Source organism: Mustelus asterias, chromosome 24 (assembly GCF_964213995.1).
Source record: "Mustelus asterias chromosome 24, sMusAst1.hap1.1, whole genome shotgun sequence".
In the NCBI taxonomy this organism is placed as follows: Eukaryota; Metazoa; Chordata; class Chondrichthyes; order Carcharhiniformes; family Triakidae; genus Mustelus; species Mustelus asterias.
This window is the reverse complement of record NC_135824.1, coordinates 3,723,086-3,843,037: the sequence shown is the minus strand read 5'-3', so window position 1 is coordinate 3,843,037 and position 119,952 is coordinate 3,723,086. Positions and strand designations below refer to the sequence as shown.

Below are 119,952 nucleotides of genomic sequence, written 5' to 3'. Positions count from 1 at the left end.
ATTTACAGGTCATTGTATCCAACTGGGCTGTGCCGATGTTTACACTCCACATGAACCATCTCCCAGTCCTCTTCATCAAACCCTAGCAACAAAATCTTCTATTTCTTTCCCATCCGTGTGTGTCTAGCTTCCCCTTAAATGCACCGATGCAATTAGTCTGAATCACTCAATGTGGCAGCAAGTTTCAATTCCCTCATTCCTCAGGAGCTTCACCTGAATTCCTTATTAGATTTAGCTTACATTTTAATAACTCTTTTTGATGACGGACACCAGTTTACTCTTTTTCTGAAATTCAGTCTGAGAGTAAATATACTTTGGCACTGTGGTTAGCACTGCTGCCTCATAGCGCCAGGGACCTGGGTTCAATTCCTGGCTTGGGTCATTGTCTGTGTGGAGTTTGCACATTCTCCCCATGTCTGCGTGGGTTTCCTCCAGGTGCTCCGGTTTCCTCCCACAGTCTGAAAGACATGTTGGTTAGGTGCATTGACCCGAACAGGTGCCGGAATGTGGCGACTAGGGGAATTTCACAGTAACTTCATTGCAGTGTTAATGTAAGCCTTACTTGTGACTAATAAATAAACTTTTAAAAGTTTATAATTAGCATCATTATACTGTCATTGACCAGAAACATGAACTGTTTCTCTCTCCACAGTTGCTGCCAGGCCTACTGAATATTTCCAGCGCTTTTTTAAACTTTTATTTCAGATTTCCAGCTTCCGCTGTATTTCGCTTTTGACAAGTCTTGCGCACTTTCTTCCCATTTTCTACTCTTCATGAACTTGGGCTCATTCCAAACTTTGCCGTGCGTCTCCTAACTCGAGCCATGTCTCATTCACCCTCAGTGACATGGATGTCATGCAAGCAGAGGGCATCGGAACTTACCAGGGGCAACGGCACTTCAACTGGCAGATCCCGGAAAAATCGTAGGAGTTTCAGGAACGTAGTGGGTGTCACAAGATGTTTCAGAGTCAGACAATCCACACCATGTGCGACAAATCCAAGAGAACTGAAGGATACACAAGATGTTAAAATTATCAACTTCTGCCAAGCTTATGTGTAAAACCAACACTGTAAACATAAAGTACTTACATCCAGACATTTACAGCATATGTATCTATAGAGAAAATGCTGAGGAGTTCCTCAATCGCTTAGTGTGTAAATAATGTTCCTGACCAGTTTAGTCTCTGTACCCTGCACCAAGCAGTTAGAGATCTGCAACTGCCCCTGACAGCCACAGCCTCTGGACGGGAAGAAACTGCTAAAGTCCCCACTTCCATAGAATCCCTACAGTGCAGAAAGAGGCCATTCGGCCTATCAACTTGTTGGAAGAGCATCTTACCCAGACTCCCTCCCCCCCATCCTATCCCTGTAACCTTGTGCATTTACCATTGTTATAATTCAGGTCAGAAACTCCACAATGTTCTATGAAGTCCGCCTGGATCATGAGTTTTGCACTTTGAATTTGGCTCGGGTGAGCATGAGATATTTTACTTCAGGTATGATTCAAATGACCCACTAGGGGGAGCTTTAATCAAACAACGTTTATTTAAGAATACAGTTAAGGATATAGAAAGAAATTTAGCTTTTACCAATTACAAATAAGAATAGAAACGATGATGTTATATAAACCTCAACAGCTAAACACCGTTCCAACGAAACAAATCCCTTGCCACAGGTTTAACACAGCAAAAATTAACGTTCACATGATTCTGGAATTTACTCCTTTGGTTGAATGCTGTAGTTCTCTTGAGGCGCACAGACAAGCTTGGAGTCAGAACTGCTTCAGTCCTTTGGTTGGAGAATTGAAACCCTGGCTTCCCAGTCTTGTAACTTCTAGCAGCCCTCTGGATAGACATCCAGAACGGTTTGAAGTCAAAACAGCTTCCCAGAACACCAGGGACAGAAAGCTCCAGGTAAGCTAACCACTAACAGCAGATTTTCCAGGAACCTTACTTACAGCTAACAGCAGGCTCTATAATACCAGGGAAAGAGAGAGAAACATTGCTCTCGATCCAATGCCCACCAGTTTCTAAACCAAAACTGAAAATGGATCCTTAGGAACCACCTGACTTTGACTTGTCAATCAATCTTCCCCCTCACAATGGTCAAAGGTCAAAAAAGATCCCAGAGTAAAAATAAACAAAACCCCATTTAACAGTAGCAATAAAAGGACTTCTACCAGGTGGCCCGGCAACTATGAGAAAAAACTGAAAAGGTCTGCTTATAACTGCAGAGAACATGATTTTTAAAAAAACATTTTTTAGAGGTACACTTGCATCACAGCATGGCGAATCCCCCTAACCTACATATCTATGGACATTAAGGGGTAATTTACCACTGCTAAGCCCCCGAACCTACACATCTTTGGACTGTGAGAGAAAACCCACGCAGACAGAGGGAGAGTACGCAAACTCCACACAGACAGTCATCCAAGGCCGGAATTGAACCCAGGTCCCTGGCATTGTTTGACAGCAGTGCTAACCATTGAGCCACTGGTTAGCGCAGTAAAGACTTTTGAGGAGTGTGGATATTAGGATCAGAGTTAGCCACAATATATTCAGCAGAACAATCTAATAACTGCGACCATTTCTAAGCTCAGACATGTAGCACAGTGGTTAGCACTGCTGCTTCACAGGGACCTGGGTTCGATTCCCAGTTTGGGCCACTGTGTGTGTGGAGTTTGCACATTCTCCTCGTGTCTGCATGGGTTTCCTCCCACAGTCCAAAGATGTGCAGGTTAGGTTGATTGGCCATGCTAAAATTGCCTCTTAGTGTCCTGAGATACGTAGGTCAGAGGGATTAGTGGGTAAATATGTAGGGATATGGGGGTAGGGCCTGGGTGGGATTGTGGTCGGTGCAGACTCGATGGGCCAAATGGCCTCTTTCTGCACTGTAAGGTTTCTATGATTCTATGATCCTATGACACGGTGTCAGGTCTTTGATAAGCTCTGTGGCCGAGTGTGTTGTACATTTCACCTTTGGAAAAACAAACTCAGAACTCACCTGAAAAGATCTTCAGTCATATTGTGGTCATTCGCTTCTAAAATTTTCCCAAAGAGCATCTGTGCCTGTAATAGGGGAAGAAATCTCTTGAAGCTTCAGATAATAACAGCAATAACTTCTCTTAGTTTCCATGTACACTTTATAAACAAACTAAGCTTTATTTAAAAAAAAAACAATTTTTATCACCTCCTAAAGTAGAACTTTTCAGAAGGCATTGCCAATATCTTGCACTTCCCCCAAATGTTCAATCTTCACGAGTGAATCCAGATAGTGAAGGCCATGGAACTGTAGAATCCCTACAGTGCAGGAGGAGGACATTTGGCCCATCGACTCTGCACTGACTCGCTGAAAGAGCATCTCACCCAGGCCCATCTCCCCGCCCTCACCCTATCCCCCCTGCATTTATCACGGCCAATCCACATAACCTGCACATCTTTGGACTAGCTATTCCACTGCAGGTGGCATCACCACTAATCCAATCTTGTCCACATCCACAATGTAGAGGTGCCCATTTGCAGCACAGGCTTCCAGACAGGACTCAGGAAGCAGGAACCCCACCCAGTTTCTGCCCCCTCAAGCCAGATACTTCCTGCCTTAACCAACTGGGCTACGAGAGAGACATTCATTTATAATTTTTAACAGGGTTTTAGAGAGGGTTAGTCTAAAGATGATTGCCAAATTGAAGATATTACCTGCTGCACAGACCATTTCATCTGGGTTGTGTCATTCGCGTTGGACAACAGCATGTTGGCCTTTGACCTCAAAGATATTAGAGGAATGTCTTTTATCAGAGAATCTAATCCTTTGATCCATTTCATATTGTCAGAATTCTACAAAAAGTAACATTACAAATTAAAATGTGTTATTTTAAAAATGAAATCAGTTTTCTTAGCACCATTCTAAAATTTACACGTCTGGACTTGATAAAATGGTTCTGGTGTTACAGGGGTGGAAAACTTATAGTATGACTGCAGTCTAACTTGGCATTAGGTCACCATCGTGATCAGGTGTGGAATCACCTGAAGGACTCTCACTCTGCCTGGTTTTAGCTGTTGGGACAATGGTAAAGGGGCTTCAACATTACTAGGTAAAGTGTAGGCTTTGCTTTTATCCAAAGTCTACAGTTAGTGTTCCTGATTACTATCCAGTGAGCCACACTATGAATGTCATATGAGGATAACAATGGCTTCAACTGTGAAGAGTTGAGGAGAAACTACTTCTTGCAAAGGATTGTGAATCTGTGGAATTCCCTACCCCAAAGTGCGGTGGATGCTGGGACAGTGAGTAAATTTAAGGAGGAGTTAGACAGATTTTTAATTGGTAATGGGTTGAATGGTTATGGGGTGAAGGCAGGAAAATGGGATGAGGAGCACATCAGCCATGATCGAAAGGCGGAGCAGACCCGATGGGCCGAATGGTCTAATTCTGCTCCTGTACCTTATGAACTTATGATGTTGCCCAAGGTCAAACAGCTGGTCAGCAATCACTGCCTCAGTTTGTAGATGAAGAACTGATAATTGGAAGAGTTGAACGAAGAGAAAGTTGCTGGAACCTGTGAAACCATGAGGTAAAGACAGAAGACTTGTATTTCCACAAGCCTTTGACAACCTTACCATGTTCCAAAGTGCTTTACAGCCAATGAAATGCTCCTGAATTGTAGTTACTGTTGTAATGTATGAAGTGCAGCAGCCAATTTATGCACAGAAAGCTCCCACAAACAGCAAGATGATAATGTCAGATAGCTAGGGTTTTTTTCAGTGATGCTGATTGAAGGAGAGGTATTGGCCAGGACACCGAGGATGACTTGCCAGTTCTTCCTCAAAATAGTCCCATGGGATCTATATCCACCTGGAAGGATGGACAAGGCTTTAGTTTAACGTCTCATTCAAAAAATGGCATTTCCAACAGTGTAGCACTCCCTGGGGTGCTGCACTCGGGTATTAGCCTAGATGTTTGTGTTCAAGACTCTGGAGTGGCACTTGAGGTAATGATCTCCTGACTCAAGAGGTGAGAGTGCCACACACGGAGCCGTAACTCCTCTGTCCCAATGAGAAACTACACTTGAAGGAAGGGTGAGTCAAAACTTCTGGTTGTGCAGTGCTCTCTGAACGTCACTCCCTTCAAGGATGAATGTTCCTGGGAGTGCAACACTGCTGAGTAAACTCACCCATCCAGGGAGTAAGCAGCTTCAGGATAGGAAGGGTGAAAATTGGAGGAAAGGAGGGGGGGGGGGGAGCAGAATAACATTCTAAATTAAATGGTTATTTGAGGGCTAACATCAGTAAAGCAGTATCAAAATAATTAAATTATATAATTTAATATAATTAAGAAAATGACTGATCAGCCTGATTTAGGAGACTGATTTCTATGGTCAGATTACGAAACAGTCTACCATTACTGAACTTGGACAAATGCATGGTTCAGGTTGCTGTCTTCCCGTACACTCAAACTTGTTCTTGGCTGAGATCCACGCAAGGTGTCGGAATAGCTTAACCAATCATTCATCGCTATCAGTTTCAGATATCATTCCTTAATGAAACTTCACACTGCCAAAATCCTCTTACAAACTACACACTTATCTATTATTCAGGGTCCATTCAGCCTTATAGTCCTTTGCTCTGCTACACATTCATCAACCAATGCTGCTTGATAATATGATCGAATATTTAAATTACCATCAAGTGTTAATGCCCCAGTGTGACTGACATCTTGTCCAAATTTTTGCCTTCTCATGGAAGACTAGAATTGAGAAGGAGGAGTTTTCAGAGGCAAAGATTAATACTCAGTTTCCTGTGGGCAACTGGAGACTGCAGAATCTGGGATTGTTCTTTTTCACATTTATGGGATGTGGGCGTCACTGGCTTGGCCTGTGCTAAATTGCCCTTGAGAAGGTGGTGGTGAGCCAACCTTTTGAACCATCACAGTCCAGATGGTGTCTGGATGCTGTTAGATAGGAAGTTCCTGGATTTGGATCCAGCAACAGTGAAGGATGAATGAGATAGTTCAAGTCAGGGTGGAGTGTGGCTTGGAGGTGGTGGTGTTCCTAAGCAATACATCTGATTCCCTTGTCCTTCTAGGTGGTAGAGATTAGAGGTTTGGAAGGTGCTGTTCAAAGTGGCAGGTAGTGACTAGTGGGGTACCACAGGGTTCAGTGCTGGGACCCCAGCTGTTCACAATATACGTTAATGATTTGGACGATAGGAATTGAATGCAATATCTCCAAATTTGCAGACGACACTAAGCTGGGTGACAGTGTGTGCTGTGAGGAAGATGCCAAGAAGCTGCAGGGTGACTTGAGAAGGCGGAGTGGGAAAATACAACATAATGTGGATAAATCGAAGGTTATTGACATTGATGGCAAAAGCAGGAAGGAAGATTATTATGTGAATGGTGGCAGTTTAGGAAAAGGGGAAGTGCAACGTGACCTGGGTGTCATGGTGGAACAGTCGCTGAAGATTGGATGTAGGTACAGCAGGCGGTGAGGAAAGCTAATGGCATGTTGGCCTTCATAATATGAGGGTTTGAGTATAGGAGTAGAGATGTCTTGATGCAGTTATACAGGGCCTTGGTGAGGCCACATCTTGAGTATTGTGTGCAGTTTTGGTCTCCTAGTCTGAGGAAGGACATTCTAGATATTGAGGAAATCCAGCAAAAGTTCACCAGGCTGATTCCTGGAATGGCAGGACTGAAATATGAAGAGAGACTGGATCGACTGGGCTTGTACTCACTGGAATTTAGAAGATTGAGAGGGGATCTCATAGAAACATATAAAATCCTGATGGGACTGGACAGGCTAAATGTGGGAAGAATGTTCCTGATGTTGGGGAAGTCCAGAACTAGGGATCACAGTCTAAGAATAAGGGATAAGCCATTCAAGACTGTGGAAGAAAGCTGTTGGGGCCAGTTTGTTCGATCTGTTCAAGAGGGAGCTGGACATGGTCCTTGTGGCTAAAGGGATTAAGGGGAATGGAGAGAAAGTGGGAGTGGGATACTGAAAGTGCATGATCAGCCATGATCAAATTGAATGGTGGTGCAGGCTCAAAGGGCCGAATGGCCTCCTCCTGGAGCTAATTTCTATGTTAATGAGCCTTGGTGAGTTGCAGCAGTGCATCTTGTGCTGCCACTGTGCGTTGGTGGTGGAGGGAATCGGTGTTGAAGGTGGTGGATGGGGCCTGCTTTTTCCTGGCTGTCGTCAAGCTCCTTGAGTATCTTTGGAGCTGCCTTCATTCTGACAGCTGGAGAGTATTCCATCACACTCCTGACTTGAGAGTGACTCTCCTTGGGGCAGAGAAAATTAATAGGAGATTTGACAGAGGTGTCCAAAATCAAGAACGGTTTTGATCGAGTAATGAAGGAGAAACCGCTTCCAGTGGCAAAAGAGCGAGTCAGCAGAGATTTAAGGTCAGTGGCAAAAGAACCAGAGGAGACTTCTTTAGGCACCCATTTGGTGACTCTGGAATGTGCTGCCTGAAAAGGTGGTGGAAGAAGAAATAACAGTAACTTTGGAAAGGGAATTCAATAAATACTTGAAGGGAAAAGAAATGACAGGGCTATGGGGGAAGGTTAAGTGAATGGAGTTAATTGAAAAGCTCTACCAAGGAGCTGATTCAGGCTAGATGGGCTGAATGGTCCTATGTTTCCAAATCTTATTTTGTTTCGTTTACTATTGGATCCAACGGTTCACAGTGCTGTGGGGTTGCTACTTACTTTAAAACAGCATATTTCTCTTCAGCCTTTTCCACACTTTTAGAAACATTAGTTTGACTTAGTGGTGGCACACTTGTCTCTAGATCAGGTCATGAGTACAAGCCCTATTTCACAACTTGAGCAGAGAATCATAGAACCCTACAATGCTGGCCATTCGGCCCATCGAGCCTGCACCGACAACGATCCCGCCCAGGCCCTATCCCCGTAGCCCCACATATTTACCCTACTAATCCCCAACATCCCTCGAACACGAAGGAGCAATTTAGCATGGCCAATCCACCTAACCCACACATTTTTGGACTGTGGGAGGAAACCGGAGCACCCAGAGGAAACCCACGCAGACACGGGGAGAACATGCAAACTCCACACAGAGAGTGACCCAAGCCGGGAATCGAACCCGGGTCCCTGGTGCTGTGAGGCAGCAGTGCTAACCGCAGCATGTCACATTGCTGTGCAGTAAAGAGGGGAGGATTATTTACTAAATGAAACATTGACCTAGATTCCAGCCTACTTTTTCAGGAGAATGTAAAAGTAAACTGTTGATTGAAGAAAAGGAGTGGCTCTGCCATGGTTGCCAGTCCTCCCTGTAACTAGCACCACCAAAACAGATGGACTGGTTACTTTTTCAAAAGAGAGCACTGATCCATCTACAACCTGGAACCCGGTATCACAGCTGACATCAATTATATCAGCCAAATGTGGACCTGTTGCTTGGGGTTAGAATGAAGTCTCTTCCATCACGGAATGAAATGTGATAAATAATTGAATACCGAAACTGGGATTGCAACCATCTAACTTGATGGGGAATTCATTGAAGGAAAGAAGTAAAACAGTTAGAGAAAATGTTTCAGTACCAACCCATAGCTTATTTACAATGATCAGCTTCTGAACAGGGCTCAGTTTATGTTCATACTTTGCCAAACTCGGCAAGGCGTGTACGAGTAAAGCTGTTGGAATGACTTGGAGAATCGATGGGCTGAAACCAATTACTAATGATCCCAGGCTGCTTAGCAACTCCTCTGTAATCTACAACAGAGAGAAATGAACTGTGAGCAAAGTTTCAAATCAAATCCACCAAACGATACACATGGCATGTGCCAAAGTAATTCAAATCATGCAATACTTACAAATACATCCTGAAGTAACTTGTCAATTATTTCCCTTGCCTGAAATAAATGTGATAAATATTAATGCTTTAAATTCTAAGACATCATTTCATTGGAGTTGTGCTGGAAGCGTTGAATCTCATAGAATTTTACAGACAATAAAGAGAGGGGATCTTGCATCAAATCAGTCTGAACTAATCCCTCACATACCTTTGTTTCAAAATAATTTTAGTCACTTAAGTGGTGACACAGTGGTTAGCACTGCTGCCTCACAGCTCCAGGGACCCGGGTTCAATTCCGGCCTCGGGTCACTGTCTGTGTGGAGTTTGTACATTCTCTCCGCGTCTGCGTGGGTTTCCTCCAGGTGCTCCAGTTTCCTCCCACAGTCCAAAGATGTGCGGGTTAGGTTGATTGGCCGTGCTAAATTGACCCTAGTGTCAGGGGGAGGTTAGCAGGGTAAATTTGTGGGTTTATGGAAAAGGGCCGGGGTGGGATTCTGGTCAGTGCAGACATGATGAGCTGAATGGCCTCCTTCTGCACTGTAGGGATTCCACCCAAGCTGGTGCCCAGAAAATCTCAGCAGTGATCTATCTCACCAGAACCAAAAAGCCGATTCTGTTTCTGTGTAAAAAGAATCACACCATTACCACACTCCCTACTTCTAAAAATGCACTACGATACTTAACTAAAGCAAACCTACCAGTATCATTAACAAATCTAGGTGCTTCCTAATAACTTGATTTCCAGTTTAAAAAAAAGTTACCTCCACAAGGTGCAGCACTACTAAGTCTATCTTGCCCAAACTAACAAGAGCCAAATGGATTTCAAGTGACATACCACCATATTGAAGTTGCTGCCCAATCTCTCCCAACTCACTGGCTGATGGTAAAAATAATGCACTCTTCTGTATCGGCCCTTCCCAACAACTCCACAGTACCTCTCTTTATCTTTACCTTTTCCTACCTCTACTTCCCAAGTGAAGAAGTTCCCTTTATCTCTTGTCCTCTGCCTAGTCACAGATTTGGGAGCAACAGTTAAAAACAAGAATACTGAAGTGTATCTTACCTGGACTGGAGAGAAACCCATTGTCCGGAGCTCCGGGAGCATTGCTTGTATTTGTACAGGTTGAAGCTGTTTTATGAAGGATATCCCTAGGATTGGGAGAAGCCCAGCCATACTTGGTAACTCATTTGGCAAGATTCCTTGGTTAATTACGCTGGATTTTCCAACCAAAAACTCTGTGAGCTGTATATAAGGAAAAAGGAAAAACTCCTGACATTAGCCAGGGTTCCAATGCAATCTACTTCAGACTTTTCAAAAATATTCTCATACATTGTTAAATCTCCTGTGGCATTGCTCACACTAGTCAGAGTGGAAGCTGTTTGGTAACAAAGCACAAATGGAAATGTGTGACAAGGAAAGTGTAACAGGAAGTAAGTCTGATGCTTATTATTCACAAGTCTTTTCAGTAACTCTCTAGAAGTGATCACTTTGTGATCAGGTAGATATGCCCTCTGTTACAGGTGTCACGGTGGGAAGCACACTAACGTGAAAGTTAATAAAACTAAGGAGGTGATTCTCCCAAAAAAGTTCTAGTGCTAAGTTCTAAGAGATTCGCGGGAAAACGGATATAAATCATGATTGTTTTTGCAGTGGGAGTTCACTCTCGAATCTCCCACACTCTGTGCACTGCAGAAGTCACAATTGTGATTATCAGTAAAAGCTCGGCCGGGGGGCGGGGAGAGATTCCCCCCCCCCCGCGAGGTGTGACCCAATCTCCAGAGCAACCCCCCCCCCCCCCCCCCCCCCGCAATCACTGGCCTTCCTTCAGCCCTGACCAATCCTGGCTGTAGAATGGCAGTGGGACTCCCCACTCACCCCTAGGCCCTGCCCCCAGCCGCCCCCGCCCCCGAGGCCCCATCCCCGTGGCACTGCCTCATGCCTGATGGGCAGTGCCAATGCACCTCCTGGGCATGGGCATTTTGCCCCTTGGGCAGTGCCAGGATGCCCATGCCCAGGGGGCACTAGCACCCAACCCCCCTGGTGGGCCCCAGAATTCAGCTCCGGGCCTGATAATTACATTTAAATAACATTAAAATTACTTACTTGCTGGTCCTACCGGTTTCCAGCGTGGTCCCGACTGCGCCAGATATCCGTCGCTGGGAGATGTGCGCACATCGGGAACGCACGCTCAAACTGGCAGGAACAGCAGGTAAGTAATTTTAATCTTATTTTAGCACACTGGGACGGGTCACTGTCTGTGTGGAATTTGCATGTTCTCCCCGTGTCTGTGTGGGTTTCCTCCCAGGTGCTCCGGTTTCCTCCCACACTCTAAAAGACGTGCTGGTTAGGTACATTGCCCATGCTAAATTCTCCCTCAGTGTACCTGAACAAGCACTGGAGTCTGGCAATGAGGGGATTTACACAATAACGTAATTGCAGTGTTAATGGAAACCTACTTGTGACGATAGTAAATAACTTAAACATACAAGGGTGATTTAAAAAAGGCTTTTAATTAGTTAATGATGCACTTGGATATTAATGTGTAAAGGAATGAAGAGTTACTCCATGCACTGCAAATCCCCAGAACCTATTGGTTGATTTATGCCATTCGGATGATAGCTTTGCATATCTCGCGCTTAACCTTTTTATTATTTTCAAGAGCTTCTGGATCTGCTCATTAACCACACATTAAAAGCTTACTGCAGAAAGTGCTTACAGCATAAGCATTCTTATAGCAACATGATAGATGGTTGTAACTTCTTCAGCGCGGCAATCAGCACTGGATTGCTACTCTCTGCCCAGTTGCTTCCCTGATTTTTCTTTCGATCCTGTCTTGCCTGACCTTCCTACTCAGTAAGAGTTTTAACTACACCAGGTTAAAGTCCAACAGGTTCATCTGGTAGCAAATGCCATTAGCTTTCGGAGCGCTGCTCCTTTGTCAGATGGAGTGGATATCTGCCCTCAAACAGGGCATGCAGAGACACAAAATCAAGTTACAAAATACTGATTAGAATGCGAATCTCTACAGCCAACCAGGTCTTAAAGATACAGACAATGTGAGTGGAGGGAGCATTAAGCACAGGTTAAAGAGATGTGTATTGTCTCCAGACAGGACAGCCAGATTCGCAATCTAATCAGTATTCTGTAACTTGATTTTGTGTCTCTGTGTGCCCTGTTTGAGAGCAGATATTCACTCCATCTGACGAAGGAGCAGCGCTCCGAAAGCTAATGGCATTTGCTACCAAATAAACCTGTTGGACTTTAATCTGGTGTTGTTAAAACTGATGTGGAGATGCCGGCGTTGGACTGGGGTAAGCACAGTAAGAAGTCTCACAACACCTTATGGTATTTGCTACCAAATAAACCTGTTGGACTTTAACCTGGTGTTGTGAGACTTCTTACTGTTGTTAAAACTCTTACTGTGTTTACCCCAGTCCAACGCCGGTATCTCCACATCACTTCCTACTCAGGCCAGGGGAGAGGGAAGTGTCTAAGGTAAGTGGATAGGATTCGGGGGCATAAGGTGAATCGAAGGTCCTGGAGCAGGGACCTCGGGAAGAATGGGGGTCGGACTTCAGAAGGCATAATGAAGGACATGCCACTGTCTACATCAACGGGGACGAAGTGGAAATGGTCGAGATCATCAAGTTTCTCGGTGTCCAGGTCACCAACAACCTGTCCTGGGTCCCTCCATGCCGATGCTAGTTAAGAAAGCCCAACACCGCTACTTTCTCAGGAGGCTAAAGAAATTTGGCAGCTACGACTCTCACCAACTTTTACAGGTGTACCAGAAAGCATTCTTTCTGGTTGTATCACAGCTTGGTATATCTCCTGCTCTGCCCAAGACCGCAAGGAACTACAAAGGGTCATGAACGAAGCCCAGTCTATCACACAAACCAGCTTCCCATCCCTTAACTCTGTCTACACTTTCCGCTGCCTCGGAAACGCAGCCAGCCATAATCAAGGACCCCACACACCCCGGACATTCTCTCTTCCACCTTCTTCCGTCAGGAAAATGATACAAAAGTCGAAGGACATGTACCAACCGACTCATAAACAGCTTCTACCTCATATTAAGTTGATCTTTCTCTACACCCTAGCTATGTCTGTAACATTACATTCTGCACTCTCCCCTTTCCTTCTCTATGAATGGTATGCTCTGTCTGTATAGCACGCAAGAAGCAAGACTTTTCACTGTATGCTAATTCATGTGATAATAAATCAAATCAAAATATGAGGAAGGATGTCGGTTCAGGTCGTGGCGTGGTGGTGGGGGGTGGATTGGGTCTCAAGAGCAGGGTGACAGTGAGAAGGTTGGGGCCCCTGGTTGTATGGGTGGGGGTGGTGTGTGGGAAGGAGTCACGTCTAGATGGGAGGGAATCCCATGTTGGGGATTTAATCACAGGGGTGGGGTGCCCCCTTGACGGTCAGGGATGTGAGGGGAGTCCCATGGGGCACTGGGGGCAGTCAGTCTGGGTCTTTACAATAGTTACCCAGAAGAAGAGGTTTTAATTCTTCTATAATTTTGTGAGTAACCTTTGGTGTGACCCTGTTGGAACCATCTGGAGTTTGCGATTTAAATCGCAGTTTTGAATACTTCCTAGGACAGCACAATTACCCAGAGGAAGTTTGCTTCTTTGGACAATTGCTGTGCAAATGTCTACCTGTGAAGTTCCGAGAGGGGTTCCCCAGTGTGTTTTTGGGATTACACCCCAATCTGATGCTGGGGAGCTTGGAAGTCATGGGCCATTGTTAATGTAATGCCACTCAATCTCAGAAAAGGAACAACTTAATTTATTTATTAATTTAAATATTTATCAATTTAAAGAAACAATTTAAATCAAATCGAAATTTAAACTGAGTCTCAATTCCTGCAGGTAGTAAGATGTTAGAAATTTTTAGAAAGTCAAATTTTATATTTTTTTCTACTTTTCTGTTTTCTCTCCCTCCTGATCTTGTCTTTCCCTCTCTTTAGTTCTGCTTCTGATTTAACTAATTAACCAGATTCCCACAGATAAAAGCAAATTACTGCGGATGCTAAAAATCTGAAACGAAAGCAGAAAGTGCTGGAAAATCTCAGCAGTTTCTGTGAAGAGAGAATTGAGCCAACGTTTCGGGTCTGATTTCCATCTCTGGTGTTTCTGTTTATTTCTCAATCCTTAAATCTCATGAGTTAAGGAGAAAGACTGCTGGCTCGATCGTTCTCTAACACCCCCTTTGCAGCACAATTATCAGCTCACACTTTTGGCAAGAATGTTACCCGTATAAAGCTAACTCACCAATTCATTAGGAACAAAGATTTGATCTCCGATACAGTTCAGCAGCTGTTTCTTGATAATATCAAAGACTTGCAGATTCTGTCTGTAGGGTAATAGGTCCCGAGTGATTGCAGAACATATCATTCTGCCCAATCTAGAAATGGTAAAAAACACCAGTAAGAGACCTGGACAATTAGGAAGAGAAGAATTTGCATCTGCTTTCCAATTGCATTCACCCGGCTTGGGTCACTGTCTGTGCTGAGTCTGCACATTCTCCCTGTGTCTGCATGGATTTCCTCCGGGTGCTCTGGTTTGCTCCCACAGTCTGAAAGACATGCTGGTTAGGTGCATTGGCCGTGCTAAATTCCTCCTCAGTGTACCCGAACAGGCGCCGGAGCGTGGTGACTAGGGGATTTTCACAGTAACTTCATTGCCGTGTTAATGTAAGCCTACTTGCGGCACTAATAAATAAATTTAAAAAAAACAATACTTATTTTCTCTCCACTCAAAAATGGAGAATAATTGTGCAGGAAGAAATTTAAGAAAAATCAAGGGTGATGAAAGATTATATTTTCTATTGAAGCTGGTGTGTCTGATACTTTGAAGTTCTGCATCTGTACCAACCGCTAGTGGCTTTTGCTACCAAATAAACCTGTTGGACTTTAACCTGGTGTTGTGAGACTTCTTACTCTGTTTACCCCAGTCCAACGCCGGCATCTCCACATCATGACCACCCGTTATACCCAGGCCAATCAATCTATACCTGATGGCATTCCTTCCAGCACCCAATTCAAATTTAGTTTTATTAACCTCTGGTCCAATTATCCTCATTTATTTTCAAGTAATACTTAGAATTTATCTAATCTATTTATACATTTCAACAAGTTTCCTCTCTAGCCTGGAGAGACCGAGGTTTTTAACCTTTCCTCCTTGCTCAATCTCTGTATTCTTGGGAACTTACCGCTCTGTGACATTTCCAATGCTGTGCATCCAATTTGTATATCACTTCCAGTTAAAAATCGATAAGTCTCTTGGGAAACTGCACTCACCTCTCAAAGTCAGAAGCTGTCAATGCTTTTCCGTCTTTTAAGATGTTGTGTATGACAAACCTTTCCTGGACTGTGGTTAAATTATTCGCCAAAAGCACATCCAGTGACCTAAGCATCTGGAAACATGTTGGTAAAAGAGAGAGAAAGGAAGGCAGTTGGCTCACTCAGTTCTAGCAGATCAGAGATTTGTACCCGGTGCAAACACTATGTACCACAAATATGCTTCAACAGTTTGCTCATTCATAAACCTTGGGATTTTACATCAAATTCAACCCCAAAGATGTGTGGGTTGGGTTGATTGGCCGTGCTATATTGCCCTGAGGGACTAACAAGGTAGATGTGTGGGGTTACAGAGACAGGGCCTGGGTGGGATTGTTGTCAGTGCAGACTCAATGGGGTGAATGGCCTCCTGCTGCACTGTAGGGATTCTATGATTCCTTTATATCTGTGCTCTGAAGCAGCACTTGCACAAGGGAAGTAGTTGCATTTTGGTAGGGAGGAGTATTTGTACAGTGGAGAAAGCATTTCTACAGAGAAAGTCATCTGTTCTTCCTAAGCAGTGCTACAACTCACAACATGCAATATCTCAGATTACACACAAGATATATCACAGATGTTATTTTCCAAAATAAATCCATCTTGTCTGCATCTGAATGTTCCTGAGGTGCCTGTTCCATTGGTTGGCCATTCTCACTGAATAATTGGCCAGAATCTCTTCCCAGCCCCTTGGAGGTAACTTTGGAGGCGGGATAGGAGACAGGAAAACGCTGGAAAATCCTGCTAGGGCCACAGTTCAGTGGGACCACCCCTGCCTTCAGAAGGTTGTTGGTTCAAGTCTCACTCCTGAGACCTGAGCACAAAATCTCAGCTGATACTCCAGTGCAGTGCTGAGGGAGTGCTTCCCACTCAGAGATGCCGAATTTCAGATATGATTTTAAACCAAAGCCTCATCTGCCCTCTCAGCTGGATGTAAAAGATCCCATGTCAGTGCTCTTTGATTTGACTTATTATTGTCACATATATTAGTATACAATGAAAAGTATTGTTTCTTGCGTGCTATACAGACAAAGCATACCGTACATAGGGAAGGAAAGGAGACAGTGCAGAATGTAGTGTTACAGTCATAGCGAGGGTGTAGAGAAAGATCAACTTAGTGCGAGGGAAGTCCATTCTGAAGAAGTGTGAGGGAACTTTCCATGTGTTGTGGCCTATATCTATCCCTCAACCAAGATCAAAGAAAGGTGATATGCTCGTTAACATGTTGCTGTTTGTGGGATCCTCTTGTTTGCAAAAATGTACTTTGGGATTTCCTAAACTTGTGAAAATTGCTGTAGAAATTCACATTCCCTCTCTTCCGTCGAGTAGTGCAATACCTGTAAACGGGACAGAAGCTGGAACTTTTCAAACGGTAGGTATACCAGCAGGCTACCAACTTGATGCAAGAAAGTCAAAGGCCACGCAGTGACATTGCTATACCCCCCAGAATCCACTGCCCATCGGGCAAAGGCTCCTCTCTGGTCATCGGACAGTTTCCCAAAGCCAAGATTAACCATGGACAATCTGGAATTTTAAAAAAAAACAGAATTGTGAGTGTGGAGGGTATTGTAAGGTAGGCTGTTGTTGGTGATAATCAGTAACTCAGCAACAATTTACAAAGACTGATATTACCAAAACAAGTAACTGCACTCGGTACAAATTCACAGTACATTTCTTTGTTAATTGTCACTAAACTGCAAAGAGACATAGATAGGATGCAAAGCTGGGCTGAAAAATGGCAAATGGAGTTTAACCCTGATAAATGTGAGGTGATTCATTTTGGTAGGACTAATTTAAATGTGGATTACAGGGTCAAAGGTAGGGTTCTGAAGACTGTGGAGGAACAGAGAGATCTTGGGGTCATATCCACAGATCTCTGAAGGTTGCCACTCAAGTGGATAGAGCTGTGAAGAAGGCCTATAGTGTGTTAGCTTTTATGAACGGGGGTTGGAGTTTAAGAGCCGTGGGGTTATGCTGCAACTGTACAGGACCTTGGTGAGACCACATTTGGAATATTGTGTGCAGTTCTGGTCACCTCACTATAAGAAGGATGTGGAAGCACTGGAAAGAGTGCAGAGGAGATTTACCAGGATGCTGCCTGGTTTGGAGGGTAGGTCTTATGAGGAAAGGTTGAGGGAGCTAGGGCTGTTCTCTCTGGAGCGGAGGAGGCTGAGGGGAGACTTAATAGAGGTTTATAAAATGATGAAGGGGATAGATAGAGTGAACGTTCAAAGACTATTTCCTCGGGTGGATGGAGCTATTACAAGGGGGCATAACTATAGGGTTCGTGGTGGGAGATACAGGAAGGATATCAGAGGTAGGTTCTTTACGCAGAGAGTGGTTGGGGTGTGGAATGGACTGCCTGCAGTGATAGTGGAGTCAGACACTTTAGGAACATTTAAGCGGTTATTGGATAGGCACATGGAGCACACCAGGATGATAGGGAGTGGGATAGCTTGATCTTGGTTTCAGATAAAGCTCAGCACAACATCGTGGGCCGAAGGGCCTGTTCTGTGCTGTACTGTTCTATGTTCTAAACTGGCCATCTGATACAAAAAGTCAGAAAAACTACAATTGTTGGATGTGGTAGGAAGGGCATACCTGAGTTTGGGTTCAGGCACCTTCACTTCATGTTCTGATATGAAGATTAGCAATCCCACCTCTGTGAAACTGATAACACAGTAGGCCCATGACATTCATGGGTCCCTGTCCCCATCTCCATTAACTAGAGCTCATCCAGACGCTGCTGCCCGTATCCTAACCTGCACCAAGCACCCTTCACCCATCCCCCTTGCGATCACTGACCTACGGATCCCATTTCAGCAATGCCTCAGTTTTAAAATTCCCCACTTCATTGCCAAATCCCTCCATGGCCTTGCTTTGCCCTATCCCTGCAACCTCCTCCAGCCCCACAACCCTTCAAGATACCTGCGCTCCTTTAATTTTAGACTCTTGCACATCCCCAATTTGAAATGTATTCACAAATATATTGATCCAGTATCACAAAAGTATTTATGATTTTGGCAGGTCTATGGGCCAAAGGAAATCCTTGTGCACACATTGATGGCGTCATTACGCAAGAGAAATGGGACAAATTTTCTACAATTGGAAAACGCAAGCAGCAAAATAGTCAAACAAAGGCATTAAGTGTAAATCTTTAAGTGTTGAACGTATGTGCGACGCACACTTGCTCCATGTCCAAGCTTGCTGGAAGAGCCCGGATCTCAGACACTGACAGGAGAGGTAAGAAGTGAACAAACTCTAGAAACATATTTGGGTCGATGAGCAGGATTCTGTTGAAGAAAAGTGATGCCATGACTCTCTTTAAATCATCCCGAATCTGAAATTAAAACAAGAACTGTTAAACCAGAAATCATTGCTTCAGAATCAGAAAAAACAAACATGCCTTAGAATGAAAACCAATATTTATTTAAAGGATAACATTTTTATTTTTGGATGAGAGGTTTTACGATTCCTTTGTGTGATTCTAATAGGCCTCTTTCACTTGCTCAGGATTACTCTGCCTTCAAACAACTTTCCTTGACTTCCTTTGCTGGATAACATCAAATCTTTTTTCAGTCAACACCGTGACAAGTAACCCGTCAAGAGAGTTGCACAAATAAGGAGCAACAAGGTGGCCAGAGTCACGTGTACTGAAAAGACAGGTCATCAATAGCTACTGTACTAAATGTACCATTGCTTCAGAATATTCAGGATTAAAAACGATTCCAATTACTTGGTTTCACTTCAATGGAAGAAATTCTCCATGGTTGATGAGGTGGCACAGACCAGGTAGATACACATCAATCAGAGGGAGGGTTGGGATTGTGCAGTTGCAACTGACGCCTCAAGTTGGTCTGCTTATTCAATATTATCACCTGATTCTTTTGTGCAAGTGTTTTATATTACCTAATGCTCATCAAAATTTCTAGATGTGCAGGTTTCAGGCTCAATTAGGTAGGCAGCATTTAGTATGGTGCCCTGTAACATGTAGGGGCCTCTGAACCTTTGCACAAGGACCCCTTACAAAGTTCCCTGCTCTCAGTGAAGCTGTTAAGGGAAGAAGCCAAGAAGGGATAGTGCACAAGCCAGGGAAAGAAGGAAAGTCAGTGAGGGAGTCACCGCTAAAGCACGCGAGCATTTACTTTGGTTCGGTGGGGAACACGCCCATCTCTGAATCAGAAGGTCCTGAGGCATGACACTCTGCAATCAGTAAGGACAGGTAACAACACCTCTTCCATGATCATCATGGAAGTGCCCCACAAGGCTGTGTCCTCAGCCCCTTGCTTTTCTCCTTATACACTTACATGACTGTATGGCCAAATACTCCTCCAACTCAATTTTCAAGTTTGCTGATGACACCACCAAAGTGGGTCGGATCTCAAACAATGACGAGATGGAGTACAGAACAGGAAAGAGATAGAGAATCTGGTGAACTGGTGTGACGACAATAATCTCTCCCTCAATGTCAACAAAACGAAGGAGATTGTCATCAACTTCAGAAAGCGTAAAGGAGAACTTGCCCCTGTCTACATCAACAGGGATGAAGTAGAAAGGGTCGAGAGCTTCAGGTTTTTAGGTGTCCAAATCACCAACAATCTGTCCTGGTCCCCCCCATGCCGACACTATAGTTAAGAAAGCCCACCAATGCCTCTACTTTCTCAGGAGGCTAAGAAAATTTGGCATGTCCACTACGACTTCACCAACTTTGACAGATGCACCATAGAAAGCATTCTTTCTGGTTGTATCACAGCTTGGTATGGCTCCTGCTCTGCCCAAGACCGCAAGAAACTACAAAGGGTCGGGAATGAAGCCCAGTCCATCACACAAACCAGCCTCCCATCCATTGACTCTGTCTACACTTCCCGCTGCCTCGGTAAAGCAGCCAGCATAATTAAGGACCCAACGCACCCCGGACATTCTCTCGTCCGCCTTCATCAATTGGGAAAAAGATAGAAAAGTCTGAGGTCACGCACCAACCGACTCAAGAACAGCTTCTTCCCTGCTGCCATCAGACTTTTGAATGGACCTACCTTGCATTAAGTTGATCTTTCTCTACACCCTGGCTATGACTCTAACACTACATTCTGCACTCTCTCGTTTCCTTCTCTATGTACGGTATTCTTTGTCTGTATAGTGTACAAGAAACAATACTTTTCACTGTATGCTAATACATGTAACAATAAAAAATCAAATCAAATCAGTGCAATACTGAGGTGCTGTGTCAGAGGTGCTATCGTTCTGATAACATATCCTTAGATAGGGGTTAAAGATCCCACTGTACTATTATGAAGAGGAAGGGAGTTATCCCAAGTGCCATGGGCAATATTTATCCCTCTACCAACGTCACCAGAGCAGATTAGCAGCTCATTATCACTTTGCTGGCTCTGTTTTAGTTTATTAGTCACAAGTAAGCTTAACACTGCAATGAAGTTACTGTGAAAATCCCCTAGTCGCCACATTCCGGCGCCTGTTCGGGTACACTGAGGGAGAATTTAGCACGGCCAATGCATCTAACCAGCATAGCTTTCAGACTGTGGAAACCGGAACACCCGGAGGAAACCCATGCAGACATGGGGAGAACGTGCGGACTCCACACAGACAGTGACCCAAGCCTCGGAATTGAACCCGGGTCCCTAGCTCTGTGAGGCAGCAGCGCTAACCACTGTGCCACCGTGCCGCCCCTGTTCACACATTGGTTACATTTCCTACATTGCAACAGTGACTACACTTCAAAGATTCAATGACTATTATACACTTCAGGATATCCTAAGATTGTGAAAAGTGCTGCAGAAATGCAAATTTTCCCATTTTAAGATTATATTGCCATTTTGGCTGAACACCATGCTACACAATGGAGTCTAGAGGGGGGAACCACTAACTAATTACATTAAATGGATAATGAAAATTCACTTATTGTACGATTCTATTTAGCTGTTAGATTGGAGGAGAGTTTGTTAGTTAATGGAATTCTAAAGTGTGTTGAGTGTTTAATGCTAAACTGTATTGGACAGTTTACCTGCAATTCATTCCAGTTTGTATTTAGGAGCTGGAGTAGTTGCTTTGCAGTTTGAATGTCAATTGTTAATAGTAACCCTCGAAGATCGACTGCAGAAAGTTTCAGGTATTCCTGTTTTGTAAAGAGGGGAAGAAAGAGCTTTCTGAGGAAAACATTTAACAAAAGCACAGAGTTATCAACTGGATATGAACACACAATTGTATCTCCCACCAATGGTCTATGACAGAGGAATCCTGGGTTTTAGCTTCACTGGACAATACAAGTGGCAGCATAGAGGCCTGCACGCTACACATAAAGTTTAAATCAATGCTCCACTGGAAACTTCCAAGCACGTCTGTTTGCCCATGCAAACAGATCATAGAATCTTCAAAACCCTACAGTGCAGAAGGAGGCCATCCGGCCCATCGAGTCTGCATCAACAACAATCCCACCCAGGACCTACCTCCGTAACCCCACGTATTTACCCTACTAATCCCCCTGACACTAAGGGGCAATTTAGTATGGCCAATCAACCTAACCTGCACATCTTTGGACTGTGGGAGGAAACTGGAACATCCGGAGGAAACCCACGCAGACATGGGGAGAATGTGCAAACTCCACACAGACAGTCACCCGAGGCAGGAATTGAACCTGGGTCCCTGGACCTGTGAGGCAGCAGTGCTAGCCACCGTGCCACTCTTGGTTCCAATTTAGAATTTGTCCACCATTGAGGCAACAGCCCTTTTTAAACCTCAAGGTGCTCAAAAATACAACAGGACAAAGTCCAAAAAAAACACGTGGAGGTAGAACTGGCTTCAGGGCTGGACTGGAAAGGCCGAGGGGGTCACAGTTTGATCTCTCCTGCTCTACGGTGTCCCTTATACGACATGGATTGATTTATCCCAATGTACGCTGGAGGTTAAGTGCACACCAGAAGCTCACAAACACACCAATGGAAGGTGAAATTCCTGGTCTTGTGGGATCCACTCTCTGTCCCCGGGATGTTCCTTTGGCTTCACAATAAACCCTTTTCACCCCAGCACCTGAACAATTACCTAGATACTGGAAACACTAAGAAAACTCAACAGTTCACACATTCTCTTCTGCACTTTAATAGAAGTCCTATTTACCCAATGCCCTAATGAGTAAATGTACTGCTCAGTATGGAATATATATCGAACATACAGCTCAGAAACAGGCCATTCAGCCCTACTGACCCATGCTAGTGTTTCTGTTCCACATAAACATTCTCCCAAACTATTACATCTCACCATATTAGTACTTCATATTCTTTCTCCTTCGTGTTTATTCAACTTCCACTTAAATACACCTATGCATCTAAATGCAAGATTCCCTCTCTCATGTTATAACAGTGCTATCCCCATGATAAGAGTTCTGTTAAGTTTGTTTAGGACTGATACAATACCTTTATTAGGTCCACAACAGATGATCCTCCTTCCTTCTGCACCAGGTCCAATAGGAGAGACTAAGGAAATAGACAAGAAACAAATGCAGTAAAAGATGACCTAATGGGGGTGGCACAGTGGTTAGCACAGCTGCCTTACAGCACCACGGACCCAGGTTCAATTCCGGGCTGGGGTCACTGTGCGGAGGCTGCACGTTTTCCCCGTGTCTGTGTGGGTTTCCTCCGGGTGCTCCGGTTTTCTCCCACATTCCGAAAGATGTGCCGGTTAGGTGCATTGACCTAAACGGGTGCCGGAATGAGGCGACTGGGGAATTTCACAGTAACTTCATTGCAATGTTAATGTAAGCCTTACTTGTGACTAATAAATAAACTTTATATCAACTGTTGATTGACATCACTATCAGTCAAAGAGCTGGGGTGGGGCCTCACGTCAGGACTCACCAGAAAGAGTCCATTTTAAAGCAGACAGGATCTACGTAGGTTACAGCAAAGTCTATAGAATTTATTTAAAGTGTCCCTTTGATCTACAGCAACACACATCATTTATATGATCTAACTATCCTTCACTCACTGTATTTTGTGGAGAGATATTCCTGCTTTTGTGCTGCATTTCAACAACAAAATGCAGTCAGTGGAGGACAGTTACATCATAAAAATGGTGTGTGTAAAACTCATTCCAATTATTTACAGCATTGTAATCCCCAGGCAAGATTGAGGATGGAATTACCCAATCATTCCCATTCGGGCTGGATTAACAAGGTCACTATTGGTGGCACTGCAGAGAATTCTCTTTCTCCGAATGGTGCCCTGGGACCATTTACGATAATTGAGAGGGTAGATGGGACTCAGTTTATCAACTCATCTGAAATCTGAAACTGAAAAGTTTGATACTTTTGTGGTAATTTGGTAGAGTGCAATAAAGGAGCTTTGTTGTACAATAGTTCGAGAGTTTGAGTGTTTTTGTCCATGGTGCCAGGTGACCCGAGTTTAAGAGCAAGAACCCGAGTTAACAGTGCAGCATTCCCTCAGTACTGCACTGGGAGACAGACCAGATTTTGTGTGCATGTCATTGGAGAGTGGCTTAAAAATGTAACCAATTAACTCAAAGGCAAAAGCATTACCCACTGCCCAAATTCCTCAGTTTATTCTTTTAAAAGAGTCTCTAACCTGACAGACAAATAAAGGAATTACTTGTGACTGTATTAATGCACTTGCTTTAACTGGGATTGGGGTTCTTGCACTAATATTAGTTGAGCCAATGTTTTGAGGCATATGACCATAACTTGCTACAAGAGGTTATAACAAGGGAGGTGTCAGAGAATCTGACGCATGTGGAGCAGTGCAACTGAGTTCCCACAATATAATGAGCATTAGTTATCATGCCTTACCCCAAAACACTGGAGCAACTCTTTCTTGATGCTGTAGCTGTTCTCATATTGCAGGTAGTTTACAATAGTGTGCAGGACACTATGTTTTGCATTCTGAACAACTTGAAGGAATGAGATTCGGTTATCTTCCAAGCTCAATAAGACCATGATGATCTTATTTATTGCTTCAGTAAGGGCCATTGTTAGGTCCTCAATAAATGTGCTTTGTAGAGTCAGGCCAGTGTTTTCCAAACCACATATAATTAGAGGAGGAATATCTCCCAGTTGGAATTGTTCATGCAGGCATATCTCTAATGCACTCAGACTGCATGTCCACTGGAGTTGTGAGATGAGATCTTGCACTGGGCAGAGCTTGACCTCTGGAGAATTGGTAGAGTTACTGATGGACATGCAGTCAGCCTCAACCCAAGTGTTCTCTGGATCACTGCTCAATACACGAAGCATTGCAGGATCTTGGCAGACATATTTATTGAAATTGCTCTGATCGTAGTCAAAGCAGAGTGCCACAGTGGTTGAATCCACTCGTTGCTCTGTCCAGAAATTGTAAATACACATGGTAGCAGGATCGAGTCCTTCAGATTCAACATAAGAGCAGTAGCCAGAGAGCCAGCTACTGCTCTTGCTGATAAGTAACTCCCACAATCGTGTTGAATTGTCACACGCAGCTTGTACAAAATTGTCCAAGTCATACTGACTACAGAACTCGACAGCAGCAAGGTCTATAGAGGAGGAAGCTGTCCACTCTTCATATCTGCAGGTTTGATTCTTATCATTTGCGTGAGGATTGTCCTGGATGTTGCAGTGCGATTTTAACCAAGTATTTTCAGGATACAGCAACAGTTCACTAACCAGTGCTTCATTGTGACAAACAAATAGAGTGAAATTTGCCTGGTCATTCCTCCAACAAAAGTCTACGAGGTAAGGATCAACAGGCTCGTCTTCCCACTGGCTATACTGACAGTACATGGCCACATCAGTATCGTGACCCTCCAGGATTGGAGGACTATCGCAAACGTCAATTAGCCAAAGATTGAACTCATTCTTTAGTAACTCCTCAAGAATTGCTGGGTTCTGGCAAATGCTGATGTTGAACTGCTGACTGTCAATATGGAAACACATCACCAACACACTGCTATCCACTGCAGCGGGGGATGTCCAAGTTTCATAGCGGCAAAGGTTTCCCACAGCTGTCATTAGATGATCTTGAGTTGTTGGGTTGGCAGTGGGACCCAATGACATGCTGCCAGTGCCCTCCTCTGGAATGACCGTGGAGACCTCAGTAGAAGCTGAATTGCCAACACAGAAGTTATTCAGCCAGGAGTTCTCTGGATTATTCAGCAGACTCTGTAAGAGTGGTCCAGTGGTGCAGACTGTCTGGTTGAAAGCAGCTTCATCAGTCTCCTTGCAGAACACAACCACTTCAGGGGTTATAGAAAGAGCATCCAGCCACTCTTCATAGTTGCACCCATTCTGAGTATTGCAGGCAGATGGTAGCCAAGCATTGCTAGGATCCTGTTTCAGTTTATTAAAGAGAATCCCATCATTGCAAACAGATTTATTGAAGTTTGATTGGTCACTGCTCCAACACAACGAGACTATTGACGGATCTACCAGACCCTCTTTCCACTCGCTGTACCTGCAGAATTCACTATTGCCATTTAATATGGAGTAGTTATTGCAAAAATCAGCCAGCCAGAAGTTGCCCTTGATGAAATGCTCGAGCGCAGAGAGATCGTTACAAATCACACTGGTGAAACGTTCACCATCGTGACTGGCACAGAATGTGATCACTTCATCATCTATCGAGGAAAAGTCTACCCACTCTTCATAATGACAATGGATGGCCACTCCATTCACTGGCGGTTGAGTGGTGCTGTCACTAACTACATCAGTCAGAAGCGTCGGGGTAAACATAGTATTCGGACTGCTGGCACAGAAGATCTGCAGCCAGAAGTGAGCTGGGTTTTTCAAGATCATTTCCAGCAGTGAGGTATTGGTGCAGATAGTCTTTCTAAACCCAACTTCATCCATGATGGCACAGTAACCAAAATCTGTAGAGTTGAAAAAGTCTTCAGCAACCCAAGTGTCGTAGTTACAAGTCAGATCTTCAATTTGTCGGGTGTCGCTTGAAAGAGAAGAAGTCCCTTCTTTTGGGCTTCTTTTCCCACAGTAATTGACATAGGAGTTTAATCCTTCAGCGAGATACGTGTATACGAAATTCATTTTAGTGCAAACTCGGTCAACCAGGGGTCCTGTACCATTTCCTGCCAAGCCTCTGATGATACTGCAAAACACAGGAAGCCACACCAGGTTGAATTGCTGCTGGGAGTCTTTGTTGCAAAAGGTTCTGTTCAGGAAAATGAAAACCTGCTGATTGCAGCTTGAGGGAGATTGAGAGAAATCAGAAATGACCTGGAAAGTTTTCGCAGTTCTGTCGAGTTCCGTGGGAGACTGATCGCTGAAGAAATGCCGGGTCTCCATTGTAACAGCTTCAAAATTCCAGGTCAGGTTGTGAAGAAGGCCCCTGTGTAGCATAAATATATATTTTTTAAAGTAAATAAAGTGTAATCTAATCGTTTAGCTAGCACTGAAGCTCAGAGAACTTGTTCCTACCATTTGTGTGCTCATAACCCAAGAAAGATTTCTATTTCCATCTCAGATTTCACAACCTCAGGATATCTCAAAGCCAATAAGGTTTTTTCTGAAGTCTAGTCGCTGTTGTGATGTAAGACCAGCAGCAACAGCAGCTAATTTTCACAGCAATCTTCACAAACAGCAATGAAATGATCTGTTTTTAGGGATCCTGGTTGAGGAATAAGCATGGACTCCTGGACGCCAGGGAGACCTCCACTACTCATCTTCAAAACAGTGCCTTTTACATCCCCTGCAAGGGTAGGTGGGGGTGACTGTCTAACATCTCATCTACAACCAGTTCATTCCCTCAGTACTATGCTACTAACAGAACTGTAGCTGAAATCAGAAGGGTACAAGAGTCAGCAGGCCTGATAAAGGGTGAATATTTGTAGGTCCATGGGGATAAAGTTGGGGGAGGATTAATTAGACAGCTCTTTGGGTGAATATTTGTAGGTCCATGGGGATAGAGTTGGGGGAGGATTAATTAGACAGCTCTTTGGGTGAATATTTGTAGGTCCATGGGGATAGAGTTGGGGGAGGATTAATTAGACAGCTCTTTGGGTGAATATTTGTAGGTCCATGGGGATAGAGTTGGGGGAGGATTAATTAGACAGCTCTTTGGGTGAATATTTGTAGGTCCATGGGGATAGAGTGGGGGGGGGATTAATTAGACAGCTCTTTGGGTGAATATTTGTAGGTCCATGGGGATAGAGTTGGGGGGGGGGGGGAGATTAATTAGACAGCTCTTTCAAACAGTTGACAAAGGTGTGATGGACTGAACGGCCTCCTTCTGTACATTATAACATTCAATATTGATAAACTTGGAAAAGATCATGCAATTCTCTTGTGTTGCATCCCTCAAATATTATCACCAAACAAACCAGACACACACTTTATTCACCTCAATGTTAACCGAAGGATCTTACTATGCAGGAAATGGCTGCTGTGTTTACAAACAGCAACAGTAGCTTCACAATGCCGAGTGCTTTGGGGTGTCTGAAATGTGATCAAGTGCTGTATAAGTGCAAGATTGTTTGTTCTTTATTTACTCAGAATCATGCAGCCTAGTCTGTCACTGAACACCCTGATCCTTGTTCAAACATAATAGCACAAGGGAATAACTATTCCAATTACAACCACACAGATCCTTCTCATTCATTTTTCTGTTTAATGCAATCTTGCAACACTATCTTCGGTAATTCATCCAGCTCACACACGCATCACACAATGCCTGGAGAATAATGGGCTGAGCCGCAAAACTGTAATTTGACCAACTGGTCTGATCAATATCGCAACCTGCAAGAGTGAAACTTGAACAGTTGCTGATAGTCAGGATTCTAGCTTCAATCTCACACCGTGGTGTTTTTAAGTAACATAGGAACAGTTTGCATTTTCATACTTTTATTCATACAGAAAAAATAGACCTTCTCCTATTCCCCAAGAATCTCCAATCCTCTCATCCATTATTATAAGCAACAGGAGAGATAGAATAGCAGAATACTACTTTTAATTCGAGAGACAGCATAACTCTATGGTATAGAGGGATCTAGATGCCCTGGCGCATGAATCACAAAGTCAGTGTGCAGGTACAGCAAGTAATTCGAAAGATAAAAGGAACGTTGGCCTTTATTGTAAGAGGATGGAGTATAAAAGTAGAGTGATCTTGCTGCAATCGTACAGGGCATTGGTGAGAATGAATGTCGAGAATGGTGAACAGTTTTGGTCTCCTGATTTAAGAAGCGATATACTTACATTGGAATCCGTTCATAGAATCCCTACAGTACAAAAGGAGGTCATTCGGCCCATCAAGTCTGTACCGACCACAATCCTACCCAGGCCCTTTTCCTGCAACCCCTCACATGTACGCTGCTAATCCCCCTGACACTGGGGTCAATTTAGCATGGCCAATCAACCTAATGAACAAGTTGGGCTCATATTCATTGGAGTTTAGAAGACCAGGAGGTGATATTATCGAAACATAAAAGGGGGCTTGATAGGGTAGATCTGAAAGAGTGCTTCCCCTTGTAGGGGAATCTAGAATTAGGGGGACACGGTTTAATTAGGCGTCTCCTATTTAAGATGAAGACGAAGAGGAATTTCTTCTCTCAGAAGGGGAGTACAGTGGCACAGCGGTTAGCAGGGGCGGCATGGTGGCACAGTGGTTAGGACTGCTGACTTTCAGCGCCGGGGACCTGGGTTCAATTCCAGTCTTGGAGTGACTGTGTGGAGTTTGCAAGTTCTCCCAGTGTCTGTGTGTGGGTTTCTTCCAGGTGCTCCGGTTTCCTCCCACAGTCCAAAGATGAGTGGGTTAGGTGGACCTGCCATGCTAAATTGCCATGTTAAGTGTGCACAGATATGCAAGATCAGCAGGATAAATATGTGGGGTTACAGGAATGGTCAGTGCAGACTCAATGGGCTGAATGGCCTCCTTCTGCACTGTAGGGATTCTATGATTGATTTAAGGTCTTTTGAATTCTCTTCCCCAGAGAGCAGTGGAAAATGGTTATTGAATATATTCGAGGCAGAATTAGACAGATATTTGAGCTACAAGGGAGTCAATGATTATGAGGGAATTAGACAGGAAAGTGGAGTTTAGGCCGCAATCAGATCAGATCTTATTCAATAGCAGAGCAGGCTCAATAGGCCAAATGGTCTACTCCTGTGTCTTTTTCTAACAATCTTTTAACATGGATTGGCATTAACATGGGCTTAAGAAAGGCTACCTCTTATGTAGAACAAAGATACTGCTTGCTATTGCAACAAGATATGCACTCCAGAAGGTTCAAGTCCCTCTTGATCAAAACGAGGCATCACTTCGTCTTACACAATTGGCTTTCGCAACCGTGGCCTCTGAAGCAAGGAGCACTGGCGGCAGGAATGGCAAAATTACAATGGAACTGTGACCCAGTGTGGACCAATGTTCACTCTGGGGTCATGCACCAACTAACTCAAGAACAGCGTCTTCCCTGCTGCCATCAGACTTTTGAATAGACCTACCATATATTAAATTGATCTTTCTCTACACCCTAGCTATGACTGTAACACTACATTCTCCACTCTCTCCTTCTCCCCTATGTACTTTACGAGCGGTATGCTTAGTCTGTATAGTGTGCAAGAAACAATATTTTTCACTGTATCCCAACACATGTGACAATAATAACTCAAGTCAAAAACTCTGACCTGCACCGAAAGAAAATTTAAAAGAAAGGCTCTGGTGCAAGTGAAAATTCTTTACATGCCATAGAATATAAGGAGAAAGATAGAATAAAGTCATATTTATATTTGCACATATGTATAGACACACAAAGTGTGAGAAATTGGAAACTCATACTACAAAATTCAAATAATTAATGCAGACTGCTTTGTAACTCACCAGATGAGGAGCTGGTTCATATTCCCTGTAAAAGAGTGAATCAAGTGTTAAATTGAACACACAAGTAGGTGTAAAGTATCAAACTGTAATGGAATTTCCACTTTTATTGAATAAGATGCGAACAAAGGTGTAGATTGGATAACAAGAAAATTCAGGCAAAGGACAGAAGGAGTTAATTAAAGAAACTGCCAAATGAAAGTGAGGGAAGAAGTTTAATAGAGGCGAGATTACAATGTCGGGGGGGGGGGGGGGGGGGAAAGAGAGAGCAGAGGTAATGTTATAATGGGGGAAGAAAGAGGGGCAAATTATCTTGGCCTGCTGCTAGGCACAGCTCAGAGGGCAATCGAGCAGGTAAAAGGAGCACTGGAATTTCTATAGTTCCTTTCATTTGACCTTAGATTGTCCAAAACACTTCATAACCAATTCAATATTTTGAGATGTGGTCACTGTTGTAATCTAGGAAAGACAACAGCCAATTTGCACGCAGCAAGCTCCCACAGACATCACTGTGATAATGACAAGATAATTTTTTTTAGTGATGGTGGTTGAGGAATAAATATTGGTCCAGACAGTGGGGAGAATTCCTCTCTGCTCTGCCTTCAATACTGGCCATGGATTTTTTTTTACAACCACCTAAGAGGGCAGACAGGCCTCGGTTTAATGTCTCATCTGAATGGCAGCACCTCCGACAGTGCAGTACTCCCTCAGTGCTGCACTTGGGATTGTCAGCCCAGGTTGTGTGCTCAAGATCCTGGAGTGGGACTTGAACCCTCAGGGGCAGGAGTCCACAGAGTTACAGCTAACCCCTGTTAGGATCATGTTCCTCATGGGATCCATTCCGATTTCACTTCCCGTGACTCATTGGACAGAAGGAAGTACCAGGATTGGGAAGTGATCCTTCCTGCAGGGTTTTTCCTTTTGGGACTGGACCCAGTTTATCCAAAACTACCCTGCTTTATGGTGAATGAAGGATGTACACTTGGGTATTGCCCAAATCTGCCAATCAGGGCATCAGATTCTCTCCAAACCTGGACAAGACCATTCAACCTCTACTCATGCAGGCTTCCGGCAGCCAACAGAGGGGGAAGAAGATCATTCCAAAATTAATTTAAAATATCGTGGATATTGGATATGTGAAATAAAAATAAAGGGCACTGGAAATATTCAGCAGGTCTGGCAGAGAAACAGAGGTAATGTTTCCAGTTGAATATGACCCTTCTTCTTATTTGGTTGTATCGTTAACTGTTTCTCTCTCCAAGGTACTGCCAAACCTGCAGAGTATTCCCAACACTTTATTTCCATTTAAAAACATCATTCCATTCTATCTCTGGTCTAGGAGCTGAGTTAGTTACTCTCTCCCATGGGTGGCAATGGAGGATCAATGTCAGATTTAGTGCCCCAGGACTAGGGAGGGACCGGAGGTCACCTGAAGTCACCATCCTTAATATTCAGTGGTTCTTCAGAGAGGCGGGGGGAGAGAAAGAGGGAGAGTGAGTTGTGGAAGGGGAGACAGAGAGAGAATACGAGGGAACATGAGTGCATGAGAGAGGGTACAATAGCGAGAGAAAGCAAAAAGAATTGTGTGTGTCTCTATGGATACCGAGGGTAGGCACAAGTGTGGCCTGAGTTTGAGCGATGTCTATTTTGAAATATAATTTAGTCGTTCATGGCATGTGGGCATCACTGGCTAGGCAAGCATTTGTTGCCCACCCTGAATTGCCCTCGAGACGGTGGTAGTGAGCAGCCTTCTTGAACCACCACAGTTAATGTGATGTGGGTACATGCACAGTGCTGTTGGGAGGGATTTTGACCCAGTGACAGTGAAGGAAAGGCGATATATTTCCAAGTGAAGATGGTGTGTGGCTGGAAGTGGCAGTTGCAGGTGGTGGTGTTCCCGTGCATCTGCTGCGCTTGTCCTTTTAAGTGGTGGGTTTGGGAGCTGCCGTCAAAAATCACCCACCAATCACTCAGGATCCATCATATGAGGCCAGAGAGTCAGTTCCAGCAAGGGAGAAAATTGGCAGAAGAAAAGTGAAATAAGATATTACAGCTTACCTTGGGAACACTGTCCTTTCTCATCCAGTTTAATTACATTGTTCAACAGTAACATTTGGTCCAAGACAAAATCTGTTATCTTAAAAATGATCTGTTTTGAAACATGACCAATATAAGATTCAAACAATGGGAACACATTCTGACCAAAGAAACGCCAAATAGGCTTTAATCCATAGGAAAGGACTTGATTCAACTTCCCAATTAAACTCAACAGCAGATTTTGAATATTGAAGCCATCAGTCTCCATTATTGACCTATTTGACTTCATTCTGAGTGCAAGAAGCACGCGGACAAAATCATTGAAGGGTCTTCCATTCATAATTGAAGCAACATAACAGGCGTCATCTTGCATAGAGCTCAGGAGAACTTTCCAGTCGATTCCCAATGGAGTCAACAACTCTTCAACAAGTGTAAAGAAAGGTCCAAAGTCTTTGATTTTCTGAAAAAGATAGAAAAGAAGTTGGGGCAGCTGTTGATGCAGCTCTGAACTTGTCCCTCCAACCTGACTGCTGGCCAGAGCCCGCAAGATCATGTAATAAAATTCCCACTTGTCCTCTGGAGTAACTCTGGTCATGACCATTCGAATGATCTCTAGAATTACATCATCTCCCTGGGATGCCCTTGCATTAAGAGCAGGATTCGAAAGCGTCCAAAGAGACCTGCTGAACCGGTGATAACTGATTTCAGGAGATAAGCGAGACTTGTTTAAGATCTTCCCCTCTGCTTCTCTCTGTACCGACTGTGTTGAAGCGTCTGTGTTGGTGCCTTTCCTGATTACAGAGTTCACAGATCGTGGCTTGGTTTCAGGGTTTTGTGGTTTGCCAGCTCCTGAACACAATGAAGGGAAAATAATAACACGCTGTAAAAGTCGCATTAGTTTCTGAAGACCTGAATCATTGGTTTTTGTTACATTTTCAAATATCTCTCAATACAGAGGTGAATTGAACAATCTTCAACAATTATCATGTTCTCTGCCCTTGAACATAGAAGATATATTCAAGGGCAGGGAACGGGGGGCGGGGGGGGGTCGTATTTCCTCTGGTGGGGGAAGTTCAAAACAAATCAGAGCCTCATCATTCAGGGGTGAATTCAGGAAGTCACTCAAAGGACAATAGAAATATCATAGAATCCCTACAGTGCAGGAGATCATTTGACCCATCAAGTCTGTACCGACCACAATCCCACCCAGGCCTACTCCTGTAACTCAACATATTTACCCTGCTGGTTCCCCTGATACTAAGGGGCAATTTAGCATTGCCAATCAACCTAACCAGCACATCTTTGGATAAAAGCAACTTACTGTGGATACTGGAATCTGAAGCCAAAAGAGAAAATGCTGGAAAATCTCAGCAGGTCTGGCAGCATCTGTAAGGAGAGAAAAGAACTGACATTTTGAGAGCAGATGGGCCCTTTGTCAAAGCTACTTTGTCAAAGCTACAAAGATGGCCCTTTGTCATGCTTTGACAAAGGGTCATCTGATCTCGAAACGTCAGCTCTTTTCTCTCCTTACAGATGCTGCCAGACTTGCTGAGATTTTCCGGCATTTTCTCTTTTGGCAGTACATCTTTGGACTGTGGGAGGAAACTGGAGCACCGGGAGGAAACCCACGCACAGGGAGAATGTACAAACTCCACACAGATAGTCACCTGAGGCTGGAATTGAACCTGGCTCCTTGGCGCTGTGATGCAGCAGTGCTGACCACTGTGCTGCCTCTTCTTCCCCAGAAAGCTGTTGAGGCTGGGGTTGGGTCAGGTGTCAGCTGAACATTTAAAATTGACTGATACATTTTTGTTAGGCAAGGGAATTAAGGATGATGGAACTGTGCCATGAGTTAAGATCAGCTACATCTAACCAAATAGCACAACAAACTCAAGGGAATCAATTACCTCCTTTATCCTCATCATCCCATTGATTTTTGTCCCACAGTATCACAATAGCTTTTACATTTTGTGTGGATATTTTATCATGACTTTTGGAATTTTTTCTTATCCTCTGATGAAGGTGGGTTAGATTTCTCAGATATCTCACCCAATAGGTCAGTTATCATGTACGAGTCCTGGTAGTAAATGTCTGCAGGATGGTTAACCATGGACAAGCCCATTCAGATCCAGTCCTCAACAGATGAGGAGCTACTGACCCTTACAATGAATGACCAGAAGAAGAAGCCCTTGCTAATGTCCTGCTCATGCATCCACCCATGGCCTGAGGCATGGAGACTAGATAAGACAGCGTGGATCAGGAATCAGAACTGGTCCATGTGGCTCAGTATCATGTCAAGAGTTTCAGTTCCCACATGCACAACATGAAAGCCACCACTGATGCCACCCAAAAAAACAAGAGGTTACGAAACACTTGTGCACAAAACCTAGGTTGACATTCGCAGAGCAGTACTGAGAGAGCATAACACCGTTGGAGATGCTAAGGGGAATCTTGCCAAAATTTCTCTAAATGTCAGGCTCAGACAGAAAACTAGCATGAGGCTCTCCAGCTACACAGACCAGCTTTCAATCCCGATTTTGAACCTCTTAGTCAAAATAAAATGAGTGGGTGTAGCTTACGCCGTCGCTCTGGTGGGGTGGAGCCTCATAGAGCCACCAAGACCCATTCCACAGAGATCAGGGTGCCTCAAGGTTGTTAGAATGTAACCAGTGACAACTTTGTAATGGATGTAATGCGACCAATGGTCAGCTGACCCGTAAATCATGGAACCAATTACAGAGTGATGTAATAGTCAGCTGACCAGCTGATTCACTATAAGTAAGGAACTACGTAGAATTGTGGGAAGCTTGGAGTGGCCCAGGGCGAGGCCCCAAGTTTGGAGTAATGATGTCTCTTTATTAAACCCTTTCTTTGGTTTATAAGTTGGAGTAAGTTTTGTAGTATTTTCATTAGCTGCATTTTGAAGAGTTCCTTCTGAAGAAACAAAGGTTGCCTTTATTGGAACAAAAATCCACCCCCCCCCCCCCCCCCCGCCCCCCCATATAAATGAACTCTTTCCTCAATAAGGGTCCCACTAGGATCCAGCCCTGGCACAGGTTGGCAGCATCAACCTGGCAGTGCCAACCTGTGCCAGGGGGCAGTGAACAGCCATGGCCCTCTTCCCCAGGGACTATACTTAACTTGCACCTAGTATTCTGAAGAGCATGGGAGTCCACCCCAGGGTCCTGGGCCAATATTTATCCTCACCCAACATCACTAAAACACAAGATTCATTATCATGTTGTGGATTGTGGGAGCTTGCTGTGCATGAATTGGCTGCTGCATTTTCTATATTATGTCAGTGACACTTCAAAAGTACTTCACTGGCTGTGAAGTGCTTTGGCACATCCGGAAGCTGTGAAAGGTGCGATGGAAGTACAAGTTCTTTATTTCTTTACCTGTGAATATGCACAAAAGGAGAGCAAGAATGACTGTCTTCATTTTAGTGAATGCTCCCACTGCTCTGCAACTTGTAACTCGGGCCTCCTTCTGCTGCTGCTGCTGCTGTTGCAGAAAGGTGATTGGATCAATGGCTCCTGGGCTTGAGAAAAGACCGGAAACAATCATGAAGCACTCTTTCAAACTTATTATAAACCTACGGCAGTGAAGCACACCTGAACATTCAGCCAGCATTAGGTTGGCATTTTTGCAATTCTCTAAGTAATTACCAGAATTCTCTCAATGTGGTATTGAGAAATACAGGACAATAGGCCACAATTTGATCCCCCTGGCCTCGGAATTAGTTTCAACCGTCAGGAGCAGAGAGGGGAAAGAGTCAGACAACGTTGCCACTCCTCACTTTGGTACGCCCAGTGAAGCTTGCACGTGTGTTTGGATGACAAGCAAAAGCAAATCAGACTCGGTTATGATGAGTCACACATGTAAAGAGTCTGTTAAGACTCAAAGCGTAGACTAACGCATGAAGAATGAGTTCACAAAGAACTATATCCTAGTCAGAACCACAGCTTCAGAAGAGAAAACTGAAAGAATTGATGTGCATTCCATTATGCATCAACCATATATTTGCTGCCAAAAGGAAAATATATTGCACAACATCATAATTGCTAGACCCCTCTCAGCTGGATGCAAGATCCTAGGCAATATTTCAGAGGACAGCAGGGGAGTTCTCTTCAATGCTGTTGCTAGTATTTATCCCTCAGCCAACATCTGATTATCTGGTCATTATTGCATTACTATTTGTGGGAGCTTGCTGTGTACAAATTGGCTGCTGCATTTCCGACATTACAACATTATTTGCACTTCAAAGCTGCTTCATTGGTTTGAGTGCTTTCAGACATCCCAAGATCAAGATTCTTCCCTCATCCTCAGATACAGGACAGAGTGCGACATTGCAGTGCATGATGACGTCATTACATGCAAGCGCAAGGGTGCGGCTGTGCTAATGATGTTAGTGTTTGGTGCCCTTACACTTTGCAGTGTTGGAAGGAGTTACAAAGTACTAATAAATCTTTTCTGCACCTTCTCCAAAGTCTTCACAGCCTTCCTATAGCACAGTGCCCAGCATTATACACAATATTCCAGATGGGGCTGAACTACTGTTTCTTGTGCAGGTTTAGCCCAACTTCCTGGCTTCTTATTCTATGCCTCTAGTCATAAAGCCCAAATTCCAAATACCATATTAACTGGTATCTTAATCTGTCCTTCCACCAACAAAGATTTGTACATAAACTCCTCCAGGTGTCTTTGTTTTTACACCCCCTTGAACATTATCAAATTCCTTCTTCATTTTAAACATTTTGATTAGGTATTAATGTTCCAAATTTAACTGAATATAAGCAAAGTTTACAAAACCTGTCCTCAGAATTAACTCTTTTAAGCCCTGGTCTCATTCTGGTGAATTGCCACTTATCAATACTGAACGGGTCCACTTCACTGGAATATCTGGCACCTCTTTCAGGTTCATTAATTTGAGAGTTTTACACAATAAAAGGCAAGGGAAAATTAGCTCAACTCACCCAAAGATTTAGCATGCTGTAGATACTCAGGGTGCAAATGGTGATTATCGTTGAATGAAAGATGGTTTGTTCAGGGTTACGCCAGTTCAGCACTGCAGACTCACAGCTGGCCTGCCCCAGTCTGTGCCCTCTGCTTCCACCGTCCAGTTCCATTCACATTCTCTGAGTGCCATTGTCTGAAAATTATTTCCGTCAACATGTGATCCAGCATTAAGGATCAAGTCCGGCAGCAAGCGGAAAAACGCTTACCCCATTTAGTATGGATTCAAAGTGGAAATTGGAAAAGAAAGAAACAATTAATGACTTTACATAAAAGTAATTTTATACATGGCGTAATTCTAACCTCAGCTAATTAAACCCAGAGGTGAGCTGTAAAGATTCTTTGAATGGGCAAGGCAGTTACAAAACGCGATGTGTGAATAATACATAGACTAGCTTCTGACCCCATTCTCAATAGCATCTCTTCCAGGGCTAATGGGAAAGATATCATGTTAAACTGTAACCCAGTCGGTTTGCAGGATGATTAAAACATAAAAGGAGCCAAACATCAAGTTCAAGCCAAGAGTCCCACCTTTGTGTTAAAGAGTACAGCGCAGTATAAATGTGAAGCACCATGAAGCATGCAATAATTAGCCTGTGGCGTTTTGAAGGATGATTAAGATACATCTACCTGCAGAACATACTATCTCCCCATCAAAGGCTCAGTTTCAATCGCAATTAAATGCCATTCATTACTTGTGTATTGGCAGATATGTATGCGCAGGTATAGGTAGCATTTTAGATCACCAATATATTTTACTGGCCTTCCTAAGTCAGTTCTGACAAAGGGTCATCTAGACTCGAGACGTTGGCTCTATTCTCTCCCCACAGATGCTATCAGATCTGCTGAGATTTTCCAGCATTTTCTGTTTTTGTTTCAGATCCCAGCATCCGCAGTATTTTGCTTTTAACAGGGTTCTTCTTCTTGAGATGGTTGGTCCTGGGTTGTTGCTGCCAGTGTTGTTTGCCAGTATATTTATAGCTTACTTCTCAAGGTGGGTGACTTGGTACCTGCATGTAGCAAGCCATCAAATCCTATCATTTTAGAAGGAATAATCACATTATTCCAGTTAACCAGTTTATCTCCCAGTGTTTCGCTTATCAGACAAGATCTCGTTACTTCAGTTAATTAAGTTATCTTCTGCTGTTGAGCCTGCAGCTTGTATTGCCCATATTTCATTAGAGACACTCGACTCCTCAGAGTCGGCCACTTTTACCAGCATGCAATTCGGTCCGGCTATATTGGTGTCTAGAGTATTATTGATCCTATGTATAACATCGTAGTAATTTGTTGTCATGATCACAGAAGTGAAGGGGAGTTATATATTTAAGTGGTTGCATGATTGCTTTAAGGGCCAGTCACATGATTTGATGGTGCTGTCATTGGAGTGTTTCACCTGTTTTAGTTTCATTTCCTACTCTGCACAGGCAAAATCTCTGACAATAAACCTGCTGTTACTTTGAATCTACAAACCACAACTTTTTATTTTTGTTTAAAACCAACAGCCCCTAACAAAGGTAGGATATTACACAAGGCAGGTAGCGGCATGGTAGCACAGTGGTTAGAACTGCTGCTTCACAGCATCAGGGACCCGAGTTTGATTCCCGGTCTTGGGTCACTGTCTGTGTGGAGTTTGCACGTTCTCCCCGTGTCTGCGTGGGTTTCCTCCGGGTGCTCCGGTTTCCTCCCACATTCTGAAAGACGTGTTGATTAGGTGCATTGACCCGAACAGGTGCCGGACTGTGGTGACTAGGGAAATTTCACAGTAACTTCATTGCAGTGTTAATGTAAGCTTTACTTGTGACTAATAAATAAACCTTAAACTAAAATTTAACTTCGAGAAGCAATAAATTTTGTATGAAGAGATGGTGTGAGCTAAATGGTAGTTTTAAAAGGGGTGCAGAAGCAGAGAACCCTGGGGGTGCAGAGACACAAATCTTTGAAGCTGGCAGGACAGGTTTGAGATGGTTGTTATAAAAGCACATAGAATCCTTGGTTTTATTAATATAGCAAGAGTGAAAAAAAGCAATGCTAAACCTTTGTAAAACACTGGTTAGGTCTCAGGTGGAGTTTTATGTTCAATTATGGGCACCATGATTTAGGAAGTGAGCCCAGGTCTTGAGGACAGAACAGAGATTTATTGTAATGGTACCAGGGATGAGGGACTTTGGTTGTGTGGAGACTGGAGAAATTGGGATTGTTCTCTTTAGATCACACAAAAGTTGAGTGGAGATCTCACCGAGGTGTTCAAAATAATGAATAGTTTTGATAGAGCAAATAAGGAGAAACTATTTCAATTAGCAGAAGGACCAAAGGATACCAATTGAAGGCATTAGCAAAAGAAAAAGAGGCGACACCAGAAACCATTTTATTTTGTTACACAAATAATGGTGTAATAATGTTCTAGACACTGTTGTAATCTGGAATGTACAACCTGAAAGAATGGTGGAAGCAGATTCAACAGTAACAATTAGAAGAGAATTGTATAAATACTTAAAGGGAGAAAATGCACAGAGATATGAGGAAATGGGATTGATTGGATACCTCTCTGAAAGACCAGGACAGGTATGATGGATCGAATAGCCTGCTTCATCATTGTACGAATGTGCAATTCTAGTTTTTGCACATGATAAGCAATTTATTGAAAATATAAACTTAGGAACTCATTAGTTGACCAAAACTACACCTTACTATAAATCTTGCTTAGAGCATACATTGAAAATCACTAGGTGAACATGTCTGATGTGGATTATGTTAAGTGCCAACACTGATGTGTTATGATCCACTCACATCAGCTGGGGCTGCGTTACCTTTTCCATAAAAATCACTCCGATTATTTAGTAACTGAAAATTCAAAATAAGAGACAATAATACAAAAAAATTTTTTACAACACCATGGTTACTTTTATCCACTGAATTGTCGTTTGTATATACATAAAAATTCTGAGAATTGTGACAAATTATTACAAACTTGAGTGCTTCTGACCTTCAGGTGTCTTAATTGCAAGAGCTTTATAAAAAAAGCTATCAGGTGACAGGACAAAAAAGACGGAGGAACGGTGTTAAATATTAAACAGTGATTTCTAAGGAAGGATGTGCTGGCCTTGGAAAGGGTCCAGAGGTTCACAAGAATGATCCCTGGAATGAAGAGCTTTTCCTATGAGGAACAGTTGAGGACTCTGGGTCTGTACTCGTTGGAGTTTAGAAAGTTTGGGGGGGGGGGGATCTTATTGAAACTTACAGGATACTGCAAGGCCTGGATAGAGTGGACATGGAGAGGATGTTTCCACTAGTAGGAGAAACTAGAACCAGAGGGCACAACCTCAGGCTAACGGGACGATCCTTTAAAACAGAGATATGGAGGAATTTCTTCAGCCAGAGAGTGGTGAATCTGTGGAACTGTTTTCCGCAGAAGGCTGTGAAGGCCAGGTCATTGAGTGTCTTTAAGACAGAGATAGATATGTTCTTGATTAATAAGGGGATCAGGGGTTATGGGGAAAGGCAGGAGAATGCGGATGAGAAAAATATCAGTCATGATTGAATGGCAGAGCAGACTCGATGGGCCGAGTGGCCTAATTATGCTCCTATGTCTTATGGTCTTATTTCTCATATTTGAGATGTAATTCCATGAGCAGGAAGGAAGGTTGAGAAACGATATAATTAAATTTAACTTCACATCTTGCACTTGTGAGCTGCTTCTGTCCCATAGTAAGCAATCACTAACTGAAACAGGTAGAAACAAGCCGCTGTGCAGTGATAAAGGACTAAATGATGCCCAAATCCAGCTGAGAGCATAACAGAGAATTAGTGCTGCAATTGAACTGCAGGAGGAAGATCAACTTTATTGCAGTGTTAAAGTAAGCTTACTTGCGACTCTAATAAATAAACATTAGGTAAAGTATCACCTAGGATATCCCCTTTACCAAGATTTGCTGTCTTGACCAGCTGCATCCCTGAACATTATCCTTCAACCAACCAGTGGGTCACTGAGGAAACTTAAAACATAACAAATAATCAAGACTTGTATAGCATACAGGGACTAGAAACTCTATCTTTCACTCTTGACAGTTTTCATTAAGAGCTGGTAGGACTTGTTTGGAAACTGCCTTTGCAGATCTATCACTCTGTCTGTAAGCATTGGATAACAAAAAGAAATTAAATGTCACCATCAATAATTCTTTCAAACAGGTACAGAGGACCTCGTAGGCTTTTATCCTTTTATTTTCCAATAAGTTTCCTTGTGGCAAACGTGAGACATCAACTTGTCACTACTGAAGTATTCAATTCCTACCATTAGATGGTGCCACATCTCCGAAGAAAGAATAGAAGTAAACAGAATAAAACAGTTACCAGAAACGCAACAGCAAATCACATGGACTAGTTCTTAACTTCAATTACCCTTTTTAACTAGCCCCTCCAAGTATCATTCACCTTGGAACTGAAGTAAAAGGGAAAAAACCTTGCATTGCTGTAGAGCATTTAACACACCCAGGATGTGTTTTTAGTGTAGTCACTGTGGTGATCTAGAATACACAGCTGTTAATTTGTGCACAGCAAGGTTCCACAAATAGCAGTGACATAATGAGCAGATTACATGTTTTAGTGATGTTGGCTATGGGATGTTATTGCCCAGGACACTGGAGAATTCCAAAGTTTTCCTTCTAAAGTGTCAGTCATTTGTGTTTACCGAGCAGGATGGGTCTTGGTTTAACATCACACCCAAAAGACAGCATTTCAAGGCAAACATTAGCCTAGATTATGTGTTCAACATTCTGGAACTTCCGGGTCAGAGGTGAGAGGGCTACCCACTTAACCAAGGTTCTTCAAATCTGAGGATGTCATACCAAAAATGGACAAGAATAAAACAAGACTTAGCGAGGAAGCAGGAGACTTTCATTAAAAAAATTTATTGATTGTATATATTTTACAATAGTAACAAAAGCAAACATTGTTTTTCATGGACTTTGTTCGATTTACTCCATGGAGACAGCATTGTTTATAAAGCTCGGAGGTTTGCTTGTGGTTATTCACCCATTGTTGGATAAAGTTGCAGAATCCACATTGATGCAAAGCACAGTTTCTTGGAAGGATGGAATTGATTATCTTTTCCTTAATCCAGGTTTTATATTCAACCATGCCAGTGTTGCAGAGTCAAGTTACGGCCCAACAGTCCTCCGAAACAGCCAGCACAAAGTATACAACTGGCACCAAGTTTGGAGGTCCTAGCCAAGTTTAAAGGGCGTGGAAGGTTAATGGGTTTTAATATTAATTAGATGCTAGTTTGTAAAGATGGATTTGGAGAAATGTGGAGCAGTAAATAATTCTTAAAAGAAAGTAGCTAAAGCAAAGCATCAGAATCAGCAAATATAAAAAGACAAAAAGTTAAAAATCCTCTCAACTAGTCTTAAGAGTGGTAAAGAAAAACGACGACCTCTGAATGAAGGGTTTCACTCGTGTTTTTCTTTTAACTTCAACAACATTCTTCTCAACAACTCTCAAGATCTTAACTCCATGACGAGCTACAGTTCCACAGCACCTTGCCCAAGTGAATATTAATGTGAGCTTGAAGGTCAGTGTGCTATGGTCATCAGACATCCACACATGCATTATAGAGATTAGAGCAAGAATCTGAATCAGCTTTCCTCTAACAACAAGGATCCCAAACCCTATGGGAACTGAACACATAAATGCCAAGTCTGTGTGGATATTCTGCTCACTGTCTAATCATCAAGCTATCAGGGGAACAGGTGCTCTCCCAATACATGTACAGGTTTGACTGCTTTGAAGACATCTGCAACAACCATTAAAGAATTTTGAAAGAGGAGAAGCTCAGAGAAAACTCCTGCAGCTATTCATAATATTGGCTTCCGTTCAAGAACTATGAATGTTTTATCTTAAGTGAAATAAGGTGGGAGAATAAACACCAGCATGGACCAGTTGCACCAAATCATGTTTCTGCATGGTTCATTCCATTTAATTTCATAATTCAATCAGAATTAGTGTACAACTTTAAGTGATTATGTCAGATTTTTGTGTGAAATTATTATACCATGTATACACCGAATAATGTAGTAAGAAGTCTAACAACACCAGGTTAAAGTCCAACAGGTTTATTTGGTAGCAAATGCCACTAGCTTTCGGAGCGTGCTGCTCTTTCATCAGGCGGAGTGGGAGATGTGCTCACAAACAGGGCATACAGAGACACAAACTCAATTTACAGAATAATGATTGGAATGCTAATACAGCTAATCAAGTCTTAAAGGTACAGGCAATGTGAGCGGAGAGAGCATTAAGCACAGGTTAAAGAGATGTGTATTGTCTCCAGACAGGACAGCTAGTGAGATTTTGCAAGTCGTGGGGTTACAGATAGTGTGACATGAACCCAAGATCCCAGTTGAAGCCGTCCTCATGTGTGCGGAACTTGGCTATCAGTTTCTGCTCAGCGACCCTGCGCTGTCGTGTGTCGTGAAGGCCGCCTTGGAGAACACTTACCCAAAGATCATAGGCCGAATGCCCGTGACCGCTGAAGTGCTCCCCAACAGGAAGGGAACAGTCTTGCTTGGTGATTGTCGAGCGGTGTTCATTCATCCGTTGTCGTAGCGTCTGCATGGTTTCCCCAATGTACCTCGCTGAGCAGAAACTGATAGCCAAGTTCCGCACACATGAGGACGGCCTCAACCGGGATCTTGGGTTCATGTCACACTATCTGTAACCCCCACAACTTGCCTGGACTTGCAAAATCTCACTAGCTGTCCTGTCTGGAGACAATACACATCTCTTTAACCTGTGCTTAATGCTCTCTCCACTCACATTGTCTGTACCGTTAAGACTTGATTAGCTGTATTAGCATTCCAATCATTATTCTGTAAATTGAGTTTGTGTCTCTGTATGCCCTGTTTGTGAGCAGATCTTCCACTCCACCTGACGAAGGAGCAGCATGCTCTGAAAGCTAGTGGCATTTGCTACCAAATAAACCTGTTGGACTTTAACCTGGTGTTGTTAGACTTCTTACCCCAGTCCAACGCCGGCATCTCTACACCAAATAATGGCAGACAGTAAGAGCAGGGCAGATTCCTGGTTAGCCATATGATGGAAAGAAATTGGAGCCTCTACCATTCCCATCGATAGCTCCAGACTGCAACATGCATGTAAAAATGTTTGTTTGGGATGCCTTTGGGGCCAGTTGGCTGATCAGTCGGTGTGGATTAGGTTGGTCCCCAACAGCAGGGGTTCAAACCCCATTTCCAGCTGGGGTGGATTTGGGACCTGCCACATTACCCTGCCCACGGTTGAAGTTGAGAGGCTGTAGGTCAGACCTGCCTTCAGGCATAGAATTCAAGAAGATACACTGGCCTGTGACCAGCAATCTGAATCTGGTAGAGCGGCAATCACATTTCCCTCAACTGGTTGTACCATGTGACAGGGGGGATTTTACGCGAAGCCTGCGCTAATTCATCACGACTCAACTGTAAACCAACTCAAGGTCTGGTTTCAGTAGGACTCAAACACACTCCAAACGGTACCTCAGTACAGTGCCCATTATTCAGTGGAGCCTTGACATTGAGTGTTGACAAAATCAGAGCCCTCAAACGTCAACATACATACATACATACATACATACATACTGCCAGCTCATATTGCTGGACAATGGGGAACCCTGGGTGATTCTGACAACTCCATTTGCAACTGGAGAGTGGGACAAAACTGAGGCCACATGTCAAACCACCATAGCCAAGATCATATAAATCAACATAAAACGGAGAATAATGGATCTCCATGTCCTAATCAATCTGCTTCAGCTACACACTGGATAAAGACTTTTGATTAACAAGAGAGTCAACGGTTATGGTGGGGGGACAGACAAGAAAATGCAGTTAAGGCCACAATCAGATCAGCCATGATCTTATTGAATGGTGAAGCAGGCTCAAGGGGCTGAATGGCCTACTCCTTCTCCTATTTCTTCTGTTCTTATGTAAAGCATGCTTCACCACAAAAGAAGCAGTTTTGATATTTGAGTCCAAATTAATGCCTACAACATTCAGAATTCCATCCACGCAGCTGAATTTCATTTAAGGGAAAGTGAGGGGGCGAAGAAGATGTAGATTTCCTATTATTTCTCTCCTTCCCTCACCCAAAAGAGGGGTGACTTACTAACTCATGATGTGGAGATGCAGGTCACTAACACTTTACCTCAACCTTAAATAACGAAAATCTTCCTACTTTAGCTGCCTTCTTGAGGCATTAAATGCAAAACACAAAGTTAGAGAATGAAATGTTTTGTCACAGGGAGCAGTTGAAGCAGAGATCATTGCACCTTTTGAAGAAAAATCAGATTATTTGAAGCAGGGAAAGGTACAGGGAAAGGAGAGTGACCAGAGGCCACGGAGTCAGGTTTGGGTTATTCTGGTGCAGTTTGGAAAACTTCAAAACCTTTGTAACATTTGTAAAAGTAATGTTCTGTACATTTTTATTTCAATAAAGACAAAATGACAAACAGCATAAAGAAAGATGCCCAGATGCCCTAAAGGTACTTAAATACATCTCAAAGGTTATCATTAAAGTGAATCTGTAGTAAATAGATTCCTGCAAGCAAAATACCTTTCTTTAAATACAAAATCAGTATTTCTCTGAAATGCAAACGCTTTTCAAATTATTTTCTGCAGAAAAACCTGCCATGATTAAAATATTTTAATGAAGGATAAAAGGGTTTTCTTCCTCCCGACAAAAAACAGGCTTATTTCTACATGCTAGATTTTAACGTTTCAGTGTCACAATGTGCTAACTACATACACAATAGATAATAGTAAGAAAAACGCTCAACCTGATGAAAAGTTAAAATCTTCATTAATACACTGAAAAAGTAGACATAACTCATGCCTTTTGTAAAATCAAAAATACAAAAATTAAACCGCTTTCTTTAAAAAGATTTTTCCTTATTTTAAGGATTTTTTTTTAAAATGAAGCTGCATGTAGTTTTGTACAAGAAAGTTTTGTACAGGTAAACTGGTAATATACATAAAAAAATTTAACTGGCATCCTCATTCATGTGCTGCTCACCTTTTCTTTGCGACCACATACCTCGTCCTGAACAATCTTCTAAAGTTTTAAACCAAAGAAAATGCATCTAGCTCCTCTCCACAAAAAAGTGCCGCTTTCTCCAACTTCCTTTTAGGAAATGAATCCATGGTGATGCCTGTGACATATCGATGCAGTCTAGAGGCAATTCATGCTATGCTCCTGCGAGAAAACGATACTGTGGAAAAAGTAAGCCAGCAAATGGACCAGCAAATGGGGCGAAACATTTTTACAGGGGGGGCCAGGTACCTGGGACCAGGTATATTTTATTACTGGGGGAGGGGAGGGTGAAAATGAGTGGGGAGGGGGAAAGAGGGGAATGGAAGAACATCCAGAACACAGGCCCACAAGTTTAGTTAGCACATTGTCATTCTCCTGCTGCCCCTGTCACCACTTTTCTTGCTTCTCTGAAGAATTTTACAGTGGTACAAATGTTGTACTGCAACAATAGGTATTTATAAAGCAGACCGGACACTGAAAGGACCCTGAGCCTGTTAAGATTTTGTTGTAATTGTTCTTACTTCTTTCCCGTCCTATGTTCTCTCTTACACCCACCTCCCACAAAAAACTGAAGTCCAAGTTAATGCCAGGCAGGGACTGTGTAGTTTACGAATGTCAAATCAAGGCTAAAATTTAATCGCTTTACTTAGAATTTTTGTATGTCTCTCTTTCTTGTGCCCTCATCCCTTCTTTTAAAAGGTTATAGCTACTGTGGGTGAATGCTTCTGTTCTTTAATATAAATAAACTCGTCTGTTATGTATCCGATTTAATTTCGACTAATCTATAGATTCTTTATTTCATTTTAACAAATATACATTACTTCACAGGCAGACAAAGCAGGAAGGTGGTGAATCAAATTAGGAAAGATTCTCTCCTTTGTTTTGGAAGGGGGGGGTGAAAGGGGAATCTACAATACATTATAGTTAAAAGGAATGCTTTTATAATTGGATATAATTTCATATACTAGGAAAAACATAAAAGCCTAAAACCTGAACCGTAAAATGTTTGTATTTAATATACTGGCCATTCCTGTTGAAATGAGACCTACATTTTAAAAAGTGGGTACAGGCCCACTCTTAAAAGCACCAGAGGGGAAAACAGAATCAGTTTTCTCCTCTTACGTAAACCTGTGACAATACAGGTTAAACAAAATGCTGGTGGCAGAAACAGAAGTACTTTTAGAAAGTGTTGATTTTTTTTATGTAACAAAGAAAAGCGCCAACCATTTATAGCAGATACAGTCAGAAAGTCTCATCAACATGTATTGCAACAGACCACAGCATTTCATACTTGTTATCCAGCAGACAGTCTTCAGAAGCACATCAACTGGGACAACAGAACATCTATCGCGTGCTATATATGTGCTATCAGGATCTGCGTGTTCGGAATTTTGACTGCATATACCGTTTCCTTTTTTGATTTAAAAAACCCTGCAATATCCTTTCCTGTTCAGACCCACCTAAAACTTCAAGACTGAGTTCACTCTCTGCAACCCCTTGGTTAACTGTGGGTGCCCAAGACAAGAAAAGCAAGACGAGGTACAAAAATGCAAATTTCAACAGCAATGGCAATGTCTTGTAGTCCAAAGGGTCCTGCTTTTGTCTTCTCCGACCCCCCCCCCCCCCTTCACCGATGGTATTGGCAATGAGTTCTTAATCCGGAGGGAGTAAATCGTGCAAACGAAATTTCTCTCTGATATGAGGTCGAACATCTTCATTCTGAGAACAGCATATTAAAGGAGAAATAGGTCAATTTGAAATTTGCATTTGGTGGCAACACTTTTTCTTCATTACCAGATTGTCAAACCTCCTGTATAATTGCCCCTGGGGTAGGGAGCGATGGGAGTCAGGTCAAAACAACTTCTCTCGAAATGCCTTAGTGGCACTTCTGGTGTAGGTTTGGGGAGCTTATGAAGCATAATTTAGTGGTAGAGCTGTGCAGGCATCATAGAATATGAGATGCCCAATGGCTAAGTACTGTGTGACATAAACAGCAAGTTTAACATCTTATATAAGTACTCATGACCGTAGCAAATGCCAGCTGACTTAATGGTAATAACTTGAGAGCCTTCTGTAAAGAGTACATCTTTATTTTTACTGGTATTTGTTTGTTCTGCCAATCCACAGGTCCCAACAGAATTATTCAATCAGCGGGGGTAGCATAGTTAAGTCCGTATCTGCCCTCAGGCATCTCCACATGCATTTCCATCTGGAGTCCTTGAGCAGAAACCGAGACCAGAGATGTTGGGTGATGTTCCTGTCTTCCAAAGGCACTGAGACCAACTACAGCACTCAATTACCATCTAGCTGGGATTAGCTAACTCGGCAAAGACCAATTATCAAACATTGGATCTTTCTCGTTAGGGAATATATCTGTATGAAAATAGGACTTTATTTAAAAATTAAAATCAAGCTGATCTAAAAACAGGCATCATAGCTTACCAGTTCTACAAGTTTCTCTAAAAAGGGAATCAATTTCAAAAGCTCTGTGTCATTCTTGTCCATGAACCAGCTCTCAATTGGAATTCCATTGGATAGCTGCGAGAAAAGGAGTGAAAGAACATATTAACACGGTCGCAATATGTACAGCGTATTACACACACTATAGCAAAAGCTGCAAGACAACAACTCCCAACCTTCACACCAATTATACTTCCAATGGGATGAGCAGGGTCTTCACTCAAAAAAGGGTCAACATAAAAAAGGGCAAATAAGAAAAAGGTCATAGTAGTACTCTCAAACTTAAAACCAGTGAATACTCTCAAAATGCCTCAATTTAAGACTTTTCTCCAAGTTTCCTTCACAACATATCTTTCACAATCAGAAAGGTTCAGAGATTACCGCAAAACCAACACTAGCTGTCCCCAGATGATATGCACATGGGGACAGATACTTGATCCAATATCACCCACCTCACCCTCTATTGAGGATACAATGACATGACACTGTATTTACATCATATAAACAGACTATTGGCCCCTACATATCCATGCCAGTGTTTATGTTCCACAAAAAGCTTCTCCCATCCCTTTTCCATTAACCCCATCAGCATATCTTCCCTTTCCTCTTCCTCCCTTCAAATGGATGTATTCAACTCTATTTCTTGTGGAACTGATTTCCACATTCTAACCACTCTCTGGTTAAAGACGTTGCTCCTCCTGAATTTCCTGAACTTATTAATGGCCATCTCACATTTATAGCTCCTAGTTCTGGTCTCACCTGTAAGTGGGAACATCTGCTCCATATCTACCCTGCTAAACTCCTTCATTATCTTAAAGAGCTCAAGAACGCAGCAACAAAAGAAATAGGAACAAGAATAGACCATATGGCCTGTTGAGCCTGCTCTGTCATTCAATCATGGGTGATCTTGTGCTTCAACTCCATTTCCCCACATCCCTTAATTTCCTGATACACGAGAAATCTGTCTTACCCAGTCTCGAATACATTAGATGCTAGAGCATCCATGATACTCTGTTGTGGAGAATTCCAAAGATTCAGAACCCTTTGAGTGAAATAATTTCTCCTCACCTCGGTCCTAAATAACCAGCCCTTTATCCTGAGAATGTGCCCCCGAGTACAAGCAGAAACAATCTCTTAGCATCCACCCTATCAAGCTCCTTCAGAACTCTGTGGGTTAATGAGCTTGCCTCTCATACTTTTAAACGCCAGAGTACATAAGCCCAATCTATTCAGCTTCTCATCATAGGTCAACCCCTTCATCCAGAGACCAATTTAGTGAATCTTTGCTATACTGCCTCCAATGTTAGATATCAAGCTCACATATTCATGGTGAAAAACAAAAGTCTTACATTTTGCACAATCGGACACTTTTGCTTTCCTGGCTCTATAGAAAACCAGAAATATCTTTGCGTTTTCTCCCTAGTCGCTGTCTGTCTTTTCTTGCCTCCCATCAGTTAAGTGCCTCTTGCACCCAAGCGGTTAAGGAAAATGGCTAATTGAAGATTAGAGTCAAATTTAGCTAGCTACCAGCTGTATGATAGCAGTCTAGTGAAACTTCTTGGGTAGATCTCACAAGAGAAGCCTCGTCTCCCCACAGCAGCCTGGTTGGGATCAGGAACCTGCACCACTAAGACTTACTCAAGTTGGCGGATAAAAGCTTGGAAATGTTATAGAGGAGAAATAGACCTGTTTCCAAGATACAAGATATCACTTGCCATTTCCAACCTCACTTGGGCACTCAGTTATTCATCCTGAAACTAATTATTTTGCTAGTAATACAAAGCAAACACCAAAATAGTGAGAAATTATCTGAGCTCTCTAGATAGTCTGTATCTCGCCTCTGTTCGATGATTCTTGCACTGACCTGGTACGCAAAGGCTTGCGGAGAGTTGTCAATAATGATTGTTTTTGAAAGATCTCTTCCAAGGATATTCAAATCCTTTATGTAGTTTCCCTGCACACACACACAATGCTCACGGAACAACCTGTGCCTAGGTGACAAAGTATATTTAAGATTAAGCATTACAGCGGATTTAAAACTAGAGTGAAGATTAAGGGGAGGATACATTCAAAGAAAAATATTTTGACGCCTGAATGTGTATGACCCAAAACTAATCAACCAAGGTTTTAAATGTGACTTGTGGCAGGTATAGAGGCAGTGACCCATCCCATATGTACAACTGCAGCACATGTTGGCCAAGCTGCAGACAGTGCCAGTGGTGCACAAACATCAATGGGAGATGGGGAAAACAGGCAGCAAGTCATCCCAGCCAGTCCTACATTGAAAGGCTGTTTGAGCAGGACAGTGCGAAACCTGGGGGCAGAAACTCACTGGTCACCCAGCCAAGGAATCACAATCAGGAGATCAGAGTACAACATAAAGCGGAGCTGAGTCCACAAAAAGATCAGCCATGATCTTACTGAATGGCGGAGCTGGCTCGAGGGGCCAGATGGCCTATTCCTGCTCCTAGTTCTTGTTATGTTCTTATAAAGCCATGTTTGATTACAACGTGAGCAACAAGGCCTATAGGGCTTAAAATCAGTTTGAAATCAGGCAGGTTTTGATTCCATACTGGGACCTCATTGACCTCAGGACAGTGCACACTGGATAAGGGCAGGATTGTGTCTGCAAGGTGCTGTGATCAAACAGCCCATCAAAACTGAGTCTGGATTCATGCAAAGAATGATCACTTTCCCAAGGAGGAAGGGAGAGTAAGATTGGCACTTTCAAGAGGAAAATTGAGGTGAGGAATGGATAGAGAGAATTAAAAAACTAAGATTCCTTTTTGCCAGTTTGGCTAACCCCCCTATCCCATTTTTAAAATAAAATATACAAGAGGAGAAGCTACTGTATCCTGGTGGCTCTCTTTACAGAGTAGAGTTAGGCAGACTACCTCCAAAGCTGTTTTAAAACACTTCATTTAGTGCATCTCCCCCAAAGTTCCGAGCCTCATTCCAAGCCCTGCTTGTTACTTAATGAACAGAAATGTCAAGACTCAAAATACTGGTCTTCAGATGGAACTTTGTTACTCATTTACAGATGATTGGTTGTCCTGGGCAAACTAGCAACAATCAAAGCCCCAATCATTTTGATATACAACAGCTTGTTATTTACTTATATGTGGGTGTGTCAGGGTATACGTGTATGAGGGTATAGACTTCCAACTGATAAAGGTGGCAGGGTAGATCGAGAATGTGGTTAAAGTGGCTTACAGGAGACAGATTGAAGAAGCTGGGCTATTCTCATCAGAATGAGAGGGTTGAGAGGAGATTTGTTCGAAATCATTAATCTAGACAGCACTGACAGGGAGAAACTATAGACACTGATAGAAGGGTTGAAAACCAGAAGACATGAATTTAAGGTGATTAGTAGAAAACCAAGGCCATACGAAGAATTTTTTCTTTTTAAACAGTAAGTGGTTAGAATCTGGAATGTGCTGCGTGAGACAGCAGTGGAGGTAGATTTAATTATGGTTTTCAAGAGAGAATTGGATAGGCAGCTGAAGAGGGAAAGTTTGCAGTGCAACAAGGAAAGAGCAGGGGACTGGGGCGAGCAGAATTACCCTTGTAGAGCTAGCAGACATGACAGGCTAAATAATCTTCTGTGCTGTAACCATTCCGAGATTTCATCTAGCACCGTTAACGTAGTAAAATTTCCCAAAGCCAATTCACAGGACTGCATTCAAACAAAATCTGACACTAGCCAATAGACAAAGATATTAGACTGATATCATACTTCGTGATCAAAGTGGTAGGTTCTAAGGAGCATCTTAAAGGAAGAGCTTGAAGGCCCCAGATAGCAGAAGACATTGGGGGGGGGGGGGGGGGGGGGGGTGAATAACAATGACAAGGCTATTAACTGCTCCTTTTTTTCACTCATTCTTGTTCATTATACCACAAACACTCCACAGACACTTACCTGACCAGCTGTTTTTTAGGGTCCAGAATATTCAGCAATTTGTCTGCATAGACTTTTTTGGAGGCAGTGAACAGAATAATCTGCAAAATGATCAGGGAAAGATTACAATGCTGTATCTGCTAATGTATGTCTTTTTTCCATGTATAGTACAAGTAAATATTTACTTTTCAATGTTAGGTGCAAGAAACTTCATAATCATTGATATTCATAGAATCCCTACAGTGCAGAAGAGGTCTGTTAGCCCATCAAATCTGCATCGACTCTCTCTGACAGAGTACATTATCCAGGCACTCTCCCTTACCTATCCCTGTAACCCCACCATGACTAATCGATCTAACCTACACATCTTGAGACACTAAAGGGCAATTTAGCATGGCCAATCCACTCAACCTGCACATCTCTGGAGTGTGGGAGGAAACTGGAGCACCCGTTGGAAACTCCCTTTAAAAAAAATCAACGTAAGCCAAGAATGAGGCAAATCTAGAGATTTTTCAAGAATTTTAATGAAATATAGAGATCAAAAGACCACCAAGCAGCCCAGAACCCTGTTTGCTGTCAAACTGGGAACTTCAAACTGGACTTCTTGGGTTGCTCTGATTTTCGACGTAGCCTATACAACACCCTGTTACTTCACAAACGTACACTCAACTTTCAGTTGGCACATTTGCTGCACAGCAATGTATGAGAACAGCACCTTGTGGGATGAGAAAAAGAGAGAACGCAAACCTGAAAAGGTGTAACCACTTTACACAATTCAAAATCTGATAGCTGATGGCAGATACACTCCAAGTATCTTTATTTTGCCTGGAAAATTATATTGCTTAATATTTCCTAGTGTGTTATTTTAAGCCGAGCTGCAGAAATGTATTAGTTTAAACACAAAGGTTGAACAGTTCTGCTATTTGAAAATATTGAAGTGATGATAAGTGTCTAAGGAGATGTTACGGCTCTAAGAGATCATACAGCACCTGTTTTTTTAACAAATCTCTTTTCAAACTTACCTCATAAATCTGAGACATTCGTTCCAGGAATTCCCGAAAGAAGGGTCTCAAGCGTACGTAAACCTACAGCAGTACATGTGGGAAAAGTTATTACATTTTGCTGCAATTTAAATTAAAATACATGAAGAATTACATCAACGGCTAAAGCAGTACAATAACCAATAGGCAAGTCATTCCTCTGAAGGCCAAAAGAATAGATTTGATTTCGAATACAAGGGAGGGAGAGAAGGAAGGAGAGTATGAGGTTGCTGGAAGGGAACTATTTTCCTTTGAATATGCCAAAAATGAGGTGCACCAAGAGTTCAATGATTCCTTCATACAACCAAGGAATGACTTGGCTAAAGCATGACGATTATTCTTTTTCACCTTGAATTCTCTGCCACTCGTGGGGCAAAGAGACAGGCCCCAAACATACCCCGGCCAGAAAATGGATCCAGCCCCATGCTGTTGGCACCAATCTGATCCACAGCAATCAACTGAGCTAACCGGGCTCCCCAAGGAGTCTGAAGTCCGAGTTGCTGTAGCAACAAACACTTTTACACGCATGCTGCAGCCTGGAGCCATGGATAGTGTTGATAGAGGCTCCAATTTCTTCCCATCAGATGGTTGGCCAGGAACCTCTCCTGTTCTCACTGCCTGCCGTTAGCGCACTGCTGAAGGTTTTGCAGATTTGATACTTAAATGTATTTGGCCAAGTTATGAATGTCCCTTTCTTGACCATCCCAAATCCTGAAGAGGGGCTTGAACCCAGAGTTTCGGGCTCAAAAGCAGGGATGCTACCCACTGCACCATAAGACCACCTTCTGAGGCACAATTACACACTACAAATTAGGCAGCAACATCCTTATCATCATATTGTTCAATTAAAACATTTTCTTCCCTCTTCTCCCTTAAGGCACTATCTCCCGCTAAGTTACAGTCCAAGTATTCCCGATGGGTACCTGGCCCACGTGGTCACCATTTATGCGATGCCATGCACAGGACACCCCAATGAATCTTGTTAAACTGTCCGTTGCTGAATCTTGACTTCAGAGATACTTGCCAAGAGTACAGGCAAGGAACACAAAGGATTAAATGCAGCCCTGTTGCTGCTCCAATTTGGCAGATATATTCCAAATATCTTTATTTTACCTGGTAAATTACATCTTGGAAAAGGACAGGAAAGGTCAGTGCCGCATCATCCAGTTCATTGAGACTGCAGTGCACCAATGTCTCATCCTGTCAGGGAAAAACATTTGGCAATATCATAAAACACCAGCAAAACTTCAGGGAACGTGGAAATTAACTTGTGAGTTTAACAAATTGCAACTCAAGTCAAGATTTGTCATGAGAGAACGGACCAAATGGACGATAAAGTTCTTTTAAAAAAAAACAATTAAAGAAAACAAACTAGCCTTGAATATTTTATTGGTGGTGTTTCGGAGGGGTATGCAAACTCTCTAGAGCAAGTCATCATTACGAGGAAGTGTTAGGTGCACTAAAAAGCATTACGGTAGACAAATTCCCAGGGCCAGATGGCATCTATCCCAGATTACTGAGGGAGACAAGCAAGGAAATTGCTGGGCCTCTAACAGAAATCTTTGCTTCCTCGTTGGCCACAGGTGAGGTTCCAGAGAATTGGAGGATAGCCAACATTGTCCTGTTATTTAAGAAAGGTAGCAAGGATAACCCGGGTAATTATAGCCCCATGAGCTTGACATCAGTGAAAGTGAAATTATTGGAGAAGATTCTTAGGGATAGAATCCATACACATTTGGGGCTGAATGGTCTTATTAGTGGCAGACAGCATGGTTTTGTACAAGGGAGGTCATGTCTCACTAATTTGATTGAGTCTTTTGAGGGGGTGACAAAAATGATTGATGAGGGATGTTGTCTACATGGACTTTAGTAAAGTATTTAACAAGGTCCCTCATGGCAGGCTAGTGCAAAAGGATAATTCACATGGGATCAAAGGTGAACTAGCTAGATGGATTCAGAACTGGCTTGGCCATAGAAGACAGAGGGAAACGGTGGAAGGGTGTTTTTCTGAATGGAGGTCTGTAATTAGTGGTGTTCCCGCAGGGATCAGTGGTGGGATTTCTGTCGTTTGTGATATATATAAACAACTTGGAAGAAAACGTAGCTGGTCTGATTAGCAAGTTTGCAGATGATACTAAGATTGGCGGAGTGGTGGATAGTGATGAAGATCGTCAGAGAATGGAGCAGGAAAATTGGATGGAGAAATGACAGATTGAATTTAATCCAGACAAATACGAGGTGATGCATTTTGGTAAATCCAATTCAGGTGGGAGCTATAAAATAAATGGCAGAACCATCAGGAGCATCGACACACAGAGAGACCTGGGAGTACACGGCCACAGATCCTTCAAAGTGGCAGCACAGGTGGAAAAGGTGGTGAAGAAAACATATGGCATGTTTGCCTTCATTGGCTGGGACATCGAGTATAAAAGTTGGCAAATTATGTTACAGCTGTATAAAACGTTGTTTGGGCCATATTTGGAATGCTGCGTCCAATTCTGGTCACCACACTACCAGAAGGACGTGGAGGCTTTGGAGGGAGTACAGAAAAGGTTTACCAGGATGTTGCCTGGTATGCAGGGTATTAGCTATGAGGAGAGATTGAATAAACTGGGATTGTTCTCCCTGGGAAGATGGAGGCTGAAGAGCAACCTGTTAGAAGTTTATAAAATTATGAGGGGCATAGATAAGGTGAACAGTTGAAAGCTTTTTCCAGGGCAGAAATGACAATTACAAGGGGGCATAAGTTCAAGGTAAGGGGGGGAAGGTTCAGTAGAGATGTGCGGGGGAAGTTTTTTTTTATACACAGAGGGTGGTGGGGGCCTGGAATGCACTGCCAAGTGAGGTGGTTGAGGCAGACACGCTAGCAACATTTAAGACTTATTTGGATAGACACATGAACGGGCGGGGAATAGAGGGATACAAGCGGTTGGTCTAGATAGGACAATGTGATCGGCTCAGGCTTGGTTGGCCGAAGGGCCTGTTCCTGTGCTGTCCTGTTCTTTGTTCTTTATTTCCAGTCCAAATCAACTATAGAAGAGGTAATAATTTGAGAACATAATTGAATCCAGGCGTTCTGCCAGTCGAGGTCACAGATGCCTCCAATGGGCGGACGTTATCACAACTCGTGTAGAAAAAGCTAAAATCATTAATCTTACACATACAAAAATAAATACAGCAAAGATTAATTAGTATTCCGGCATCACATTCTATAACGTTAATGTTTTACACAATGAACTGTGCATCAATATCTGCTTGGATATTTTTTTATTTTATAAATCAAACTTAGTACGATTTTATTCATAAAACATTGTGCTGTGCAGTACACACAATATACACTTCAAAACATAATTTCACTCACCAAGTCTAGGACCAAAGAGAATTCAGGTGTACTTCTGGTTTTAAGTGGCAGAGCTGGCTTCCGACTTAGCTGCTCCTCTGTTAGTGGTGGCACATGTTTGATGAAGAAATAACTATAAAGAAAACAGAAAGAACCTATTAAAATGCGTGAAAAAAGCATTCACAATTGAAATAAAGCCCCATAGGTAGGTAGCAAATCCTAAATGATAACTTTAAAAATAACAGCATCGAGACAGAACACGGAGTCATTACAACACAAGAGGCCATTCAGCCCATCAAGTCCATATTGGCTCTCAGGAGAGAAATTCAGCCAGTCCCATTGCCCTGCTCTATTCTTGTTACCCTAAATTAATTGATCTTCACTCAAGGTGCATTTACACTGCAAACTGTGTGTATTCATGTTTTCACTTGCAGCCTGCGTTTCAAACCTGCAGGAGCCAAGGGTTGCATTTTAAAATTCCTAGTGAGATTGGTGAGCTGACAATGTTTACATACCGACATTGGCATCACATGGCCAGTGAAGTGGAAACCGCTTGCTGGGATACTGGAGTCAGTGTGTGACATGTTTATGGAACCCATCAAATGCTTCTACCTCTGTGTAGGACATGGAATGCATTCGGTACACCAACACTACTACCTTTCATCATCAATTTTAAAAAGCCAGGAGGGGAAGTAAAAGAACATTTTGTTTTTCTAGAACATTTACTGATATGATGTCAACAAAAGGTTCCGACGATCACCAAACACTAATTTCAAAGAGATTTGTGTGAACGAAACATAATTTTAATGATAGTGTTTTTTTTACAATGACTGAGGTGAGACAAATGGTTCCTTAATGAGCATAGAAAAACATCCACAATTCCCTCTGTACTAAATAATAATTTCAACCATCAGGAGCTGCTGAGTAGCAGACAGTTGTCTGCCCACACAGAGGAGACCTGTCAATCACTCTAAGCCATTTGTGAGAACCTCCAAACAGTTAGCAGTAATCTAGGAAGAAGCAACTCAGCCAGGGATCAGCAACTCAGCCAGGGATCAGCAACCACTGACAACAAGCAAAGAAAATAAATTGAGGCAAATTACGAAGAGGATTCTCAGTTTAAACAAAATGCATAAATGGCATAATGAAAGTAAGCTATTGGAAAGTTTATTTCAAAACTGAAAGCATACTGTAGATGCTGGAAATAAAAGGCAAGAAGAGTAACTAGGGAGAGAGTAGGGCTTCTTAGAGATCAACAAGGTCATCTATGTGCGGATCCACAAGAGATGGATGAGATCCTAAATGAATATTTCTCATCGGTATTTACTTTTGAGAAAGGCATGGATGTTAGGGAACTTGGGGAAATAAATAGTGATGTCTTGAGGAGTGTACATATTACAAAGGAGGTGGTGCTGGAAGTCTTAAAAGCACATCAAGGTAGATAAATCCCCAGGACCTGATGGAAGTGTATCCCAGGACATTGTGGGAGGGCTAGGGAGGAAATTGCGGGTCCCCTAGCAGAGATATTTGAATCATCGACAGCCACGGGTGAGGTGCCTTAAGATTGGAGGGTAGCAAATGTTGTGTCTTTGTTTAAGGAGGGCTGCAGTTGAGTGTCTGGAACGAGCTGCCAGAGGCAGTAATAAAGGCAGGTACAATTTTGTCTTTTAAAAAGCATTTAGACATTTACATGGTTAAGATTGGTATAGAGGGATAAGGGCTAAATGTGGGCAATTGGGACTAGCCTAGTAGTAAAAACTGGGCGGCATAGACAAGTTGGGCTGAAGGGCCTGTTTCCATGCTGTAAACCTCTATGACTCTATGAAATGTTGGAATCATTCAGCAAGTCAGGCAACTGATAGTGTGATGATGGTAAGTATTTTGATAAATGGATATACAAGACAGTCAGCGCCACATCTTGACTCACCTAATTTGCTGTCGCAAAAGATTAAAAACCAAAGCAGCATAAACAGTTAATGGAAACAGAAAGAAAAAAAATCTGAATCTAAGTCACTAAAACATCAACTTAGTGAGTTTTATCATTTGGAATGTGATATGAGACTGCTCATTTATTCTCAGTCTTCTGTTGGCTAGATAATAATCTAAGGAAGTTACTTGCTGCAGGATAAGTTCTAAGTGCTAATTGCACATTAGCTGGTATAATGTCATGTACTAAGGTCAGCGACTCTCGTTATTTGCTGAAATCAATACGCATGGCTAATTGCTGACACAATTAAAATTAGTCACAGGAATTTGTCAGATAGTTCAGTCATTTCCTTTACATCTGAAACTGTCGCATCAACAGTCCACACACAGGGCACAATTTCTATAGTCCCGTGTCAGCCATGGCTCAGTAAGTAGCACCTAAGTCAGAAGGTTTGAGTAGAAGTCCCACTCCGGAAACTGGAGTATAAAAATCCAGGCCAACACTCCCGTGCAGTATTGAAGGTGTGCAGCATTTTCTGAGATGCCGTTTTTCGGAGATGTTAAACCAATGTCCCGTCCGCTCTCTAAGGTGGTCATAAAAATCCCTTGGCAGTATTCCAAGAAGAATGGGGAATCATCACAACAAACAAATTATCTGGTTATTGTCATATTACTATTGTGGGACCCTGCACAAAACTGGCTGCTGCGTTTCCTACAATAGCGACGACGCTTCAAAAATATTTAATTAGTTGTTGTCAGGTGCTTTAGGATGCACAGAGGTTGTAAACAGCACTGTACAAATGCAAGCCCTTTTTATCTTAAGCCGCATGCACTATATGTTAGTTACTTTACTGCTGCTGCATTATGATCAAAGTCCACAGCTCTAGATCAAAGCTAGAATTCAGAGCACAGTCGCTGTGGGGACAGGGAGAGATCAACATCTCACTCTGACAGCAGAAATCTCGGCCCTAACTTTATATGGCACTAGTTAGTTATTGGACACACACAAAAAAACACAAAATTTAAATTTCACAAAAGATGATGAATAAATGCTAAAAATATAAATAAGGATCAATAGCATCCAGAAGAGGTCTTTTCTATTCTTATTTTGATTTGCAGTGTCTTTTGATTTTTCTTAATCTCAGCTGCTCATCAGAATTAGAAAATCTTTCTCTCTTCCACAGGGGGGAGCTATACGATAAATGGCAGAACCATAAAGGGTGTAGATACGCAGAGGGACCTGGGTGTGCAAGTCCACAGATCCTTGAAGGTGACGTCACAGGTGGAGAAGGTAGTGAATAAGGCAGATGGCATGCTTGCCTTTATAGGACGGGGCATAGAGTATAAAAGTTGGGGTCTGATGTTGCAGTTGTATAGAACGTTGGTTCGGCCGCATTTGGAATACTGCGCCCAGTTCTGGTCGCCACACTACCAAAAGGACGTGGAGGCTTTAGAGAGAGTGCAGAGGAGGTTTACCAGGATGTTGCCAGGTATGGAAGGGCTTAGTTATGAGGAGAGATTGGGTAAACTGGGGTTGTTCTCACTGGAAAGACGGAGGATGAGGGGTGACCTAATAGAGGTGTATAAAATTATGAAAGGCACAGATAGGGTGAATGGTGGGAAGCTTTTTCCCAGATCGGTGGTGACATTCACGAGGGGTCATAGGTTCAAGGTGAGGGGGGGGGGGGGGGGGGGGGGGGGGGGGGTTGGTGGTGGGAGGTTTAACACGGATATCAGAAGGACGTATTTTACACAGAGGGTGGTGGGGGCCTGGAATGTGCTGCCAGGCAAGGTGGTGGAGGCGGACACACTGGGAACGTTTAAGACTTATCTAGATAGCCACATGAACGGAGTGGGAATGGAGAGATACAAAAGAATGGTCTAGTTTGGACCAGGGAGCGGCACGGGCTTGGAGGGCCGAAGGGCCTGTTCCTGTGCTGTATTGTTCTTTGTTCTGCAGACTCTCACCGTCAGCACTCAGCATAATGACAACTGAAATTATGACATTGCCGGAATGAAGAGACACACTGACACCACATGATGCACTTTTGTCATAATCTAAGCATTTTTTCTCAGCATCTACTCCCTTGCAACCTCTCCACAAAAAAAATCACTGTAGGCCAAATGTAATTTTATCTAAAGAGTTTACAGAGTCTAACTTGAGTTCCATATTCATGGCTTTTAATTCAATGTGCAAAATATGTAAGTACACACATTGGCCACTAGATAGCACCACTTCAGTGCCCAATTCATGCATTAGCACAAAGCTTTACTATTGTTAGTCAGACTGAGAGGCATGTAGGGTTACCATTTCGCCTTAAAATCTACAGGTTATAAGAACCTTACAAGCAAGAGATGGCCATACAGCTGATTGAGCCTGCTCTACCATTCAGTAAGGTAAAGGCTAATCTTCTACCTCAACTCCGCTTTCCTGCCCCGTCCTCATCCCACTTAATTCCAAACGGTGTCCAACAATCTATCAGCCCGAGTCTCGATTATATTCCATGACCTGAACAAACACAATCCTCTAGTTTAGAGAATTGTGAATATTCACAAACCTGAGTGACGAAACATCTCATCTGAGCGATCTCTTATTCCACAACTATCACCCAGTTTTTAAAAAAATTCATTTGTGGGACATGGGCGTCACTGGCTGGCCAGCATTTATTGCCCATCCCTAGTGGCCAAGGGCAGCTGAGAGTCAATCACATTGCTGTGGCTCTGGAGTCACATGTAGGCCAGACCAGGTAAGGACGGCAGATTTCCTTCCCTAAAGGACATTAGTGAACCAGATGGGTTTTTCCAACAATCGACAATGGTTTCACGGTCAGCAGTAGATTCTTAATTCCAGATATTTTTTTATTGAATTCAAATTCCACCATCTGCCGTGGCGGGATTCGAACCCGGGTCCCCAGAGCATTAACTGAGTTTCTGGGTTAATAATCTGTAGGCACAAAAGATTTCTTGGCTCCTCAGGACGAGGAAACATAAGAACAGGAGCAAGCCATTCAGTGCCTCAGATCTGATTTACAACTAGATCCTGTCTGAACTGACATCAGATTTTGCACTATAGATGATAAAAATAACATCCCAGAAGCAGCTATAGGAGACGGAAGGGAGGCAGGAACTCAGGAAAATTACCATCACCTGAGAAGTGGTATTGAGTAGATTGTTGGAGCTGCGGGCTGACAGGTGCCTCAGTCCTGATGGACTTCACCCTCGGGTCTTAAAGGAAATGACTAGGGAGATAGCTGATGCATTGGTTTTAATTTTCCAAAACTCCCTAGATTTGGGGAAGGTCCCATTAGGTTGGAAGATTGCAAATGTGACTCACTTATTCAGAAAGAGAGGGACACAATTTTTTAAAAATTTATTATTCATTCATGGGTTGTAGTCGTCGCTGGCTGGTCCAGCATTTTATGGTCCATCACTAAATGCCCATGAACTGAGTGGCTTGCTAGGCCATTTCAGAGGGCAATTTGGAGTCAACCACCTTTAAAGTTTATTTAATAGTCACAAGTAAGCTTACACTAACACTGCAATGAAGTTACTGTGAAAATCCCCTGGCTTTCACACTCTGGCGCCTGTTCGGGTACACTGAGGGAGAATTTAGCATGGCCGATGTACCTAACCAGCACGTCTTTTGGACTGTGGGAGGAAACCGGAGCACCCGGAGGAAACCCACACAGACACGGGGAGAACGTGTCTCCATACAGACAGTGACCCAAGCCGGGAATCGATCCCGGGTCCCTGGCGCTGTGAGGCAGCAATGCTAACCACTGTGCCGCTCCAATGGATGGGTTGTCTTATGAGGAAAGGTTGGACAGGCCAAGTTTGTATCTACTGGAGTTTAGAAGAGTAAGAGGTGACTTGATTGAAATGTATAAGATCCTGTGGGGACTTGCCAGGGTGAATGTGGAGAGGATGTTTCCTCTTGTAAAAGAATCTACAATTGGGGTCAGTGTTTCAAAATAATTTAAAATGGCGATTGCACAAAATGTTTTCATCAAGAGAGTCGTGAGTCTTTGGAACTCTCTTCCTGAAAAGGTGGTGGAAGCAGAGTCTTTGAATATTTTTAAAGCAGAGGTAGATAGATTTTTGGTAAGAAAGGGGGCGATAAGTTATTGGGGGGATAGGCGGAATAAAGATTCAAGGTTACCGTCAGATCAGCCATAATCTTATTAAATGGTGGAACGTCTCAAGGGGGCTGAATGGCCTACTCCTGCTCTTTGTTCGCATGTTTCTTCATAAGATCATGGATCATGGGGTGGCACGGTGGCACAGTGGTTAGCACTGCTGTCTCACAGTGCTAGGAGCCCAGGTTCAATTCCAGCCTCGGGTGACTGTGTGTAGTTTGCATGTTTTCCCCATATCTGCGTGGGTTACCTCCCACACTCCAAAGATGTGCAGGTTAGGTAGACCTAAATTGTCCCTCAGTGTCAGAGGGAAAGGGGGGTAAGTACGTGGGGTTACGGGGATACAGCCTGGGTGGGATTGTTGTTGGTGCAGGCTCGATGGGCTGAACAACCTCCTTCTGCACTGTAGGGATTCTATGACAGTAAGAGTTTTAACAACACCAGGTTAAAGTCCAACAGGTTTATTTGGCAGCAAATGCCATTAGCTTTCGGAGAAATCATAGAAACCCTACAGTGCAGAAGGAGGCCATTCGGCCCATCGAGTCTGCACCGACCACAATCCCACCCAGGCCCTATCCCCACATATTTACCCACTAATCCCTCTAACCTACGCATCCCAGGACTCTAAGGGGCAATTTTTAACCTGGCCAATCAACCTAACCCGCACATCTTTGGACTGTGGGAGGAAACCGGAGCACCCGGAGGAAACCCACGCAGACACGAGGAGAATGTGCAAACTCCACACAGACAGTGACCCGGGCTGGGAATCGAACCCAGGACCCTGGAGCTGTGAAGCAGCAGTGCTAACCACTGTGCTACCGTGCCGCCCCTTCGCGCTGCTCCTTCGTCAGATGCAGTGGGATTCTATGAGCCAGAGGCTGCACTGTATCCTAAAAGCAAATTCAATCAAAATATTTGAAAAAGAGAATATAAATATGGGGCCCAATTACCCTGAATTCTGGCATGGTGCAATAGGCTGAAGTCCTATTGTAAAATTTTACAATTAAAGGCAGCTTGTTGTAGGTTAGACTTTTCTGCTCCAACCTTCTTTCAAACCAGCAAAATGAAAAAAAACATCAAAACAGATCTATACTGGAGTTAAAAGAATGACTTGCATTTATATAGTGCCTTTCACAACTTTAGGACCTCCTAAAACACCAGTCAACCGATGAACTGCTTTTGACGTGCAGTCACTGTTGTAATGTTTAAAACACGGCAGCCAATTTACACACAGCAAGTTCCCATAAATAACAATGTGATAATGGACAAATAATCCTTCCCATGTGCTAAAATTACACGAACAACCAATTTAAGATGATCAGTCAGGCTCATGTGACTCAGAAGCTTTATATGCAGGGTCCTATCCTCTGTCAACAGAAAGTGTCCAGCCTTTGCATGTTTTCAATTGAACTAAAGCATGGGGACAAAAAGATTGATTAGGAGGAGAGAGATAGAGTACCAGAGTAAACTTGCCAGTAACATAAAAGCACAACAGTAAAAGCTTCTGTAAATATATAAAAAGATTATGGTTCGGAACAGGAGAATTTATAACAGAGAACAAAGAAATGGCAGAGCAATTAAACAAGTGAAGTTCTGTCTTCACTGAGAAAAACACATAACTTCTCAGAAATGCTAAGGAACCAAGGGTTTAATGAGAAGGAGGAATCGAAAGAAATTAGTATTACTAGAAAAATAGTGTTGGAGGAATTAATGGGACCGAAAGCCGATAAATCCCCAGCTCCTGATAACTTACATTCCAGGGAACTAAAGGAAGTGGCCACGGAAATAGTGAATGTTGTCTGATTGTTGATTGTCATCTTCCAAAATTCTGTAGATTCTGGAACAGTGTGGTGTATTTGGATTTTCAGAAAACTCCTGATAAAGTCCCACATACAAGATTAGTGCGCAAAATGAAAGCGAATGGGATTGGGGGTAATATATTGGAAAGCATTGAGAATCGGTTAGCAGGCAGAAACAGACAGCAGGAATAAATGAATCTTTTTTGAAGTGGCAGGCAGTAACTAGTGGGGTTCCACAGGGATCAGTGCTTGGGCCCCAGATATTCACAATGTGCATCAATGATTTGGATGAGGGAACCAAATATAATATTTCCAGGCTTGCTGTTGACATGATACTAGGTTGAATGTGAGTCATAAGAAGGGCGTTAAGAGGCTTCAAGGTGATTTAGACAAGTTGAAATGAGGGGATAAATACATGGCAGATGCAGTATAATGTGGATAAGTGTGATGTTAACCATTTCGGACAGAGAAACAGAATGGTGGAGTATTATTTAAATAGTGATAGATTTGGGAAATGTTGATGTACAAAGTGACCTGGAAGACCTACTACGCCAGTCACTGAAAGCAAGCATGCAGGTACAACAAGCAGGTACAAGAAAGGGAAATGATATGTTGGCCTTCATTGAAAGAGGACTCGAGTACTGAAGCAAGGAGGTGTTATTCTCGCTGTACAGGGCTTTCCTGAGACCACACCGGGAGTATTGTGTGCAGTTTTGGTCTGGGACAGCACGGTAGCACAGTGGTTAGCACTGCTGCTTCGCAGCACCAGGGACCTGTGTTCGATTCCCGGCCTGGGTCACTGTCTGTCTGTGCGGAGTTTGCACGTTCTCCACGTGTCTGCGTGGATTTCCTCCGGGTGCTCCGGTTTCCTCCCCCATTCTGAAAGACATGCTGGTCAGCTGCATCAACCCGAACAAGCGCCGGAGTGTGGCGACTAGGGGAATTTCACAGTAACTTCATTGCAGTGTTAATGTAAGCCTTACTTGTGACGAATAAATAAATAAACTTTAAACATTTCTAAGAAAGGATATACTTAACCATAGAAGGAGTGCAATGAATGTTCACCAGAGTGGTCTCTGGAATTGCAGGACTGTCATTTGAGGAGAGAATGGGTTGCGTGGGTCTGTATTCACTGGGATTTAGACTAATGGGGGGGGGGGGGGAAATCTCATTGAAACGTATAAAATTCTGACAGGGCTGGAAAAACTGAATGCAGAGATGTTATTTCCTCAAGTTGGGGAGGAGGGGGAAATCTAGAACAAGGGGTCACAGTCTCAGGATATGGGGTAGGCCATTTAGGACTCAGTTTTGGAGAAACTTCTTCACTCAGAGGGTAAAGATCCTGTGGAATTGTCTACCACAGAATGCTGTGGAAGCCATTCACCGAATATATTTGAGGAGGAAATAGATTTCAGCCTCTATAAAGGTGCCAACGGGTGTGGGGAGAGACACGGGAGTAGGGTGTTGAGATAGAGAATCAGCCATGGTCATACTGAATGGCAGAGCAAACTCAAAGGGCCAAATAGCCTGCTCCTGCTTTCTATGACAACGGTTCCCTCGGTGCATGCCCTGTGGCAAAGCCATGACCAGAGTCAACTTGCCTTTCATGAATTTAAACAAAAACTGAAGGGAATCACAGTTCCCCTGGTGCACGCTCTGTGGTAATGTCTCGACCATCAGATCCACTTACTGATCCTTTTCTCATGCAGTTTAAATTGTTGTTCCCTTTTGAAATTTGGTATTTTTGAGACTGTCCTGACAAGTACAAGGCAAAAAGCTTCGACAGCATGCCTCTTTTTTTCAGCATGAATCTGTTTTGGGATATTGATTGAGGGAATATCGGCCAGGCCTCAGGAAAATCTTCCCAGCTCCTCTTCAAAATCGTGCCATGGGACCTCTTCGCCTGAGGGGGCAAATGGGGCCTTGGTTTAATGTCTCATCAAAATGCCAACAACTCCAACAGGGAGGGAATGAGCCCCAGCTCACAGAATTTATACATGACGTGCAACTTTTACAAGCAACTATTCACAGACACTTACGGATCAAAAACTTCCCAGTCCTCTTCATAGCTTGCCTCAGGGTGAGCAGGTGGCTCTGGGTAAGAATCAGGAGAAGATATTGTCTTGCACAGTTCCACATTTGACACATTCAATTCTGGTGCTAAAAATTAAGAAATGAACATCACAATTTTTTTTCAATGTCATCAAAATGTTCAGCAGACAGCATACTGCCTGAAATTCCCAATTTAAATGATTACTCGTAACACATTGTTCTAACATTACAAGGAACATACCTGCCTACTCCCCTTTCAATTTTTTTCCCTCTCCAAAGGTATAATTAAATGAGGCTGATACAACTAAACCGGTCTAACTCGACATTCAATGACTAAACAATATAGAGTACAAGTGACATAAGACGCGATTGTTCTGCCCATCAGGTGACCAGAATGAAGTTGTTTTGTCATCGTCTAACATTTAGATCAAGGCAGCAGAGGAGTGATATGGCATTTTCTGCTCATGGCCATTCGTTTCGAAACTATGTAGGGAACGGGCTCTGAGGAAATATATTCCCCCACTGCCTGGCAGAGGTCAGCCCCATTCATCTACCACAAAGAAACACAGTGTAATTCAATGCAATATCATAGAATCTCTACAGTACAGGAGGCCATTCAGCCTTTCAAGCCTGCACCAACAACAATCCCACCCAGACCCTATCCCCACAACCCCATGTATTTACCCTGCAAATCTCCCCGACACTGAGGGACAATTGAGCATAGCCAATCCACTTAACCCACGCATCTTTGGATATATTGCACTTAGATTCGAATCTTGCCTCTCTGATGGTGGCACAGTGGTTAGCACTGCTGCCTTAGCGCCAAGGAACCGCGTTCAATTCCGGCCTTGGGTGCCTGTGGAGTTTGCACGTTCTTCCCATGTCTGCATGGGTTTCCACCGGTGCTCAAAAGATGTGCAGGTTAGGTGGATTGGACCACGTTAAATTGCCCCTTAGTGTCCAAAGATGTGTAGGTTAGGTGGATTGGCCATGGTAAATGTGCGGAGTTACAGGGATAGAGCAGAGGGAAAGACTGGGTAGGATGACCTTTCGGACAGTTGGTGCAGACTCGATGGGCCAAATAGCCTCTTTCTGCACTGTCGGGATTCTATGAGTTTTGATGTCTAAGTTTCACATGAAAGTATGGTTTCAACTTAAAAGAAGCTAGGTGAGCCAATAACTTACTAAAAGGCTTTACTAAAAACCAACTCTGAAGTCCGTTATACTAAAGGGACTCAGGTTTGGCTAAGAGCACTATTTAGGCTGGCAAAATATATGGAAAAATTGTTCACTTTATTGAAATTGTGCTTACAGCCAAATGGAGAAGTCCAATCCTTAAGCTAGCTACATTTTACAGGACTGTCTCCACTCGAATTAAAACTTATTCCCGGGTACATTGCTGGACTTTAATAAAGCTATGTTTAGTGTTGGACAGCAGTTATAACTCATCTAATGTAGGCTCACTGCCCCTGGAGTTGGTCTCTCACCTTTGGGCATGTAGAGATCCACATTTAGAGTGCAAATCACTTTATAATGATGCAAATAAAGATATTTGCTAAGGTAGTCTCAGTTTATCTCAGGTCCTCAGTGAAACTCCTAAACCCTTCTACTACTGGGCAGTCTTTGTTAATCAACATAAAATTTGATATATTTTATACAGCCACCTTCTATTAGTCAGCCAGGAAGCACTCTGTCCATTAGCCAGTTTGGATCTGGCACAATGGATCAGGCACAATATCTTGTGTGTAGAAAAATATAGTTCAATCCTAACCATTCAAAGTCAATTTCCACACTGAAGTAATTTAAGTTGAGGTTTTAAAAAAAAGAATTTAGACAAAAAATTCGATTTGAGCAACGAGGAAATTGTACTAATTACAGGACAATTACTTTTCAATAGTCTGTAGCCAAGAAGACACACTGACCATTGGCATAAAAATGTTTCAGGTGCTCAGGTCATTGGTGCTTGCTATTTTAATAGATACCAACCATTTTAAAATCCTTATTTAATTTCATGGGAAACTAATTAATCATTAATTATGTAAAGTACCCTGTTTTTGTTTAAGTATAGATACATTTTTGGAAAATTTTGCTACTGAATCACATGATATAATTAAGTGAATCCGAAACTTTGTTTAACCAAAAGAAAGCTGTGCCAGCAGTAACAGGAAGCTGGTTACTGCCAAGTTACGATTCAGTTACACAGCTCATGGTGAGCTTAGCTCCTCACCATACCTCTCAGCAAGACTATCTGGCACCTAAGGATCACCGGGCAGCTATCAAATCTACTCTCATCAGGTGCCTAAAGACCACAACAGACTAGTTAACAGAAGTGTTAAAATTATGAAGGATTTCAACATAGAGACACATTATTTTTACTGGCAAGAGGAACAGCAACTAGAAGATACAGAATTGAGGTTAACTGCCAAAACAACCAGAGGGAGTTTTTAATACATGGTGTAATGGTCTGGAATACATGACCTGAAGCAGATTTAATAGTAACTTTCAGAAAAGAACCGGATATATACATACAAAGGGGAAAAATGCAGCAATCTGGAGAAAGGAAAGGCAGGGGTGTGGGACTGACTGGATTGCTCTTTCAAAGAGCTGGCACAGGCATGTAATCCCTCATGCATCCTGTTCTCTTTTCTAGGGTGGGTGAGGGGGGGGACGGTGCTGATAGAAGGTAGATAAAGTCTCTCTGGTTGAGCTGAATAACATTTAGGTGGTGTTGATTCTTCATGGCAGACTTGGCAATCCAACACATAAGGTAGAAAGGTTCATGGTACTCCCAACTCACATTGGACAACTGACCAGGTGGCTAGCTCATTATCGGAGCTTGTAGAGTAGATTTATTAATGATGGCTGTAGTTCTTCCCATGCCTAGTACCAGTACCCTCCCCCGTCAGCAGCAGCTCAGGTAACCCTGCAAACCACTTCCTTACTGGAGAGCGTGGTTCTTGTTCTAAAACAGCAATGCATAAAAACCTGCAAATTTAACAGGTTAAACTCCAGCAGAACTTTGCTCAGCATACTTAAGGGTCCTGAAGTCTTAGCTCTTGTCAAGTGGCCATGGTCTCTAAATTAAGAGAAATAGGCTCTGGATCTAAGGTGACACAAGTGTGCATGACAGATCAGGCAAACAGTCGTTAGGGATTCTGAAGCATGGTGATGAAGCATCATGTTTCAGTGGATCAAAGAAAATCAAAAGGCATTGGACAATCTGCCAAATGCAATAAAAGTTTATTACTGATGTAAATCTATACATGAATAACTATTGCATAACATATTTAAGGCGGAGCTAGAGCCATGACATTGCTTCGCTAATCTTAGCTACTTGGAATTTAACATTTGATTAACTGGTGAAGGAAGTCAACAAACTACTGACGTTAACTGCCAGTCCAAAGAATGGCTTATATGACCACTTCAGTGACAACACACAGCACGCATCTGTGAAAAAATTTACAATCGCTCAGGAACCTGGCTGAACTCACCACAGATAAGAATTTCAAAATCACATCCACGAGGTAGTCCTGTGTGACTTAGGTTTCTGAAGTGGAGACGCATATTATGATTCATTCCCCACAACTCCCTACCAGCAGCACAAAGGCCCATTTTTTAACAGGATTTTCAAGTGCAAGGAATTGCTCACTTAAAAAGTTTAGCGTACCTGGTATAGGGTGAAGTTCATTCGTGACCTCATCCTCTACGTCATTTGAACTGCTGTCAGGTGACAAAGGTGATTGTGCTGTCACTGCCTGGCCGGAATACAGTCCTCCAGTGGCCGATGTTGCCGTACTGGTGGTGATCTCGTCCACCTGTTCCAATTCCAGCTGTTTGACAATTTCTTCAGCCTCTACTGCCTGACCTGGAGAGTCAGAACCTGATGTTCCTGCAAACACAAATCTTAGACATCAGATCAAAATACCTAAAATAAATTGAAAGGAGAGGTCACTCACCACAGTGCACTCGTCATCACTTTTTGATTGAAATTAAGATGCTACAAACCATGTGCACTCAACAAAGCAGAGCAGCCACAAGAGACAAAAGGAGAAGCAATATTAGAAAAGCTTTGGTTCGTTAATAGCACTTTTCCGCTGGATCAGAAGTATCACTGTTAAGATGTAAGAATTTCATCCATGTTGATATAGGAGTGCTGTTATAAGCACTGATCTTCAGATGAGCAGAGCCCATGATTTTATTCAAAGATGATCAGTGTGCCCAAACATCTTAGCCATCCAAAGGTCAAGCCATGCACTATTTTGTAAAATTAATTCATGAAATGCGGACAGCATTTATTGCCCAGACCTTATTGCACTTGAACCTAGTGGTGTGCTAGACCATTTAAGATGGTATTTAAGAGGGTATTTAAGAGTAAATGGGGTTTTATGATCATCAACAGAGTTGCCAGATATTTTTTAAATTTAATTCAAATTCCACCATCTGCCGCAGTGGGATTCAAACCTGGGTCCCCCTGTCTCTGGATTACTATTCCAGTGACAATACCACTACGTCACTACCTGCCGACTATTTCCTCACCGGTTTGCAGGATCTTGTTATGTACATTTGCCAACATGAGTCTTGGCATGCTGATGCACTTTTAAGACATTACAGAGGCAACATACAGTTTAATTTAAAGACAAAATACTGAAAATCTGAAACAAAAGCAGAAAATGTTGGATAAACTCAGCAGGTCTGGCAGCATCTGTGGAGAAAGAAAGAGTTAATGATTTGAGTCTTTGTGGCTCACCTTCCGAGCTGGGTGGGTAGAAATGTGATGGATTATATAATTGGAGAGAGGGATGGAGAAGGTGGAGCAGAATAGAAAGTCAGGGATAGGTAAAGCTAAAGAAAGATTGACAAAGATGTCACGGACAAGACCATAAGACATAGGAGCAGAATTAGGCCACTTGGCCCATTGAGTCTGCTCCGCCATTCAATCATGGCTGATTTTTTTCTCATCCCCATTCTCCTGCCTTTTCCCCATTACCCCTGATCCCCTTATTAATCAAGAACCTATCTATCTCTGTCTTAAAGGCACTCAATGACTAGGCCTCCACAGCCTTCTGCAGCAAAGAGTTCCACAGATTCACCACTCTCTGTTTTAAAGGATTGTCCCTTTAGCCTGAGGTTGTGCCCTCTGGTTCTAATTTTTCCTACTAGTGGAAACATCCTCTCCACGTCCACTCTATCCAGGCCTTGCAGTATCCTGTAAGTTTCAATAAGGTCCTCCCTCATCCTTCTAAACTCCAACGAGTACAGACCCAGAGTCCTCAACCATTCCTCATACAACAAGCTCTTCATTCCAGGGATCATTCTCGTTAAATCCAGGGATCATTCTTGTGAACCTTCTCTGGACCCTTTTGAAGGCCAGCACATTCTTCCTCGGGTATGGGGTCCAAAATTGCTCACAATACTCCAAATGGGGTCTGACCAGAGCCTTATACAAGGGACAAAGGGAGTGCTAATGGTAGAATTAAGGACGATAGATTGCACTTTAATTTATATGGTGCTTTCTACTGTAAGAAAATGTAAGAAGGTCCAACAACAGAAAACATTCTCCATTCACTCTCATTTTGATGAGTCCTTGGCTCCTACACTGTTTCAACTGAAGCTTGAGGAATGACACCTCATCTTTCAATTAGGCACTAAATAGTCTGCCAGAATTAACAGAGAATTCAATAACTTTACATCATAGCCAATGCTCACTCATTTTGCGGATGTTTTTTGGATGGCAGCTATTGGTAACAATTCTGCTTTCCCCACTTACTGCTCCTCTAAACCTATCTTTTGTTTCTTTACTTGTCCGATTAACAGCTACTTTTTTGCCTTGCAGTCATCCATTTTATCACTTCTATCCCATCACAGACCATCCTTTGTTCTCGAACACCCTCCCCAATCTCTGTATTCACTTAAAGCCAGTTATATCTCTAACTTTTACCAATTCTGATGAAAGGTCATCAATCTGAAGTTAATTCCAGGTGCTGCAAATCTGCTGAGTACTTCTAACATTTCCTCATTTTATGTTTTTTAAAAATCAGAATTCAATGAATGGACAGGTATTTGTAGAAAGAATGTAAGATGAGATTCAATTTTAATCGTGGTTATACAAATTTACAAAAATATCAAATTACATATGAACACTATCTCACAAAAAACGACTTGGCAATTATAAGTAAATAATTGATTTACACATGTTTTGTGAAATGTGGAGGGGTTTTCTCTAAAAGTATGCCTTTGTGTTTGCATTATAGCTGCCTTTTTATATAACAGCTACTGCCGCACAATTCAGATGCAGGCAGTACTCCAATAGTCTAAAAGGACAAGATCAGATCTATATCATCTCAACCTACATGTTGGATCACATGCTTTTCATGAACAGCGCTAAGAAAAGTAATCATTTTGATTTTATCCCATAAAATGGTCAAAATAATTCTAACGTAAAAGAAAAAGCCATAAGAAACTAATTTGGAGTTAGTCCCAGGATTGTACTGATTGAACCAGTCAACCAACCAATCAATCCTAAAAGTCAACAGGCTCAGAAGTAGCCATCGTGTTAACACGATCTTTCCTAGTCCTGGTCCAATTGCTATATTGAAGAAATAATGAGAATAAACAAGATAAGAAGCTAAGGAAGAAAAGATTTATCCCACCTCCTTGTTAAAAAACTGTGCTCCCCGACATCAGACTGTCCTCAATTACAACAGTCTATAATGGTATGAAGCTGTCCACTGCCTCATTAACATAATTTTGTTTCATATAAGTGGTTTTCCCTCCTCTCTTCCCTCGAGCATATTGTCTTGTGCCAAGTCAGCTGCCGATTGACCTACTCACAGACCTTTGCTATTGCTGCTGCTGTCATTAAGCACCGAGAATTGTGCTACAGCGCCCTGCACTCTCCAAATTCCTTCTCTTTTCCTCCAGGAAAAACATGACATTACCCTGTAACAATAAGGCCCAGAACTGGAACTTGTCACAACAGAAATAATATCCCATCACTTAAAAACTTGGTATTCAAAATTATGAGGGGTTCTGACAGCGAAATTAGGGGAATTATTTCTTCTGGCTAGTTAGTTGATATTACCAGAAAATACCTTGCAAATAAAGGGAACGTGAGAAAAATGTCCTCTCACAGGGGTTTGTTAACATCTATAATGCACTGCCCAAAAATTCAATGGAGTCAGAATGCTTGCTAACTTTCAAAGGGCAATTTGGACATTTACGACATGAAGTGGACTAAGTTCCAGGTTTATAGGGAAAAGGGTTGGGGGATTAATTAGATTGTTCTTCCAAAGAACCAGCACAAAGACAACAGGCCAAAGATAGCTGCTTTCAAAGGTGCATGATTCTAATGCACTTAAATCTCACTGCTGAAGAAATATTATACGTGCTGTTTCTTGACATTGCCAAGGCACCATAAACTAAAATTGTACAAATTCACTGTATCACTTAAATTTATATTGCTGGACAAAGATTGCGTAAGTGCCCCTTTCCCCACTGATACAGGTACTTACCATTTTTGTTTGCTGGCGAGAAGAAACTGAAAACAGGAGAAAAGATGGTCCCCAGTAAGGCAGTTCGCGGGGGGCTGACCACATCATTAACGATTGGTAGTTTCCCATTCTGTTTACTGCTGTAGCCTCCAGTCTCTTAAAAAAAAATCAAATAATAGACTTTAAAATGTGTCACAATCATTGCAGATAGGCACATAATTATGAATTTGTAATGTTGCTTCAGTCTTCCATGAAACAAAATACAGTGTTTATGTGGGGGCAAGGAGAGAGGAGGAAAGAAAGATGGCACATATTAAATTTTAAACTTGTACAATGCTTTGGCATGCCCACAGTGTTACTTGAGGGTGTAAGTTTTGTTGCTCCATGTACATCTATTTTGTGACGTATCTTAGAAACATAGGATTATGTTGCTCAGTGGATCATAAAAGCAACTTGAATTTATATAGTATTTTTATCGCAGTCAAAATCCCACGCTAACGCCTTGGTCAGAAATCTATCAAATCCTAGTAACAATATTCAGCATCACTTCTAATTTGTCATTGTTGTTTCAGATTAAACGAATCACACATTCCACCACAAGTCAATTCTAGTGTGGCACCCAACCATAATGTCAGTAACCTGTATCTTGACCACTATTAAATGGCTTGTTGGCTGCATTTAATATAGTTGTAAATGAGTTAACTTGCATGCCGTAATTAATAAATCTTAACTTAGTTCACATCTCCAATCCAAACGTTATCTGCCAGCCTCTTCCGACTCCAGTCTTGCATGCATGCACCGAGTGTCCACACTACATTTGTGGACCAACTATCTGTGTCGGCTCTCAACTTTCCCCAGCCTATCTCCCACTCCGAAGCAGCTTGGTCTCAGAAACATGGTTACCCGGGAGATAGGCTACACACTGCTTGCCTAGCTTGAAGATCCTCAAGCACTACGACAGGGGCTGCCTGCTCTAGAATAGCACAAAGTTCAGAAATGCCTGGACCCAGACTTTTATTTGGCACAACTGCAAGCACTGAAAAAGTTGACTATCTATAAACCTACAATTCATTACCTGACTGTGACAAACGTCAACAAGAGATAGTTATCTGCCTGGCCAGATATATAGAATAATTTATCTGGCTGATAGTCTATGCAGATGGAATAATCAGTGAAAGCTGAATCACCAAATGGAATTATTTATTCGCTGACAGAAAAATGCAAGGCATATAGAGTGGGAGTTATGCTGCAAGGGTAAGGTGTAAAGCATAGTGAGGGGAAACAAAGAATGGGGCGAAGTTAGGACAGGTTTATGGCTATGAAGTAAAGTGGAAGAGTGCAGTCAGGCAACTAGAGTAAAAAAGATGGAGACAGAAGAGGAAAAACTTATTTTTAACTTTGTTCATGAGAAAAGCTACAGGACAGCAACCAATTTTATATCAAACGATTCTATTTTACAGAACAATCTGGTTCAGGTACACAGCACTCACTGAGGAAAAAGGTCAACAATGATTGGTCATTTAAAAAAAATTACTGTGGAAATTTTAAATCCTGAATTTACTTACACATTTTATCAACCAAACTGAAAACTTCCCAACTAAAACACTTCCAACCCTCATTATTGAGGTACAAACACAAATCAGGAATTGCCCTGGAAGATTTTTCCTATCCACATTGCATTAACTAGAGGGAAAACACAGAAAACTCTAAAAACTATGGCAAAATCTGTTGAATTTAGTTAGATATTGCTCAGATTTATTTTTTCATGTATTCACTCACAGGATGTGGGCATTGCTGACAAGGCCAGCATTTATTGCCCATCCTTAATTGCCCTTGAGAAGATGGTAATGAGCTGCCTTCTTGATCTGCTGCAGTCCATGTGATAACAGCCTATGCAGTCCAATTGGGTACAAGCTTGCTTAACGCATATAGTTCACTTTTAACAGGGCTTTAAGCATCACTGAAATGAAAGAGAAAATATTTACACAGAACAAACTTGCTCGAGTCAAACATCCAGCAAATTTAAGTTCCAAGGCTGGTGGATTTACAAAGAAGAATCGGAACCAAATGCTGTAGGCTGCTTTTTCCATTCAGCAAGTAGGGTAGGAAAACTTCTTCACTGATCAGATTGGATTTGGGGCAGCTGTAAGCAGATAATCTGTTTGCTTACTACTTCCTTTCTCAGAGGCCATCCTTGGTTCCAGATAGTGATTTCAGATAGAAATCCTGTTGAGAACATGTTGGTTCACTAAAGAAACCTGGCCCTCATATGGATCTTAATTAACACAGGAGTTGTATTATAAAATTCTATGGAGTGTGTGTTTTATTCCATGGAAAATATTAGATAGTTTGTCAGGAAAGAGTGATCGCTGAATAAAGTTAAGTCAAAATCACAATTGGGCAGGTACCTAAAGGGAAAGAATACAGAGCAAAGTCTTGTTGCATCTAGCCCTGATCCAGCACTGGTTTCAATCACATTGTGGATGTCCTTAAACCTCTTCCAACTGCAATTCAATTTAATTACTCTACTACTGTTAAGCTATCACATTAGTGGACTGTACAACCTACTGAACATGTAACAAGCAAAACACAATGTTCCTAGGCTTCATACTTAAAGGGCGTAACAGTTATCTTAATACCTTCCCCCTTAAGGGATTGTGAGGACATGTTCATAAAGGACATCTCTAAATTACTGCAACCTACCAAGTGCATGCATACAAATATTATCCATATTCTCTCAATAGTAAAGCTCTTAAGAGGTCTGTCACCACCCTCCACTTGCAACAAAACATTTACACATCTTGTCAGTACAGGGCTCAAGAGGTAGATCTTGCCTACTTGAGCCCCCCATGCATTTTCCTTAGGCTGTATGACCGATACAGTGGTGTTAATTTATAAATGGTATTGTAATCAGTGATCTTGATCCAGAGCTGTGCGAATTTGTTAGTGGTCTGCAGTCATCAGATGCCATTGGTTCAAGGGGTTGGCATGATACCTTTAGATGTTCCAAATCTTTTTCGATTGCAATACTAAAGTGCCTCCCAAAAACATATGTAACAGGAGCAAAAGTGTGTCACATTCAAAGATAATGTGCTAAATTTAACAGGGAATATAGGATGACCAGAATACTAAAATGAATATGATTTAGCAAACTGAAGCTCTTGAGTTCGAATTACGGCATAGTTTTGAAATACTGCAAACATTCTACTCAGGTGAGCTTTACTCTATATATATATATATATATATATATATATATAAAATCTGGTGTTACAACAACCCTGGGAGTCCACACTAAACTCTCAACCTGTCCCTCTCTCTTCACACACCCTCCCTCCCTCTCTCGCACACCCTCCCTCCCTCGCACACCCTCCCTCCCTCTCTCGCACACCCTCCTTCCCTCCCTCTCTCGCACACCTCCTTCCCTCCCTCTCTCGCACACCCTCCTTCCCTCCCTCTCTCGCACACCCTCCTTCCCTCCCTCTCTCGCACACCCTCCTTCCCTCCCTCTCTCGCACACCCTTTCCCTCCCTCTCTCGCACACCCTCCTTCCCTCCCTCTCTCGCACACCCTCCTTCCCTCCCTCTCTCGCACACCTTCCTTCCCTCCCTCTCTCGCACACCCTCCTTCCCTCCCTCTCTCGCACACCCTCCTTCCCTCCCTCTCTCGCACACCCTCCTTCCCTCCCTCTCTCGCACCCTCCTTCCCTCCCTCTCTCGCACACCTTCCTTCCCTCCCTCTCGCACACCCTCCTTCCCTCCCTCTCTCGCACACCCTCCTTCCCTCCCTCTCTCGCACACTCTCCTTCCCTCCCTCTCTCGCACACCCTCCTTCCCTCCCTCTCTCGCACACCCTCACTCCCTCCCTCTCTCGCACACCCTCACTCCCTCCCTCTCTTGCACACCCTCACTCCCTCCCTCTCTCGCACACCCTCACTCCCTCCCTCTCGCACACCCTCACTCCCTCCCTCTCGCACACCCTCACTCCCTCCCTCTCGCACACCCTCACTCCCTCCCTCTCGCACACCCTCACTCCCTCCCTCTTGCACACCCTCACTCCCTCCCTCTCTCGCACACCCTCCCTCCCTCTTGCACACCCTCACTCTCTCGCACACCCTCACTCCCTCCGTCTCTCGCACACCCTCATCTTCTCTCTCTTGCATACCCCACTCTTACACATTCTCACCTCCAATAGAACAATATGTTGATGGATTGGATGAGGTGCATGTGGAACATAAACACCAACATGCTCCTATGGAGCCGAAAGACCTGTTTCTGTGCTGTACATAATTAGCAATACCTTATAACTCCGTACATCAGTCTTCTGAGAGATGTTTGGAGTGACATTGGGAAATGAATGTACACATTCCCAATTGCCACAATTATGAGATTTAGAAGATTGCTATGTTTTGGGTCTGTCTTTGAAGGGGTTCACATGACCTGTTCTGAAGTCTCTTCATAGCAATCCTGGGTAGTTTGAATCTTCGAGATTAAGGGCCAAGACTGTTTTACAGAGAAGGTGCAAGTGTTTACAGTGGAGATACTGGCAGCAGCCTATGTGCTAACAATAAGTATGACGTGAATCTCCAAAGTCTCAGAAAAGCGTTGAGAATGGCAGGTTGTAAACAGTTGTGCTTTAATCTATCCACCTGCCTCCAAGATAATAGTTGGGGATTCAAGAATATCTATTCAGCATTTCTACCTGGATACACGGCCCATGTGATTCATATTGCCATGGAGATGGGCTTTTAGAGAGGGAGTGTTTCTAAGATATCCCTAAAACTCACAGGCAAGTCAGTTTGCCAAGATCTGGGAGAAGAAGAGCATCTATAGACAGCAAGATGCTGTGGTTCACCATGCAGGCATGCAAGTGAACCTCACACTCAGATTAAAGAAAAACAAATTATTGGGGAGTTAAACCGAGCCTGAGATGATCACCCAGCTTCCACTACTAGAAGAATTGCCAACAAAACGTCCACACTGTGAAATACAGTTCTGGGATTAAAAGTTCCCAAGATGACAAGGGAAAAGAACAGAAGTAAACCTTTGGGAGCTAAGAATCATCTTCAACTGGTTCTGGTAGAATTGAACATCTACTTAAAGGATAGCGTAAAGTATGTCTATGAAGCATGTTTTTCAATTGTGATAAAAGAAAAAGGGGAATGTTCTATATTGTGGTTTAAAGCATTAAGTTGCCTACAAGGACGATTTTAGTTAATATTGTTTATAGTCTTTTGTTGCATTAAACATCTTAAAACATGTAACCATACCATGTCATCCTTTCACCCTTAAAAGAAAATTCAAACTTCTGATTATCAGTCTCTATGGAAATCGTAACTCAACAAATAAGAGAAATCTTCTCCACTAACCTCCATTCACTTGACTTTTCCGCCTTACTCTGGAAATTGGTTTGTTGGGTTTTGAGCCAGTATGAGGTGTTGATGTGATCATGTTATCATCTAGGTCACAGTCAAGTCTACATTTTTTTTTCGGAGGATTCTCTGCTTCTGCCTGTGGATCAGACATGAAAACGATCTTTGATTTGCTCCATTTCCAGCATCTCTTGCAACTCTCTTCAAAAACACATTTTTAACATGAGCACATGGCTCCTCGTTAACCCAGAGCAACCACAGGAACACGGCCACACACGGTATTCGGTATTTAAATCATTCCAAATTTCCAAAATTCGAACAATTCATGCTATTTGATTCAAATTACAGATGACAGTTACAATCTGAAAATTAATCAAAATTTTAAATTATCCCCCACCGCACCATTGGAACAAGAAGTACTCTTCAAGGTGGCTGCATGTGAGCCCAGAGACTGGCATGTCTTTGAGCATAACTCAGGGCTACCTTTCTCAGAATTTTCCTCTCCTATTGGAAGGGAAATTTGAGGGAGTAGTATAGGTTTTCTGCAAAAGCAGAGTTGAATATAACAGGACTCACAATCACTAATCAATGTGCTTTCATTTTATGTTGCAGTTTACATTAGCTTCTGCTGCACTTCAAGTAGTTATACACACACTGAAATGAACAGCACTAACAGTACAATGCATGATTAAAATAGCATTTCATATTAACCGTGAATTAAATCCTTCATCTAAATAATTTGTGTAGAAAAGATAATAAAAAAGCAGAGGCACTGATTAAATTCCAAGGTTTTAATCAGAGTATATAAGGAGGTTAATACCAAAGATACTCAAGGCAACGACTTCACTGCTTTGTGCCAAATTTTTCCTCTTATGTTTAATCTTGGTCGAGTGCCAATCTATGACACAATTCTCCAAACAGATCTTCTCCAATAGCTGGCTTTTAAAAATTATAAACTCAGTACTGGTTCATTTGTGCAATACTCAATTTCAATCAAAATCCTGCCAGAGAAATAGGTCAAGTAAAGCTGACCAAATAAGAAATATATGACATTCAGCAAACTTTAATCACAGGCTTTTTGCTTTAGAACTGCAAAAATATTCTTAGGCAACCAAAATCTGGTTTCTTGAACTGACTGACTTTTCATTTTATATAAAGAAACCAAATTCTCAAATATCCAATATAATCACTTTGCATCATCACATTATTCCTGCATCTTACAACATCTCATTCCAGTCACAACATCCAATTCATGTTATTTTTAAAATCAAAATACTTTCTTCCTTTTCCTTGCTCGAAGATGCCCCTTTAATATTCACCTCTCCCAGCCAAGAGAACAAGCAAACAACTTCATCCAAAGTGCTTCTGTAATGGGCTGCCTGGAGCAGTAAGAGAGTAGGCTAAGTTGGCACACTCTCAGTTCTCTTCCCTCTTTCTGGGAAATGTGCTCAGCTTCTTCAGCTGAGTCCTCGAACTTGCAGACAGGGAACCACAACATGAACCATCTCATTCATTGAAGACAGATAAATAATGATCACCCATGAGGTAGCAGTGGGAGTCAAAGGAAAGGAAGTACCCAAAGGAAAGGAAGTCAAGGGAAGTACCCAAATTTTAAATTCTGTAAATTACCAGCATTGTTCAAAAAGTTACTTTATAGACTTGTGGCATTAATTCTACCCTCTCTAGTTCGAGCTTGGATACATTATTATTCCACTCAAGTCCATCTAGTTAAATTCTTCTTTTCTATTCATACCCTGAATGAGATGTAAGAGTACAGAACCTACAACAAAATCTTAGTTAACACTCCTGATGTGAGCTTTCTTCCTTTGAGACTTGAGTTCAAACCCAATTCAAGTAATTGGATGAAATTTTGCTCCATACTCTGACCATAAACATCTCATACAAAATAAACAATTCCAACCAAGTTACTTGTGGGTAGGGAACCACAGTTCAAAACATAAATTAATTGGCAACATCACTAAAAGTTTCTTTATAAAAACACAATATCTGATACAAACATACTGACAGGTGTCAGTTAAAGCATTTTTGATCAGAAAAAAACTACTCTCCACTTGATCATAGTACCTGACCCAAAAAGCTAAAGCATAAGGCTTCCAATCCCCAAACCTGAAATCTTTTACACTGCAGTAAGCACACAAAATAGCAAAGGAAATATTTAACTAAGGACTTGTCTAAGTGTCTGAATGGTTGATAGAGCATCTTGATGCTGTAATACAGTGGTAACTGATAAAATAATTAAGGATCAGAAAAGGCAAGCTATTTCCTTCCAATACAGTGTGTAAAATTTGCACCAATGTAGAATGCCTCCAGTTTATTTAATCTCCAGAGGTGAACAACCAGGGTAAAAATGGTCATGAATAGAAGATTAAGAAATATGTTGAAGCAAAGGCAACTGAACTCAGCACTAGCATATCACAAGCTATATTTATCTTAATATCTTTGTCAATCTTTTCTTCCTCCAAGCTCGTCCTTATATTCTGGCTGTCTACTGAGCTCCAGTGTAAAGTGGAGATAATTTTAGTTATCTGTCTGTTTATAAAACATTCAGATTATGACACTGAGCACCAGTCCCGGAGTTATTTGATTATCATACCTTTGTTGCAGTTCCTCGGATAAGTCGTTTAATTGATGAGAGCAAACCAGTTTCTTTCTTCTGTGGTTTTGCCCCCATAACAGGTATTGAATCGTCTACATCAGAACGCTTCCGCTTCTTTTCAGGTCGTGATGCATGGACAGGGTTTGTCTGCTGAGAAGCCTTTCGCATTCTCAGCCTCATTCTCGAAATGTGTCACATGAACAACTGCAGGAATAGGAAAGAAAAAAACTAAATTAGTTGTAGATGAATATGGACAAAAAAGTAACCCGCAAATCAACTCATGTAAAAATCAGCATTGAACCTGTAACAGTGAAAGCAAGGGCTGGTGAATTGGACCAGTAAAATCATTCTTACTCCCTACATTAAACTCACACATGCAGGAAGATAACTGACCACCTCCTGACATTCTTGAATACACAGTGGTTAGCACTGCTGCCTCACAGTGCCAGGGATCCGGGTTCGATTCCCACCTTGGGTCACTGTTTGTGTGGAGTCTGTACATTCTCCTCGCATCTGCGTGGGTTTCCTCCGGGTGCTCCGGTTTTCTCCCACAATCCGAAAGACATACTGGTTAGGTGCATTGGCCATGCTAAATTCTCCCTCATTGTACCGAACAGGTGCCGTAGTGTGGCGACTTGAGGCTTTTCACAGTAACTACATGACAGCGTTAATGTAAGCCTACTTGCGACTGCTAAATAAACTTTAAACTTTTATAAAGACACAGCTCATTTTAAAAAATTGTTTTGCTACATTTTGATGGACTTAATAAAAAACAAAGCTGCTAGCTTTGAACATCTTTGTTTCTTTGACCACAGAAAACACTACAGCACATTCAAGTTATGAGATACCTCAATGTGATTTTCTGTATTATGAGACAGATACCAGTCAAACTGTTTAAACTAGTTAAGGCATCAAAACAGGCTCCATTGTAATATTTATGTCAATTTTTCAAACCAGGTTAACACTACATGACTAATATAAACTTCCTAACAAAACAGTTACACCCCTTCATTGTTTCTGGCTAGCAACCTTAGCCGTAAAACAAGAAATGAAAATAGAAGTATTAATGGGCTTAATGCAGAGATTCACCTAAATACGAATAAGGTTACAACCAAAATTCACACGTAAGTATTTCCCGAATAAAATAGATCCATTCCACTCCATTAGTAAAATAGCCTATTTTAGACTTACAAAACGAACATGCAAAAACAATACTCAAATCAACTACAAAATATTCAAAACCAAATTTATAAGGATACAAAATAAAAAAGCAATAGGTTTTAAATAAAAGATCTGTTGAGAATTAAGTGTCTGAAATTCAAAGAATGAAATATGTTGAAGAGGGGATACTTTAGAGGTAGCTAAGATACATTAGGAAACAACAGCTTGGTGAGTACTGCAGTCAGATTGCTTATTGATCAAAACCATGTGTCTAAGGTTGGCCCTTCCACAACTTTATGGGCTTTTTTGCACATTATGGAGTATCCCTTACAAGTGGGTGCTTTATAATGTTCAATTTGTCAAATACATACCCCATTTACATCACAATTGCAAAACCATTTCAGTAAATGCCCAATTGTTTTGAGACCATGAATCATTCCTTGCTAAAGGTTCCTTTCTCCCCATTTCCATCATTGTACCATCCGCAGCCAACCCATTCTTAAGCCACAGTTAATTAAAGGAAGACCTAGAAGATGGAAGTGGAAATTGCTTTTTTGGTGAAGGGTTTCATCATTGATGAAGATTTCCCCTCCTCCCGCTGTGGGCAAAAGCGTCAAGCACAGCTTGATTCATGGCAATGCTTCCTTTGCTTAGCTTTCCAGTGTGTTTCAATCTGACTTCCTAAGAGCACTTAACACATCCTCACTGCCCACACAAATCAAGCAAGAAGAAGCTGTGCCAATTATTACAAGTTATGGTGAGTTCTGCTGACACTCAACCCACTAATAATTGAATAGACAAAGGTGCAAAATTCCTTTCACTTAGGACAAGGGGACAATTTTGTCCTATTAGTCTCATGTGTAGCATAAATAGCAGCAGAAGCCAGATGAGCTAAATGCACTGGTTCCACACTGTATATAATTCTATGTAAATCAGTACAAGACATGAACTTAATGCCAGAGGGGATAAAAGACAATGCTCAAATGGGACAGTTCAATTATTAAAACTATATTAAACTAAATTAGGAAAAACATACAGACCAACAAAGACAATGTTATTCATACCAAGCTGTGTTAATTTGGTGAAATTATACAATACTCAACATAAAAATTAAGACTTCTGTAAATACATTTCTTCAGCTGTTGCAACTTTGCTCCTTCAGAGCTAGTCACATAGTTAAAGACTATTTTACTTACAATCGAAGGAAATAGTGCAGGACAGGAGTGCTGCTTATTTTGGCATCAGGAATGAGCAGGTGAACAGCACGTTACAGAAACAAGTCAAGTCACGTGGTGCAAAACCTAGAAACAGAAAGAATTAGAATAGAGTGAAGAATTCAGAGTACAATGAGTCACATGAGAAAATTGCTACTGATCTTTGAAGTATTTCAGCACACACCTGCTCAAATATTACTAATGACTCTCATTATCACAAACTATAGGATACAAGTTTTGTTATGTATCAATAGCTGCATTAACAAGGGCAATTAGCACAAAACATGATTTGTGTGGTTCATGCAACAGATTAACATATTATTGTTCTGGACCAAAAACATAAGTTATAGTTTTCCATCGCTTCTATATGGGGAACCTGTAACATATACTGTCCCTCCTCCCAACCCCACCTTAACTTCTAAATACCTGCTTCAACTTTTAAAGGCAAACACAGTGCTATCATTTAAGGAAACATTATTTCAAATAGTATACAGCAAACATGTTACAAAGTTACCAATGCAGAGACAAATATAAAATCAACACACCAGAGACAATTAGAATGAAGTCAAAGGAACATTATGCAGAAACATAATCACCACAAATAAAAATAAGTTTCTAGTAAAGACAGCTCACCGTTCATGTAGAATAGATGGTTAATCATGACAATAACAGCAACAATCAGGAAACAAGCAAGTTCATGAAATAGCCAGTTTGGACAGTCATTGTATAATGCCAGCCAAATTTCCAATGCAATTCCAGAAACCAGAAGTCTGAGGGGTGACCTGATAGAGGTGTTTAATGGTGAAAAAGTTTGTTAGGGTAGACATGACGGGGAGAGCAAAACGAGGGCCCATAAATGTAAAGAAAGCCAACAATTCCAATGGGAATTGAGGACAAGTGCCGTCACCCAGAGAATGATTAGCATGTTGGACTCGCTACCACAGGAAGAGATGGAGATGACTATCAGAGATGCATGTAAGAGGAAGCTACATAAACAAATGAGGGAGAAAGCAACAGAAAGAAATGCTGATGGGGTCAGCTGAAGATGGGTCGGAGGTGGTTTGTGCGAAGCATTATCATCGGCTTGGAATTGCAGGGCTGACTGGCTGGTTTCTGTGTTGTAAATATGTACCGAGTATGATTATTACAAGGTATCCAAGTACGGTATCAGTATTTGTGGTATTCACACTCTCCCATTTAAAAAGAAAAAATCTCTTCCCTCAACTCCACCCTTACCTTTCTTGCTGAACTGCAGCTCTATGGCTACACTGAATGTATAAATCTCCTTCCTCTTTTTATGACCACTGTCATCAAATGTATCTTTCCAGAAAGAACCACTGGATAATTCAACCATTCACTGGATAAACACATTCAGCCATCTTCAATTTTAGTCCCTTCATCAGCTGAGTTAACCGCTGACACACAATTTGCTTATAGCTAAATTTGAAGGACATTATCAGGAATATTGTTTTACTGTGGCTGAACAGGTAAAGTACAGTTCTGACTACATGGGATTCCTTCAACACAGAATCCAGGACAGCTCATTAATCCAATTGCAATCTGTGAGCTCCTGTGATCTGCTCCATGAACCTTCTGACTGCTGCCTTTAAGCTTGCGTGTAAATCACATCTTAGCAGCTTTGGACTTCAAATTTTTAAAGATGGTCAAATTCCAACAATCTGGAGGATGGGAAGGATGAGCTCCAAAAGACCAATGGGAGTGGGAAATTTTGCATGAATGCATTACAATATGCAACACAATCACTGATTGTGACATGTGCATCGAGCTTCAGCTCCAAAAGGTTGGGCATCCCCGGTCTCTCAAAGTATGGATCTTCACCCCAAGTCCTTACATGTTAGGCTCAGATTCTGCATACTGAGTGAACCTGTCGACTCTTGACACAGAAGTGTACACATTCAGTTCGCGGAGGTCCAGTGTGCGTGTTCAGTACTTGCAGATTTCTCGAAGTCTTAGCAACATTTCAAATTCCTGTACATCTGATTGAGTGGACTCCTCAGCTATTCGGTGTACTGGGCCAATGTGCACTTTTCACAGAAACAAGGATATAATCGTGCAATACATTCCTCACAACACCAGAAATCCTGTATAATGAAAACAGAATTTGACTGATTCAGTTACTGCACAACAATGGCTCTACTTTAAAATAGGGCATTACAAAGATGAACCTCTTTGTCAATTAGATTTATTTATCAGATTTTTTGCGGCCACAGAACACAAAGTTAAAACTGGTTTTAGGCAGCTATTCAGGTCACAATCTGACTCACATTGTCTTTGCAGGACAAAACAGAGATCTTTGATCATAAAATCTTTGGAATACATGTTTTGATCACTCAGAACCTACATAGATGGAGACTCATCTATTAGATTGCTCAACTTATTCTGGCACAGATTGCAGAATCAAGCCAAATATCCTATGTGACTTTCTGGGGTATTTTGTGTTAATTCATGCGTGGGATGAAAATGTGGGTCTGTTGATGACAGGGTAGGATAGTGATTCTTCGTATATGCTCTGGTGCCCCAGTTCTGTGACTGAGAGCTTCCAATTGTGCGTGGGTATGCTGGCTGTCCCAGCTAAACTCATCAGTCAATACAAAATCTACAATAACACTGAACTAGGTAGAGCTAAAGAAGTGTTCCACGATACAGCGAGTGACTGACATGCTTCAAGGATTATTTCACATTAAAAGTTAGCTCAAAAGAACCTTAAAAAATTGTAATTAATGTAAATGTACTGTTTTGCATTGAGTAACATTTCTTCATTTATTTAGCAATTAGTAGGTTTTTCTGCTGGTTATGAGGCTGGGCCCCCAAGCCTGAATCAGTGCACATTCAACTGCCCACTGGATCACATGGTGGCACACATATACTCCAGTAAACAAGAGTATAATAGCAATGTTAAACCCAAAGTCTTGTTGCATTTACCCAAATGCTAAGCATACAAAGGCACAGGGGATACAAGGTCCAGCTACAAGGAGACAATCTGGCACACAAGTACAAAACTGAGGTAGAGGAGCAAACCATATTGCTAAAAGGCAATTACCTCTCAGGGAGGGTATGCAGATAATGGTCCCAGACATTTCTCCTTGGTCAGGTAGGTGGCAGGTGAGAGATAGTATTTAAATCTTCAGTAGAAAGTCAGACCTAATTTTGAACTAATATTCCCCATTCCACTGCTGCTGGAATCATAAGACTTTTTGAAATCCCATGGACCCTTTAAAAAAAGACTGATAATGAATCAGCTGGAGGGCAGTGTCCAATTCTGGGCATCACACTTTTCACCAACAACATGTCCTGGTCCCTCCAAGAAAGAAAGCTCACTAATGCCTCTACTTTCTCAGGAGACTAAAGAAATTTGGCATGACCACTACAACTCTCCCCAACTTCTACAGATGTACCATAGGAAGCATTTTTTCTGGTTATATCACACCTTGGCTCCTGCTCTGTCCAAGACCACAAGTAACTACAAAGGGCTGTGGACGAAGCCCAGTCCATCACTCAAACCAGCCTCCCATCCATTGACACTGTCTACACTTCCCACTGCCTCGGAAAAGCAGCCAGCATAATCAAGGACCCCACGCACCCCGGACATTCTCTCTTCCACCTTCTTCGGTTGGGAAAAAGATACAAAAGTCTGAAATCACGTACCAACCGACTCAAACTGTTTCTTCCCTGCTGCCATCAGACTTTTGAATGGACTTACCTTGCATTAAGTTGATCTTTCTCTACACCCTAGCTATGACTGTAACACTACATTCTGCACTCTCTCCTTTCCTTCTCTATGAACGGTATGCTTTGTCTGTATAGCGCTCAAGAAACAATACTTTTCACTGTATACTAATGCATGTGACAATAATAAATCAATTCAGGAATGATGCCAAAGCCATGGAGAGGATGAAAAAGATTTACCAGGAATGAGGAACTCCAGTTACTTGAAGAGACCAGAGTAGCAGGAATTGTCCTCCTCGGAACAGAAAAAGTTAAGAGAAGATTTATTCAAGGTGTTCAAAACTATGAAGGGCTTCAATAAAGTAAATAAGGATTCAATGGCAGGAGGATCGGTAACCAACTAATTTAAAAGTAATAATCAAATAATTTAAATAACTGGCAAAAGAGCCAGAGGTTCAAAGAGAAGAATTCATTTAACACAGTGACTTATGATCTGGAATGCACGGCCTGAAAGGGTGAGTGAAGCAGAATCAATAGTAACTTTCAAAAGGGAATTGAATACATACTTGCAAAGGGAAAATTTGCAGGGCTATGGAGAAAACCAATGAGATAATTGGGCACAATACTGGCACAAACATGACAGGCCAAATAGCCTCCCAACGTGTGTAATGTTTCTATAAATCTATTCATTTGTACAGCACAAGTGCCCCCCTCACTATGAGCACACTCAGATTGCCAAAATTCAACACCCACACAATGGCCATCGGTTCAACTGCGCATAAACTGGAAAGCGCAGCTAAAGCAAGTGACATGTTTAACTGATCCAGCATACTTGGATCTCTCACAGCTTTAGCTATACTATGTACAAGATATATGTCAGCTAAACTAGAAGATCTCCCATGTTACTGCACAGAGGTCTGGGGTGCATGGAGGGCAGGCTCAGAGAATCAACATCTCAGGTGGTGGATAAGCTATAAGTTTTGAGCAAGTTCTTCACAGAAGGTGGATATAGATAGTATATCTCGATGCCAGTAAAAATAAAAGCAGCCACATGCTTAAATGGGTTGAGCATCTGTAGTATTTTTAGTGTTAGGAACAAGATTCGTCACACTGACGCAGACACATTACTTCAGACAAAAGGAGCTAGAATTGTTAACATTTGAAGCAAGTCATCCAAGTGAATCCTATGAAGCAGACAAACACAGATTTGGTTTCATTGCAAATAAATTCTCAAGACCCTCACACTTATTTGTGTACATGTATTTATGAATATTTGTTTATAGCCTCATACACACACAGGCTCATACAAATATTACCTAATGGGATTTTTTAAAATGCTTTTCTTGGCGAGCAGATGTTATTAGCAAAGCTACAGTTAATGCCCATCACTGTGTTTACCCTGACAATCTTGAGTGACTAGGATTACAGGTAGCCAAGCAGGGAAGGGGTAGCAAATTCCTGTTCCTGATGGACATTAAAAAAACAACTCACAAATTACCAGATTTGAATTCAATTTCATAACATGCCATGAAGGAATTTGAATTTGCAATCTATGGCTTGTGGCCATTTTCCTTGCTAGTCACCAAACTACTCTGTCAAGCCCAAGTTGAGAACTGGTAATTCCTCAATGATGTGGAGATGCCGGCATTGGACTGGAGTAAGCACAGTAAGAAGCCTCACAACACCAGATTAAAGTCCAAATAAACCTTTTGGACTTTAACCTGGTGTTGTAAGGCTTCTTACTGTGCTTACTCAATGATCAGGACAGATACACTGAGCTAAAATTGATATTGTGCAATGTTTAGTGAATACATATAAAGATAATGCCATTAACCAATGAGTGTGAGAGTGTGAATGTGAGTGTGTGTGTGAGGCAGGTGTGCGCGCGTTCTGAGGTCCCACTCAGATTAACTATGATCTTACTGAATGGCAGAGCAGGTCCGAAGGGTCATGTGGCCTATTTCTACTCCCAACACCCGAGTGTTTTTTTATAGTGTATTCCCAGCATATTCCCAGAGATGCCCTTCTGTCAACATCCTATTATCGCTTGTACAAAGCTTGGATTAAGTATTCAGCCTGCATGCCAGTATCATTTCTATAACAAAACAGAAAGAAATAAGCATAAAATAAGTTTAATAATAAATTTATAAATGCAACTGTTTCTGCAGAGCTTTTAAGGAATAAAGATGAACTACATCATATGACTTGTATTACTCTGAAAAAAATGCCATGCCCACTCTGCAGAAGCTGTCGCTAGATCTGCAGCACTGAGGATAGTGTTGGAAGATACTAGAGTTCAGAAGATTAAGATCAGTTGTTCTTAAGGTTCATATCAGAGAGCTGAAGTAAAATGGATATGACTAAAAACATTTGAATGAATTTTCTTCATTAATCAAACTGTGGAACTACAGTGCCACTATGTTATGCCAAAATATCTGGCCGGTCGCTCTACGTGTCTTGACTTCAGAGCCAATTACAGGTGGCTTAGGTTGAAAGATCTGTGACATGGATGAGGTAGACCCTTTTTGCATGTTTTTGATTTCACTCAAGCCACTCACTACAAATGCACAGACAGGAAGGAATTAGATAGTCCGAAACAGTGGCTTTTGAACGCTATATGTGAAATAATGAAAATTATGTTTACAACTTGCAGGTTTCTGTTTAGAGTGGAACTCATTCATAAAAAAGGGCATCATTGAAATAAATCATAATCCAGGGTAGGATTTGAGTCATGTCATTTGACTCAGCTTTACAAGACAAGTTCAGACAAGTTGAAAGGAACAGGCACTTCCATTTTCCGAAGTAAACATCATATATCTTTCACAGACATAGCATCACTCCCCTGCTATTATGACAGATGGAGATGGGATGACGAGTTGCAGGTATTAACAGTGACTGCTCAATTTAAACAGCTGCTTAAATGGTTTTGAAAAAAAAGGGCTTGCTCCATCTGTAAAGAAACTCAATCTTAAACATTGAGCAGATATGTTGACCGGAATTCTCCGATCTTGCCTGTGGCTGGGACTCTCTAGTCCCGTTGCTGTGAATGGAGATTTGGCTGAATGCCAAATTCTCTGTTCTCGCTGGGAGTGGTCACAGAGCACACAAGATTGGAGAGTTCTGGCTCTTGTCTTTTTTCCTTTTAACCTCTCCCCAACTTTCATGCTTCATTCACGTATTAAAGCCAAATTTTGAGAGCTCTATGTGTGGTATGCCTCATAACAGTCCCAGGCAGTTTTCCAGGATGTCCGAATTCCTAAGCTTTCAGTCATAACAAACATTTGATGCAAAATACTTTTCTAAACTCAGTAATTCAGAAAGCTTCTCAAAAATCTGGGACCTCTTTCTCTCTCTCCCTTCCCCCCACCGACACCATTCTACAATGTGCCGGATTTCTGTCTTACAGGTACGACAGCCTTCCCCACATACTTTCATTATCATGGAATCCTACAGTGCAGAAAGAGGCCATTCGGCCCATCGAGTCTGCACCAACCACAATCCCACCCAGGCCCTATCCACCTATCCCTACATATTTACCCACTAACCCCTCTAACCTATGCATCCCGGGACACTAAGGGGCAATTTAGAATGGCCAATCAACCTAGCCCGCACAGCTTTGGACTGTGGGAGGAAACCAGAGCACCCGGAGGAAACCCACGCAGACACAGGGAGAATGTGCAAACTCCACACAGACAGCGACCCGAGCCGGGATTCAAACCCAGGTCCCTGGAGCTGTGAAGCAGCAGTGCTAACCACTGTGCTACCGTGCCGCCCCATTAAATTAATAGTAAACCAATGACATTTCAAGTGACAGCTAAAAATTAATCTGAAGAATTAAAAGATCAAACATTAATCTACTAAATATGACAATTATATCCCCAATTTCGGAGGGGGGAAGAACAAGAAGAAATTATAATACTTGAGAACTGTTATTTCATACTGGATCAGTGATTCAAAAGATACTTTATAACTATGGTGACAAATTGCATTACCGCACCCAACAATTAAATATCGATTTTGGGGTTATTATTTGTAATGGCCCCAGTTCTGCACTGGGCATTCCCCTTTCTCAGATAGTGGTGTAGGGAATGGATAAATATGTAAAATAATCCTGAATACCTTAAGAATTACGCTGACAACCAATTATCAGTCAGGCTCATTGTGCAGTGTAGTTTCAGATCAAAGGGAACTGGACTAAAAATTAAAGATTTTAAAAATAATTTAATCTGCTTCAACATCTGGTTAATAATGATGTGGGTAACAATCAATGGACATTCAGGCATTAATAAACAGGTTAGCTCCTCCATTCAGTAAAAAGATCCACTCAATGCAAGTGCTGTCAACAAGGTTAATCAAGTGTAGCAACTGGTTTTATGAAAGATTACCACATGGACACATAGATCCAACACTCTTCTACATTTCCGTGGGGTTCCTGGAAAGTGACGCTCAAATGGAAACCTGCAGCCTCAAGTTTCACTCACTCCTTTTCACCTATCCAACTTTCAAAAGTCGTGGGAAAAGTCAAGTCTGCTCCAACAATCTCACCATCCAGTGAATAGTATTAACCTCATTGGGAGAGGCAAATCACTGGAAACAAAAAACTCTAGGAATTACCACCACAACACAATCAAACACCAGAACATCAAAATTGTCCATGACTTATTTGAATCTAAGCTAATTGACATATTCATATGCTGCAAATGATCATGTGGCATTTTGGACAGACAACAGAAACAAGCTTGTTTATTCCCACCTCCACTCTGACCGCTCAAGAATAGTTGAGGGTATTGGAAGAGAGATTGTCTAATTTATTCTCTAGTCAGCTGGTGGTAACAGGAGCAGCCTATTCCTGCCACCAAAACGACACTATCAGTCTTTATCATAATTTATATTTAGCACAATGTAGAGTTATAATTGAAACAATCTGCAATTTATGCCATTTAACCTTCAGGTACCACCTTGAGAGTACAGTATTAACAAATTTTCAGTGAGTTAGTGCAACACCCATCAGGGCATGTTGTTTGGTAGTGTCCAAATTAACTCATTAAAAGTACCTGTATGAATAGCTCTTTAAGTTTAAACTGTGAAACAGTTATGATTCCACAAATTGAATGAATACCATGGTAGCAGATCTGTTTGATGCATTATTAGTGGAATACAAATTATGCAAAGTTATCTTGGATTGTAGTAGTTACATCCAGGAGTCAGAAAAAAGTGAACTCATCTTTTTGAGAGTTTTATTTGTGAATATTTAACTAGTTGGGAAGTGAATGGGAGTGCAATCTCTTTGCCATCTATTGCAAACAACAGTTTGATAAACCACAATGGTAGGATGCAAGCTGCTAGCTACTATTGTTCCGCTCCTTCCTTCTCGCCCACACAAAAATAATTTGCAGATAGCCAAACTTTCCAAAACAAAACAGAAAACCAAAAAACAGACATTCCCTACAATTGTCACACATTATACACAAAGTAGAATGGATCAAGATGCCTGGGTCATTTACCTAGTCAGAGAAAAGTGAGTGATGCAGGGAAATGAGGGCAAAGATTTTTTGGGGGATTGGGTGGAGCGGGTCAAAGGCAGGAGAAGAGAGAAAAGGAGGGGTGAGAAACCTAGAGAAAAAGCTGTCTAATTCCCGTCTATAAGTTTGCCAGGCAGATGTGTAAAATTAGTATGTGCAACATACATACAGTGTGATTTTTATTTAATTATCGTATGGCTATGTAGCGAAAGGCAGCTGACAAAAATGTTTTGGTCTAACTCCCAAAACAATGCTTTAAATCAAATTATGAAGCCATGCCATTTTCTTCCTTCATGGGACAGCACAGACAAAGATCATTGTTAGAGCTTCACATCTACTGTTCAATTTAATTCAAACTGACATAACAGCTGCTTATAATTAAATAACTCCTGCAAGGCCCAACTTGAATCTAGCTCCCTTTATGTTTGTGTTATAAACACACACACTTGTTCAGACCCTGCCAACAATATTACATAAGAACACACAAAGCACAATATTTTAGTAAAACATGCAACAAAAAGTAAATATTAAAAAGGAAATAGCCACACCATTCTCAATAGGTTTGGTTAGGAATGTAGCACAGTCTTAACAAAGCACACGGTCTCATCGGCCTATGCCCAAAGCGGTTTCTGTTCTCTCTTCCACCCCTCCCCCCTCATTTTTGACAGAAGAATTTACTAGTGTTTTTTGCACCAGTAAAATAGACTTTCAGCCATTCAAACAAAAACTATTGCAACTGATCCAACTGAAAATGTTGGCTATGACAGCTCAATAATAAAGATGGCAAAATAACAATGAATTTTTAAGATGTAAAAATTGAAATCAAAAATGAATTGCGGAGCATTCAGGCATATTTTGTGCAATCCAACTACCAATATAGTTATTGGGATTTAAATGAAGTGCCAGATTAAGTATCTGCAGTGGCGTAAAAAATTGAATCCTCAAAATATGAAATAAAAACAGAAAATTCTGGAAATATGTTGCAAGTCCATCAGCAATTGGAAAAAAGAGAAAAGTTAATGTTTTGGTTGGAGGCCCTTTCATCAATTCTGACAAAACAGCCTTGTTTACAGACGCATTTTGTGTACTGTGCTTATGAAAGGTAGTCGCGCAGTTGTCACTACAGATGGGAAATACCTCAATCACAAGTCAACATGTTATTATTGCAAATAATTAAATAGATGATTTTTTTTTGTTAATTGATCAATATGCAGTCTTTCTTGTCAAGTTAATTTTCTGTTGTTTCTTGGGTCTGAATAATAGCTCTAATAATCCCAGTATTTCCACGCTCAAAGAGAAAAAAAATCAAAGCTGATCACTACACAATGCTCCTGGCTCAAATATACTCAAGTGAATGCCAGGTGAGGGCAAGATTGACTGTGCCGGTGATACACTCAAACTAGAGTGACGTTCACACAAGAATAAATAATTAGGTTGGTGCCTTCAGGACACAAAATGGAAGGGAAAAACTTAGTAGAGGAAGAATGGTTTGCATATATGTTTTAAATACACTCAGAGAACTTGTCAACATTTGCACCAATCTACAGGCATGGGAGTATAAAACTTTTACAAATGCCAACTTCCTTCAATGTACATTCCCTCCTCCACCACTAGCTACAGCAGGTGCCATCTACAAGATGCACTGAAGCAACTTGCCAAGTCTTCTTATAAGAACATAACATCCTAGAATTAACATCTTCGACTCCCACAACCGAAAACAAAGGGTGCAGCTTCACCCCCAGGCAAATTTCCCTCCAAATCACAGCTCCATGGCATTGCTGCCTCACAGTGCCAGGGACCCAGGTTTGATTCCTGGTCTGGGTTACTGTCTGGAGTCTGCACATTCTCCCCATGTCTGCGGGGGCTTCCTCTGGGTGCTCTGATTTCCTCCCACAAGTTTGAAAGACGTTCTTGTTAGGTGCACTGGCCATGCTAAATTCTCCCTCAGTGTACTCGAACAGGCGCCGGAGTGTGGCAACTAGGGGATTTTCACAGTAATTTCATTGCAGTGTTAATGCAAGCCGACTTGTGACACTAATAAAGAAACTTTAAACTTTGAAGTTGCAAAGGGGAGGCGAGGCGATGGCCTAGCGGTATCATTAGACTATTAATCCAAAAACTCAGCTAATGTTCTGGGGACCCGGGTTCGAATCCCGCCATGGCAGATGGTGGAATTTGAATTCAACAAAAAAAGTCTGGAATTAAGAATCTACTGATGACCATGAAACCATTGTCAGAAAAAACCATCTGGTTCACTAATGTCCTTTAGGGAAGGAAATCTGCTGCCCTTACTCGGTCTGGCCTACATGTGACTCCAGAGTCACAGCAATGTGGTTGACTCTCAACTGCCCTTCAAGGCAACTAGGGATGGGCAATAAATGCTGTAAGAAGTCTAACAACACCAGGTTAAAGTCCAACAGGTTTATTTGGTAGTAAATGCCACTAGCTTTCGGAACAGGCTGTCCCTTCGTCAGTGGTCTCCACCTGACGAAGGGACAGCCTGTTCCGAAAGCTCGTGGCATTTGCTACCAAATAAACCTGTTGGACTTTAACCTGGTTTTGTTAAACTTCGTACTGTGTTTACCCCAGTCCAACGCTGACATCTCCACATCAATAAATGCTGGCCAGCCAACAACGCCCATGTCCGACGAATGAATTAAAAAAACCATCCCTACTTTCCTTTATTGTCGCTGGATCAAAATTCTGGAAACATCTACTTAATCACACCATATACACGGCAGTGGTTCAAAAAGGTGGCTTCCAAATCCCACACATCCAAATCACCCAAACATTGGTTTCATGGCAGGGGAATAGACAAGTCTGAGCCTCATTAACATGCTGTTAATGCTGTTGATTCCAAGCAGGCAGCATGCTGCAAATTGCCAGTTCTGCAAGGGTAATATATAAGGCAGTCATTCAAAAGGATATGATAAGGCCATAGATTTTTGGGGCTTAGAATATTTTCATGCAAGTGTTACAGAACTATCCCCATTTTTGGTTAATTTGACAGTTATACTGACCCCTTCAGCATTGAAGTTAAATCAGAACATAATTCATAAAATCATAGACTTTGTACAGCGCAGTAGGCCATTCAGCCCATCATGTCTGAATCAGATCTCCAAATGAGCAATTCACTTAGTGCCACTCTCCTCCCTTCTCCACATAACCCTGCACATTCTTCCTTTTCAGTTAACAGTCTAATTCCCTTTGAATGCCTCTATTGAACCTGCCTCCACCACACACTCAGGCAGTGCATTCCAGACCTTAACCACTTGAGTGAAGAATTTTTTTTCTCATAGCACTTTTGCTTCTTTTGGAGAGAATGAAGAGCATTTATTCCATCCTAATCCATCCATCCAGAAAGAAACAATCTCTCTTCCTCCATTTCTGGATGCAAATGTTTCTCAAATGATACCAGGATTGTTGATCACTCTGTGAAGCTTCACTACAATGTTTTTATTTTATCTTTTACTAGTTTAAACTGAACTGGTCTTCAGAACTCATTAAGAGTTTTAACAACACCAGGTTAAAGTCCAACAGGTTTATTTGGTAGCAAATGCCATTAGCTTTCGGAGCGCTGCTCCTTCGTCAGATGGAGTGTATATCTGCTCTCAAACAGGGCACAGAGACACAAAATCAAGTTACAGAATACTGATTAGAATGCGAATCTCTACAACCAACCAGGTCTTGAAAGATTCAGACAATGTGAGTGAAGGGAGCATTAAGCACAGGTTAAAGAGATGTGTATTGTCTCCAGACAGGCCAGCCAGTGAGATTCTGCAAGTCCAGTAGGCAAGCTGTGGGGGTTACTGAAAGTGAGACATAAATCCAAGATCCCGGTTTAGGCCGTCTTCATGTGTGCGGAACTTGGCTATCAGTTTCTGCTCAGCGACTCTGCACTGTCGTGTGTCGTGAAGGCCGCCTTGGAGAACGCTTACCCGAAGATCAGAGATTGAATGCCCGTGACCGCTGAAGTGCTCCCCCGCAGGAAGAGAATAGTCTTGCCTGGTGATACCAGGCAAGCCAGGCAATAGGGGGTGAGGTCCTTAAAACGATTACTATTACTAAAGAGGTGGTGCTTGGTAGGCTAATGGGACTAAAGGTAGACAAGTCCCCGGGCACGGATGGAATGCATCCCAGGGTACTGAAAGAAATGGCAGAAGTAATAGCAGATGCGTTGGTTGTAATTTATCAAAATGCGCTGGACTCTGGGGAAGTGCCGGCTGATTGGAAAACAGCTAATGTGACGCCACTGTTTAAAAAAGGAGATAGACAAAAGGCGGGTAACTACATGCCGGTTAGCTTAACGTCCGTAGTTGGGAAATTGCTGGAATCCATCATTAAAGAAGAAATAGCAGGACACGTGGAAAAAAATGGTTCGATCAAGCAGACGCAGCATGGATTCATGAAGGGAAAGTCGTGTTTGACGAATTTACTGGATTTTTATGAAGATGTAACGAGTGCAGTTGACAGAGGGGAACCGGTGGATGTGATGTTTTTAGATTTCCAGAAGGCGTTCGATAAGGTGCCTCACAAAAGGTTGCTGCAGAAGATTAAGGTACACGGAGTTGGGGGTAAAGTGTTAGCGTGGATTGAGGATTATCTATCTAATAGGAAGCAGAGAGTTGGAATAAATGGGTGCTTTTCTGGTTGGCAGTTGGTGACTAGTGGCGTGGGGCAGGGATCGGTGCTGGGGCCTCAACTGTTTACCATATACATAGACGATCTGGAGGAGGGGACCGAGTGTAGGGTAACAAAGTTTGCGGATGACGCAAAGATGAGTGGGAAAGCGAATTGCGTGGAGGATGCGGAAAGTCTGCAGAGAGATTTGGATAGGCTAAGTGAGTGGGCGAGGATCTGGCAGATGGAGTATAACGTTGACAAGTGTTAGGTTATCCACTTTGGAAGGAATAATAGTAAAATGGACTATTATTTAAATGGTGAAAAATTACAACATGCTACTGTGCAGAGGGACCTGGGGGTCCTTGTGCATGAATCGCAAAAACTCAGTTTGCAGGTGCGGCAGGTGATTAAGAAGGCAAATGGAATGTTGGCCTTTATCGCGAAGGGAATGGAGTATAAAAGCAGGGAGGTCATGCTGCAACTGTACAGGGTACTGGTGAGGCCGCAACTAGAGTACTGTGTGCAATTTTGGTCCCCTTATTTGCGGAAGGATATATTGGCCTTGGAGGGAGTACAGAGAAGGTTCACCAGGTTGATACCGGAGATGAGGTGGTTAGCTTATGAGGAGAGATTGAGTAGATTGGGCCTGTACTCGTTGGAGTTTAGAAAGCTGAGGGGAGATCTTATAGAGACATATAAGATAATGAAGGGGTTAGACAGGGTAGAGGCAGAGAGATTCTTTCCACTTAGAAAGGAAACAAGAACTAGAGGACACAGCCTCAAAATAAGGGGGAGTCAGTTTAGAACAGAGTTGAGGAGGAACTTCTTCTCTCAGAGGGTAGTGAATCTCTGGAATTCTCTGCCCATTGAAGCAGTGGAGGCTACCTCGTTAAATATGTTTAAGTCACAGGTAGATAGATTTCTGATCAATAAGGGAATTAAGGGTTGTGGGGAGCAGGCGGGAAGTGAAACTAAACCACTATCAGATCAGCCATGATCTTACTGAATGGCGAGGCAGGCTCGAGGGGCTAGATGGCCTACTCCTGCTCCTATTTCTTATGTTCTTCTATAATGTTCTTGCCTATGGAACTCATTTTTGAAATTTTCAATTTACATCTAGCAGGGGTCCTGCGGGCGAGCATGCTGAAGCCCGAGGTCTAACCAGAGCTTTATATAACTGTAGCATAACTTCCACCACTTTGCAAACCAGCCTCTTTTGAAATAAAAGACAATTTTTTAAACCTTTGTAATGGTCTTGTAACTGTCCACTCGCCTTTAGTGAAAATGAAAACAGTAAAAAAGGTAAAGGGATTGGCAGAGTCGCTTCGATACTAAATATTTAAATGTTATATAGTGATTTCATATAAATACTTCCAGGCAATATTGCCAAAGTGACAACTGAGTTCTATATAAACATAATGTTCTGGCAAAGTTTAAATAAAATAATTTCAAAACATTACAAAGCACTTTAAACATTGTGATCTTTCACTGGATCCATGCCAATACTCTGATAAGACATGATAATAAAAAAAACCCAGCATCCTCCTGTATTGATTTGGTTCAAAAGAAAGAAAGCTTGATCCACAATTTACAACTTACAAGGTTTTAATGGGATTTTTAAATCCTACAATTCCTCCCCTCTGCACTCTCATTCCATCGCATTATGAATACAATGGCTTAGAATAAGATATGCAAAAAGATGCACAGACAGTGGAAGATTACAATTTTAGGGATGAGCACAGCATGCTGGCATTTCAAAGCACTGCGCAGCAGTAATATCTTTAAAAGACAGACACAAAGCATCAATTCTTGGGAGACTCTCTCAAATACAAAATAGCTGACAATAGCCTGGAATCAAATCACGTGCCAGAAAGAGAGAAAATATCACATTGACTACTTTGTAGAAGTTTGTATTTTAGTGTGGAGTCCAAATGGCCTCAGCAGCTCTTTTGGTTGAGTTTCACAACCTGAAGGAGCTTGAATCCACAACAAAGGCAAGACGACAGCAACACTCTACTGATGGTAAATGGGCTATCTGCCTTAAAGGGATGTTTTTGTTTCATTAACAAAACAGTTAACAATGATGTAACTGCATAATCCATGTGAATACATCACATTGTTTACACCCAATGTCACAGCAGAACCATACACCAGTCACTTCTCTCAGCTACAAAATGGTATTGTTGATGGATGATTAATAATATCATAATACAACTATGGATTTATATCTTTAAAACAATTTTATAAAGGCATGCTACCCCATACATTAGTGAGTAAATACACTACCCAATTTGATACTAAGCCCACAATAGTTCTAATTTTATCCTCAGTCTGTCCCAAGTGAGGTGGTCCAGCAACAACAGGAAACACGCAAGGCTGAATGGGACTAGACTAGAATGGGTGGAAATTCAGCCAGTCCTTCTGTTGCTCAAGACAATCCAGTGACCATCTACTCAATCCCCGCTTGCAAAGTGTTACGGTAACATTTACTCAGCTGGTGTGCCATTCACTGTCAAATAACACATGAAGAGTCTCCATTGGGTGAACTACCAGAGGACAGCACCAATTCCTTTCAGACCATAATAAAATCAACAGATGCAACTTTTCCATTTGTTCATGGAATGGGAGCATTTCTGACAATGACAATATTTATTGTCGATCTTAACTTGGTGGTGAACCGCATTCTTAAACCATTTAAGCCAGTGAGACACAGATATCCCATAGTTCTGTCAGGAAGGGAACTCCATGATATTCTGCCAGTGATAGTGAAGGGATGGGAAAGGTAGTGGCTTTGTATCAAGTTGGTGTGAGACTTGGCGGGGAAATCGCAAGTGGTGGTATTCTTTTGCATCTGCTCCTCTTTCTTCCGTGTGGTAGAACTTGCGGTTGGAAGATGCTGTTGAAGGAGACATGGCAAGTTGCTGCAAAGGATCTTGCAGATGGTACAATTGCTACACAAGCATCCTCATTCCTCACAAGTTTGACTGTGGCTCAGTTGGTAACATTTTTGTCCGAGTCACAAAGTTGTGCGTTCAAGTCTGACTCCAGAGTCTTGAGCACAGTACTCCAGGCTGACACTCCAGTGGAATATTGAGCAAGTGCTGCACTTTTGGGTACGCTACCTGTCTGATGAACGTTAACCTAAGTCTGCCCTCTAAGGTGGATATAAAAGATTCCAAAGCACTATTCTGAAAAGCAAGGGAATTATTCCCGATGTCCTAGCCAATATTTATCCCTCAATCAACATTACAATTATCTAGCCATCATCAGAGTGCTGCCGTGCTGGCTAATAACGGTAACAATACTTAAAAAAATTACTTCATTAGCTGTAAAACACTTTGGGACATTCTATGTCTGAAAGACACTACAGAAATGCAAACCTTTCTTTCTTCCTTTCTATTTTCACCTTTCCTCTGCCCCCATTTCCGTCTCTGTTCTTGTTTAAAATCTATTACATCTCTAATTTTTTTCAGTCCCAGTGAAAGGTCACTGGCTTGAAAGATTAACTCTGTTTCTCTCTTCACAAGTTAGAGAGGAGAGAGAGGAGAAGGAAGGTACAGAACAGGTGGCTTCAATCTTTGTGAGAAAGAAGTCTATGAGCTTCTCTCACTTGCTGGAGCCAGGTGAGCATAGAGAGGGGTTTGAGGGATGGCTGGTCATGGATAAAGGAAGTCGATAGACTTACCTTTGCTATCCAGGAAGATCCTAGGATGGGACCTGGTGATAGATAGCTAAACAAATTGTACACCAAATACCCTCAAGTTTGTGTTCCTTGGACTTGAGGATATAGGATTCATACAAGAAGGATGATCACGATGGGGGAAAGTCAAGGCTTTGCTGAGTGCAAGGGCATCAAGAGTGGAGATGCAGAAATATTGTGGCAAATGTAGGGATGGCAGTTAGATTATACAATTGTTTATAACATCAAGAATATCCATTACATGTTATAAAGTAACAATTGGGACATCCAAGCATTAACAAGATCATAGCAAGATTGAGTAAACACAGCTACAATGGTCCAATGTGGTATCACTATCTGCCAGCATAGGTTGTGAGGGGCAAAGGAACAACACTAACCAATCTCCAACAAAAAAGCTTTACCTCAAATAACAGCATTTACGTTTTGCCAGCTTTACTATTTATTACCATTTCTAAGCAATCTGACAGCCCAGATAGAGTAATTTTGATGTGAAAACTAATACTTTGGTCTGCAAATCCTAAAGTAAAATGAGCTTCTCTTACAACCGAAAAATGTGTTCTAGATTACGGATTCTCCCAACTTTATAAATGGGGCCCAATCCCAATGGAACTTGATTTTTTTTTGTTGCTCTGAGTCAGTATTTCCATTTTTGAACTCCCTCAACTTTCTTCTACAGCTTCAGCAGGAGGTAAGGGTTGCAGGAAAGTCCATTCCTTCACCAATTCTGCCACATACAGAGAAAGGCTAACAAGAACAATGCAATTACCACATTCTGCAGTATGCCTAATCTTTGCAAAAAGTTTTCATTTCAAATCAGAACCAAAATTGACGAAGGAAGAGCGGTGGATGTGGTCTATATGGACTTCAGCAAGGCGTTCGATAAGGTCCCCCATGCAAGACTTCTTGAGAAAGTGAGAGGGCATGGGATCCAAGGGGCTGTTGCCTTGTGGATCCAGAACTGGCTTGCCTGCAGAAGGCAGAGAGTGGCTGTGGAGGGGTCTTTCTCTGCATGGAGGTCAGTGACCAGTGGAGTGCCCCAGGGATCTGTTCTGGGACCCTTGCTGTTTGTCATTTTCATAAATGACCTGGATGAGGAAGTGGAGGGATGGGTTGGTAAGTTTGCTGACGACACCAAGGTAGGTGGTGTTGTGGATAGTTTGGAGGGATGTCAGAAGTTGCAGCGAGACATAGATAGAATGCAAGACTGGGCGGAGAAGTGGCAGATGGACTTCAACCCGGATAAGTGTGTGGTGATCCATTTTGGCAGATCCAATGGGATGAAGCAGCAGTATAATATGAAGGGTACCATTCTTAGCAGTGTAGAGGATCAGAAGGACCTTGGGGTCCGGGTCCATAGGACTCTTAAATCGGCCTCGCAGGTGGAGGATGCGGTCAAGAAGGCGTACGGCGTACTGGCCTTCATTAATCGAGGGATTGAGTTTAGGAGTCGGGAGATAATGCTGCAGCTTTATAGGACCCTGGTTAGACCCCACTTGGAGTACTGCGCGCAGTTCTGGTCACCTCATTACAGGAAAGATGTTGAAGCCATTGAAAGGGTGCAGAGGAGATTTACAAGGATGTTGCCTGGATTGGGGGGCATGCCTTATGAGGATAGGTTGAGGGAGCTTGGTCTCTTCTCCCTGGAGAGACGAAGGATGAGAGGTGACCTGATAGAGGTTTACAAGATGTTGAGAGGTCTGGATAGGGTAGACTCTCAGAGGCTATTTCCAAGGGCTGAAATGGTTGCTACGAGAGGACACAGGTTTAAGGTGCTGGGGGGTAGGTACAGAGGAGATGTCAGGGGTAAGTTTTTCACTCAGAGGGTGGTGGGTGAGTGGAATCGGCTGGCGTCGGTGGTGGTGGAGGCAAACTCGTTGGGGTCTTTTAAGAGACTTCTGGATGAGTACATGGGATTTAATGGGATTGAGGGCTATAGATAGGCCTAGAGGCGGGGATGTGATCGGCGCAACTTGTGGGCCGAAGGGCCTGTTTGTGTTGTGGCTTTCTATGTTCTATGTTCTAAAATCAGAACCAGAACTTTCAACTCAACAGATATGTTGCTTAAAAGGGTTCACATATCCTAAATCAACTCTAAATTATACAATACAACCACATCAAATATGTAAACAGATTTCTCATAGGTTTGCAACACTATTGCAACAGTCTCTGAACTATCTAAAACTGCATCTGGCTGCATGAAACCATGGGAGAGGAGGTGGCAAAAGTGGGTCACTAGAAATGTGGTGAATTTTACTCATCAGAGTTTAGTCATTTCAGTGCTCTTTCACACAATGGATTAATGCTCTGGGATAGCTGTACAGGCAAAAGAGCAAATTATTAATTGGAAAACAGGCACTGGAAATATTTCTACCAATTTGCAAAGCAGAACACTACAGCAGTGGGGCTGTATGATCAGCAGCAATAAAACAGCTTACATCGCTATTGCACCTTGTTGTAGAAAAACATCACAAAGTTTGTTGTAGACACTGAAGGAAAATGGATGCTGAGTCCAGTAGGAAATTTGAGGTTGGTCAAAGTGATGAGGAGAGAGGGAAACTGTACAACATGATTGGCTGAGACAAGGAGTGGGGTTTCATGAAAGGCCAAAAAATACAGACAGCAAAATTTTGTTTGGACCCAGAATAGCACAAATTTGGGGGCTGCAGGCTGATTATTTTGTACAGACACATCAAATTAAAAACATGCAAAAACATGAATTTTCAGATTGCTGTTACTGCAACTGAAGCTATTTTAATTATTAATCAACAAGCTCAATTCTGTTTTTTCCCCAAATATGTTGCTTACAAGTGTAAAAAGTGCTGAACAGTTTTGCCAACAGCACTAGATTTACTCATCAAAACTGAGTGTATGCAATGAAGAAAATATCTCCATTGATCTACTCACACCCATTGAATATTCTGTTGATCAATATCCTTTGTTAATCTCCAGTCATACTTTAATACTATACAATCACACAATAATCTCAACATCACAAGTCTGTTCTGGAGTCATACTTAAAAAACTTTTTTAAAAATTATGAATAATCCCTCTATTTGTATACTCCTCCCCCAACTCTCTTGTCTCTATGTCGCAACTTCATCTATAACTAAAGTCAAACATCATTCACAGGCTTTGACCAAATTCTGAGTCCATGCACCACCAGTACAGAGTGTGCGAAGTCCCCACCATATAGGATCTAAGAAGATACCATAAAGTGATTCCAGAACTAATGTAAACTTGGGGTTTAGATAATGACTGTAAACCTTGAAAAATGCACTTATCCACCACTTTCATTTCACGATTTATTGCTTGATCACTCGAGTATCCACCTCTAATAATTCTTCAGAAAACCATATCCAGAAAAGCTAATACTGATGACACAAGTGATGGTCCTTTACATTGTTTACCTTCATCATTTTCACACAACCCTTCCATCACATTGCATGTGCAATGATACATATGAACTAAAATGTCTAGGAATAATTGTGCTGTTAGTGTATACTTTAATCCCAATCCCTGTGAATGCTTGCAAACTCCTAATTTTGCTTTTGACGTTTAATTGAGTAATTACTTTGTCTCCTCTTTCCATAGTTTGCCAAGACTCTTTGCAGAAGGACCAAGGAGAAAATACAGCCCAAGGTTTTTTGAAACAACAACTTGCATTTATATAGCGCCTTTAACATAATAAAATGTCTCAGCCACTTCATATAGCTGTGATTTGACAACAGTCCACAAACGGCGATATTCAATTCAGATGAAAATAGTTTGGTCAAAGAGGTACATTTTAAGGAGCGTGTTAAAGAAGAAAAGATGGACAGAGGTTTAGGAGGGAGTTCTAGAACTTGAAAGGAAGTACTGGTCTAACAACATAGAATCAACCGTATCAGCTGCTGCTGGGGGGACATGACTGAAGTTGATGAAGGAAGGAGATGCTGAAATCATTAGCGCTCTGCTGGTGTTCTTACCTTGAGTAATTCATTGTTAAATTTACAAATCTGATCAAATGGTCTTATTGGGATAACACGGGAAAGTGGAGATGAGGAAAACCATATCAGATCAATCATGATCTCATTGAATGGCAGAGCAAACTTGATGGGCTGAATGACCTACTTCTGCTCCTATGTCTTATTATGGTCAACAATCTTGGATTTTGAGCAGAGGCTTGTTGCGCAACATTTTATTCTGAAGCCAACAAATTTTAGCAAGGGAAGATTTCGGATTTATTTTTAAACTTTGAATATTAAACTACATCCAATTCACATACAGCCGTGCCTTTTTACCACTAGCAGCTTTAACACATTGTGAACAAATTCTCAAACTACCTCAACGAATGTTGAGTATCTTGTAAAAACAGTTCCTTTATAGAAAGTCTGAAAATTGAGACCCACAAAGATGCAAACTCACAATAGCAAAAAGAAGGTACCCTAAGTACATTTAAAATCTTTAGCAATTAAAACTTTGCCCAACAAAAATGCATCCTCTGAATGCTCGGTATGTAGTGGTCATGGTTTATTTTTAAAATCAAGGGCTCGCAGCAGACATTTTTATTTTAAAACAAAATATCCAGTGCAGTTTCCTTATTCACAAAAATAAAAGATATTCTGATCTATATGGGCATGGACGGCACGATGGCACAGTGGTTAGCATTGCTGCCTCACAGCGCCAGGGTTCCTGGGTTCGATTCCCGGCTTGGGTCACTGTCTGTGCGGAGTTTGCACGTTCTCCCCAAGTCTGCATGGGTTTCCTCCAGGTGCTCCGGTTTCCTCCCACAGTGCGAAAGGTATGCGGATTAGGTAGATTGGTCATGCTAAATTGTCCCTTAATGTCAGGGGAACTAGCCAGGATAAATGCATGAGGTTATAGGGATAGGGCATGGGTGGGATTGTGGTCGGTGCAGACGCTATGGGCCGAACGGCCTCCTTCTGCACTGTATGATTCTACGATTCTATATTGCTAAGAATAGTCAATCCCAGTCAAAAAACATACAGAAATTTGTAACATCTGTTCAGTAATCTGAAATAAAGCCCCCCTTTTTAAAAAAAGAGGGACAAACTTTTGAGAATCATAGGTCAGGATATCATAATAGAGCCATAAATGGAAAAAAGTGCAAGACACGCTTTCACTCTACTGCCAGCAGTAACAGGTGTGACGAGGGCAGAGTTAACGTTCGAGACCAGTGATGAAAGTCATTGACCTGAATCGTTAACTCTTGCTTCTCTCTCCACAGATGCTGCCTGAGCTCCGGGATATTTCCTAAATTTTCTGTTAATTGTTTTTGACTTGTACTGCTAGCAGTAGAGTGAAAGCGTGTCTTGTACTTTTTTCAGTTTATGGGACTATGATGATTTCAGACTTCCAGCATCTGCAGTATTTTGCCTTTGTAACCGAATAAGTAACAATACTGAATTACCAAGGAAAAGCTTAAAATCTGACTACAGATTAAATCAGACAGCAGATTAGGGGAGATGATAGCATTGTGGTAATGTCATTGGATTAGTAATCCAGACAGCCAAGCTAATACCCTGGGACATGGGGTTAAAATTCCACCAAGGCAACTGGCGGAATGTAAATTCAATTAATAAATGTGGAATATAAAAGTGCCATCAATTTTCCTATGAAACTATCAAATGATGTAAAAACACATCTGGTCCACTAATGACCTTTAGGGAAGGAAATCTGCCATCTTTACCAGACCTGGCCTACCTGTCACTCCAGACCCACAGGAATGTGGTCGATTTCTAATTGCCCTCTGAAATAGCCAAGCAAGTCACTAAGTTCAAGGGCAATTAGGGATGGCTAACAAATGCTGGCATTGCTTGTGACACATCCCTTAAAGTAATTTTAAAAAACAGCATTGAAAAATTACCAAACCAACCTATTGCCTAAGGAATGACATGTAGTGCAGAAATTAAATCACATTATAATTTATATTAAGAAAACACCATTAAAATGCTCTTTAGGTGTTTCCAAGTTTTAGGGGGAAATGTTGAGAGAAGGAGCTGGATGATACAGTGCATTAATATTGCCTGTGACTGAGACCCAAATCTAAACATAGCCCACAACGATAGGATGAATGCTTCTTCCAACAACTGTAAATAATTTCAACAGACTCGATCTAGATTCTTGTGTCACAAATCCAGAACACAATTTAGGCTGAAAGGCTGGCAAAGTGGCACGATGATGCCAAGATTGGTGCCCAGGTGTATTACTGAGTCTTTGCAGCATCTATTCCTTACATTTATACAACGAAATTGAGATCAGATCTCGAATCTTAATTCTATCTGTAATGAAAATCTAATGAGCACAGCTGTCAAATCTGTCAAACCAGGTCTACCTGAGAGATAGTACAATTCAGCATTCAGCTGTTAACTTTCAATGGGGAATTAGATAAATACTGGAAAGGAAAAAAATATAGGGCTATGGGGAAAAAAGCACAGCAGCAAGACAAATTAGTTCAAACTAATTAGATAGATAAAGAGCTAGCACAGGTGATGATGGAGTGATTGGTCTCCTTTTGTATGGTATGCTTCTATGGGATTTTCCACTTGTATGATCATATGTGCAAACTAAGGCCGATTCAAATAAACCTCCCAATGCACACTTATTTAACCTATTATGCCTGACCTCCCCCCCCCATCCATCTCCTACTTGTGAAACAAAAATATTGCTTGCAATACATAAAATATTGCCAAATAGGGAGCAAATACTTCAAATCCTGGCTGTTTCTTGTTGAAAAGTAAAGCCCCACTGGAAAAGAGACTAGAATATATACAACACAGCCCATGCTGCATGGCGCAAGTTGTAAATGACAACCTGCATTGCCCACGAGCGTTTTGCCCATTGTAACATGGGTTTGTATCAAGTTACTGCCTTTATATTTTTCAAGTCCAGGTCCCACACGCCTGGCTGCATGCCAACAGTAAAATTCCTGGACCTCATCAGTGTGGATGGTACTGGATACAAGTCAAATCCCACCATGGCACTTTGTGAAATTAAATTCAATAAATCTGGCTAGTGTTTGTTAAAGTCCAAGAAGGCTGCCAAGTTGTCATTAACAGGAAAGGGAATGCTACTTGTAACACCAATCTCACGCTATATGGTGGACTCTTTTTTTATTCACTTGTGGGATGTGACAAAACTATTATTTACTGCCCATTTTTTAATGCCCTCAAGATACGACTAAGTAGCTTCCGGACCATTTCAGAGGACAATCAAGAGTTAACCACATTGTTGTGGGTTTGGAGTCACATGTAATCCAGATAAGGATGGCAGATTTCCTTCCCTAAAGGACATCAGTGAACTGGATGGGTTTTTACAACAATCCAATAGTTTCACCATTACTGATGCTAGTCTGTTTTTTAAATAAAATTCCTGATTTATTTAAATTAATCAATTTAAATTCCCTGACTACCATGCTGGGATTTAAACTCATGTCTTTGAATCCATTACTCGAGGTCTCAGGATTACTTGTCAGGTAACATAACCATGATGTTAATATACCTAAGGTCCTCTTTAGAGGCCAACCAAGCCACTCAGCCATATAAAGGTCAACCACTATGTCTCCCTTGAGTAACAAGGGATAGGCAATAAAATGCAGCCATAGTCTCCCTGGCAGCTAATTTTGAGAGGTACAACAGTTTACCATTTGGCTTTCAGTCTGCACCGGCCTGGTTTTCAATGTTTTGAGTTGTTTTACCGGGGGAAGCCTAAAATCAGCTGTTAGGTCAGACCAGGTGATTTTAAAATTAGATACTCCACTGAGACAAGCATGATGGGGTTGCCAGCCTTACAGCTGGCCTGTTCAAACAAGTGAGCAGAGTGAATGTAAAATGTCAAAGCAGCTGATTTCTGTATGACATCGTGGGTACCTTGGGGATACAGGAGGGACAGGAGATTTGCAGGCATTTTAATATATGATGTTTGAAATGAAAATTTTATTATTGAAATAATTCTCCTAAATTAGTTTATTCATTATGGTCACATTCATTGTAAGTGTAGCGATTGCAACCTAATTTCTGAGCAACTGATGCCCCCCCCCCACCTCTGTAATTGTTCATAAAGACCCCTAACATACCACTTCCAATTAGATCCATCAAAAAAAATAAACACATTGCTAAAATCCAGTGAAAGATTATTATTTGGACAGCTTTTGCCAGAAACTAATTTAGGTTTTTAAAATGTAAAATCTGCCGAGAACTTACAATACACTGATAAGATTAACCAATCCCTTTTGTTTACAGGTGCTAACAACTGTGCTTTGCCTGCATTTTCTGATGATCCAACTATGTTTTAAACTTTTGCTAAATTTCACCATGCCAACATCACATCAGGTAGAAGTCTGATTATTTAAAAAACCCCAAACCAAACAGTAAAAATATGGTTGAGTGAATTCTAAATGTACAACAAAGGAGGTAAGATACGAAGAACAAAGATACATGCAAACTATAAAAATACTGTGCATTCATTTTGTTTAAGGGAACATATTTTCATAGTAACTTCATTGCAGTTAATGTAAATCTACTTGTGACACTAATAAATAAACAAATATAAATAAACTTAAATCCTTTCACACATTCTGATCACTTAATGGACACTCTCAGCCTCCCCCGCCCCCAGGGAGCACAGCTACTCCAGATTTTCTTAGCTCTGACAAAGGGTCATCCAGACTTGAAACGTTGGCTCTATTCTCTCTCCACAGATGCTGTCAGACCTGCTGAGATTTTGCAGCATTTTCTGTTTTCAAAACTTAAATGTAAGTTGTTCTTTAGTGGGGTATTCGGAGGTGAGGAGACATTTCTTCACCCAAAGAGTGGTGAGCCTGTGGAATTCATTACCACAGGAAGTAGTTGATGCCAAAACATTGCATATATTCAAGAGGCTGCTGGATACAGCACTTGGGGCAAATGGGATCAAAGGTTATGGGGAGAAAGCAGGATTAGGCTATTGAGTTGGACGATCAGCCACGATTGTGATGAATGGAGGAGCAGGCTCGAAGGGCCAAATGACCTCCTCCTATCTATGTTGCTTCATCCTTATTTACATTCCCTTTGTCCAAATACAGCACCCCCCCCCCCCCCCCCCCGCCACACATAGTATAAATCTCTTATGATTTTCTTTGCTCTAAGCTCTAATAAAGGATCACGCAGACTCAAAATATTGGCTCTATTCTCTCTCCGCAGATGCTGTCAGAACTGCTGAGATTTTCCAGCATTTTCTGTTTTTGAAACTTAAATACAAGTTGTTGGTTAATGGGGTATATGCATCAGTGAGGTTGAAGTGGCATGACTTGGGGAGGGGAAGGAGGAGATGAGGGGCACCTGGACATCTTGAGCGAGTTGGGTGCCTTGGGGCAAAGAGGCAGATGGCTGGGGAAACCAGAGGGGAAGAATGCAAAGTAGAGGTCCCTCAGGGCATGTGGAAAGGGGAGAGAACTAGGGTGTTCACCAGCAGGTATGGGGAGACAGATGGGCAAGGTGTGTCCGGGGAGGCGGTGGGTCCGGGGTGGGGGGGTCAGTGTGTCGGGGGGTGGGGGACAGCTCGTTTGGAAGGGGGGGGGCGGGCTGCGCGTTTGTAGGGGTGGGGGAGCAGCGCCTTTTGGGGGGCAGCGCATTTGGAGGGGTGGGGGGGGGGCAGCGCGTTTGGAGGGGTGGGGGGGCAGCGCGTTTGGAGGGGTGGGGGGGCAGCGCGTTTGGAGGGGTGGGGGGGACAGCGCGTTTGGAGGGGTGGGGTGGACAGCGCGTTTGGAGGGGTGGGGGGGACAGCGCGTTTGGAGGGGTGGGGGGGCAGAGCGTTTGGAGGGGTGGGGGGGCAGAGCGTTTGGAGGGGTGGGGGGCAGAGCATTTGGAGGGGTGGGGGGGCAGCGCGTTTGGAGGGGTGGGGGGGGCAGCGCGTTTGGAGGGGTGGGGGAGCGCGTTTGGAGGGGTGGGGCAGCGGGTTTGGGGGGGCAGCGTGTTTGGAGGGGGCCGCGTGTTTGGAGGGGGCCGCGTGTTTGGAGGGGGCCGCGTGTTTGGAGGGGGCAGCGTGTTTGGAGGGGGCCGCGTGTTTGGAGGGGGCAGCGTGTTTGGAGGGGGCAGCGTGTTTGGAGGGGGCAGCGTGTTTGGAGGGGGCAGCGTGTTTGGAGGGGGCAGCGTGTTTGGAGGGGGCAGCGTGTTTGGAGGGGGCAGCGTGTTTAGGGGGGGCAGCGTGTTTGGAGGGGGCAGCGTGTTTGGAGGGGGGGGCAGCGTGTTTGGAGGGGGGGGCAGCACGTTTAGAGGGGGGGGCAGCACGTTTAGAGGGGGGGCAGCACGTTTAGAGGGGGGGCAGCACGTTTAGAGGGGGGGCAGCACGTTTAGAGGGGGGGCAGCACGTTTAGAGGGGGGGCAGCACGTTTAGAGGGGGGGCAGCACGTTTAGAGGGGGGGCAGCACGTTTAGAGGGGGGGCAGCACGTTTAGAGGGGGGGCAGCACGTTTAGAGGGGGGGCAGAACGTTTAGAGGGGGGGCAGAACGTTTAGAGGGGGGCAGCACGTTTAAAGGGGGGGCAGCACGTTTAGAGGGGGGGCAGCACGTTTAGAGGGGGGGCAGCACGTTTAGAGGGGGGGGCAGCACGTTTAGAGGGGGGGGCAGCACGTTTAGAGGGGGGCAGCGTGTTCAAGGAGCGCAGTGTGTTTGGGGGCATCTGGGGAGACGGGGGCATCTGGGGAGACAGAGTCACAGCTGGCGCGGGGGGGGGGGCAGCTGGCCGGGGGCAGGGGAGGGGCAGCTGGCGGGTGAGGGGGGCAGCTGGCGGGTGGGGGGGTGCAGCTGGCGGGTGGGGGCTGCAGCTGGCGGGGGCAGCTGGCGGGTGGGGGGGCAGCTGGTGGGGGGGAAGCTGGCGGGCGGGTGGGGGGCAGCTGGCGGGTGGAGGGGGCAGCTGGCGGGTGGAGGGGGCAGCTGGCGGGTGCAGCTGGCGGGTGGGGACAGCTGGCGGGTGGGGAGGGGGCAGCTGGCGGGTGGGGAGGGGGCAGCTGGCGGGTGGGGAGGGGGCAGCTGGCGGGTGGGGAGGGGGCAGCTGGCGGGTGAGGGGGGCAGCTGGCGGGTGGAGGGGGCAGCTGGCGGGTGGAGGGGGCAGCTGGCGGGTGGAGGGGGCAGCTGGCGGGTGCAGCTGGCGGGTGGAGGGGGCAGCTGGCGGGTGGAGGGGGCAGCTGGCGGGTGGGGACAGCTGGCGGGTGGGGAGGGGGCAGCTGGCGGGTGGGGAGGGGGCAGCTGGCGGGTGGGGAGGGGGCAGCTGGCGGGTGGGGAGGGGGCAGCTGGCGGGTGGGGAGGGGGCAGCTGGCGGGTGGGATGGGGGCAGCTGGGGAGGGGGCAGCTGGCGGGTGGGGAAGGGGGAAGCTGGCGGGTGGGCAGCTGGCGGGTGGGGAGGGGGCAGCTGGCGGGTGGGGAGGGGCAGCTGGCGGGTGGGGAGGGGCAGCTGGCGGGTGGGGGAGGGGCAGCTGGCGGGTGGGGAGGGGGCAGCTGGCGGGTGGGGAGGGGGCAGCTGGCGGGTGGGGAGGGGGCAGCTGGCGGGTGGGGAGGGGGCAGCTGGCGGGTGGGGAGGGGGCAGCTGGCGGGTGGGGAGGGGGCAGCTGGCGGGTGGGGAGGGGGCAGCTGGCGGGTGGGGAGGGGGCAGCTGGCGGGTGGGGAGGGGGCAGCTGGCGGGTGGGCAGCTGGCGGGTGGGGAGGAGGCAGCTGGCGGGTGGGGAGGGGGCAGCTGGGGAGGGGGCAGCTGGCGGGTGGGGAGGGGGCAGCTGGCGGGTGGGGGGCAGCTGGCGGGTGGGGGGCAGCTGGCGGGTGGGGGGAGGCAGCTGGCGGGTGGGGGGAGGCAGCTGGCGGGTGGGGGGAGGCAGCTGGCGGGTGGGGGGAGGCAGCTGGCGGGTGGGGTGGGCAGCTGGCGGGTGGGGTGGGCAGCTGGCGGGTGGGGGGGGCAGCTGGCGGGTGGGGGGGGCAGCTGGCGGGGGGAGGGGGCAGCTGGCGGGGGGAGGGGGCAGCTGGCGGGGGGAGGGGGCAGCTGGCGGGGGGCAGCTGGCGGGGGGCAGCTGGCGGGTGGGGGGGGCAGCTGGCGGGTGGGGGGGCAGCTGGCGGGTGCAACTGGCGGGTGGGGGGGGGCAGCTGGCGGGAGACGCGGGGGGGGGGGAGGGGCTGATGCGTCTTTCCGATGATTCCCCTCCCCCCAGTAACCCAGCAGCGGGCGCTCTGTGGGTATTTATCCCGGCGCGAACATCAGTGGGCGGGCTCGGGTTGAATTGATAACCGGGAAGCCGGGGCCTAGCACAGATCCCGAGCGGCCCTCGGCCTCGGGCCCACAGCAACCGCGTCCCCTCCCCGCAATTAGCCAACCCCCCAGGGCCTAGAGCACATCCCCGGCCTGGAGTAGCTGTGCTCCCCGGGTGAAGGTGTCGGGAGACCGCCCCCCTCCCCCCCGGGGTCTCTCCTTTGTCAGTTGACGGGGAGGGGGGGCGGTGGGGAAGCTGTGCGGGGAAGCCAGCGTGTCCTGTCCCGCGAGGCGGCCTTACCGGCTGGGGCCCGGCCGTGTTGTCTGGGAGGCCCGGGGGCCGCTCCGTGTCGCTGGGCCGCCGCCGCTCGCTCGCTGTTTACAGCCGCCAGCATTCGGGCGCCATTTCCCGCCGCCGCGCACACACACAGGGAGAGACGGCTCCCGGGGAACCCGGATGCACACGTGCCCGCGCGCGCGCACACACAACGGGGGGGGGGCGAGCGCGCGCGCGCACTCGCGGGCCCCAATGACAGCCTGGCCACGCCCCCCCCCAGCCGCAGCGTGAGCGTCACCACGCCCCCCGCTCCTGCTCTGCCCGCCAACTTCAAACTGCTGCAACCGGCCACTGTGCCACTCCCACCCATGGTACAACAGGACAGGGCGGCACAGAGCTTAGCACTGCTGCCTCACAACCAGCCGTCTCACACCACCAGGTTAAAGTCCAACAGGTTTATTTGGTTGCATAAGCCACTAGCTTTCGGAGCGCTGCCCCTTCTTCAGGTGAGTGGGATTTCTGTTCACAAACAGGACATATAAAGACACAAACTCAATTTACAAAGTAATGGTTGGAATGCGAGTCTTCACTGGTAATCAAGTCTCAAAGGTACAGACAATCTGAGTGGAGAGAGGGTCAAGCACAGATTAAAGAGACATGTATAGTCTCCAGCCAGGACAGTTGGTGAGATTTTGCAAGCCCAGGCAAGTCATGGGAGGTTACAGATAGTGTGACATAAACCCAAGATCCCGGTTGAGACCATCCTCATGTGTGCGGAACTTGGCTATCAGTTTCTGCTCAGCGACTCTGCGCTGTTGTGTGTCGTGAAGGCCGCCTTGGAGAACGCTTACCCGAAGATCAGAGGCCGAATGCCCGTGACCGCTGAAGTGTTCTCTAACAGGAAGAGAACAGTCTTGCCTGGTGCTTGTCGAGCAGTGTTCATTCATCCGTTGGCGTAGCATCTGCATGGTCTCCCCCATATACCATGCCTCAGGACATCCTTTCCTGCAGCGTATCAGGTAGACAAGAGTATGTACCGTGTACCTGGTGGATGGTGTTCTCATGTGAGATGATGGCATCCGTGTCGATGATCCGGCACATCTTGCAGAGGTTGCTGTGGTAGGGTTGTCTGGTGTTGTGGTCACTATTCTCCTGAAGGCTGGGTAGTTTGCTGCGGACAATGGTCTGTTTGAGGTAGTGTGGTTGTTTGAAGGCAAGAAAATGGGGGTGTGGGGATGGCCTTGGCGAGATGTTCGTATTCATCAATGGCATGTTGAAGGCTCTGCGTGGGCCTCACAGCACCAGGCTTGGGTCACTGCCTCTGCAGAGTCTGCACATTCTCCCCGTGTCTGCATGAGTTTCCTCCAGGTGCTTCAGTTTCCTCCCACAGTCCAAAGATGTGTGGATTAGGTGGATTGGCCATGCTAAATTGCCCCTTAGTGTCAGGAGGACTAGCTAGGGTAAATGCATGGAGTTATGGGGATAGGGCCTGGATGGGGTTGTGGTCAGTGCAGACACAATTGGCCAAATGGCCTCCTTCTGCAGTGTAGAATTCTATGATTTCTACAATGCTGCATTGTTACAGCACCTTAGAACCAGCGTAGTAACTAATAATGATGTGAAAGCAAAATAAAATTTGTCAGTCACAAGTAAGGCTTACATTAACACTGAAACGAAGTTACTGTGAAATTCCCCTAGTCGGATCAATACACCTAACCAGCACACCTTTAAGAATGTAGGAGGATGTGCAAACTCCACACCAACAGTGACCCAAGCCGAGAATCGAACCCAGGTTCCTGGCGCTGTGAAGCAGCAGTGCTAACCACTGTGCCACCCCTACTGCAGGTTCTAGAGATCTGAAATAAAAACAGGAAAGCTTGGCTAAGACAAAAACACAATGCTGGAGAAACTCAGCAGGTCTAACAGCATCTATGGAGAGAGAATAGAGCTCTGACGAAGGGTCATCCAGAATCGAAATGTTGGCTCTATTCTTAGAAGAGTTGGGTATCTCAGGGCAAAGAGACTAGGGCAACTGGACAGAGGGGAAAGATGCCAAGGAAAGGAAGAGGTGCCTCAGGGCATTTGGAAAGGATAGGGAACTGGAGTGATCACCAGTAAATGAGGGAGATGTAGAGGCATAGGGGCAAGAGGAAGGGATCATTAGGGAAGGCTGGGTGAGGGCATGAAACTAAAACAGAAAATGCTAGAGAAACTTAGAAAGTTTGACAGCACCTCCGGAGAGAGAGAATAGAGCTCTGACAAAGGGTCATCCAGACTCGAAACGTTGCCTCTATTCTCTCTCCACTGCTGCTGTCAGTCCTGCAGAGATTCTCCAGCATTTCCTGCTTTTGTTTCAGGTTCCAGTATCCGCAGTATTTTACCTTTATCTAAAGTTTGGCTAAGATCTAGATTAAGCGGATCTTTCTCTACACCCTCGCGATGACTGTAACACTAGATTCTGCACCCTTTCCTTTCTCCCCCATGTACTCTATGAATGGTATGTTTTGTATAGATGGTGTGCAAGAAACAATACTTTTCACCGTATCCCAATACATGTGATAATAAATCAAAGTGATGAATCAAGCCCAAGATGAGATTCAACGCCTTTTCTTGTCAGCTTTATGCTCGTCTCTCTTGTGGGGACCATGAATTGGATTCAATTTGAATTTGGTTTTTGGAGCAAGGAAGGTGATGGATTCAGGTCTGCCTGGTCCACTCCGAGCATTGGCTTTAACACTTTAGGAATGGAGTAAAAATAAAAACAGGAATGTGATGGAAAAACTCAACTGGTCTTGCAGCACCTGTGGAGAGTTATATATGACTTTTTACGAGCCAAAATCACAGCGGACTTAAAGCATTGCTCTCTCCACAGCTGTTACCAAGCCTGCTGAGTTTTTCCAGCATTTTCCCGTTTCATTCACAACTAATCCAGGACTTTCTGGCATGTAGTCTCTGAAAAGACCAACAGAAGAGGCTGTTCGATCCAACATGTCTCTGCTTACTCTCTGCAAGGGCTAGCCCATCTTCTCTTCCCGCTCCCCCAAGTTAAGTTAAAACATGATTCTACTACCCTTTCAGGAGCACATTCTGGAACGCAACTCCCCTGCACAGGTTAGTTAATTTTTATTTATTTCCGCTGCTTATTTTACCAATTGCCTTCTGTATTTTCTGATTAATGCCCTTCTGCCACAAGTCCAGTAAACCATAAAAACTGTTTGACGAACTGAACTATGCTGGAACCAACATAAACCACCTCTAAGTACAGAAAATGGTATAAATACTCAACAGGTAAGCAGCGAATGGGGAGAGAAACTCCCTTTCAGTTCAATGATTCTTTTGATCTCTCTCCATTGATGCTGCCAGAGGTGCTGTGTTTCCACCATTTTCCACTTTTCAGATTTCTAGCATCTGTAATATTTTGCTTTTATAAAATTAAATGCTCCAACTGAGGTTAAATGCAGGACAAACATCCCTCTTTAATGCCTTGTGTCTTTCACTAGACATGTTATTCTTGTCCTTGCTTTATTCACAGGATTGCCAAATGAAGGATAGCAAATCGTGGGATCATTTACTAAGAATTGAATGCAAGTTATCCCTATTTATTTCATTTAAATCCCTACATCCAAGTCACAGAAATGAATGGATAAGTACAGACAGTGTAGGCCAGCTGAATAACAAGTCTTTAAAGGTCTTTACCCTGTAAAGACTTGTTATACAGCCGGCCTACACTGCACTACACTGTCTGTACTTATCCTTTGACATTCTTGATTACCTGCGAGTGTCAGGCTATTGTCACTCCACCTATATATTTTGAGCCTGTGCGCCTCTCTCCACCTCACCCGATGAAGGAGCAGTGCTCTGAAAGCTTGTGATTTCAAATAAACCTGTTGGACTATAACCTGGTGCTGTGTGACTTCTCACAATGTTATTTGTCATTCTTGCAGTATACACCTAAGCAGTAGCAATACCGGCCAGAAGTTTAAGTGCCAGTGGCAGGAAGCTGTTGGTGCTTCGCATTAGGACATACCCCAGCAATATTAATTTGTTACCTAAATTCCCTAATTATTAAGCAGTGCAACTATAGCAGTGACAATCAAGTAGAAAATTTAAAAGCATAGAATGGACTCCTTGTGTGCTGTATAATTCAGCCAATCATTTCTGTGCCAGCTCTTTGGAAGAGTTATTCGATTTATGCACACCCTCTTTCCCCATAATCCTGTAAAAAAAAACCTTTCAAGAATGTATCCAATTCTCTTTTGAATGATATTGGATATTCTTCCAGAACCCTTTCCGGTAGTGCATTCACAACTTGCTTCAAAAAGGATCCTCATGTTACCCATGGCTCTTTTGCCAATCATCTTAAATCTGTCCTCTCTAGTTACCAATCCTTCTATTTGTATACTATTTCAAACCCATTCATGATCTTAAATGGCCTTATAAAATCTCCTCAGACTTCTGTTTGAAGAGCAACTGTAGTTTCTCTACATAGCCAAGCCCTTCTTCCCTGGTAGCATTCTAGTAAATTTCTTCTGCACTCTCACCAAGGGCTTCATATCCTTTCTAAAGTTCAGTGCTCAGGTTTAAACAATCTTCCAGCTGAGACTGACAGGATTCAATAAAGTATTTTTGAAAAAAAACCCTTCAAATTGGCCCGTCAATTTCAAAAATGTGTACATATAGCCCCAGGTTTCTCTGCTCCTATAAGATTGCACCATTTAGTTCCGATTGCCTCTCCTCATTCTTCCTACCAAAATTCACTGCTCTCATATCTCGGTGTTAAATTTTGTCTACAATGTGTCTGCCCAGTTTACCAGTACGTCATCCTGAAGTCTGTTAACTATCCTCTTTTACAAAATTTGAATTTAATATCTGCAAACTTTCAAATTATGCCCTATATACCCAAGCCCATATACATAATTTATAGCACAGAGCAATGCTCTAATCAACCCACTTCATTACTACAAATAACTCGATCAAATATGATGTTCCTTTAACAAATTTGTGCTGACTTCTTTCAACATGGCCGAGATGACAGCAGGACACAACCAGGCCAGAGAGGGTGGAGGGGAAAAGAATGTGCAATGTTAACAAGAAAATCTACTTTTCACTTGTGATAATACTGTACTTACCAACTATTGCAGTTCTTCATTATTTTCTGTGCAGCAGCTGAAGAAATGGAATCAGATTAAATTATGACAAAGTTGATGTTGTGAGGAACATTCCCAAGTGCCAATAGATGTGTTTCTCGCTGACATTATGCTAAATGCAGTTTAAATATATAAACCATTCTCCAGAATCCAACTCCTCCTCTGTCTTTCATCAGTAAAAAC

The 119,952-nt window shown here is 43.0% G+C and overlaps 1 protein-coding gene across 4 annotated transcripts; it reads right to left on the bottom strand.

Annotated features, from left to right (window-relative positions):
* Positions 1-45,481: 45,481 nt before the first annotated feature.
* ctdspl2a (CTD (carboxy-terminal domain, RNA polymerase II, polypeptide A) small phosphatase like 2a) lies at positions 45,482-114,838 on the bottom strand. 4 transcript variants are annotated; one of them, XM_078241181.1, is made up of 15 exons: positions 114,647-114,838; positions 86,460-86,709; positions 84,590-84,694; positions 82,230-82,436; positions 79,613-79,754; positions 74,269-74,403; positions 70,425-70,646; positions 66,745-66,865; positions 56,866-56,977; positions 54,618-54,704; positions 53,487-53,549; positions 52,486-52,565; positions 50,431-50,557; positions 48,549-48,644; positions 45,482-47,825 (listed from the first exon to the last, which is right to left on the bottom strand). In XM_078241181.1, the coding sequence occupies exons 4-15, from the start codon at positions 82,410-82,412 to the stop codon at positions 47,760-47,762; spliced, it is 1,434 nt and encodes a 477-aa protein (XP_078097307.1). In that variant the 5' UTR covers positions 82,413-82,436; positions 84,590-84,694; positions 86,460-86,709; positions 114,647-114,838; the 3' UTR covers positions 45,482-47,759. The 4 variants fall into 4 exon arrangements, with proteins under 4 accessions (XP_078097307.1, XP_078097309.1, XP_078097306.1 ...); XM_078241183.1 differs by having other exon boundaries at positions 66,745-66,799; XM_078241180.1 differs by lacking the exon at positions 86,460-86,709 and having other exon boundaries at positions 114,647-114,835.
* Positions 114,839-119,952: the final 5,114 nt, after the last annotated feature.

Excerpts from the sequence above, each read along its gene's own strand:
- ctdspl2a (XM_078241181.1), bottom strand. The coding sequence starts at position 82,412 with ATGAGGCTGAGAATGCGAAAGGCTTCTCAGCAGACAAACCCTGTCCAT. Across the intron at positions 79,755-82,229 it reads TCCGAGGAACTGCAACAAAG|GCAGAAGCAGAGAATCCTCC; the intron begins GTATGATAATCA and ends TCTGATCCACAG. Across the intron at positions 47,826-48,548 it reads TAGAGAAACTTGTAGAACTG|AATGAAGATGTTCGACCTCA; the intron begins GTAAGCTATGAT and ends TGCTGTTCTCAG.